This window comes from Hippichthys cyanospilos, chromosome 19 (genome assembly GCF_059441005.1).
Source record: "Hippichthys cyanospilos isolate Australia breed blue-spotted pipefish chromosome 19, RoL_Hcya_1.0, whole genome shotgun sequence".
NCBI lineage: Eukaryota > Metazoa > Chordata > Actinopteri > Syngnathiformes > Syngnathidae > Hippichthys > Hippichthys cyanospilos.
Window position 1 is genome coordinate 7,507,448 of NC_142387.1, and position 144,179 is coordinate 7,651,626.

Genomic DNA, 144,179 nt, shown 5'->3' on the forward strand with positions numbered 1-144,179 from the left:
AAGTGATGCACTATGTGTAACAGGAAGCCAGTCGAATGCTATCAGCATACTACGACAAAAGAGACATTCTGACAAGTCCAAAGTTGTTTATACATCAAAAGCCACAACTAAACATCATATTTTTTGCGAAAATTTTAAACTTGAAAAGTTATACAAATACATCAGGCTTATTCAGTAATTGTACATACCCAAAAAATCAAGTTTAAATGTATAGTCTGGGTTTTTGGTAATACAATGCAACTGAATTCGAGAACTAAACTGAACTGATTTTGGTCAAGAAGAGCATGGAAAATCACTCATCATAATATTTGTCCTAAAATGTATGACATTTAAAATGAACAAAAAAGATACAAGGACGAGCTAATATTTCCCATGATTATACACCACTTATGTAAATCCCCTGGTAACCTTTTGTAGCATAATAAAATAAAGGCCAAGTACTATAATGAGAATACGCAAGAGAAACCAACCAGCAATTGACCTCTATACTCTACCGCCTCTCTGTGGTCATTCTTGGTCAGTGCAGTCAAACAGACAAAACATTCCATAAACAATTGAAAGCAAATGTTTAACAGGCAGTAGAAGTAAAGAAACAGTGCAGGGTAGAATAAAACGCGAGACATTAATATTCTCTTTTGATTGTTCGGTCAAGTCATCAAAATTTACTAATCGTTGTGATAGGATCCATTTCACTAGCGATAATGAACTGCCCTGCACATTCTGGATCACCACTGGCCCGTATTAGTTCAGAACGTTTTAAGAAAGATAAGAAAAAAATATATATGCATTTTTACCATTGGTGTATAAATAAAACATTAGGCAATAAGTGCCTGCCTTGACGTTCATATTATTTCCATTTTGATTACGAGATCATGATCATTGATTGTCTGATCACCTACGAGGATGTAATAATTTTAAATGGGCTGTTTACAAGGAAAGACCAATATACGAGTGTACACATTTGGTACATGTGATAGTTCACACCGAGGCAGTTATAATTGTACTTCCTGTTATTTCTTATTTTATAGTCTATTTGCACCACTTTCGGTACCTTAATTAGATGACTACCGCTAACTTTATGACTGCACCTGTAATCATTCTCCTTTTTCATCACTGTCAAATTATGATTGAAGTAATAATAAACCACGGAGTCTGAAAGGAAAAAAAAAACTACTATATTTCATAACATTCCAAAACAAACCATGTAAAATAAAAAATAAATGAACAAATCTTGAATTTACCATATATATATATATATATATATATATATATATATATATATATATATATATATATATATATATATATATATATATATATATATATATATATATATATACACAACACACACACACACAAAATGAAGCCCAAACTAAAATGATAAACTTTTCCCTCTGTCCGTATGTCTCTAAAACATGTTGTGGTGTATCACAGTGATTTATAATATATCAGCACTTTGAATCATAATGCAAACACTCTTATAAGGCCTTGCTGTTTATTCATATTCTTCTACAACAGCAAATTACAGAAGCAGTATTGAAAATAAAAGAAGTATTTTCTCATTTTATTAAAAAAACACAAAATCGTAATGACAGTACAAACTGGGGCGTTAATATGCCATTGAAATGAAAGGGGGATCTATAATGCTTTTTTTCAATAATGAAAACATCCCAATATTTTACATTTCAGAATTATATCACATAACCTGAAATTATATATAAAAAACATGAAAGATATCATCAGTATGTGTTTCTTTTTCCACTCTATTTTTGCCTTTTTGTCATTTTTCTTTGCAAATATTCGCTTTAAACACATAAGCTTTTCAAATATAATATTTATCAGTGCAACATTGTTTCTTTTGAGTCCACGCTACGGTATTCTTTTCCTCCTACTTGAGCAGCAGATGTTGCTGAAGCTACACTTTTTTTTTTTAAAGAGCTGAAAACATTATGTGTAGCGGCAGAGCAAAGTGTCATGTTCAATCTGAAAGGAACAAGCTGAGAATGTGGTCACCACAGCACAACACACAAATCACACAACTGCAAAAGATGTATGCCTTCCAGTTCTAGCAACTTTTTTTTTTTTTTTTCAATCTTTTGGTGTAAAATTCCCGACTGAGGTCCCTTGAGGGATATTGTGTCCCGATGTTGTAAATGTCCCCCAAAGTTCATTCTCCCATTAAACAAGTCTCTACGGAGTTTCTGGAGATCTCACACCAAACTGTCAGCCTCTTGTTGCTTCACAAGCAAATAGAAAAACAGTCTACTGTGTGTTATTCTTCATGTTGATGTTCTCTATTTCTTCTTGTTACTTGTATAGACCCTTTGGTACAGCCATGAAGGGAGGCCAGGTAACCTGAATTATTCTCCCATTTCACCATTGTTGCATTCTACTGAAAACAGCACTGACATCACATTATTATGGTTGCTAACTGTTTTGTGTGTGTGGTTAAATTAATTACTGTCTAGCACCATTCTTTAGTTAACCTCTTAATAGATTTCTATCAGGAGGGAATCAGTATCAAAGTGCACACAAGCTGCATTGTTCAGATAGCTTTTCCTCAGTGAGCAATCCACAGTGACATTTAAAAGGGAAAAAGCAAAACATGATTGTTGCATTTTTTTTTTTTTTGGTATGTTGGTGCCTCTACCAACAAAACGAGCATGTTGTGAGAGCTTCATGAGAGCAGATGATAATGCGATTTGGTGGATATATATATGTAAAAAAAAAAAAATACGAGCCAGAAGTTCATTGCTTTAGTTTTCAGTGTGCGTTTTGTTGCCTTTTTCTTTTAAACTCATTCATCCATCGGTGATTTTTAATGGAGCGGGTGCTTTTGATGACAATCGGCCTGAATGCATGTTGAAATCGCTTGAACATTGTCACAAAAATGTCAAATGAAACATTAACACTGCACCAACCACAAAACAGTCAGGAGATTGTATTTACACACACATACGCGATTTGAACACAGACACACAATGGAAAAAAAGGCATATTTTTGTTTTCTTATCACTTTCCTTAAAAAAAAAGACAAAATATATTAAAACATATTTACAGCGTGTGATTTTCAGACACAAATAAAGCACAATGATGTGATAGATTGATAGACTAAATACCGTTTTGCAGGTATTTAAATAATCATGTGCCCCTGTTTTCTGCACTTCACCATAAATTAAACCAAGTACAGTAATAATAATAATGGAAAAAAAAAAAAACAACCACCTTGTTCAAAAGAGGAGACCATCCGATATGTACTAAAGGCACTATCAGAACCATAAATTCCCATGGATGTGACTCTCATTTTGGATTGAGGAAAGTTAGAGGGGAGGGGTTCATACAGTATATCAGATTCATGAATTATGAGCACACCCTGTATGCCATAGCGTGGGCAAATCTACAGTTTTGCCGGATATGATTCATTTCAGATTTTCATTTCAAAACTTGAAATTTATCGACATTATGAACTTAAAAAAAAATAGTTCCGGAAAATGATAAATACTCTTAACATTATTATTAAATTGGTCTCAACACCAGCGTCCAATTGTAAAAATGAATGGAAAATCAAAATAGAAAATTAAAATTTCATCTACGTATCTGTACATCTTTTTTTCCTGTATTTATTTTGTACACAGTGTCCCCTACTGGTAGGTTCTTTTACTGCAGCTCCTGAGAAAAGCGTAGATTAGTTCAAACCTCCCGTCGGTTCCTGAATCTGTCCCTCACCCTGAAAGCTGAGGGTAACGGGCGCTCCTTAAAGTCCGTCTTCTCGTATGGAAATACGAGAAGATGTAGCTACAGCGAGTCCTGCGCACACTCTCGAAACTGTGCACGTTACATAGTCACATGAATGTGCTGGTTTGGCTCTCATGCCTCTGAGTATGAGCTCTGTACATTGAGTTTGTCCTTCTTTAACTTGACCCCGTCCACCAGTTCAAAGTTATAATTTTCCAGGGCGGATAAGTTCCTTTCGGACATGCCGCCATGTGAGCAGGCGCAGTAAAGGACAACACCGCAAATGGCGCCCAGGAAAACACCCAGGGCGGACATGGCTATGATGGTGATGAGGATGGGGTCAAGAGTCTTTAACATGTTGCCGGCTCCACTGATCTGGTTGGTCTCCACAAAGTCGGGATATTCCGTGATCTCCTCGACTGGATTGGAAAAAAAAAAGGAAAAATAATGTGAGTTTAGATGGAAGTCATTCCGGAATTGGAGGACATTCTTTTTTATGTCAAATGATGCATGCACAAAATAAAGAAAAAGACACATTGTGTATGTTATAGTTATCTTGAGACAAAGTGGAATTCTTATAAAAGTACTTCCGAAATCTTATTTAAAATATTCAACCATCCCTAAAGTGATTTTCCCTCTCACTTGATGGCCAATTTACATACAGAAAATAACATACAAGTTTCAAATCAGTTTTTCTTCTGAATGATTTCATTGATGTCACCCGTTATTTAAACATTTTGTTTAATCTTGGACGTAATTTGAATTTTAGCAATTAGTCCCATCGAGAGATTAAAAAAAGCACAAAGATCTAATTCATCTCTTTTTGATCTCACCACAATTTTTTGAGAAAGACTCTCAAATTAGTTCATAGCTGGTGTGATTGTGTCAGATCACAATATTCATATACAAAAACAACTATTTTCTTCTTATTTTCTCTAAATTATTTTGTTAAACAGAAGCTGTGTTACTATTTACTCTATTTTCTGCTGTATTTGAGACTAGTCCCATATACTAGTTGCAACCTTTAATTTCAACTACCAGGAGGAATGTTGCTGATTTTTTTAGTTCATGTCCAAATAAATAGAACATGAACGTAAAACATCCATCATGTGCATCGCAGACTTGTTCAAACAAGGGTGTTCTCCAGTAATTTGGCAACGAGCTTTACTATGATTCGCTCATGTTGTTGTTGCTATTGTTAGCAGTGGTTGTGGATGCTTTGCATTTACGAAGTAGGCTAAACTTAAGCTGCTTCTTGTGATATACAAACTCCTTACACAAAATACACTCTACCTTTATCAGAGGTGCCGCCAGGGCATTTTTTTCAAGTTAAGTTTACCACTCATTGGACAAAACACTCTCACATGCTCGTTCATTCTCATGTCTTCCTTCTGTTCCTTATAGTGCCATCCCACCCACAACAGGAGCTAAATACTTTATGTCAAACAGTGTCCCCTTCGGGATGTGATTGAATTTTGTTTTTCAAAGGAAGCTAAATGCATAAAAACGTGTCTAATCATCGTACGCAAAATATAGAGATTAAAAACAAGATTAACACAATTAAAACAATAACTATAATTAATTAATCACAGCTAGCGCATTAATCTGGCACCCTGTGTATTAATTATGCATTTAAGTGATGTCTTTTGACAGACTTTGAGAGCTTATCCTAGGTAATTGTCTTCATTTTTCTTTTCAATGCGTTCAGTTTTTCTTCTTTTCCATGATATTCTTGATTACATTTGAAATAGGCTATGTATGCTTGAGCAAAAACTTTAACATTACAATCATGTTAGTTGCAACCCATTTCTGTGATTAGATTACACAGAAATGAAAACCAGTACAAAAATGAAAAGTTGATGTACTTACTGATTTCATTAAAGTGATCCTCTGGGAGCATCGGTTCAGTGGAGACGTCTGGATCTGTCCAAACAGAGAATTTACTTCAAAGCTTTGTCCAAAAAGGATATTTAGTAAACAATGTGTTTAATTTTGTTCTGTTTTGTGAACTTCACCTTTACAGTCTGTCGCAGTGAGGCCACTGAGAACCTTAATGTCATCTACAGCAATATCTCCCCAGCTCTTTCTCTCTACCAATCCTTCAATCACCACCTAAAACACAGAACACATTCATGATTAATGTGCAATGGAAGAAAAAAAAAATCTCAAAAGAGGATGAGTTTTAATTGACCTGATAGGGCCGGTTTGTACGTGGTAGGAGGACACGGCCCTCCCTCCAGCGGTTACCCTGGTGACCGCTGACAGTCCAGAGCAAGATGTCAGCAGGCCCGTCAGCAGTCTGTTTGCGTTGTTTGATATGCAGCGTACCAATGTGTGACCCAAACATGTGGTACCAGAATGACACACAAAGGTCAGAATCCGGTGAGATGACCTCTGGGCTGACCAGTCGAGCCACTTCTGTCTCTTGTAAACCCGTCGCCAAGGTATAGATAAAATTTCCAGAGCCACCTATTGGATAAAAGAACGTGTTATAAATCTGCAACATTGTGTATAATTTGTCTTTCTGACAGCTTTGGACAATGTCAAATGGTAATACAGTATAGTGTGGTCTATATATACGGCGTGGTCCATTTAAAGAGTAGAGGCCACACCTGTATGATCCATGTTGGGTCCAGTGTTGAGAGTAGGGGTTCCACTAGACTGAATTTGCCACCGAGAACCTGTGTCCTCAGAAGACCACCTGCAGAAGGACGGATCATTCGCCCAGCCGAAGTCACAGGCAAACCAAAGAAAATCTACAAATATATATAAGGGGGAAAAACATTACATCACAGTTAATATACGCTAAGAATATGACAATGGCTCCTTAAACCATTCAATAAGAAGCGAGAACTAACATCCTTTAGGACATGTGGCCTCATCGCCTTGCGATATTTAGCTGTAAACGGTAGAGGGCAGCAAAGGACTATGGTAGTTTGCTTTGAAACACTAAGGCTAAAAAAAAAAAAAAAAAAAAAATGAAGGGACGACCATTAATTCAGGTCAGGCAATTTGAAAGGGAAAAAACAAACAAACAGAACACTTAGGGCACTGTTTTGATAATTAGGGGTGCCAAAATAACAGATTGATTGCGATCAATAAATACAGTCAAATTCAAGCTGTATTTTTTTTTTTTTAATTTCTTGTATTAATCTAATTTTAATCTCTATATTTATGCTTTCTATATGCTGGTTTAATACTTTTTTATGCATTGGACCTCTGGTGCTTGTGCTGGTGGTGGTTGGAAAACAAAGAGCAATCACATTCTGAAGTGTGTTTGGCATGACTTGATAGGGTCTTAGGAGGGCAAGTTCAAGAGCATATGAGAGTTGTTGGTCTGATGAATGGTAAATTTCACTTTTTTTAAAAAAAATGCCCCAATGTCACCTTTGATACAGGAATAATAATGTGCATTTTTTGTAAGAAGGAGCTTGCTTACCAAAGAAGCAACTCAAGTTTAACCTACCAAATAAATGCAAAGCATGCAGCTCTGACTGGAGCCACAGCTAATGTTAGCAAGACGCTAACTTATCGAGCAATAGCAAAACTGTTTGCCTAACTGAACTAGTGAAGAGCCCAAGTTTGAGCAAGTCTGCAACGGGTGTTTTATTTTGATTTTATTTTCTATGTATTTCACTGTCGACGCAAGGAAAACAACACAATTTCTCCAGATTATCAAAATCCAACTGCATCTATTAATGTCAGTTGAAGAAAATAAATGACTGAAGCAACTGATTTCTTGTTACATATCAATCTTTCGATTTGCCACAATAATACAATGTATCAAAAAAGAACTTTGGTTGAGGGTTTTTTCTCAGAAATTTTTAGGTGGGGATTAAAAAGATTTTAGGTGGATTGATCAACTACAGAATTTAAGTCATCTCAATTGTGTTATTCTCTTGACAGCACTATACGTATTAACATATTTCAAGATGTTATTGGCTTTAAAAGTAAAAAGATAATGGACAGTGAAACAGGTCAGAGGAGAAAGAAGGATGTGAAGAGGACAAATGAATTGCTGGCATGCTGTCTATTTGAAAGTTGCATTCAATGGAAGCTACCCACAGAGAATTGTAGATTTTAATGAGAGCTGGGACTTGAGGTTCGATGACAACTATGGTAACAGTGCAGGGACCTCTATCCAACAATGGCATTCTTCATGAACACATGCCACACATTAAAAAAGTGTTCCATAGAGGCCAGAAAATATGTGGGTGTTCTTATTTTGGCCTTTTGTTAAAATTGGATGAAAGAAGATGCCAGGAGATGTTTGACATGTTATTTAAAGTCTTTGCCATGACATAAAATACAAACCCAAACCCAATTAAGTTAGACCATTGTGCAGGTAAAACAGAATAATAATAATAATAAAAGAATAATTTCTGAATACTTTGAAAACTATGCAATTCAAAGTTCAATTGTATTTCAACTAAATATATAATTGCATGTTCACTCTGTCTTGGTTCGAAAAAGTCTCTATCTTTCAATTGGCTGCCTGCAACATGTTACAACAAGTTTGGGACGGCATTTTTTACCACTGCCTTACCTCAACTTTCCTTTTACAGCACACCATAAGCGTGACCCACTAACATTCATCGGTTTAAAGGTTAACATAATGTTTTTCATATTATTGTATCCTGTTTTTATTTGTTGTCAACGCCATGGGAACGGTTATATGTATTTACCAAATAAACAAACAAAAAAATCTGCACATTTACTCTGTTAATGACAGCATTTTTTTTATTTTTCGGGTTGAGCATAGGGTTTTTTCTTCCCTCAACCTAATTATTCAATCCAGAGCAACACACACTGTCTCCGCCCATTCCCATAAAGAAAATAAAACAAAACTGAAATTGACGTCAGTGGCACTCATCGTCAGGGTTCTCGATGATGTGAAAGGAAGTCAACAGCGCTCAAAGTGCTGACATTAATATCTATAATTAGGAATAATGACATATTTTGTGATCATTCGCATTCATGCATGGAAAGGTGTGCAAATTAATTCCTTCCATATTTCTATTTCCACGAAAAAACACAAATATACATATGACTACACTTTGTTGAGTAGCAGCCAAGCCTATTGAACTCAGGGCCAACTGATAATGGCTGAGTAGAGTTTACAGAATGGCCCATTAGTCAAGGTCAGATGGGGGCACAGCCTTTTAGCTAGCAACGAACTCATCAACCTATAGGCGATGTGTATTAGTATGAGTTTGCATCCTCAGTTGGCCACAATTGCATTGTGTTACCCTGTTTCAGGGTTTGTGTGTGTGTGCTAGTGTGTGGTTTGTGCATGTTTGTGCCAGCCCCGGTGATTAGTGATTATGCTGAGGCAGCAGCGGAGCACCCGTGCTAATCATCTTTGCATCACACATCCAGCCTCAGCATGGGCCTCTGAGGGGCTTATCATCAACTTTAATAACACACATACATCAGTGAAGGGAGGACTTCATGAGGCACGATAAAACAGAATGGAAATTAATGCAAAACAAACCATGAGTGGCTAAATATTTACCCATGATGGCACAATATAATCAGCGTAAAATGTGTTCAGTGCTAATTCTTGGAAACCGTAGTAGTATCGAAACTAACCTGGGATGATATCCGATGATGCCGTTGTGGTCTCTGGCATTGTTGTACCACCTGCAACAACACACCACATAAAGTCATGAGTCAGTGTTACAGTGCACTGATGTAACAAGGCCCTCAACACATTGCTGAGACGGTCATGCTCTTCTCTGGAGACTGCGGGTTGATTGGGAGTGCAGGCAGAGCATTACTGGGTTAGCGGGAAATGAGGCCAATAGGCCTGAGTGGTTAAAGGACTTGAGGGAAGGACCAGCAAGGTGAGCGATAAAAGGAATGGAAAGATATGAAGCAGATGCGAGTGCCTTGTTTGGAAAGGAGAAAGGAATTATTCAGGTAGGAATTACAAAAGTGGGTGCTGGTAAATTTCTAACTCGCCAGTGAGCATGGGCGCATGCATGGGACTCAGTTCAATTAAACTGGATGAGAGAAGGAAAAAAGGATTTAAATGAATGATGCAGGATGAGCATATTCCGTTGAAGTGGGGGTTGAGGGAGGGGTCGGGGTGTTAGTTGCAGTCTCATGTGGGCGAAGTTAGCACCTGTGATATCGTAGTCATCACCTGTGCCGCTGTGGCAGTTTGCTTGGTCGTCGTCGCACTCGTCAGGGGAAGTGGACGGAAGAGTCGTGGAAGGGGGAACCGTGGGAGCTGCGGCAAACAAAAGATAGAAAACAGGTTTGATTTCGCGTTTCAAAGGATGCTAATCTTATTTAGCCATTTTCTGCAGTAAACAAATGTAGTCTATAATTAATCATTTGCTAGCAGCACAATTAAAATGTTTTGACGGCTATAGCCGTCAATGGCACTCAGTGAGTTAATTGTATAGCTAAATTTGTTTACATGGACAGTACAAAATATCTTTAAAAACACATTTTGACATTTGCTGTCAATTGAAAATGACATCATGTGGGCTCAGCTTACGAATGTCACATTACCAAACAGATAAAGTATTACTTTTTTACTGCTAAAAATGGCTAAATACAGTAAGTATCCGTTTAGCAATTTTATTTTTTAAACCCTTCAACAGCTTTTGCATTAAAATTATTGAGTACTTTGATTCCACTGGTCATCCCCATTGCATTGGGCTCTATTGAACTATGCCACATAGTGTCACATTGCTAGAATTTTTAAAGGAAAATATTGATCTGATCTGCATTGTATATAAGATTCCATGATAATCATTCCTCTTGTTTCTGAATTACACACTCTCAAAATATTTAGGTAAAAAAAAAAAAAAAAAAAGGAAAAAAAAGGGGGGTGGGAAAGAAAAAGGACAAACTCAGATTTGGGGATGGTTCCATTTTGGCCCCCAAATATGTGAAGCTTATAAAATCTGTCAGTCAGTATACTAAATTGTTGCCAGTTCAACCCATAAAATAAATGCAATAAATGCAACTTTGCACTTTAAAAAGTGTTGGGTTAAAAGTGTCAACACAATATTTTGGTCAATTTGACCCAACCTTTTGTGTTAATTTGAATAAACACTTTTTTTTATGTTGTTTTGTGCAAACAAAGCTCAGAAGGTTGGGTCAAATTAATATAATAATATCAAAATACTGCATCTTTTTTTTTAACCTTTAATTGGGTTCTTTTAACCCAAATGATTTGAGAAGGCAAAATTAATCATTGAATGAAACCTTATTACTCATTTGTTTTCCTCATCATATAAGGACACTGGACATTAAAACAACAATCTATCCATCCATTTTCTTATCTGGGGTCGTATTAAAAATAAATACCCCAAATATGCGTTAAAAGGGGCGCTTTCTTGGTTCTTTTGTATAAAATGAGCCATTTTTGGGGGTTGTTTTATGCAAAACAGCCCAGGAAGTTGGCCCTAATTGACCTAAATATCTGGTGTGTTTTAGACCCATAATTAGGTTATTTTTAACCCAAATATTTTTAAGAGTGTAAAATTTATCTTCAAACAAGAAAACAAGAAGATTTTTGTTGAGGTTTTTTTTTTCCTTGTTACTATTTTGGACACTGCAAATTATATGTGTAAAATATACAACCCTATTTTTGGTCAAAAGTAGATTGACCACTATTTTGGTTAATTGGACCCAACTTTTTCTTCTTTAAAAAAATGGGGTCAGATCGACCCAACTAACAGTTAGACCCATTTGACCCATAAGTAGGTTATTTATGACCTAACTCTTTTTAGGGTGCAACACCTACTTGGACCGAGCTATCAACAATCCCCCTTTTAGCAACCCTTGCATGCATATATAAAATACCTTTGTGGAGGTGTCATTTATAAATAGAGTTAAATCAAAGGCATAATAGGAGCTCAGAGATAGAACAGGGTTTCAGATGGCTCTTGGCAAGGACCCCCAACAACCAAAGCAGCCTGTCACCATGATCCTTTGACACTTGGATGTGGGTAAGACTCCAGATTCTCTCTTCCTTCTCTGCTACACCGCCATCACAGCATGTGTGTGTGTGTACAATGGATACGGTGTAGACACACAAAGTAATGAATAGATCTCACTATTGCAGAGGAAGAAAAGAGGAATAGGAGAGAAGATGGGAAGTGTAGATAAAGACAGACATAGATAAATTGAAGTAAAGTCCCTGCATGTATGTGTAGTCTGTATGCGTGTGTATGTGTGTCCTCTTCTTCAGTTAGATGAAATATGAGGCAGATCAGCCCCTGTCAGATTCAGGGTGGAGAAGGTCAGAAATGGGGTCAGTGCTGCATCAGGGGAGCCTCTCAGTGAAATGAGGATTTAGCCCTTCTGCGTAAGGGTTGTGCACACACAAACACACGCACACATGCACACACTCCGCACCTGTGTCTTTGTGTTATAGTGTGCACGGCTAGTACAACATGTTTGGCCAACACTTTGTGTGTGTGTGAGCGAGTTTTGTGTGTGTTTGGCATTAACACTGAAAACAAGCATTATCATCTGACTAAAGCTGCTGTTGGGAGTCAATGAGGCTTACAACAGAATGGGCTGCCCTGAAATTCAATATGTAAATCCACTTAGGCCTAGCCCGCCGCATTCTTATAGTGCTAAGCTGTTTCAGTGCTATCAATTTGAAGAGTGTCGGAAAAAGAAAATAAAAGTCATTCTACAGATAACAGAAAATGCGTGCGTCCCCTTGGAAAGAACAAAGAACGCACAGGAGCTTGGAAGAGTTTGATGGATGCCAGGCTGCTAAAATCCAGCTGGGCCAGGTGGGCATCTATTTGATCCCTCCCCGAGATGCGACGAGCAACGGGGGCAGCTTTGATGAAACCGGGAGACAAGACAAGTGTCCCTTGTGGGAATAGCGAACAGAAGCTGCACAGCTGTGGGATCAGCATAAGGAGCCTTCATGCACACCTTTAAATAATTGTTGCAAAGACATGAAGCCACTTAGAGTCCTGTCATTACTTAGGATGATGGATGGCTCACCTGTACGTATTCCAACACAGAAATGAAAACATGTACTTGAAAGATGCCGCATAATACACGGGTCACAAGTGCACCGATGGAGTGTAGATGGGAAAGATAAGGTCATGATGAGTGAGAGCATCATTACTGTGAAACCTTAGCACAGCTGGAAATGTCATTAGCATGAGTGGGAAAAGGTTTCGCTGTCAGTGGCACTTTACCGCTATTGGTGGCGATGTCATTACTGCTTGCAGAGAAGTCATCAACGTGACTGATCGTATTGTTTTTGCTTGGATAAAGGTAATTTTCCTAACTTTGAAAGTGCGTCATTTATAGGTGCGGTAATTCATTGCGTTGTTTACCTTCAATATCACAGCCCAGGAGCTCAAGTCGCAGGCCCATTCCGGTCGCCGTCGCCCTATCTGGGTAGATTCGGATGAAGCGGGTCAGTAGGGGTTCCACTGTCCTCAACTCGGGAGTGTCGTAGTTGCTATTCCCTTCAAAAATCTAAAATTAAAAAAAAAATGCAAGAAATAAACACAGGGTGACTGTTGAAGCAGTTTCTGAAGATGACTAGAAAACCCTATACCTAAAACTTTTTTTTTTTTTTTCAAAAATAAGGAAAGGTGGCATTATAACTAAGACAGGAAGAATTTTCACATTGATGTTTACCATGTTTACCACTTTTACCATGTTTAAAAATAACCCAATAATGGGTCATAAAAGGACCAACCCAATTTTTGGGTCAATTTGACCCAGCCTTGTGGGTCCAACCCTATTTTTGAAGTTGTCTTGTACAAAATTGTACAATTTTTGGGACTCATTTATGGTTCGTGTAAAACAACCCAAAAATGTAATGTCAATTTGAACTGGGTTAAAAAGGGACAACTGAAACTAATGGGTTTCTTCATTGAATCCAAAATGTATAAAAAAAAAAAAAAAGGACAAGAGAGGACCAACACAATATTTGGATTAATTTGTCCCAAATTTCTGGTTTGTTGTGTACAAAACAACCTAATTTTTTTTTTTTTTTTGTCATTTGTCATTTTCAAGAACACAATGAAAATTGAAAATATTACGAAGGATAGATATGGGAAATATGGGAAGAAGGAGCATAGTTTTTATCCTAGATTTCAAAGCATTTATTGGTATGTTTTATTTATTTACATTATTTGCTCTGATAATACCAGCAAAACGAGGACTACGTTATACACAGGTACAGGGGAAAAAAAGGGTGATTTTGGGGGTGGGACATTCAACGAAGAATTTGGCTGCCATTAGATTGTGTAAGTATAAAAAGCAGCTTCCAGTGAGTGTATATAATTACTGTCTGCATTATTGGAGTAAAACATTTATTTTTGCAAATACTCAGATCAATATCCAGTGATGCCAGAAAGTAACTTTTTGTTTTCCACAGTATGATGGATCTCCTTTCCTCCCTATGCGCCTCCACTTTCCTCCCCACTCCTTTCAACCTCTCTTCAGGTGACGTTTCTTGCTTCCACTGAAAAAGTTGAACTGTGTGTGGTGCGCAGAATACTAAAACGCAGAGAGCAGTGGGAATAACTCTTGGCGCTGATCCTCAATTGATTCAAGTCATGACAGAAACTTGCTCACATTGACTGTAGGAAGACTTACAAAGCTGGGAAAGTGAGTAGATTGGACTAATGAGGTAAGAAAAAAAATAACCCAATTGGATCCACTACTCCGGTCAATTTGCTGTAGTGCACAAAACAATACAATCGTTGTTTAGTGGGTTATATTATTTTCTGGCTTATTAAATAACTTTTTCAATACCCCCAAAAAACCCAACCCTTATTTTAGTATATACATTTGTTCTTTTTTTTTTTTTTTGCAAAACAAGCCAATTTTATACAGTTGTTTTGTGGGTCATTCATTTTACCCATTTTTTAGAATAAAATGAATGATCCAATCGGTTGGCTCAAATGAATAAACCATATTCTAAAAACAGTTGGGTAAATATATAACCCAATAATGGGTAAAAAAAAAAAAAAAAAAAAAAGAAGATACTTTTTGGGCATTTTTTCTCACAAAACTAGCCAATTTTATTCAGTTGTTTTGCACGTCACTCACTTCATCCAAGTTCTTGAATAAAATGAGTAACCCAATAGGTTGGGTCAAATAAGTAAAAACAGTTGGATAAATAAATAACCCAATTATGGGTAGGAGAAAAAAGGACCAACCCAATATTTGTGTTAATTTGACCCAACCTCTTGTGAAATTTTAATTAAAACAACCCCATTTTCGAGGGTTTTTGAGTGGAAAATTTGTCATCCGACAAAGAGGGTAAAATGAATGACCCACGAAACAACTGAATAAAGGCTGTTGAATCCAAAGTACCCTCCAAATCAGAGTTGTTTTTCTGGATCAACAAGGGAGTGGACCCCACTTGGATCAGTTTCACCCAACTTTGGGGGATATTTTTAAGGTAATTTTGTACCAAATGACCTCAAAATTTGGGTTGTTTTCAGGTCAAATCAACACAAATATTGATTCTGTTTTTTTTTGGCCAAAAATTGGATACATTTTGGCACAGCTGTTATAAGATTGTATCTCCGAGTTCAAACTGGACATTTGAATTATTTTCTAAAACTCGTAAGACAGTACCTTTGGCTTGTTCCCATTGGTGTCCAGAACCATTTTCCATTCCGACCCATTATTGCTGTGGCCAAGGCGGAACTTCTTCATGAAGACCTTGTTCTCACGGTGCTTCCCTCCCTGAATAATCAATCCCTTCACCACTTTCTCCTCGCCCAGGTCCACCTGCAGCCATTCCCTGGTGAAAGGCTGGGGCTGAGGCAGCAGGGTCCAACCCGTCCGGCTCGTGAGCAGACGTGCGTTGTCCGGAACCCAGCTCCGATCGGTGTGGGATGACGCGGTGATTTGGTTGTCGGTGATCAAGCCGGATACCATGCCGAGCATGCCCGAGCATGGGTACTCTACGGGAAGAAAACAAAATGAAAGTGTATATTTTATTTTTCCTGAAGCTTTTAAGAAAACAACCACATATTGCACAGGTTTTTGCACGGTTGATATTCATCCTCAGAGTCATTTGTGAGGACACTTTCCTCTTTGTGATGTTAGTATAATCTCTCCTTCTATTCTCTTCCTGTTCACAGATCCTATGCATACTAATTTTTTTCACCCTGAGGCGCTTGTCTCCAGGCAGCCAATTAAAAGCCTCCCTTCAATTGGCGCTTCCACTCTCGGCGTTCGGGGGCACTATTTCTTTTCATTTCTCAGCTTCCACCTTCCTCAGCAGACCAACGTGTAATCTCGCACAAAAAACACATTGTCTGTTTCATCTGCGGAGGTACTCATCTACCTTCTGCTCCACATCTGCTGGACTTGTATCCACTAATCCTTTCTCATACACATATTTAGACTGTAATGCTTATCTGAACACATGGATTTTTTTTTTTTTAATGCAAACAATTACTTGAACATCCCATTGCCATTTAGTTTCAAAAGTGACATTTTGAAGATTAAATCTTTGTATTTGTGTTCATGGAAAGAACATATGTTATGCTACAATTACACAGATAAAGTATGTAATGCATTCAAGTATTCCACTTGAAGACATCATCAAATATATGGCAAAGCCAGTGCAAAAGAGCTCCTTCATGCAACATGTGACTTAATTTTTTTTCCAATTTACATGACACAAAGAAGAATACAGAGGACTTCATTTAGATGCATGTTGTATAGGGTAATAGAAAACTCCTCTGGCAAATATGCTCCTGACCTCCAACATATCCCCAGATGCTAAGGCAGGGGCCACTCGTAACACTTCTCAGTGACTCCCACAGAGGAATACATCCATACATTATTATATATCTTCTGTGTCAGCAGGAAACAAAGTGTGCACTGTGTTGTAGCGCAACAAAGTAGCATAGCTGCATCTGGGAAAAACGACTTTGAGAACAACGCTTCATTCAGACGCTGCATTCAGCTTTTGCTGGGCATCTATAAGGCAACTCCTATCCAGACCTTGAGAGAATTTTCTGGCTCTGTAATATGTTTGTGGAAATGGTAGCTTCAGAGAGTTTACAATGGAACTCAGCAATGAGCGCTAGAGTCTATCTGCATTAGTTTTTGTTTGCGCATTCTTCGGCTTCTGCAACGGCTTGGATGGACTTCAGCAGTAGTCTCTCTGGTATGATGCTATGTGCAACTGGCACACCAAGAGGAACAAACAGCTCCCCAAGATGGAGATCCAGAGCTTTTTTGAGCTTGGGTGGAGCGTGTGTGGTTTATCAGAGAGGCTATATTTATAAATTGCCATATATATATATATATATATATATAATTTTTTTTAAATGTATTTATTTTTTTCTTCCTCTAGTGTTTGGCTACAAATGTTTGATACTAAATGAAGAATCAATTACTTTAGGTAATATAGTACTAAAGTAGTCAATTATTTTTGTATTTTGGTAAATAATTATTTTAGTTCTTTAGTTCCTAAAGTAATCAATTACTTTAGTCATTAATTACCTAAACTATTTGATTACTTTGGTCATTAAACACCCAAAGCAATTGATTACTTTAGCACTTACCTAAAGTAATTAATTACTTTGGCAATTATAATCGAAGAAAAATGGATTAGCTACTAAACTACTAAAATAATTGATACATTTGGTACTCTGCTAAAGTAATGAATTACATTAGTTCTTAATTCATTTAGTGTAAGCCTCCTTTCGCCAAAAACACACAAAAAATGGAATAAAATATAAACTTTTTAGTATATGTGAAGGTATGTGAGTACCTGGGATTGGATGTCTGGACTCTTAAAAAAACATAAAAATACGTCTTTGGGATTGAATGAGTTAATGACTAGCCCAGACGTTATGATAAGCCAAACCATTTGTCTTGTCTCAAATAAATACCACACACCTGTTTCATATGTACCTCCTATACTTGTCTTAAAAACTACAGATTTACTAACAAGCTCAGTTGACCACAAAACTGTATTTTTAGTTTGTTGAGCAAGCTCTGCTATCAGAAATCGTTAACCTCAAATAGCAGAGTGAGTCATAGAGTTTTCTGCGGGCCGCAAGAGCCTCACAGCTCCTATCCCGCCACATGTGCCATACTGATGCAGAGAAGCTGGCCGTGTCTTCTGAGCACCCAGGGGCGCTGACGTCATTTCAGAGGCCCTGTGGTGACTTTAGTCTTGTGATGTGTTTACTCGCTCTATGCCGTGGTTTGGTTACGTTCCCGAAAAACACACGGTGCAGCTGCAACACTGATATACCCACAATGCACTCTGCAATCATACAAACGGCCGCTCATGTTCCTCAGATCAATATATAGGGAATCCCAAACCTTGCTTTTAAACAAGATACCTGTAACTAAAAACAGGAAAGGAACAAAAGATTGACTCGAGTAAAATGCGTATCGCATATGTACTCAAAGTAACCAACAGATGTGCCGAAGCACATATGACAGTCAGCAAATCAGACATATACGGTAAAGGCCTTCTGCCAATGACATTAAAAAAGGCCAACACATGAAGGGTTTTGCCAGAATCAAAGCTCTGCAAAAGAAAACAGACTGTAGCTAAAGAGGAAGCTGAGACAAGATCAGCAGGGGGGATTGGACCACATAAAGCCCACCCCTCTGTCTGCCAGCTGTTAGCGCCATTTATATTTTATGAAGAACATCTAAACACAAGATAACATGAATAGCTCATCTCCGAACAAGTACCGCTTCCTTCCCACGAAGTACTGTCTCTCAACACCCTTTTGTATCTTTCCAGATTGCAGATAAGAATGCTTGGACCTCGAAATAATCAAGCCATTATATGATTGCACATGAGCACAGCATATTACAAATTGAAACAAACCAGATATTTTACAGGGATAAAAGGAAACTTTTATGTGCACTTAAAATCGAACTCAGATTATGCCCTATGAATAGTATATTCTAAAAAAATGTTGGGTCAAAAAATATTCCAATTATGCGTCAAAAACCAAAAAACTCAAATGTAGAACAACCCTCAACCTAATTTTTGGAGTTACACTGTGCAAAACATCTCAATTTATTGAGGTTATTTTATAGGTTATTCAATTGCTGACTTTCGGTTTAAACGTATAACACAAAAAGTTGGGTTGAAAAAACAACCCAATGTTTTGTAGTATTTTGGACAAAATTATTCGGTTGTTTTGTGAGTCATTCATTTCACCAAACTAATTGGGTGTAATATATAACCCCAAAAGTGGGATAAAATGCACACTCTAAAATTTACTAAGTTTAAAACTAATTCAATTATGTGTCCAAAACTGACTGACCCAATATTTGGGTCGGTTTGGCTCTGTTTTCTGGATTGTTACCCATTTTTGGGGTTTGGTATAAAACAACGCAGAAAATTGACTCAAATTGTTCCAAATAATGTGTGGATCCTTTTTTGACCAATAAACAGGCTATTTTTAACACAACTGTATATTCCACAAAGCAACACACACTTAAATAGTTTTTTTCTGGGCTATTCAACTTTTAGGGAAAATTAATAACCATTACTATTTTGAGTAATGAATAACATAGAATTTTGGGTCTAATGGACCCAAATGAGAGATGGTCATTTTTCACCAATAATTAGGTTATTTTCCACCGAAATATTTTTACAGTTTAAAGGAAAAAGATTGTGTAAGATTCAGACCGTTTTTCAATATGGATAACAGGAGGTGCTGCAGGTGCTTAATTTACCATTGTGTGTAGCTATAACATACATGGCCGCCTCCGGAGAAGTGCCACCCCCCATGTCATAGAATTTAATGATAAATAGACCAATGATTATATTTAAAACATACTGTTGGTCATTAAGAACATATTCATTTGCAAGTTTTTGAAATGTACAATTCTTTAATTTATTCTTTTGAGTAAAAAAAGGTCTACTTCTTACACACTGTCCCTTTAAGTTAATTGAAAACTCAAATGAGGTCAGAAATAACCCAGTTTGGGATAACAATGGTCCAATCCACAGCTTGTAACAATTGGATCTAGTGGTAATGGGTACCATAATTTTGCGGGGTTGGTTAAAAAAAAAGCATTGTTTAATTCAAAACAACGGAGTAAAGTAGGGTCAGTCAAATTGACCAAAGTCGTGGATTTGACCTTTTTGTTTGTTTTTTTTTTCAAATGAGAGTCATTTTTTCTGGGTGAAAATTTTTAGATATAAAATAACATGAACCTCCTGTGCTTATAAAATGAAAACTTGAGGTTGACAAGCTAAATAGAAAAACAAATATCCTGTAAAGGTGGCAAAAAAAGGACAGCAAAATAACCACAACAAAGCTATTTTGTATTTCACATTCTGGGCTGAAGGTGAAGCTTTTGTATGCATGTCGGTCACAAATGGATCGGCACTATACTAACCTGATATCTTACATCCATAAACTTCAAAGCGCAGTGCGATGCCTGTTTCCCAGGTAACAGGACGGATGCGGACGAAGCGTGTCAGAGTAGGTTTGGGCATCATGGTCTTGGCGATGTCTGTTGGGTTAGTGTTACCTTGGAAAACCTGAGAGTCGGAGAAAATGAAGAAAATCTGACTGCTGTTGCTGAAATGAACACCTTGTATATTTTACACAGTTTGATTAATAAAAGAAAATGATAGAGTGGATGCATAGCGGCATGGCTTATTACAAATTTCACAACAACGCCATTTTTATTTAACTGATGTTATCTCAATGATGACTACATAACATCTTACATGACTTCAATTATTCTAACAGATTGAGTTCTGTTTTAAGGTAAAATCCACATGACACCAAGTGACTATAAGGTGTCAGTGTTTTGTTTGCCTGTGTAAAAGACCTGAACTTAGGTGGCTCATAAATAGTTCGCCTGTCTCCTGCGCACCACATGTGGGCTATGGCCTGTGAAACCCGAGGAAGTAGTCTGACAAAATTGACCGAAGATGGCCCTTTTCTGTCCTCTTTTCCCAGATCTGAGGATGTTTTACAGCAGTGTCTTGTTTAAAGGTCAGGAATGTCACAGTTTTGCCCTGGGGTATTCAATGAGTTTACTAGCGACGTTTATGGAGTTTGACCACCCAGCCAAATGACTCCAAACTGTCCTTCAGAGTTCATTCTGCGTAATTGAATATTACTGGTGACCTCCTAAACTCCTGAACTGTGGGTTTATACTGTAGAGTGGGATGTTACCGAGTGTGTGGACACTTATAAAAATACACTAAATCATGGATCATTTTGAATAACATAAAACAGTGGTTTGCAATCTTTTTTCAAGAACTTACCCCTTGTGGAATATTTTTTTCAGCCATGTTCCCCCCAACCAATGTAAAGCAATTAGACAACCATCAATGTGCTGTGCCATGCATGTCTGATTTATTGAACTTTGATATCTATATTTGTAGCGCTATCTATAGGCGTAATGTCATCAGGAAATGAAATTGTCATGCAAGAACTTAAAAAAATAGATCGTGAAACTGTTTTATTTCAGTCGCAACCATCAGAAAATTGCATCACTAATTTCAAAGGAGTCACTATAAGGCAATTTAGCAATACTTTTGATATATTTTTATATATTTAATATTTTTTATGTTCCAATTAACTTGTTCTTAATTTAAAAAGAAAGATGTAACCACTACCTTTTACAAAACATATTTGAATTCATGACGAAAAAGACCTAAAACAGAATGCTGTGCCATCGAACTATGTCTGATTAATTAAACCTCTGTACTATATTTGTTGTGCTATTTCTAGGCATATACTATTTAGCAACTCCAGAACTAAATCGTGAAAAATTGTTTGGAAAGAAAAAAATGCCTGACCAGTGCAGCAGAGTTCTGTGCCATTCAGGTTGGCTTTATTACAAATGAAGCTGAAGATAATCAAGAAATACAAAGACGGATAATCTAGGCTAGGCTGCTCTCACTATGGACTATGATTATAACAAGCTCTCACCACACGCAAAGGTAAATAAATCCTTTCTATATTTTTTTTATTTATGACGTTATTTAATTGTATACATGCATATTATATATAAGTAGCACCCACTATATTATTTTCATACCAATTTCTAATAAGTATGTACATTTTTTAGGTTTCTACCTGGGGTTTTACAAACATTTGCTATTTAACATAGGTTTGGATTGCCCGCCATACGGCAAATTCACATTATGATCCCAACCGCTGAACAGATTAATCTTGTAAACCCGGCGCCCACTGTACTATGAATACAATTTAGCTTTTTTGCCTCATGTTACAATCACTCTGCTCTTAATTTGAAAAGAAACCTGTACTGTCCCTGTTATGGCATTAAAAAGCATTACATTTGATTTGCTGATCCCTGCAGAAATTCTTTTAAAATGTTACATACCAAGTGAAGTGCCTTCACTTGCCCCAAGGGGTACTCATACCACCATTTGAGGACCACTAAAATCATGATGAGACGTCAGGAGTACATGCAGTCGCCCACATAATGCTCACATGGCTCCAAAGGACTCACAACACAGTGACTCACTTACAGTCATGAACCTTCCTAAATGTCATCGGCCTTCCCCTCCGCTTTCTAAAGAGTAAAGTTGCTTTTTCTAGAACACACAACTGCAAACTCAGCAGGCAGTAACCACTGCCCATCCTGGACAGAAGCACTTTAGAGAGGGAGGGAGGGGGATAACATGGTTGAGTCTTACTGTGTGGCACCTTGCGACTAGCACTTTACACACGAGTCAGCGTACTTAAGAGAGGACAAAAAGTGAGCAAACCCAGTGGTCTGTGTGCACAAACATGATGCTTTGGATGCCCCGTTGCTGGTGAGAAAGCGTCGCTTCTACCGTCTTTCAAAAGTATTTACACGTCAAACATGCCTCACTGACCCTGTGGACACCCACTTGGGCGAATGCATCCAGATGGACAAAACCTGCTGTTTGACTGTCTGATCAGCAATCAATGGATACCAAGCTCCGGTCAAGCATACCATTCCTCCTTTCCTTTGGTCATTTTTGCTCGACTGGATCCGCCTCTACCAGCTGCTCAAACATGACATCCTCAACAACCATTCCATTTAAGTGTTGTTTGTTAAGTCTTTTGTCATCGCTGTACCTTTTACAAGCTAACAAGAGCCCAACACAAACAGGGGCAACATTCCTTGGAAAATCTCCCCCGTGGCTACAGTTACTACGAGCTTGCTCAGTAAAAGTTGACCGCTTACACACACGCAGCGGCTACATGACCACACCGAGCAGAGTGCATAATTGTATGTTAGAGCACATATGACAGGGTATTTCCCATTTTGTGGCAACGTGCAATAAACCATAATTCAAATCGGCTGCTCTGTTTGAGTTGGGATATTCCGAGTGTTGCTTGCATCTATGACTTGGCCAATGCAGAGAGTCAAAAATAAAGTTCTTTCATTTAGGGATGGGCGATATCACCCAAAAATAAAATCGCAATTTTCTTAAATCTTCCTGGACGACTTTAACGGAAGGAAACAAAAAATTGTAGTTAAAGGTTTGATTTCGTCAAAATAGTCCTGTGGAAAACATTCTGACAAGAAAAATCAGTTTTAACATAAACTTAATAGTCATAGCTTGTGCATAACTTGCTTAAATGGCTAGTCCTTTTATTTTGCCATTTTTAGCAGTACAATGATAATATTTTGTCTATTATTAATTTGATAGCTAAGTTTTTATTCGTGTACATTTGATCCCTTCAAAAGCACACTGAACACACATGTGTTCAAGCTATTATTGCACTGTTGAAATGATAGCTAACTGGAAAATTCTAGAGGATAAAGAGATCATTAGAAATTCGAGGGAAACCATGTTTACCTTTTGTTTCGAGCCCTCTTTCAGCGTGATCCAATCTTCTCCGTTTGAACTGACATCAACTTTGTAGGACTTGACAAAATAAGTCCTGCGGGTCTCTTGGGAAACTGCACCCTGTGTACCGATGGCTGAGACAAATCGTAAGAACCCGAGGTCCACCTGAGAAGCACGGGATCAGAAAAAAAAGAGCAAATATTTTAATGGGATGATAATCTTATATAACACAGCTAACAACCATTACAAGAATTGCAAGATATTTAAAAAACAGATTTATAGGTCTGGAAAGAAGCAAAAACAATTACAATCAACCCTAACCATGACTGCTACCTGGAATTTAATAACATGCAATGGCAATATCTGTAAATTAATGAAAAAGACTCAAGATGACAATTTCATTTCCTGGTGTACATGCCACAAGCTTTATTGGATAAAAATGTAATCTTTACAGCAACGTGCAATCAGATCAAATTTAAATTCACCTATAAGAAAGCAAGAAATAGAGATTGAATATCAAATATAGTGCCTTTATGAAGTCATCATGAACTGTAACCCACTGGATAGGCTGTTTTATATTTTGAGGGGGACCTGCCGGAGACTAAGAGTGAGAGAGGATGTCTGTTCTTTATACATTTGTCACATGTATACATTTCCAGTACTGATCTTCAGTAAACTTAGTCATTGGCTTGCCTCAGACCCAAAAAAGGATCACAGCGTGTGCCTGCCAACCATCAGGCATGATCACAGCCATGACCATGGCTTTCAGGAAAGGAAGACCACACAAACCCGTATGGAAGTCACTTGGCATCTGGTTATAAGGCAAAAACATCCGTGGCTTTTTTTCAAAACATCTTTCTGATGCCTACATTAGTTGCAATGAGCCAAGCCTATCAAGCCTATTTGTAGAACCTTATAAATGTACCTTTTTGGATACGCAATCACTAAGTAATCAGTATGAGCTAATCCAGTACCCCGCGAATATAATGGATACAAATTTCAGGCCACAAGCCCTTAACCCACAACTGAGTGGCAGTGGTGTACAAACTGAAAGGTTTTTTAAATATATGCTGTACAAAGGAAATTGCTAAATAAAAACATTACTTTGATAGGCTGCGCAGACATTAATGAGCAGTAATTGCATTCAGATGCTACTAAAACAGCAGAGCAGTACACTGGGCAACTGGTTTCCAGATCATGATGAAAGAGTCTGCTTTTGAATCTTAAATACAACTATAAATGTATATTCTAGGGTTTAAAGGTGTGTGTTGGAAAAAATATCTATAACGAAACCTTATATATATATATATATATATATATATATATATATATATATATATATATATATATATATATATATATATATATATATATCTAGGAGAAATACGGTAAATATAAACAAGACTTTACACACGTAAAGGCTAGCACACGTGCGTACACTGCATCTGAAATGTTTACCAAAGCGGTTGACGCTTTACACATACTTGAGTCCCATCACAGTAAAGAGTCATTAAAAATACCCGATTGGTAAATGTAACATTACTATTCAAAACTTTACAACTTTTAAGCTAACATACCATACACACTATACAATGTTAAAGAATTTAGGCCATTTCCCATACTTCTTCAAGACTGACTTGGATGTACTCAGAAAATGTTAAAGGTGAGGTCTACAGTGGATCACTTTCATATAGACTGGCAGACTGTAGGGGCTGGATAATGGGCAAAGCATGATTTATTAATGGCTGCTCGTTAGAAGAAGAACAACAAGGCAGCGGTTGCGCGAACAGACAAAGGTTACATGGGTCAGGAGAAAAAGTCTGCCTGCCCGACTGCGTACATTCCAGAGGCCACAGTAACAACAGACAGACTCAAATAAAAACGCGTGAAAGTCTTGTCAGCAGTTACCTCAGACTGTGGACAGTAAAGGAACTGATATCCATAAACAATAACGAACATTCATTGCATAGCTTCTAGCCTCGAAAGGCGTAATCATGCTCATGAGTTACTTACTCACAAGAAACAGTGAAAAGTGAGTCTGATTTTTTATGGGACTTTTTGAACTTCAAAAAACTAACAGGGTGAAAGATGTCCACAGTCGAGGCCACAAACTGTCTAGACAAATGAATACATGTGTGGAAAGTACACACTGAGTCATCAAAAGGAAACCACCGCGACTTTAACAATTTGACTTGTGTTCGTTCTGTGTGGCCTCAATAGTCCTTTGTAATAATTAAGATATGAGGCAAACTCTGAAGTCAGGATTGCAAACAGGAAGGGAGCAAAAATATTTTGCATTTCGGCTTGTCACGACATGAAAGCAGATAAAAAGAATATACAGGTCACGTATTTGAATTTTTTTTTTTTTAATGCGTCTGGAACAGTAATCATAAAATTATATTTCAACTGTCCTGGCAGCTGTTGGGAGTGAAGAGTCTAGCCATTACTCAAGCGACATGATATGTATTTTACACTTATTCAATGTTGCGTGAAGGCAATATGAAATGCAGAAAAAAAAGTCAACAAAATTCTCTGACAATATATCTCTCTATGCTTGATTGGCTTATAATTGAGCTGCCAGCAGGCTGAGCTCTGGAAAAAAAGTTGTCAAATATTTTTTTAAAAAGTCTCTGCTTGGATGTTGTGTTCGTGATGGGAATGCTGGGTGAATGTGTGAGATTTAGCCTTCACTGAAAAACAACATGAAAAACTGGAAAGGGTTAGCAGCGCTTCAAAGTCACAAAGACCAGCTGGTGGACATAGAGAGAACATAACTTCTGGGAATGCTTTATGGCCCTTGAAGGATCAAACACACTCATCAAAGATCTGACCTTCGATCTATTATAGTGGCTTTATCTAAATAATAATAATCTTTTTTGTGGTCATAAAAACAAATATTATATTTTTTCCAGGCTAACATGCAGACAGCACATGCTTGCCTCATACACATTTTCTTTTTTAGCGACTTTTGAGCAGCCGATTTGCCAATTTCTTTCACAGGACAAGTTTTGCTTGTTTGTGGTTCTCCGAAAACAAGCAAGCTCTATTACATGATAGTCTAATTAAATCCTCTTGAATTTTATGACTCTAGGACTGCAGGAAACATGAGCCACCCTCAGAACATACCATTTATTACAATATTCACCTGATGTAATTAAGGAGTATTTTTAGACACGGCACCTTTTTGGGGAACATTCAATTATGTATATCTTCCATTCATTGCACTGATGATCTTATTTCCTCACAGGAAGAGCTATTAGTTTCACAACAAGTCATATTACATTCAACTTTGTCTCATTATTGTGGAAAAAATGTGCTCAGTTAATTCTTACTACTTCATTAGGAATGCCGGTTGAGTTTAATTTTAAGAGATGCTTTAATACGCCAGCATAATTAGACTTGTTGGAATATTTTATGTACAGGCGGCTAAAAACGGAAACACAAATATAATTTAATTTGCAGTCCATACCACTGGTAAATGTAAGAAAAAATAATAAATGATACTGACTGAGTATTCTTGTCTTTACAAATGTGAAGTGTGTTATGACTCCAAATGTCAGTAAATTGTACAGGGTGACCTAATGGTATGTTTGTTATTTTTAGCGTCCCCATCATTTCTAATCATATAGGGCACCATTGTTATTATTATCCGTGACACATCTGCATGAATGACTCCAGCTCTGAGTCATGATTATGAAACAATGACATGGTCATTGGACAGGAAAGCAAGGCAACCAGGAGGTATATGTCACGTCTATCCCATAAAATGCAACTGACCATTTAGAGATCATGACACTAATTCTCAGCTACAGATCTACTTGTCACAAACTGGTTCTTTTCACCAATTCACACAATCGCTTTTGGTTTCATTTTGTATTTAACTTTTCAGCATCTCAGCTCCAGTGAGATTTGTACCCGTCATTGATTTTCCATCTGAGAGAGGAAAGCTAGGAAGCAGTGAGGCAGCCACCATGGTGATGATCTCACTGCGAGCCTCCTTTTATGTCTGCACTTTATCAATGGAGAAACTGCATATGTTCCTGTTCATTATATATTATAATTATCTGTCATTTGAGACACCATAAAGTTCAATGGAAGGGGCGAATCTCTTGATTTGAACCTCTGCTAGCTGAAATCAAATTAGGCTAAAAGGGAAATCCATCTATCTATCTATCTATCTATCTATCTATCTATCTATCTATCTATCTATCTATCTATCTATCTATCTATCTATCTATCTATCTATCTATCCATCTATCCATCTATCCATCCATCTATCATCTATCCATCCATCCATCCATCCATCCATCCATCCATCCATCCATCCAAATATGTAAGTGTCAAAATAACATTAACTGTGATAAATTAATTACAGTTATAGCTAAAGCTTTCTTTAAATCATGTGAATCTCCTATAAAACCTACCTATGCTTAGATCCGTCTATTTATTGTTATTATTTATTTGACAAAGTTCAATCATGTTTTATTTTATTTGATGACTGATAAAAGAGCACCATGCTTCCTGATGCTGATGCTGATGCTGAAACTAAAGGATGGAGCCAGAACCTTTCGACTAGTTTTAAGTTCAGCACAAAGTAAATGGTTTACGCTTGAGTCTATAAAAAGTCTTGGAGAAAATAAATACTGAAGTCACTTATTTGTTGTTGTATATCATTATTTAGATCTGCCATAATACTATGTATAAAAAAATAAGATAAAAACTATAAATCCATAACCAAGAAGCTCATTTGTGTAAATATTTCCATTTATGATTAAACAGTGTTGTTGTGCAGTTGATAATACATTTTCAAACAGCATTAAATAAAAATAATAGGTGAAGCATGCTAGAATTGAAGACATTGCAGTCAATCTCAGGAATTATTGACTATTGAGTCATGAAGAATAAAAACCCTGACGTACGATATGGCACATAAGAAAGCATATACAATGTTGCCATTGTGAGTTGCTCAATAAAAAGGCTTTTAAGTATCGACAGTTGGGCTCTCTCCAAGATGGTGTTAATTATTCATGTTGTGTGCGCATGCAATCAATGGCAGCTGCCAGACAGCGACCTGGTCCTGCTTTCATTGAATCATTCAGACACTCCAGTGACTCTTTGTGGCCATCAGATCCTTTCTCTCTAATATGCTTCCAGCTCCTTAGTAATTTCCCCCATTATGGTCCCCAAGGAACCCTTAGTTCTCGGGCCACCGTGCTCTGATGCGCAACGTGCAAATGCAGGTGTTTTCTTGACAATGCTAAGTGTTAATCAAGTTTCCTTCTGCCGCTACCCTGACTTCATAAAGCCGATGATCAGGCCCTAAGCCGGGGAGTCTGGGGTGCTAGCTAATTCATTTTCATTTCAACCTGCTGCAGAGGCTCCTGCTGTTCATCCTCTTAGGCTTCAAAGAACACAGTTGCTCATACAGGAGGATAATATGCACAAATCTCCCACCTTCATGCTCCCATGCAGACCTGAATTTTCATGAGGAATAAGAAGCGGGTTGACTAGCGAAGGCGATAGAGCGGTAGCTCAAACAAATGGAAAAACAAATAACCCAAAAGCCTTTGATAAAGGATTATCACCTACCATCTTTACTCAAGTCACAAAGGACATCTGCTTTTTGTGTACACCAAACAACTGATTAATGATGTGACAAAGTCAGCGCCCTTGTTGAATAACCATAATAACCAACCTAATGTCAGAATGTGGCAACACTGATGACAACAAGAAAAAGAAGGCAAAAAAAGGGCAGAGGAAAATGCCCAGGAACCAAAAGGTCACCTGTCATGAATTATAAAACCGTTTTCCACAAACCGCAACCGGTGAATGATAATGAAATAAATAATGAATGAATGCGATGCACCTCCTGGTGAGATGATTTGTACGTGCCGCAAAGGGACCTGAGCTTGTTGCGCCGCCGCAGACCGGCTTAATGAAAGCGGAATGGCGAATTCCACTCTTTTAATACCACTTGTGATAATTGGGCTCGTGCTCAAAGTGCTCGTCACAAGTGCTACGCGCTCCTCAAATGGCATAAATTACATTGCGACCACAGACTTGGCTCTTTCCTTCGCTTCGACATTAGAAGGGTTTTGATCAGATTAGTATCGGGGAAGCGATCAAATCCGTTCGAGTGCATCCATTTAAAAATTCACATTTTACTGCCAAATCAAATTTTCGACTTGATCAATACTGTATAACAAGGAGAGTCTTGAGCGACAACAAATCATTGTGGGGGTCTTTCCGTTGCCACAGAGTGATCAAGAAGCTGCTTCCATTCTTAGTGACCTGAGACACATACTTTAAGCACCTTCAAAGAGGTTGGATACGATCAAAGCTTTTATTTCCCACTGCTTTGTAACCACATCCCGGACACTTCATGTAAACGGGTCTCACGTCACTCGATGTCGTAAAACTTTAATCAATCTTCATCAAGGCTAACATGAACATCTGATAGTAACTTATGTCAACTTCAACCATTGTAAATCTTAGAGCCATCACTCCCAGTATTCAGAATTTCATGAACACAATCTCTTCCTCACGTTTTTCTTCCTTGATTTTGAGATTTCAGACATTGAATATCAGGTACTCATTTACAAGTTTTCCAAGTTTTTTTGGCAAGGGAGGGTCTTAAAATACCTGGTAAGAAATGAATTAAGAACTAAAGTAATCAATCGCTTAAAGGAATTATAATTGATTGAAAATGGATGAGGTACTAAATTACTAAAGTAATTGATTAGAACACAATCGAGATTTTATTACTTTGGCACTTAATTATAATTAATTCAATTGAGTATTAGTACCTAATCCATTTTCTATCAAATATAAAATCGAGTAAGTACTAGTACCTATCAGTTAGTAGCGATTACCTATTTTTGATTATAATTACCGTATTTTCCGCACTATAAGACACACCTTAAAAGCCTTACTTTTTTTGAAAAAGCTGATGGTGCGCCTTATATTCAGGTGCACCTTATATATGGATCAATACTGAGATTGGGATTCGTTGATGGGGAATGAACTGATTAGGTAAGCTTTACCTGTTTCTTTTGTGTGTTTACAGTAGAACAAGGTTGGTCATATTGACATTGAGTTATTATGCTATTGAGAGTTTAGAGTTTGAGTTATTATTATTACTTTGAGTATTACTATATTGTGATTGAAAAAGTTTTAAAATATGTCATTAATTGAGGGTGTGCCTTATAATGCGGTGCGCCTTATATATGGAAAAAGTTTTAAAATGTGTCATTATATGAGGGTGTGCCTTATAATCCGGGGCGCCTTATAGAGCGGAAAATACGTTAAGTACCAAATTAATTATTTACTTTAGGTACCTATGCGCAAAAATGATCAATAGTTCAGGTAATCAAGCACTAAACTAATTTATTTAAGGAACTAAAAGAGTAATTTGGGACTAAATTATTGAATTAACTTCAATGCTTCATTACCTAAAGTAATTAATTACTTTAGTAGTTCATTCCTGAAAGCAAATAATTCTTTTGTAGGACCTCCTTGAAAATGTGTTGATTGATCTCAAGGGGTTTATCCTTTCAATGAATTAAAAAAAGTGTATTTATTTAGTACCAGACTTTTCAGACCAATCCAAAGATTCAATCCCAAGAATTTACTTATATATATTTTTAAAAGATTCTCAAGTGTTTAGCTAAAGGAGACAAAAAAAAGAACGGTACTGAATTAAGTACAAAAGCAATCTGTTATTTTAAGTATTTAGATGGTAAAATAATCAATTACCTTGAAGCTATTGATGACATTAGGTACTTCACTGCATAATTAGGTATTAAAGTAATGAATAACTTGAAGTATTCAACCTTTTACCATAAGTAATTAAATACTTTAGTACTTATCTAAAGTTATTGATTACTTTAGTAAGTGATATTGAACTGCAGATGACGAAATCAAAAGATGACATCCATACATGAGACAAACTGTTTTGATTTTAAGTGAAGCTTAAAGTTTGAAAAATACGGTAGTTATTCAACAAATTTGAGGGACTGATCACAATACAGTATACCTGAGGAAAAACAGCATTTTTTTGGAGATATATTGTGTGGGAAAAATTTAATAGAGGCTTGTTTCCTGGTCCACTCAGACTCAAACTGTGTTCTTCCACAGGGGAACATGGGCCCCTTCCAGCCCTGCTCAGTCACCCACAAATCCGAAAGCACAAAAAAAAAGGACAAGTATGGAAGAACACACACCGACCAACACACATACACATTCTCTTACTGATTAAATTAGTCTGGAGGAGCACCATGGGATCCCAAGACAATATTTTCACTGCAATAATAAAGGAAAAGCTTGCTTATAGCTCTCCGCAAGTAAATATTTGGCTTGCGGTTGACTCTATTATTCATCCCTTCAGGAATATACTGGGGCCAAACTTTTTAGCAATGAAGCAGAGAGAGTTGAAAAAAAAGGGAAGAAAAAGAAAAACAGACTGGGAATTTACAAGGCCTGAAGGGACTTCAGATAATAAATCAAACACGCCCCATTTCGATCTAGGTAGTGCTCTGGCTCAGTCATTGAAGGTGTTTGTGCTGTGACTTGGGGTGCTTGATTTATTTCCATTCAGGGCTGGATGAAAATCTTTGTTTTTACATATAGCTCCTATGGGAATAATGATTGTTGTGCAGATAAACTCAAATTGTTTATAAGAGCTAAAAAGTATTCCAATTGGACTTAACTCTAGACCATTAGGACTCATATCTCACTCAATGCTGTCAGGTCTTATCAAAATGATATGGAACAAATATATTTCAGACAATAATGAAAGAATAGTTGTGATTTGTTACCTGTATCCACTCCTTATTTGAGTCCTGAGCAGGGGTCCATGCATTCTCATAGTAGTTGAGTCTGGAACGCTCCGGGGACCAGCTGGGGTTGTATTGGGATGAGGCCACGATTTGGTCCGATGTTATCTCGCCCGATTCCATTCCCAAAGGGTCACTGCAATCAAAGTCTGGGAAAGGAAGGTTGACAAAAATGATGAAAAGGGGAGAGACCAGGAGATATTTGAGTACTAAGAATCTCTGGGGAGGAGGATGCCGTATAACAGGCACTCAGGGCTGATGTCCAGAAAAGGACGCCGCATCAGGGATGCTTCACTAAATCCTTTCTGTTTTCATTCTCCTTTGGTTTTAATGGATGAAGCTTGGAAGTGTTCTGCATTAAGAAGTAAAAACGTCTCTATAAAATATTCAGTGTTGGCTAAGTTTGTCTTTTATACTTTAGAATGACTTCCATCCTACTTATTTTTCCACTTCAGACAGGATCTGCTCGCCTCATCTGTGGGATCTTTATTTTTTCAACTGGGTCTCAAGGGAGGGTTTGGTAAATTTATTATCTGTATCGTGGGATTATAAATCACAATCAAAATGACCCACCACCAAGGTTTGTGTTGTTTTGTGTTGACATGGGGCAGCCGTTTCCAGACATGCCAGGCTCCGTAGTTACAGATTCCACCGGGTCAGGTTGCGGTCGACTCAGCTAACCCCGGGAGGTCAGACATGTTGACACCTCTAGAGGCGGCGCCGTTGTAATGACCAGCCAAAACAGAGGACCTTTCCATAGGTCACAAAGGCTGCGCACTAGGGGTGGGAATCTGATTTCTGATTTTTGGGTCTATGATTTTGGATCTGAAACGATGGGCAATATCAGCTTTAATTTATAGATGTGCAAAGAATCATCGTGATCTATTCCAGTCTACTATGCAAAAGGAAATGACAAATTACAGCGGTTTTGTTTTTGTTTTTGATATCACTTATTACAAATTGGTATAAAGCCCAAATTGTTTCGACAATCGCAATTATTAATGTTTAATACATACAGTAGATGGAGCTGTTTTCTGTCTTAGTTTGAAATATCTGACTACATCTGAATGCACCACAAACATAGTTAGGAGCTAACGCTAATGGTGGAATCCTGTGCAGTATTATCTATTGACACAATAATAAATGTGCAGTTCTAGTTTCAACCATTGCATTGGCACATTTTACATTATTTAGCGTGTTTATTTTGAAATTGGCCTTGTAGCTCGCCGGCGGCGTGCAATGTGATGCTATTGCCTCTTCCTCGACAGTCCAGTGTAGTTACAAGGAACCTGAGATAAAGCGAATGTTCTTCGTAAATAAGAACCTTGATTCTTAAGTGAATCGATTTATTTTTTGGCACACCTGTACTACACACTTTTACTAGTTTCTGCATGTTTGCAAAGACTTTCACATTTTCTTTCATAGATAAATGTGACGAGATGAACGAAAGAAATACTTCAAATTCTCCGTCTGGTCTTGTCAAACCGATATCTCATCCGTTAAGTCATGCAGCCAACTGACAGGCAGTTGGACAAAGACCTGCTTGTTTGTAACCACTGGTACAACCTGATCAGGTGAGCTGTCAAGCATCGCAGAGTGTAGGATTACAGCCTAGAAGGCATTGAATGTGATAAATGTGATCTGAGGAGTTAAGAGTACAAGGCCTTTGCTTTCTTTGCCTTATCACCTTCATCAATGACTTTCAGCTATTTTCATTCAACCGTTGCAAGGACAGAAAGGGAGGACTGTCTTGCTCCGTCACATCTGCTAATAAAGCGGTTCTACCATGTTGTCAATATGAAAAAGTCAATCTGATCTTAGATTTGCGATTAGAGCAACTCTAGTAGCTTGGAGGAAATCAGCAAGGAATGACATCATCACAACGTCTTACTCCCTAATGTTTTGTTGTCCGTGTCTCCCCTCAGGGTAAAACTTTGGAGATGATTAGTAGATTTGTTGAATGTCGGACATCTCCCGTGCTGGTCAAAGACATACTTTGTGTGTGTGTGAGAGAGTTAAGGGTGGTCGTTAGCCTCGGGACAGATATATGACTTCTAGCTGCTCCATCTTTCTTAATGAAATGTTTAGCTGGAGCGGTTTTGCACAATGGGGTCAGGAGGTCAAGCCCAGTGACTGCGATGCCGCATGTTAAAACACCAGACTTGTGTGTGTGTGTGTGTGTCTACGAAGTGGAGAATCCACATTTTGGGTCACGTCTAGGCCTGTTGTGTGTTAATTTAGGTTTTGTAAAACACATTCCACAGATAGTCATTTCTTTTTTCTAGTGTGTTTATGCCAACTCACCCTCTGGAACTGTCCTTTCGATGACTGTGAAGTTGGCAGAAAAACCTTCCTTGGCGATGGCACTGTCAGTGTTGATTGTAAGTGCCAGGATGCCCGTGTAAGAGATGATTCTTCCTGGTGTGTTCTGCCCACAGTAACGCCCAATGTACGGTCCAACTAAAGGAGTAAATGAATGAGGAAAATTTAGGCCAAGATTGGACCGCAGAACAGATGTTTTATTTGATTACCACAGTCATTTAACAAACTTGTTTCAGTGAGTGGTGAAAAAAACCTAGTGAATTTTGCCAGCATTTATAGTGAGGTAAATATTGCATACTCCTTGAAAGAATACCTTATTTATTATGTTCATAATGAATTACTTCATTATTATCCATCTACAATTAATACCTTTAAGAACACATGTTTTCCATTGACTGCTGAAAGAAAATGACATCACATGTGCTGATGTCATGGACCATCGTTTTTGGATTTGGTCACAAACTGAGCCGTGATTGCTTGTTTCCTGAGCCCTGTTAGTGTTGCCGTTATTAGTCATGCAAGTGGCAAAATGTGTTTAAAAGGTAGTAATTATCCATGAAAAAGAATGGTTATCCAAATAACTAATTTAGCACTCATTCAAGAGGCCCCCTTTAGCTGAAACTAGGAAAAAATTACCCGGGATTGATTGTCTGGAATCATAAAAAAAATAAATACAAATGCATCTTTGGGATTGAATGAGTTTTACTGACAAAATGCTCTTTTACTGCTAAAAATGGCTAAGTGAGTAAAATAACCCTTTAAATAATGAATCATTAGATACCTTAGACCTGTACAGAACCTGAGAACTGACAAACACCTTGTCTTTAAGAAGATATATGTGTGGTGTATGAAAGGTTTTAAGCATGAAAAAAACTAAAAGGGATAAGAGGTTTTTGAACATTTATTTTCAACATAGTCCCTGTCAGGGGCTGAACACTTGGTTCAAGTGCTTGAAGTACTTTTATCCCATTGTGGAAGAACTCTTTTGTTTGGGACGTGCATCAATGCTTCTCTTACACAGTGCTTGAAACTTTTCATACAACCCTCATAAGTAACGTAAATGCTTGAGCAGTAAATCAAGGTTTTTTTGTTTGTTTTTTTTTACTGTGAAGTTAACTAGTGCTCAGTCAACTTCATGGCATTTCCTGCCTCCAACAGGTGGTAGAGACTTTAAAACTGTCAGTTAAAATTTTGATAGTTTCCTTTCTGTTGTGTCTGTTGTGCTTTACTTCCATCAGCTCCTATTTTATTTTTGCATAACAAGACTCATGACATCACAGAGATTTTATTCTAATACTTTCAACTACAACACCTGCTACAAAACCCTTGGCCAGTACCCCATCATTTTCTGTCTACTGCCTGTAATTACCTCAGACCTTTCCCATCACCGAACCCTTTTCTTAAAGTTATCAGCACCAGAGGCGAAAAATAGTAACGTCCAAGTCACTTTTGTGAAGGAAGGAACAACAAGTTGAAACTGGGCAGACACAAAAGAGGAGGTGTAAAAGACAAAGCAATAACGCCTCATATGGGTCCCGTTCCACTACGGAGAGTGAGAAGAATGGACAGCACAGATGTGGGAATGTTAACGGTAGAGGGAGGTGATGGCAAACAAGCGCAATGACCTTGCTCTGTGCGCTGTGATCCATGCACCTTTGTAAGAATGCACCCATGTTGGTGTGCAGAGACCTGTGGCTTATCTGTGATTACTAATGCTGTGATCAGTGGCGAGTGTCAGTACAACCTCCCTGCAGCTGGCTGTCATCCCTTCGCTTCTTGTCTATCTGATGGATAAAAGGCAAAGGCCAAACCCCAGGGATTTTAGGGGGCAGACCGTGACGGCCCAGATTCATCTTCATAACTGACTGCATACTCATGATGGTTTGTGTAGATGTACTTTGAAACATTGCTAAGACACTGGCTGAAGACAAAAAGACCACCACCTAGATTATCTGCATGATTGGTCAAGCACGATGAAATTTTAATTAAAATCTTAGCATGTGCTTTTTGTCATGACTTCACACCTCATACAATCACAGGACAGAATCAGTATTTTTTTTTTTCAAAGGTTTTTCCACATGGACTCCAAAAAGCAGTAGCTACAGCCTCAAAGTTGTCGCATAAAGTCAATTCCAATGTTATAACTTGCATTTTCTGTGCATTTTTCTCAACAAAAATATGGAATATCTCTAGTGAATTCGGAATAAATTGTTATTTTGGGATTCAGCGACTTTAAAGTTGTACAAACCTGTTGAATGTTTCTTTGCACCAAAATGTGTTTTCATCACTGTTATTGTTAGCCAAGGCTGTCTATCACATACAATAACACATCGACGGTGTGATAACATGACAGTCTGAGGTGGTGGTGGTGTTCAGTTTTTGCCCTGACAAGAGCGATTTGTTTGTCATAGCGAGCTGAGACTGATTTAGTTACTTAAAAAAAATATCATCCAGCTGCTGACATTTGGTGGAGAAACTAACGATGAAAAACCACATTACCATTTCAGAATCGTGAATTGAAATAGATAGTAGATATAGAAATAGATAGTTTTTTAACAAAATATGTAATAAATAGTGAAATGACAAATCATACACATAAGAATGCAGACAACAATAAAACTGCATTTAATTTTGAGCGCTGTGAAGAGAAAAGCTCACCTCCAGGAAAGCCATCCCAGATTTCCAGACGGTCATAACGACAGAATACACCAGTTGGAGGTGTCGGGTCAGGCTCCAGCTCAAAGCTCTCAAACTCCAAGATAATTTCTGACATCCTTGGGGCAAATATCATAAAGGTACAGTCCAGGTTGTTGGGGTACTTCTCTGGAAAGCCTGGCGACTTTATGACGCCGCTGTTGGAGGTGAAGTTCCTGGAGCATTCAGGACCTGCAAAAAAAGAACAAATGGGACTTCATTGTAAATTTCTATCTCGGATACAAATACATTCAAGCGTTAGGCTAAAGGAATGTCGAAAATGTCTGAATCAATGGATTATTCCTTTTAGCAAATTAAACACAAGCTATGCATGTTCAGCTTGTGTTTGTGTAGCTGATTTTACATCGGTATTTTCCACATGACTTTCTTAAAAGATCAAACCTTTCAATACATATTTATGTTTATTCCTTCTATCAAAACTGAATAAAATTATAATGAGACAGAATTATTGAAGACAATCAATATTTTATTTTTGGGCCATAAATCAGAGCTGTAACTGAAACAGACTATTTAACAAAGCTTCATGTTAAAATATTTACTTCCAGTTTAAAGTGCTCACTGTCAACTGGTGAGCATTAAAATATTTTCTGCAATATCCCTGTCTTAGCATGAGATTACAATTGAGAAATGAGTGACATGAAATTAAAAAAAAAAAAATGCTGAAAACCACAGGAAACTTTTAAAGAAGTGACAGTATAATTTGAGGCACTAATGCAGATTTTCAATGACCCTGCTTCACACAAGCACAGTCATGTGTCAACCAGGGCAATCATTTGAAGCTATTAGTGGCAGAAATGTGCCCAGGACAAACATCATTTTTTCACTAGTCTGACAGCCTTCATGAAGGGTGCAGATGGGGTTGACCAAAAACATAATTGCAAGGATTTTTTTTTTTTCCCGATAAAAACCAGCAGGCTGCAGTCATCGTAGCTCAAGTGAATGTGGTAAACTGCTTTTTCACTCAGGCATCTTGCTGGGCCACAAATTCAAGCCATCGTACCCGAATCAGCCCCGTCCACTCGTAGGGAAATTAAAGGGAGAACCATGTCGATTTGCTCTTAATTCAAGTTGAAAGCCCCAATGAGAGCCATTTTAGAGAGCTGACATTTAGAGCCGCAGTGAAAGTGGGCCTTTTGAAAACAGTGGGTGACAATAATTTCATAGCTTTCACACATATTTGGGACTAAAAAGGGGAATACTGTACTTTGAAGGGAAGGATTGGGTCAGTAGTTCCAGCTGTGAATTGCTTTTTGCAAATTTGACATAAATGTGGCGGGGAAAAACCTCTTGTCCATGTTCTCATGGTACTCTCAACAAATTTCACTTGTAACTTTCTTACTATTGTCTATCATAAACCATATCTCTCTTTATACAATCTGATTTTGATGAATAAAATGTGATGTACTTGTTGATAGTGAAGAAGTCTCAAATTTGAGGTTAATCAGTGCCAGAGTTTGGGAGCTAAGGCCTGCCAAATTTGGACATTTTGGGGGGGAAAGGGGCGTGGCTTATTTTTTTTCAACACTTATATCTTCGGAACTAACCCTGATGCCATGTTGATGAAACTTGGTGTACTTGCTGATAGAAAACAAAATAAATATAAAATTTTAGGTCAATCAGAGCAAGACATTTTTGGCAAAGGGGGCGTGGCTACCTGCCTTAGAACCCTTATATCTCAAGAACTAAAAAATGTTACAAAATGAGTATTTTTGAGTCCAACAAGGATTCCAAATCTGACATTTATAAGATGAGTGCATTTTATGGTTACATGACCTTCAGTTGACATTGACCCTGTGGAACATGTGACCTTGAGATATTTAGTCATAAAATGTAATCGCTAAAGTTCTCTAAAATACCTAAAAGTCTAAAAATGTATTATTATTAATGGGTTAGATACATATAACAAATAATTCAATAATAATAATAATAATAATAATAATAATAATAATAATTAGTGCTGCCAAGCAATTACTCTTTTTAATCAATTGCAAAAGTTTCCATAGTCATTTCTCAACCATTATTTTTAACTATTTTCTAAAAAGCTTGGAACAGATATTTACTTGAGAAAAATATTGGAATTAATGCAAAATCATCAAATTAACACTCATATTTTACTTCAAAAACTGATCTATTAACTTTGATTTTTTATTATGATTCCGTTTCTCTATATTATAAACGTTGAAAAAAACTACCAAATCAGACTCATTCATAGAGGCAGTTTTTGTATAGTCTCAAAGAAATCATTTTCAAAATTTCTCACATAGGTTTAGTTCTGGCCATCAGCATCATATTCCAGCTGTGTTTGAAAAGTCCTGCGGACGTTATTTTGCTCGAAAATGATAGTTAATTGCATGAACAATGCACAAATGCTGTTTCAAATGTTCAGAGAACTTGGCTTTCTTAAAAATCTATTTCTAAAGCCAGTAAAGTGATCAGACTTCATTTTAAGGCATGAAGTTTCTGAGCTCTAAGTGTTTACCACACCGGTTGACAACTTCTTCTCGTACCTTATCGAAAGTCCATTTTCAGTCATCGTTTTATAGTAAATGCAGTGGTAAAAATGACTCCATGAAAAGAAATGACTCCTTGTGGCTACTTTTATGTGTGTGAGTCAAACTTCGTAAGCTTTTCTTTGTGTGAGAAGGGAAATACAAAACTTCCACCCAGGATGTTTCATGTTATTGTCTGCCTGATAGCATAGTCCTTCCATCAGTCCATAGAGCATGTGCGCACCGAGCGGTGTTGACAAGCAGCATCGCAGGAAACGTATATCCTGTTGTCAAGACAAGTCCACGCTCCCTGCTCCCAACTGACTCAGCGTCTACTTGTTTTATCGCCCAAGACGTTTGTAACTCTCCAGGCGGAATTTCACCACGGGGTCAAAATAAGTAACAGAAAGAGAATTTGTGAGCACTGACTCAGGAAGAGCTCATCGCAGAGCAACACGCACATTCAGATGTGTCATCACATTGGAGACAAAGCAGATAGTTAAGCCGCAGTAGTCCGAGTGGTGCTTTTAAACTACATTTTATGGCAGGAAATAAAAAAAGAAGTAACGCTGAGTGGCAACCTCCAACTGGGGCGACTACAATGTTTATTGCTAGGAGAAATGGGTTCTTTTAGCTCCGCATTGAATTAGGCCTTCTGTGTCAGTTAGGAAAGTAAACAAATGTCACTCTGGCGCATTCTCTGAGAGAATCGAATTTGTTAAAGAAGGAAAAATATGCCCGTTAAATGCTTTTTGATTGTCAGATTTTAGACCATGAAAGACTAAGAGTTGGTAGGAATTAGGCATGTCCGGATCCTGACCAAGCGATTGGAAATTGGGCCAGATCACAATTTTATGCCATTTCATTTTTTACATATACAGTGTAATATATATATTACACTATATTACATATATAATTCTGTAAATTCTTTTTGTGGCTTAAAAAAAATCGGATTCTGTATCGGTAGATCTTTAAATATCAGGTGACTTGGACTCGGGTGCATGGGAATGTGAATGGGACATACCATCCATCCATCCATCCATCCATCCATCCATCCATGCATCCATGCATCCATCCATCCATCCATCCATCCATCCATCCAACCAAATATAAATAACCAAATATAAATAAATATGTTTATGTCAGACATGCCATTGTGATCTACTAAGTGAGTGAGAAAAGTGGGAAAAAGTGAGTGGGTCCTATGACTCAGTCTTGTGGGTACCTTTCAACAATTTTACCAAATATGGCTCTTTTCCCTCAAACGGCTGCTAAATCAACTCACTGTTCTATAATGAGAGAGTAATTTCTCTATTCCAGCTGTCCCATTTACAGACGACGAGCACAGCTTTATTACTACAACGAAAAAAACAAAAGCGTTTAACATTCCACAGCGCCTTCTTATGTCTGTGTTTAGTTTACAGAGCTGCAAGGCGTATCGGCGGACAGTGGAAACAGAGTAAAAAGGATTTCTGTCTTTCTTGTCCACTTTTGTTTCCATTAGTTCATCATTCACTCTCCTTGCTCGCCAGCCATTAGGATCAGAGGTGATGAGAAGGGGTATTAACCCTGAGCTGCTAAGTAAATGAAATATTTGAGTTCTAAAAAGTGATGGAGGCACTTCAGGGAGTACATCGCAGAGTTAATACGCTTTATGTAGTTATCGGCACATATATAATATTACCCTTTTAAATGCCATGCAAGGAACGGTACAGTTGTATTTTCAAATTAAGAACAAATTACTTGGAACAACTTTTTGCTACATTGTGTCAATCACAAAACTATTTGCTTTCATTTTGTTAAGTCTTATAGGGAACTAACCCTTTCCAATATACAAGCCAAAACTACAATGTATGATGTACCACTTGATATATTCTGGAGTTGCTGAGTAAAATATGCTTTGGTACGTCACTACAAATGAAGTTATGCACGAATAGCAAAGCTTTGTCATTAAAAAACAGTTTGTGAGTACTGTACTTGGCTGAATATAATTCACAAAGGGCACATTATTAAAAAGAGGTTGAGAACCACAGTTCATTAGTCTACTCCCTGACCCCCTGAGAGCGTTTCTCTTACGTCATCATTATGTACAGACTCTCCTTCAGCCTACCACACTACCCAAGACTAAACAACAGATGGTGAACGAACTCACACAAGCTTCAACATATTTTGGTTGTGACACAGCATTTAAAATGCCTTATATAGTGTCAATGCTGTGTCTGCGATGTCACCCCCGTCTGGTCTAATAAAATGAAGGATGACAGTGCCTAATGGGGAAGGAGCTTGGGGTAAAAGGCTACAGTCTCCCCCTGGGTGCCCTCAAAAAGTCTTTTATATATTTATATATTTCCATGAGGCTTTTTGTGCATATGATGACAGCATGTCTCCGTGCCAGATGTGACCTGTGGCACTTGGGCGTGTCGTCCATGAAAGCTACATTTGCTATATTTGCCCCTTCTGAGCCCTACCCAACACGCACACACACATACACCTTGAGTTTGTTTTTACAGGTGTGTGCAAAATAATCACTCCTTGTCTGCTAATGGGTAATAAAGTGAGCATTTTCAATACGGGCTAATTTCTCTGTTCAAAGATAGCAGTCATGTTAGACGGTACTGTAGCTGGCTTAGTCATGCTTCTGAGTAATAGTAATGATGAGCTTGAGCTTGAATGCAGTTGGTGTGCGGGGTGGGAAGAGGGGAGTGGTCTTCAATGGCGGTATCGAAGCCACCTCGCCCACTTGAATGGGCCCGCAGCCAGCCTTGATGTGGCTCTATGCAAACTGCCAAGCTGTTAAAGGAAAACACATGTCGAGCCAGCATGCTAACATCTAAGAAACACTTACAGATTTAAGATTTTATCCCCAAAGGGTTTGTCTACTACAGAAAGAACATGATTTTTTTTACACATAACCAAACCATTTATATAGACGGATCAATAATAATGACTTAAAAATGCTTTCTTCTTCTTCTCCTCTTCCTCCTGAAACAACTTTCTAGTCAGGCAATTATTGGACCTCCTAATTTCTTGCGAGTCTATTACTTACTGCAAATCCATCAGGAAACATAATACAATCCCTTAACCTTAATTTTTGTTTGTGTGTCTAGGATTATTTAACTTCCTCCACCATGTTGGCACTTCCCCCCCGTTTCAAGTAGTGTGGCTGCCAATTTGCAGGCTATAAACTAAATAGCCCATGCTAATGAAGATGGTTGGATGGGATCGGTGCGGGTGAGGGACGGATGAGGAACCAACCATGGAGCGCTGCAAAATAACCTGCTTTCTTCCAATTAGACACTTTCCAACCGCACAGTGATGAAAGCCAGGGGTAACCATGTTTGCATATTTGAGGTATCTGCGAACATGGTTTTGCATAGTTTAAGGGTATGAAAGCGTACGCATGGACTGGGGGGGAGGTCAGAGTAATTTTTTGGAGGGGCTTCATTATTATTTTTTAAATTTATATTATTTTAAGTTGTAAGTGTATTGCATTAATTATATATATATATATATATATATATATATATATATATATATATATATATATATATATATATATATATATATATATATATATTAATGCAATACACTTACAACTTAAAATGTATTTTTTTTTTCTTTTTTCCCTCCTCAAGTGAAAGCAATACACTTCCATATAAGGGGGTACACCAGCTCAGGTCTGTATAATTGGGACGCGATCCCCAAGGAATCATGTTTACATAATTTTTCATTGAGGGTATGTTTAGCTTCAACGTGACCTTTGGCTTCATTCAAATCATAACAAAAGTCAGTGCCAATCCCGGATCTTGACATCCAGTGATCATAGAGCCTTTAATGACAGTAATGAACGGCCTACATTCTTTGTATGCATCTTTATTGGCACGCACAAGTTGGCAATTCCTTCATTATCAGATCATCTGCGCATCATCATTAACGCTACATGTGTTTGCCAACACAATGTTTTCCCAGCTAATACTCTGCTTGTTGATAAGACGCGCAAATCAGCTAGCTTTGTATCCCTCGCTCTGCTTGGCTCTCTGTCTCCGTCAAAGAAACCACACACTTAATTGATCTCAGGGCCTCATTCTTGGCTCCCTGTACTGCAGTAGTCAAAACATGGAGTCTATTCATAGAATAATGACGGTTTTGGTCTACTGAGAAATAACAGTTCCTTTATGAAACTGTACACAAGGGCAGTGCCCCAGCATATATTTCCATGGTTCCATGTGTCTTTTGCATTTAATACAGAGTGCTCATTTAATTGCATAATCCATATGTAGAGATGAACTTAAAAGAACGTTGCCTATTTAGCTATTTTGAGCAGTAAAATGTTCATATTTTGTCTATACATAATTTAATAACCTATATTCTGCCACTAGTAGTCAAGTGAAAATGACATCACATATACTCAGGTAACAACCAATCACGACTCAGCTTGCAAATATCAGAAGGCCGAACCTGGAAAGCAGGTGAACAGTGATTGGGTGTTGCCTGAGCCTTGAGCATGTGATGTTATTTTCAGTCGACAGCAAATGGCAACATGTGTTTTTAAAAGGTATTGATTATACTCGTTGGTTCTAAATTTTAAATGCTTTTTTTGCTCAAAATGGATATATAAATTTACAACAACGTTCACTAATAATCCTACTCTGAGAAACTATTTCTATTAGTTTAAAACTGCACTCAATAAAATCTGTCTGGCAACAACCAATTATTATTTGACTGGGAAATTACGTTTTGCTCTATATCTTTTGATGCATTTGAGCTCCACCACAATGTCCCAAAGTGCTCATTGGAGGACATCCTAGACTTTTCAATGACGTCTCATGTGTTATGGTGGTATGAAATAAAATTTGCTGTTTTGCTGAGACAAAATGGACACAATAGTGGACACATATTAAGAGACTGGGTCTCGGTTGGATATAGATTAAACTAATGTTAATGATTGTACAGTTTGATTTAATATTCTCCCAGTGATTAAAGGAAATTGTTAGCTTAATTTCAAAATATATTAAACCCATCCCTTCTTAAATTCTTCATCAGGTTCTAGCGATGTCAATTAATGGAATAGTCCTTGTATGTCCTCAGCTCTCTAAAAGGGTGTTCTGTAGCTACATTACTATCACCACCAGGCTCCTTACATATTTCAAATTCAAATCTGCGATAATAGACGGGACTGGAAAATAGCAGGCTAATCAAAGGAAGAATGTTGTGGATTTAACTGGTCTATCAAGGGGGATCAGGCAGTGGTGGGTGCGGATGAGCTTCCATGTGGTGGGCTAGAGTGTCACTTTGATCTTGTAAATGGACCCACACTCCACCAGCTGCGTTGCTGTGGTGGTGACACAGTTACGCACACACAAACACACGCACACGTGTATGTTAAGATTAAAATGAAGAAGGGGACCTGGCGGACCGTTCATCATGTCTGCGAGGTCAACAGGGGCTGTCCCATAGACTTCTGCGAAGGTTAATTAATGCAAAAGGAGTCAGCCTAGTAGTCACTTGCAGATGTGGTTCAACCCTCCTTCTTTTTGAAACGTTGCATCTGTTTCTGATATATTTGTATTAACTGTCAAAAATCTGATGTCACTATTAGTGTTGTCTAATTAGCAGATTAATTGTGATCAATAACTACAGTTATGATTAAAGTTATAGTTCAATTTTTTTTATCACATTAATCTAATATCTAACCTTGAACTTCATGCTTTCTGTATGCTGATTAGATCTGTTTTTACACACCTGACTTCTCACACTTGAGTAGTCAGGGGTTGGAAAACAAAGGACAATCGATAACTGAAGTGGGCATTGATTGGCTGTCATTGTGTTTGGCATAGCCTGATAGGCTCCTGTATTGGGTGGGAGGGCAAGTTAATGAGCAGAAGGAAGACTTGAATATGAACGAGCATGTGTGTGGTATATTTAGAAATGTATAAATGCCCCAATGCCACCTTTTATTATGCCTTCCTTGAAGAAGAACCTGGCTATCACAGCAGCACCAAATTCAGCCTACTACATAAATGCAAAGCACCCAGCTATGATTACATCAACGGCTAACTATAGAAACAAAGATGCTATAGTAGTACACCATAGAAACTCTCTGCCGAATTAATGTGAATATGTTTAAAATTATTTGGCAATTTACAAAACACCATTCTTCGTAATAGTTGAATTTAATGGGGGTCAATATTTTACTCTATTGACAAGTCACAACAACTGTGCTTTTTTTTTCTCTAAACTTTGCTTCCTAAAATAGGGCCACTGGTATTGTGACATTGATGCAGCTGGCATGGGATCGATTCCCACTTAATGCCGTTCACAACCACCCTGCAATTGACTGGCAACCACTGCAGGGTGGAGACCCAGATAAACTCTACCCAGTGACCATAAAAATTAAGTGGTATTCAAAATGAATGGATAGATCTCTCCTGAAATCTGTAATGATTAGTAGCAGCTTATTTGACAAGCACATAAATAAAATTATACCTTTACTTCATCTGTCATATTTACCATCAGAAAAAAAAAAACAGTTTGGGGAACATATGTGTGAATCATTGGTTTGGAATGCCGCCTACAGCTTGCCATATTGCAAACATGTCATTTTGATGCTTTGCTGCCTTGCTTCATCACAAACAAAGCATGAAATTAGAAAGAGAGGCTTGGAGATCAAATGCAGATCATGGATATAAAATTTGAAAAGTACGTTTTTGTAAAAACAAGTTTGTTTTAATCTAAACCAGCGATCACCAATCTTTGAAACTGGGAACTATTTCTTTGGTACTGAGTAATATGAAGGGCTACCAGTTTTACGCCTGTTTTTACTCCTGTTTTAAACAGTCTTAGTTATCCTTAAAATTTGGGGTAAAATGATCTAAAATGAAATAGTAATATGCTAACGGTGATATGCTAACCTGTCTTGAAGATCTCATATCGAATGGAGAAACCTGCTCCATGGGTCTCATAATCGGTGACAAACTTAATGAAGAGCTGGTTCCCGGACGAGACCACGGGGGATGGGGCGATCTTGCCGCAGTACTTGCCGACCAACTGACCGCTCTCATCCACGCCGTCTCGCACTTCCACATAGTCATACCTGCGAAAGACAAGAATCTCACTGAGCTACATAACAAACTGTACATAACAAATATTCACGTATTTTTCTGAAGCACGAATGCACTCAAATGAGGTTGAGGGGGTGTCTATATTATCATAATATCATTTCATTATGCTCTACCCACTCCCACAAACACTGCTGATGTATACTCTCCATGAGCACTGAACCTGAAGAGCAGGTGCAAAATCTATTAAATACGCACACGCGCTAAAAATTACATGCTGATGGAATTTAGATCTCTAGCACCAGAGGGAAAACAGCAGACTAATTGAGTCAGAACTGGATTTAGAAGCAGATAAGCTTTGAAATAGGACGCTGGGAAAATGAGACTTGATGCAAACGTGGTATAAGGTATGCAGAAGTTGACTGCGATCATCGAAGGTGGTCCAAACAGCCTCGGGTTGTTCATAAGCGCATGCCTGTTATTATTCTTGGCTGGGAAATGTTCATTTAATAGTCAGTTGGGATAGGCTCGAGTTTTACAGACACCATAAAAAATCATCTATATAGAACATGGATCGATAGATTTTTTTTTTCTTTTTCTCCTTTGTTGTCAAAACTTCCTGATTTGCACTGATATAATGTATATATATATATATATATATATATATATATATATATATATATATATATATATATATATATATATATATATATATATATATATATATATATTCCAAAGTTAAAGCAGACATTTTTAAAGTTCTCATTTTACTCCAATACAATGATAATCTGCTTTCAAAACTAAAGAAATCTGAGAATATTTACTGTTGAGAGGCTGAAAATCTGAGCATTAGGACAATTTAGGTCTATAAACAATTTATGGATTCGTTCAAATAATTGCCAATTGATTTATTAGTTATTGATTTATTGTTGCACCACTACTGTCGAAAGACTAAGCCTCCTCAGTGATTCTGAATTTACTTAAACAAAGAGAACAGATCACAATGAGTTTCATTTTTACTTGCCGATAGCTCAGGGTAGGATAATTCCCTCAAGTGGGACCAAACTTGTTGCCGCATTGTTACCCATTTTTTTAAATTGAAACAGCGTCAGAAATTGAGTTGTTAAAATTCCAAATTCTATTTGAACACGCATCGATGTTAGTTAGGTTCCAAACTAATTTCACAATACCCATATAAAATATGATGACAGAGTCAATAAAAACAATGCAAATGTTGAGAGAAAATAGACTGCACCGTTTGAACGCACTGCTTGAATTTCCAACATAAAGTTATCAACATTCATACCATTCCCCCACATTGTTTCTTTCTTGAGGTGATTTACAACTGAGAGGACAGAAGATCTATTTTCTTTTTTTCAAAAGCGCCAAAGCATTTTTATTCTTTTTTCCTGTTTCCTGCTTTAAACGTTCGGCATGCTTTGTGTTTCCCACCAGCTGTGGGAACAGCTTCGCTCGTGCAACTTTAACAAGAGCTACTTTGTTTTAGCTTCTTTATCAAGTGCAACGCAATAAAAAGATTACTAGGCTCACGTGGTGTTTACAATGTAATTCTCCCAGTAATGTGGTTTAATGGTTTAGGAGTTTCCCTTTATAGGATCTCCTGAACTAAAGGAATCGGTTTTGGTTAATGATGTCTTTTATCTTCTCACATGCAGGTGCCACAAGTTCATTTAAGGTTTGCTAGTTTAAATGAGCTCACTAATTTGCATTTCCTAATCGAAGCACCAAATCTTTCTGACGGATAACTTTTCTGCATACTTCTTTCTTTCTTTATTGAAACATTTTTAACAAATCTGATACAGTCATTCAAAAATGAATCAAAATTAATCACTTTATTTGCACCTAGTGCTGTCAAGACATAAAATCTTAATTAGCATTTGTAATCAATTTAATTATAATCTTAAAACAATTCTGAGATTTATTTCTTAATTTAGATTGGTTATAGTGGCAGATCAAAAGGTTGATGTACAAAACAAAAAATATGGCTACAGTTATTAATTTACTGAATAAATACCATTTATTTTCTGCTGTATTTGAGTCCCACATTACATTCGTGACTTTTTTTGTATTTTCATACATGTTTTCATCATTAGTTGGGAGTGCAGGTACAGCTGGGTGCTTTGCACTGATGTGGTAGGCTAAACTCACAAACTTCTTCTCATAAAGAAGCTCCAAAATGAAATGAATCAGACATACAGAAAGCATAAAGTTTTCGACTAAACATGTGGTTAAAGGGGTTTTCTTTTCTTTTTTTAACTGACAATAAATGATTACAAATGATCTGTTATTCCAACACCCCTAGACATAGCCATTATGAGCCATGTCTTTATTTAGCTTGTTTGCAAAGTTTTTTGTCACCATCCCAATTAGCTCTTCACACCTCCATGAAAAGATGTTTTTAGCATTTTTCATCTGCCACATCCTGTTTCATCATCAGTTCGAATGGTGTTGCGAAATGTGACACAAAGAGAATACAGCGAGAATGTGTCTGCAGTGGCAAAAAGAGATGAGAAAATGTCTTTATTGGGCCTTGATGAGTCGTGTGTCAGCCAGACCTCCAGTAGTTCTGCATCAGTGCCTCCGCACTCGGTGCGCTAACGCAAATCCATTTAGACTCTTATCATCTGGAAGGCATTTTGGTAAAATTGCTTGGTGGGGCAGTTTAACACCTCTGAAAAGCTTCTCCTCTCTATTCTAGTGCCGATTACACCTGTGAGGGTTTATTTCAAAACTTGAGAGTCTTTAGAAACGACAGAGGTCATGTATCAGTCTCTTATCTATAATCATCAAGGAAACGTAGTCTGGTTTTAAATCCCAAAAGGCCCCTCAGTTTCAGGGTTAGCTTGTCATTAATGCCCTAAACTGTCAAGTTAAAGCTGGATTCCGGCTCTTAGGGCCTTTGTGGTGTCATGTTGCATCATAACACCGCGGTAGATGTTGTTCTTATGCCTCACGACAATGTAATTACGCTGAACATTGCACCTATTTATTTGTCTTGTCTGCTATGGAGCTGCACACACACATGCACGCGTACATGCACACACTGTGCTAATAGCGAAAATGGTTTGTCAATCCAATGGGGAAATTAAAATGAAAAAAGAGGGGGTGTTCGGAGGGGAAAGGGGGTGAAAGTAATTCTGTACAACCTTCGCTTCAGCGACTCAAATGTATTAGCCTGCCGTCTTTCTCCGGGCACTGAGAGAAAGCAATTGGCTAGCATTGGACAAGAACATTAGTAGCTTCGTTCTAGCAAAGCCAAAAAGAAGGCAACAAACGCTCAGTCTCACAATCGAACATTTATATTGCCTGCTGGTTTCCCATGGAAATAGTCTTTCTCCAGACTGCCTATAAATATTTATCTGATGTGCTTTTTTTTAATGTACTGACACAATTTGGACGCCTCTGAAAGCGAAAAGATGTTGTGGAAACCTCCAAATCAGATCCTAGCTTAAGAACAAACGTCAAGTCTCTGACATTTCCCTTTCTGCAGCTGTCCTTCTACAAAGGCTGCTGTATGAAAACATGTCACCTACAACATGTTCAAACATCTCAGGGTAACACTAGGGGGATATAGCCTCAACAACTGATTTGCAGGTCTGGGAGGCCCCAGCGGGCTTAAAAAGGGAAAATTAGCTTTTGTCAGCTGTCAGGAAAGTTGGGCCCACATGCTTACAAACTGTCACTGGGGGCACAGTCACAACATCATTAACGCTTGTACAAGATGATCGCTGAGGTGCTTTTTCCATGTTTTGATCCTGGCTCAAATGAATGGTCTTTATTCTCAATGTTCCCCTCCGTGTAAATCTGTTTCGCATATGACATTCATTACCCTTCACTTGAAAACTGACCTCCGCTATTTCCTTGAGCTGGAATATAATGTCTCCTGGGACAAAATGCACTCCTCAGCAGACAACATCTAATGAGTCATCATATCAAAATGTAGGTAAGAGGCATTAACATAATATAAAATATGCATACAGCCTGTGTTGGGGGAAATCTTCTAAGTCAGATTTTGGTGAATGTAATATTTTTCCACAAATCTATAACATTAGTGAGTCCACACGTGTTGCTGCTATTATCAAAAATTGACAAACCGAAAGTGCAAAAAATTCACATGCTAACTTTAACGATTCAATGCTTATGGTTGAACAAATTTGCTATCATAGGGGTCTCCTGAAAAATGAAGGAGGTGTATGGATTTGACTTGACCTATTTGTGTCCACTGTTATGTCCATTTAGTCTCAGCAAGACAGCAATGTTAATTGCATCCCACACAAACACTTGAGACATCATTGGAAGGCCAGATTGTCCTCTAATGACCACACCGGGACTTAGTAGTGTTGCTAGAATTAATCAAAACCAAAAATGTTCCCTGTGTCAATACAAATGAATAAGCTGGCTCTCAGAAGGACACGTTGATGTTTCTATACATGTAGTCAAAGATTTGGACAGTTTCACAAATTTTGTCAATTTTGTGTTCCATTATTTTCACTCACACTGCGTTTATAAAACTGTAATAAAAGAAAGTAATAAAACAGTACTAAACAGTAGTAAAACAAAGTGAGCCTTCTGCAGTACTTAAGAACAGTCAATATAGACGTTTGCACAGAAAAAGAGCTTTTTAAATCTTGGCTTTAGTCAGGTGTGGGTGTTTTTATTCAGAAATAATGACCAATCTTAAGCGCCTATCCCACATTTGAGAGTGTTAACCAAGGTAGTGAATGTGCATTCACGTCCGGGATTTGGAGGGTTCGTTCAAGGTCGCAATTCTTTAGACTTTCTTAAGACATTCTAAAATAGACTAGTCTTTCTTGTTGTTTAGAATTTGCTCTGACACGATAAACAATCAAGACGGCTTCAGTGCCCGTTTTAGTTTTGTTTTTTTTTTCTATTGAAACTTTTTCCATTGAAACCGAAGGTCTCAAAATCTAAAGTGGAGATTTGCCCATCTTTACTATCCAGTTTTGTGTGTAGCAATCATAAATCGTAGTTTTACCTCATCACTCTATTTCCCGCCAAAAACACTGGTGACGTTAAAAGACAGAAGTTCTTTCTGATTGGACAGAATTTGGCGAAACGCTTGCCACATGATTAAAACCACACTATGCGGCTTTATGTAGCAGTAATCAACAAAGCCATGTGGAGGTTTTTATTTATTTATTTTTAAAAATGAATGCAATATAACATGCAGATAGCCCTGGTTACGTCTAAACAAGGCCTGAATGTCTTAAGAAAGTCTTGAGATTGTGACCTTGAGTGAAACCTGAAGAGCCCAAAAGAGCAGCTACATTACCGACATTATTCTATTAAAGCCTCAATTTTATTCCATTTACGGGTGAAGGTTTCTTTTATCTCGTCAGGTTTCGTTGAGGGTTGCAAAAGTTCTTAAGACATTCTGAAATAGTCATAATTGTTCCGAACCGGCCTCAATTGTTTTTTGTGTCCTTCCGCCCGATGCCAGCGATATCAGTTTCATTATTACCAATTACAGGGTTCTATTGCTTTAACAGTAATGTGTGAGCCGTCCCCTTTGGATTCCTCGCCCAGAAAAGAAAAAGCACTACTGTGTCCCCACACCGTAATCTTCCCCCCCAAATCAATGTTGAAGCATTTGGATGTGGAAAGCAACACAGCAGGCAAAAAAACACCCGCCAATCAGAGCTGATGTGTTTTCAGAAATGGTTCCTTGTCAGTGAGGGAAGAAGGGCGTGATTACATCCCTCACCACTCCATAGCCACAGGGATGGTTGAAAAGATAGGGGGGGATTCTCTGCCCTCAAAAGCCCAGCTGTACCCATCAAGTGGTCCTGCTTTGGCTTTGACACCCCCAATATGACCATACTTGGGACACATTTTTAGCTGCCAATGTTTCTGGTTTTGTGGCCTACGCATATTCCTAAACAGCAATTATCATTACCGCTGGAAGAAGCCAGCCCTTATGTGATTTGGAGTCGACAACAATCCCAAAGACGTAATTTTACATTTTTTACGTATTTATTTTCCAGTTATTTTTTCAAGTAGTAGGCTAAAGGAGGCTCTAAAAATCGCTTCTACTAAATGAGTTAATGAATCGGGCTTTTTAAACTCCATAATTACTTCTACCCCCTCAGTGTACATAATGCGGAATACATGGATGCATTTCTATGTGCTCTTGTATGGTCCATAACAGTATCCATCAGGTTTTGTTGCCCATTGTCACAAATTTAACAACGTAGTAAAATTTTATGCAAAAAAGTCAACCTAAAATATACACATTTAATAAACTTTGCTGTTTAAGGGGTGCTTTGGGAAATAAAATTGCTACATTCAGTAGGTAGTTAAACCAAACCTTGAAAGTATGCTTTTGAAATTGAAGAGTCTCTTTTGGATGTACTGAAAAGAAAAAAACCTCATTAATGTGCATGCTTGTCGTTTGCAATGCTGAGAATTTTCTTGATGGGCAGAACTTAGGAAGACATGAAAATTCTGAGAGCATATAAAATGTGGACCTGAAAATCTCTGATCATATGTTTGCTCAAGAGAGAGAGGAAAAAAGAAAGGAGGAAAGAGAGCGAGAGAGAGAGAGTACCCCCTCATTTCTGTGGGCCATTACAGGCGGGAATAGCTCCCATTTGTCCCACCTTGACATTTGAAAGGATCTCTGATTGCAAAGGAAAGAGGAGCAGGCAGAGGTGAGCAAAGAGAGAGTTCTCCTCAGGGGTCGGTGACGTGACCCAGATGATCCACCATTGTGGCAGCCATGAGAGGTCAAGGGTAAAACTAACAGGCCAAAAGAAGGGCGTGGAGCAGCACCGTGAAGCTATTAAGTACTGTGTGTTCTTCTTGCCTTCATCTTGTCGCATAACTCACTTCAGAATGGATACATTTTATAACAATTCAGTGAAGACAAAAAAGTGTCACATCATCAGTCAAGATGGCTGCAAGGCTACGTGAAATTTTAACAGGGTTTCTGCATGTATCAGATTAGCGCGTTTTTCTTTTTAAATTAAGAGAAAATTAATGTGAACATGAAACAACTTTTTGAGTGATTGCTTCTCAAAATATTGTATTATTTTTTTTAATTGTAATTAGCGGCAATTTTCCAGTAGATGAGCCAGAAATAAAACAGATGTTACACAATCTATCTTCTTGAGCTGCTGAATGCAACTTCTCTGGAGAATTTAGAAGTTAAACAAATCATCCACAGATGGCACAAGCACAGCATAAGTCAAATAAAACAAAAATATTGATTATTTAGTATAAAACCCTAATACACTTCATTTGAACTTTTCTAAACATGGACACAAAACTGTAGGAGTGCAATGACATAATATAGTTGCAAAAAAAAAAAAAAAAAAAACATTAACAAAAAAAAAAGTAGGTTTAATAATGATCCTGGTACCTCCAGAGTCTCTCAACTCTCGGTTGAAGTGATGAGATAAAAATATTGAAAACAAGCTTGGGAACAGCTGCTATACATGATCTCATAGCATTAAGATTATTTAGGCTGGTATGATGATCACATTTTAATGGGAGAATTTACATGAGGAGCGACGCAAGATTATCATAAAATCAAACAAATGTGGCGTCGCTTGAAAAAGGAAGCATGAGAGAGTACTCAACTGAAATGAACCCCGTAATCTACACTGTAAAAGAAGATGAGAAAAAGCAACAGATATGCGCATCAGATCAACCATCTGAGACTTTGCGCTTGTACAAGCGAGCGGCACTGGGCGGTAATGAGCCGCAAGGAGCCGACGACATTCAAAGTGGGCCGGAGATGTGAGAGAGAGGAGGCGACGACGGGGAGGAGGCGAGTTGAAACTGAGGTCAGCCCGGAGTAAAAGCTGTTGGGTGCTGTTCGAATCGCTCACAATGGGCAGGAAGGAGAAAAGAAGTTGTGTTGTGGGTGGGTTTTTGTCCGTTAAAAGGAAACAAACATTTTGAGTGAGTTGGTAAGATAGTAAAGGCAGAGCTTGTGAAAAAAAATTCAAATATAGATGCACTGTATCATTATATATTTTTCCTCCCTATCTGTTAATATATTAAATATTTTTTGCTCATACTCCACTGACCTGTTTCTACATAGAGTTCAATTCAGAAGAACTGTAACTCAACATGACATGTTGATAATGTATCATTATCTTGTCACAGAGCATCAAATATTTATATTTTTATGATGTAAATAGGCAATGAAAAGGAGTTTCACTGCTACTGATTTATTTGTGAGTACACACACACACACACACACACACACACCCACACACACACACGAACACACGCATATATATTTATATGTATACAGTGGTTATGAGATTAATCCGTTCCGCTGTTACATCATAAAAATATGAATGAAAATACGAATAATAAAATAGCTAATTCACGACCATTAATGGTTATAGTTGTCAAATATACATTTTTACGAGATTGGTAGTGAGTAAATGAACTCATTCACTGCCATTGACAGCTACATCAGTCAAAATCCATTTTCATTGGGCTGGCAGTGATTGAGTTAATGCTGAAGTTATCCAGACTATGCAGCAACATGTAAGGATTTATTTACGATATTTAAAATGTTATTTAAACTTTGTTTTAGAATTTAGATTCCTTTTTTACTTTTTCTTACGTACATTAGAATGTTCTTGATCATTTTGATATAGTTAAGTCCTGACCCTCAAAAGGTTGTCTTCTTCTTATAATAAACAGCAACATGCCAAAAATAAAAGCGAACAAAATTATGGCAGGGATGTTCAATCTCAGTCCGGGCATGTTGCTCCGTGATCGGGTCAAGTCATTGGAGACATATCCACTCGGTAATGAGTGAGATATATTTTTTTCAGACCCTGAGAAAAAGTCTTGTTTGGAATTCTCTTTGCTTGACACAATGGTCATAATCTACTGGATAATAACCTTGACGCAGGAGTGGAAAATTCCTTGTTGTTAACAGGAAAGGGAGATTAAAACAAATGTCATTTATTTTTATTATTTGTAGTTAACTCTTAACTGGACATTCTCTGAACTCCAAATGCAAAATAGTTCGGCATGTGGCGTCCACATCTACTTCAGCCATCGTTAGAACTGATCGTTCCAGTGGGGCTCACAAAGGCTTCAACTATTTCAATATGCTGTATGTACTGCTCTCACAGCTGTTGAAATAAACCTTTTAAAATTGGTAGATATGGCGGAGAAGGTGTAAAACTGACACCTAGCAAATTGTAAATAAGCGCTGAAGTGCTATCTATCAAACATACCGTATTTGACAGTATCCACATATTCCATTGATGCCGAGTCCCTTTTAAGTTAGATAGAATCAAGAGAAATTTAGTTGAGCAATTTGAAGTGGATGAATAGCCTATTTTTCACCTGCTGTGGAGACAATGAAACAAAATGTTTCGCATGCGTTTATAATACCCCCCCCCCACACACACACACACACACAAACTTCCAGCTGTCCAACAAAAGACGCAAAGCTGCGAAGCAGAGAAAAAAAACAAAACAGTGGCGACTGAAAAAAGAAAGAGCCACTTAAGGAAGGCGAGATCAAGCAAAGAGCAAACAAAGCGAGAGATTGTGAGTGGCTCCAACTCAATCAGAGCGCAGCAGGCAAGCGCCCCATCAATCACCGTCTGCTTGTCCTGTGGCCGAATCATGCCACGTTGAGTGGTGGACAACCACCAGCAATTTGAAGCCTGCTGTGTGAAAACACAGTTACCTAAAATCACCCAGGGGATCTGGAGATTTTGGGCTTAACTTCCTACCTATCAACTCTCGAAAACACTGCAGACAAACTTCATTTCACTGCAATGGCCTCGTGGGATCTACTTTTGTTTTTGCATTGGCCTACTTTATACCAATGGTGGAAATGTCTTTTTTTTTTTTTGCTATATGTCTGTTTGTCAATTTTTCCTCTATTGTCATATATTTTTGACACAGATGTCCTTTTTGGGATTTCTACAAAAACAACCTCCTTAAGGTCTTAAATTTCATTTCACGCATTTGTCTCAAAACCAGGCATTTCAACTAGGCAACATTAAAATTGCTATAACTTTGCCAATTTTAGTGCTACATCTATCTGTTATACATAATTTTAAAGGGAATTAAGTATAGAATATCTACAGTAATTTCTATTTGTCAATATGTTTATTTTTGAGGATATAAGTAGGGTAAATTAGATAGATAGATAGATAGATAGATAGATAGATAGATAGATAGATAGATAGATAGATAGATAGATAGATAGATAGATAGATAGATAGATAGATAGATAGATAGATAGATAGATAGATAGATAGATAGATAGATAGATAGATAGATAGATAGATAGATAGATAGATAGATAATCAGACTTATGTCGGCGAGTTTCAAGTTCTATTCATATGATATTGTATTATCTTGTGGGGAATCATTTTGAGGGTGTCCTGAGACATGTCCCAAATGTGGGAGGAACACTGTGATTTGAATTGCAGTATTGTTGAAAAATAATCCACGTTTTATTAATCCAAAAACGTATTTCTTCCCGGTAATATCCTGTTCAAGGTCGTGAGAAATCAGACACAATCCTAGCTCACCTCAGGCAAAAAGCAGACCACAAACCGAACTGTCAAAAAAACATCTTCATTTCAACACCAAACCCCACACTTAAACACGACTTTCTACTTATAGTTCTTTTCGTAGCAACATATCGAAGCAATTTAGAGAAGCAGTTTTTGTTTGCCAGAAAGTCTTCCATGTAGGGAGGCCTGGATCAGTTTGGAGTTGGAAAGAAGTCTAGCCAAGATGAAAGCGAAAGAAAAAAAATAATCAACAGCGTGCTGACATCTGAGCAACATTCCGCCGCAAACATGTGCGTCTACACTCAACATCGCGAGGAACAACCAGAGAGGCGGACTTGAAATCCAGCAGATTATTTATGAACACTGCCCCTCGTCCCTTCCCTTTCTGATAGCGCGCCTCCCTCCCGCTGCGAATTAGAGTGGCTCACCTCCCACTTGTGGTCCGGTTGTGCATGAATCAAAGCGGTGACAGAGCAGCGGGGAGGATGGCAGATGCCACAGCCAGAAAGCTTTTCAATCAGGTTGCCCTTCCAAGTCTTCGCCAAGGTGAAACACTTCACCAGCAGATAAAGAAAAAAAAAAAAAAAAAAACAACACCCACGGTCATATGCACGGGTGCACGCGTTCTATCGCACATGTGCAGGGGCCCGCTTTAATCCTGCTCATTAACCTTTTATGTTTAAAAGTGATGAAGAAATAGAGTAATGAGAGTGAAGGTCAATGGTGTTTCTGTATGCTGGACTCTTCTCTTGCCTCTGGTTAATTGATAAGGTGAGCACTTAACATTTATAAGCACTGTGGCCTTCATTTGGTTTCAATGGCTCACCTGCCGCGCTAACGCCTGTATTTTTGCGAGACGTCACGGGAATTAGAAATTCATGTTGACAAAACATGTTTGGAATAATTGCTATGCGGAGCAAATAAGAAATGCTATTTCTGCTGGCAGAGTGGTATTTCAATGCAATTTTAAGACACAATTTCATTTCCATTGTCATCATCTGCAGTGGTCTTTTGCTGTGCAAAATACCAGGTGCATAATCTGGGATGCTTTTGTGAAAGGCGGTCATTAAAAGAACGGTTTCTACCAAACGCTATTTTGTCAATTGCTCCACTTTGGATTTCCACGGCATTGTTTGCCTTTCACTACGTAGAAAGTATAAAATAACAACTGAATTCAGAATGAAGACATTTACATGAGTGCTAGCTCCACTTGGTCAGAATGTCCATGCTTTCATTTAGTTTTCTCTAAAATTTCTTGCTTGGCGAATAGAGTTTTTACAGAAACCAATTAATCATGTTACACATATTGATGTGGCTATAGGTGAATTAACAATTGATTTGAAACACTTGATTTACGTATTTATAATAGCTATTCGTTAATTATTGTGAGAAATCATGAACATGATAGATGTCTTCGAATAAACTGGTAGCCCTTTGTATTACTCTGTAGCAAAGAAGTAGCTCTCAGTTTCAAAAAGGTTGGTTAGACCATTTTCACTAAATCTAGTGCAGCCACATTTTCCATTGTGAACAATGTCACTTCACGCTGTCCATCCATCTCTGACTCTTACAAACGTGGGGTTTTGTTGCATTTAGATAAATGAAGGACTTTGCTTTGGCTTGCTATAATAGTGGTTTGTTGCAATCATTAGTTGTGGCTACAGTCGCACCTGGGAGCTTTGCATTTATGTGGTAGGCCAAACTTAAGATGTGTGTGTGGTAAGCATGCTCATATTTACAAAGAATGGTTATTGCTCTACCTAGATCTTTTAAGGTGAAGTTTACCGTTCATCAAATGGACAACTATCAAATGCTCTTCCATTTTGATGTCTTACTTCTGCTTCAGAACTTGCCCTTCCATCCACAACAGGAGCCTATCAGGTCATGTCAAACACAAAGACAGTCAGTGTCCACTGATTGACCTTTTCAACCCCCAACAACTGAGCCTGATACATAAAAATGGATCCAATCCGCCTAATGAAAGCATAAATTTAGAGATCAAAAATTTGATTAAGACAACTTTTGACAACTCAACTTGCTAAAAAGGCCGCACAGTACAATGCACCTCTCCGGTGGGATTGTAGGAGGAGTCTGAGAGTTTGAAGTCGGAATCAAGAGGAGCTTTCAGACTTTCAAAGAAAGTTACAGCTATGCCAGTTTACCTTTCCTTACCACAAAGTTCCCGTGGTATTCAGGTTGAGGTGTTAAGAGGATTTAGAGAGATCAATCACCTTTTATTCTCACTTCCCAGTAACAGGTGGCACTTTGTCAGATTTCAAATGTCAAAAGGAAGAGCTAACAATAGCTCTGGAGTCCAAACCTGGTTTGGAATACCAGGAAGGGGTAAGATGTCCGCTGGAGAAGGGCGCACAGCAGAGTATGTTTGCCTTCCCAGCAGGCCAAGCAGCTCTACGGGAGCGACACGGCAGGAGATCTGAGTGGGTCGAGCGACGGGGGCAGACTAAAAGGAAGGCTACAATTCATTGGAGAAAAGAAGCGCTTTCCGAGCTTTGAGTTACGGTCACCTGAAGGCAGGGGGGCTCCTGCATACTTTTGAACCGTGGTGCGGCGGGATGGTTTCTTTCTTTCACTTACACAAAAGGCTGCTTGAGAAGGCATTCTTGAAATAACTTGGCTTGCCTAGTACCATTCTGCCATATATCTCACGCATCGACAGTTCTCTTGGAATTCCTATCCGTGGAATCAAGAGAAGTCCCGTATTCCCAGCAACCATAGACTGAGTGACTGGCTGCCTTCGATTGATTTTACTAGACATGTTTTTCGGAATGGTCAGCAAATGTGATGTTATCAATGATTCATAAGGACTGTCAGGATCATATGTATTGAAAGCTCCTTCTCCTCTATGAGTCAGCAGGGGGGAGTGAGATGGCGAGAACAGCCTGCAGCTACAGATGGGCGACTGAAGGTTTTGCCCTGGTTAAACATTAGCAGATTTTAAAACAGAAGAGAATGCTTAAAAAAACACCACCCTTTTTCAATTTCGAGATCAATTGCTCTTTAGAGCCAGTTTGAACAATAAACTTTTCCTTCTCAGATGTACAGCTGAAAAAGCCAGATAATTCTCATAATGTTTATATTACAAAGTACAGATGGCTGTATGTAAAAGGGAGTTAATCATGTATTTATTTATTTTTTTGCCATTTGAGCGAAGCAGACCTATTCAACCGATTTTAAGAGAAAATCGACTTCAAATATTTGCCCCGACGCAGGCTGTGCCTCCGGCTCAAACATTATTACCTGCAAGGTTCGGGCCCCTTCAACTCCACTCTGTGAAAGTCTACAACAGTGCGTGAAAGGTAAACACGTTGTGCATTCAGAATCGCAGGGCTCACTTAGTCGTCTTATCTTTGTGATGAAGTGGTTTCCTCCTCCTCTTCTCAGGATACAGGCCCATGCACTTGCCCAAACAAACCCGACAAGGGTATCGTGCGCATACAACAACACCAATGCATCCAGACGCCGCTGCTTTTTTTTTTCTTTTCTTTTCACCAGCACCACTTTGAGTGCTTCTTGTTTGGTTTGCTGATAACGGCCATGTTGGGGAACATGTGGTGCATGTGTGTTCCATTTGCCCACTAATTAGATTGCAAAGGCTGTGCACTGAACCGTGCACTGTAGCACCCCCACCCCTCCCCTCCCGTGCCTCCTCCGCCTCCACCCACTCTGCCAGTCAATCAGATAAGACGGCCATTCTGTCCCTCATCAGTGTCCATTTTGTAAAGGCCTTGATTTGGTGAATGGATTTGCAACATGGATTTTGAAAAAGCACAACCAGCTATACAGTATCGCCCAAAACAGCCCACCCACATGTGACAAATTGCCATATAGTGAAAAGAAACATGAGCTTCTGATACTGAAGTGAGAAGACCACACAAGCTGGAAAGTAATGTGTAGTACAACTCAAGTCCCATGGAAACATCTCCATTATAAAACCATTAAAAATGAAACATCGCTGCATCTGGTTAAAAATAGAGGGATTTTGAGGTTAGGACAGCCCAGCTTTCTAGCGCAATCGCTGCATGGTTCACATGAGGTGTCAAAGAAGATATATGTTTGTATTTACAGCGGAACATCAGACTCGTGGTGCATTTAGAAATGAAAAAAAAAACAAAACCATATATTCCATAAGAAATTATTTGAATTGAATGAATTAATGTTTCTGGGTATAAACTACACAGATATTAAATAACAATTGGAAAAGAAAGCTATCATTCTTTTCTAAACTATCTAATATACTCCACATAACTTTTTCTTCTGTAAAAACTGTTTAAAACGAACCATTAAAAAAAAGAAAAAAAATACTATGTCACTCCTTGTTCAGACCAGGTGACAAACATGATTTTCATCACATTTTGCCTCTACACAGATGCAGAGAACAAGGACTTGTTCGAAAACAAAACATTTATTTTATTAAAAAATACAAAAATAAAACAAGTTCTCAAGTGATCAATAGAATTACCAAACTAACTAGACATTTACTACTTAGCATGGCAAGTACTTGAACAGACAAAAGAGTAGCAGGACCTGACAAGGACAAAAACGAAACAGGAACTTAAATATAAACCAACTGACAAGACAACAAGAAATACCCGGAGAAGGCACTGTGTGTCGGAGGTAGCTGATTGGTTAACAGATGTGAATGGGTTGACAGACATTGACAAACTTTAACGAGAGACTATGACAACAAGGACACGAGGAAAACATAAGACTAAAATGTAATCACAAATCAAGATAAGACTGAATTATGACAATTTTTGGCTCCAAATGTGTTTGTTGTGATAGGTCATGTATCGGCATCCATTTTATTTTCAGCTCTGCCATTAAATCGTGCCACTAATGACAATGCATAAAAAATAACAAAATAAAAGTATTCAACATTTTACAAATAAGTCAATAATTTTCTTCATGTTGATTCCTCTTAATTTGAAAAGAAAAAACTACTGTTCCTGTCACAACATTAAAAGCATTAAAATAGATCTGCTGTTATATGCAAAAACCCATTTACGTATGTAAACCGAGATATGTATAATGCAAGCTAATAAGCATTAGCAATATTAGCCTAGTCCGCCTATGGGTAGCGGTTCCGAAATTTCACCAAGTGACAAAAACAGACGCCAAAAACAATTCAAGATATCTTTACAATGGATTAATCACCATAATAGTAGCACAACCCAAATGATTGTTACTGAGTTTTATTGCTTTAATTTTTGAGATCCTAATTCCACTAACCCTTTTTTCATGCGATCTACCAATGCTAACTTGGTGATCATCCAGTCAATCGCTATTGACTCCTTGAGCACCCACGGTGCATACTGTTGGTGGCTGGAAGGTAAAAAAAACCCAACAAAAACAGCTAAATACTGTAAGATTCAATGATGACCACATTTTTCAAATCCCACCCTCTTGTCATCCTGAAAAGCTTGCTTCCTTGAGCCTTTACAGACTAGGTCCTTTTTTTTTTTGTCTGTGCTGAGACACAGGAAATTCATTCCTAGCTAATTTGATTAGCATGATCATTGTTGCAGGCATCCCCCACTCCTCCTGTCGCTTCCTCACCCACTCCCTTGAACAGTTTAATAGTCCCTCCGGTACTGAAATCTGACCCAAAAGAAGAACTGGGGAGCATCCAGTCTTTAAACACACCAAAGGTAAGTTAAATTAGCACTAAGATCCTGGATTTGAAAAAAAAAGAAAAACCTGCAAACAGATACAGGAGCCATTCAGGGAGGGACAAAGGGAAGAGTGGGTCCAGGTTTTAGGGTGGAGTGGGGATACAGTAACAGGATCCAGCAAAGCCCTGTACTCTCCTGAGCCCTGCAGCGTAAACAAACAGCTGAGACAGAGCGGGGCAGAGGCTCCGACACACGCACCGAACCACACACACATGCATAGACAGGCAATCAAAGCGAGGCAGTCTGCCCAGCTAAGGCTCACCTCCAGGCACCCACAATGACATCGACTCATCACATTATAGCTTCTGTCTCTGGTTTCATCTGCTCAAACTATCAATCTGACAACAGCTTGGCGGGCTTCGTTGAGCGGAGTTGCCCACAATTTCAGTGTTTTGAGCCATCTTAATTTTGACTGAGGCCTCTAAGAAGCATAAAGCAAAGCTCTTCTGATGTTTATTTGAATTTCATTGCAAAAAAATGAGCAACTTCAGAAGATATGAAAGAAACAAATATTTATTCATGACATATTGCAGCCATGAGTCAAAGCTGCAAAAATCCCCCCCAGTTATAATTCGTCTGGCTAACTGACAATACAGAACTTTTATTAGCCACAAACCATGTGACTCGGCCATGCCACAAAGACAGGAAGTGAGGACATTGCACAAACACGGAGTTGGGTGACACATTTCTTTGTGACCTACTGTATGGAGCGCAAGCTTGGGGTCGCATCAAACACTAGAGGGCGCAGTTTCACGTACAATAAGGTTCAGGGGGGAGAAAGGGGACGCTTAAACAAAGCGACTCAATGCCAATCTGCTCAACTTTGCCCAAAAGATTCATTTAAGCCCCCCCCCCCGCTGCCTATTACGCCATTATCTGCAGTAAAATATACAGTTTGAGGTACTTACTTGCATTCCCGATCCTCTAGGTCAAAATGTGGATTGAAGTTGATGAGGATCCGCTGGTGGGGGCCAGGGGCCGAGATCACCCATGTACAGCGCTGAGAGGAGGTGTAAGAGAGGGGGTACCCGGGAGAGGTGAGGTAGTTGGCATTTGATATTCGGATGTTGCCTCCACATTTGTCTGCAAAAGGTAAAATGACCACTTTTCAAAATATGTTCAATGTCTTTGAAAGGATAAGAAAGAGAAAGAAATAAACTAAACCGACAATTTATAATTATATATATATATATATATATATATATATATATATATATATATATATATATATATATATATATATCTTATATCTTTTGGCGCATAAATACATGACTGATTAAAGTCGTTAACTTTTTTCCAAACACAATTTCATCAACTATTAATGGTCAGTTTAGAGAATGTCTTTCTATAGTGCTTTGATTTAATGTACAATACATGCTTTTAAAAAGTGTTATGAGCAAATGTGATGCTAACCAATTGGAAGGTTTAGTAAGCTCATTGAAATAATATACATACAAAAATATATATATTAATCTTGGCAGTGATGTTACTTGTAGAAAAAATAGCTTAAAAAGTATTTGTGAATGAGGCATAAGCTGTGGACAGAAGTTTTAAGGTTCAAATAATTTAAAATCTAATCTTAAGAAATCTTATTTATATTTAACAAGTGACTTTTGTTCAAGTCAGAAGGAGCTTGTAAGACTTTGCTATAGCGGATCAATGAGGATCACAGAGCTATTTTATTTTTTAATATTGGGATTAGTTGCCACTCAGAGTACATAACGGGATTATTTATATAGATATCAGATGTCACTTACCGTTTTTGAAAGCCTTGGCCACCAAGAGGAATCCCATCAACAGGACAAAGACTAATCCACAATGCATCCTCGTTTTGTCAACCCCAAAATAAAATCAGCAAAAAACCCCGGATAAACTCATCCAAAAGCCTTACGGCTGAAAAAGATTGTCCTGTCTTATCACGGCAGTAGTTTAAAAAAAAAAGTCACTTGTAGTGAGGCTGCTGACTTTTGGGGTTCAGGTCGCTGGCATCCTGTCATTCAGCTCCTGTTTCCTCTCGCATCAGTCGATTGCGCTCTTCTCCCTAGCCCTGAGTTGGCCATATCCTCGTCACCGGAGCCAAGGTAGGTAACGTTCAAAAAAAAAAAAAAATCCAGTCCCCCTTTGCGTCCTTTTTTAGTCAAACAAGAAGTTGGCACGAAGCAATCCCGAGCTGTTGAAATGAGAACAAGTTTAAGCAGGTGTGAGCAGGTTCGAAACCAGTGGAAATTTAACGCGCTTTTCACAACTTAAGCAGTTCAACTTTCAGTTGAGGACCCTTCTTAGACAAAAGGACTTCTTAAATGACAGCGCATGAGAGGCTGTGCCGAGTCAGTGTGTCGCACGAGCCATGCACCTTTTTATGCGTAAAAGCTGCGCTCTGACTAACAGAGCAGCACTCGTCCATTAAGTGCCATGCCTCTCTCCTCCCCATCTCTTTCTCTCTTTTACCACCCTCTCCTCACCCCCTTGTCTTCTCATACAAGAGGAGCAAGGCGTTAATGAAAGATGCACTCTTGCAACAGCTCTTCCTGCGGGAATATTCAAGGAATCGTTCCACTGCGGACGAAATTGGTTTCACACATATAAATGTAAGACATGAAATGAATTGTTTTTATTCCGTTTTCCTAATTCTAACTTCTCTGTATGTGCTTATCGGATCAGCGCTTGTTGCAGTCAGTTTCTGCAAACTCGAATAATGCAGTTTTTTTTTGTGTTAAATTCTCCGTGACATTTTGCAATCATAATTGTTATCAAGATGAGGCTTACCCCAAGGCACTGACACTAAAAAAGCACTCTGCAATTCAAGGGGAATCAATTCAAGCATAAATGATAGTAGCAGAATTGTACTGGTCTTTTACTCAAGGCTGCCTTCATCGGGTCACGCTGAACAAATAAGAACAAAGACGGCTTGTATTCATCATATATACCTTAACCTCGAAAATTGAGTAGAATATTCGGTCAAACCACAAGCCATTACGTTTTAGCTGTTGTGTATAATTTTGGGGTTTGCTTAATAGACAAAGGTAAAGTTATCAGTTAACGGTTCACCTAAAACAATAATAACACGAAATTTTTAAAGTATTAAAAAACCACCGAAGAGGGAGCAATATTCACCTGTCTGGAGGAGCGTGCATCCAATCCGCCGGTTCCAAGCTCCAGGCTGCCTCAGAATGTCTCTACAAATAGAAGTCAATTGTCTATAGACAAATGAAAATAAGTTAGCAACTACACCCGCAACCTCCCGTTTGATTTGTTTTCGCACCGATCGCCAAACAGAATTTCGCCGATTTTCGTCCCTTCTGCGTAAAGGCGCGCAGCCGCTGCCGGGAGACTCCTCGCACTCTCCCCCGCATTCAGACGCGCTTTCCGGGCTGCTGTTTTTCTGCGCTCCGTTCTCTCTCGCCTCTGTCCAAACTGAGCACTGCGAACCCCAAAGTGTTCCACTATGTCAAGACGGCGCGTTTAGATAACAGAAAGCGCCAGATAAATCCACAGCGAGTCAATTGTGCAAGTTTGTCCGGTCCACGTCTCGTACGTGCGCCACTGCTGCTGTTCTGATGGAAAACGCCAAAGGTTTGAGTGCGTGCCAGCCGCACACGCCCCTTTTACGAGGGATGAGTACGCGAGCGCGTGGTCGTCAACGTGCGCGCGCACGTGCGTGCGTGAGTTCAAACAGCTGTCTTTTCTCTTTGGAGCCCATATGAATTTTATTGAACTTCAGGCGCTGACCCAAAGGAGTTTGATAAGCGCACTTGAAGTTAATTCCTCGCACGTTGGGGAAGAAGCTTAGTACAAATTATTTTGATTGTTCGATTTCCTACATTACCCTACTGCACATCTACTGCATGTAAGTTTTTTGGTTTCACAGATGAAAACGACATAGATTAAAATACTGCAACAGATATGGGGAAGCAAGATATTCCCCATCCATGGCAAAAGGAACAGTATCATGATATCTCAAAGGAGTTGAATTTTGTGTCTGCCTAAAAGTGGGACACAAAGTGTGCATTTTCTTCTTTCATTGGGCCAACAGGTGTTGGTTGATAGTTAAAAAAATAATTACATAATAATAACATGTTGTTTTAAACTAAGCACCCTTCCTAAAAATGGTCTTTTTGCTAAAGAAAACCTTCAAAAATGTGTTGTTTTTTATGAAATATGCAAAAACGTTACGTTAAGTTGATACAAATATTGGCTCTGTCTTTTTTGACCAATATATGGTTATTTTTGACCCCACTATTTTTATGTTTGGCAATGTTTGTGCTGTGCATGCACTTAAAAAAACTATGTGTATCTTAAATGTTAAAATCACTGTATAATTTATAGTAAATGAGTTAGAATTTAAGCAATGCATACAGCCATACTACAAAATTAATGTGCACTTTCAGTACAGCATGTATACTCTAAAAAAAATTTGATCAATTTAACCGAATTAGTGGTTTAAAAAAAAAAGACCAAACCAATTTTTGGGGTTAATTTTACCAAACTTTTTAGTTTGATTTATAGAAAACTACACCACTCTTGAAGTTTTCTTATCCAAAACACATTTTCCTTGGGTTGCTTTAATAACCCAAAAAGTCTCCTGACATCAAGCCAAATATTGGTTCAGTCCTTTTTTGCCCCATAAATGTATTGATTTTTTTTTAACACAACTGTTTTTAAACTACTCTTTATGAAAGACAACGCTGCCCTTTTTTGAATGATACTTTCATAAGATGATTAAACATCTTCATCATTGTGCTTTACAGTGAAGTAGAAAGCAACAAAGCATGGCCCAAAAAGAGAAAATACACACACAAATGACCATAAAACTATTACAGCTACAGGATTGGAATTTTAAATGTTTATTAGAAAGGCTCTTAAAAGAGAAATTTAGTGATGCAGACAAGATAGATGGATTCTAGACACTGTCCCTATTGCTGGAGGTCAACTAGTTTTTTTTTTTTTTTTTTAAAGCTGCTTTCAAGTTCTACTGACTTCAACTGTGAGCGATTGCAGCTGCCGGTCTGAGCAGTTATGCGCTTTGTGCCCTATTGGGGGCGTTAGGTAGGGGTGAGCTGCGCCCTCAGCCTCAAACACCGACAGCACAGCTGCTTTCCAGACAAATGTATGTAAGTGGAATAAAGGTTGTGGTCATACATTAAGTACAGCATCCGGCATGCATTTTAATCAGACTGTACATGGCACGACGTACCGCAGCAGCAATAACTCAAACATGCATTTTCTTTGAAGTTAAAATAACGATTGTGATATGCAATCACAAGACTCTTGATTGAACAAAGCCTTTCCATGGATTCAAAGTATTTTCTTGATTCCACCAGGCAGTGAATATCTGCTATTATTTACTGCTCTGGATGTTTTTATATTAAGCCCCACATATTGTCAACATCTCTCAAAAGTAAAGCTACATAATACCTTCCTGGAAGTAGTCAAAGGGAACATTATTATCTTTAAAGCGGAATAAATTCCACAGGAAATCCAAAATAACGTGTGATTTAGCAGCGTGACAGCACACACTTTATTAACATGTCCCCCTTGTTGAAAAGTTTATGGAGCACAACAGTGCAAGATAAGAGCATCCTTGCAAGGATATTATATATTTTTTTTTCCTAGAGAGCAAGAGCTTCAGTTTCCTCCCAGCACTAATAACTCTATTTCTTACTGATAATGCAAAAGCTCAATTGATGCCGGGCATCTCCATCAAAGACAAACTAGCCTCTGGTGTCCTCTGGGTAACCGGAACAATATGTACAGTCATTTCACAAGGGTGCCTGTCTATGTCATCTGAAATGAGGATTTGATGAGGGCTTGATTCTAGAGGAACAATAAAAGAACAATTTAAAGGATTTGCTCTCTTATATTGCCCCAATAATCTATTGCGGAGTCGGGTGGGTAATTACTTCTGGTTAAAAAACAAAAAAGGCAGACATTTTTAGTGCTGCTGAAAGTGGTGGATTTGATTTCATTTGCATTTTTTTTCCCGTCTAAGCAAGCTTTTCAGGTTCAAGTGTTTTGGCCAAGGAGAAAACATTCCAACCTGGATTTCGATTGAATATCTGTTTTTTGAGTCTAATCCAAACAACCTGTTTGCAATTAAATACTTTTGGGCTATTTTGGATGAGAGGTTACACAAAGGTTTCGAATGAAAGGAAAATATTAATGTAGTGCTGGAGCGCTCTTTAGAGCCCATGCCCCCTTCAAGGCCACTTATACAAAACCGCCTAAAGTTTCATTGGTTCTACCTTGGTCTGTGCTCCACCTCTCCAGCAGTTTTACAAAATCGTCGTAGTCGTTTTTGTGCATTTGTATTGAACAACTAGCATTTGAACCTCTGCCAAATGCAACAGAAAATGTCTTTCTGCCATTTGAAAATCTGACATAAAACAAATAGTTTGATGAAACGTTTCTTCATTTAATTGCAAGAGACCCCACACCAAGATGACATCATGGACATAAAAAACCTTCCCATTGACATACACTAATAAAGTGCCTGTGTGATTTTTTTTTCATCGTAAAATAATGTAACAATAATGAAAACATGTGTTTCCTTTCACATGATAAACATATGGGGGGGGGGGGGGGGGGGGGGCTGTGAATGTGGAGCAAACATATTAGACTAGCAGACTTGTTTGAACATACTTGCATTTTCATTTAAATATATTTTCTTGTACATTCAAACTTATTTCCATATGCAAATGGTTTACTTTTTAATATGTAAGACTGTAAGACTTTGAGGCTAATGCCAAAAGCATTTGCTCCAACTATGCCACCACAGGATGTTAATGAGTATACCTCATAGGATTATTTGGAAAATAAATACTTGGTTTAGACCAAAATAATCTTGCATTCTGTCATGTTTATAATTATATTTTTGGAAAATATGTTCAAACATGCGAAAATTACAATTAATAATGTATGATACTTTTAGACTAAACACGAAAAACATTGAATTTGTTCCAAAATGCTAAAAATGATATGTATAGCATGTAGCTTATATGTACAATTGAACATATTAACATGCACGTTTGGACCCATTTTTAAATATATTTGTACGTTCTTTCAAACACTCCCGAACATACTTGTTATTGGGAAAAAAGTGTTAGATTTTGACCATTTAGCTTACGAGAACGTTCCAACATGTCATCCATTATGTTCAAATGTACTACTTATATGTTAAAATGTACTTCTAGGCTAAATGTTAGAAACACATCATTTTTGTTCCCATGATGTCACAGGATATTAAAAAGCATACCCCAATGAATTATGGTAAAAATGCTATGTTTTGCATTTATCTTACAAATATGTTCGAACATATTAACAAGCATATTCAGAGGCATTTTAAAATATTTTCGTATTTACTTGCAATTACACTCAAACACACCTCTAACCTAAATGCTAAAATGAGTTGTTCCCATAATGTCACAGGGAGTTTGAGCATACCTCATAGCATTATGGAAAAAAGTGTTGTTTTTAGCATTTAGTTTACAAGTACAATCAAATATGTAAAACACGTTCAAAGATATTTTCAAAAATTAGAAAATATGTGTGTATATTTGTTGATGTTCAAATATGTTTGAAAATATCTGTTCAGATGAATTTGCCAGTCCAATATATTTACTCCACAGTGGCAGCGCCATGCTTCTGTACAAACAAGTCTGAATGAATGAAGGAAAAAAAAATCTGTTCCCAGACCTCGGGGACTTCATAGCTGGCAATTGAGCATGGTAGCATCATTCCAAGGAATTACAGCATGTATTAGAGGCGCAGCCCATGAACATTTTAAGACTTTTTCCACCATTACTGTATTCCGGTCAGCCCTTCGTGACAACCATGGTAAAAGACATTGACACGGTCTTAAATGTTGTCACAGTTAAGAAGGCAGATGTTGCTCATTGCTAGCCAACAAAATGCTTTACATACTCTCTCAAAAGGCTTGCTGACAAATGCTACGAGTTGTGAATCTGTTTTTTTTCCTCCTTACATCAGAGGAATGTAATGTGAATGTGTGCTTTATTGTGCAATGTGAACAAATTTAACACTATGGGTTCACTGTCTGAGCCTGTGGAGGAAGACACGGGTGACAGTGGACAGTAACAGATGTCTATGCCAGTGGTCCCCAACTACAGGTCCGCGACCCGGTACCGGTCCGTTGATCAACTGGTACCGGGCTGCGTGGGCCGCACCTGAAATAATGTCTTGGAACTGATTTTGTTTAACATTTCATTTGTTTGAGCTTTGTTTGGCTTGATCTTTGTTTTTGGCGCCGTCTCTGGCCACTGTAGATATTACATTTTGTAGTGAGAGGGATGGTGACGCACACGTTGTTTTTTCTCTGTGAAATATGGCCCACGGCTGTAAGTTGTACTTTCTTTGTAAGAATGTTAATTTATAATATGGCCAAAATGTGTTTGTTTGTTGATCCAATAACCCGTGACTGTGTATAACATGCTAGCTGATATTAGTTCTTATCCTCATCATGTTATCTAGTCCTGCCTTGGATGCATTTATCTCATTCCCATTTTCGTTTGTGCCAGCTATTTCCCTTGAAAATTAATAGGTTTTGTAATTCAGTTTTATGATTGACTTAATGTAATTTGCATACAATTTTGCACATTTTGAGCCACCCCATCTGCAGTAAAATTCTCAAGCGCTGACCGATCCGTGGTGATAAAAATGTTGGCGACCACTGGTCTATGCCGTTGATTCTTGAGCAGCAGGATGGTAGTGGTGGGAATTTCAAGGGGGAGGTGGTACATGCCTCAATGATATCAAGCTCCGGTGTAAACGCTACAAAGACAGCCGTTCTCTAGCGAGCCATTTTTTCAAGGTGAGCCCGCACGTAAATGAAATTAGCAGAGGGCTGAATAAAGCGCATCAGAAGTTGAAAGACATTATGGTAATAGTTGAAGAACATGAAACATTCGCCAGGGGGGTTGCTCCTTCAAGCAAAAGGAAGGAGAACCATAAGAAGAGGCGAATGAAACAAAAACAAAGAAATGGCCTCATTGGTAGTAGACACATTTACAGTGACATTTAGCCAAGCAGGAAAGATGTATGAATAAATATGCATAATGTTGCCGGGAAGCACTGAGAGCTTCTCAGGGGTAGAAGGAGGGTGCGAGAGACTGCTCCTGAATTAATGATGAGGCAGCCGACTGTCAGTCTCGGGATGTGCGTGTGAGTTGAACATGCGACGCCATTACCCGTCTGTGTGTGCGTATGTGCACGCGGCCTACATTCTCACACACACATACGCACTCTCAAACTCGCTCTTGCAGCACCCCAATTTCACTTCGTTGATGGAAATTAGCAAATCCTCGATACCTAATCAAGCAATCTTTTTTGAGACACCAATTTGCAATTGTTTCTGATGTTTAATTGCGTTTCTGGAAAGCAAGTAAGGTCCTTGCTTGAAAAATTTAATTTTTCATCCAATTATTGTCTTTTTTTATTTTTAAGATGGTTAATTGGCTTCTTTGCATTTTCTTCATTTTTTTTCTCTTTAGTTTGAGATAATAAATGTTGTACTGCTCATAGGCACACTCACACACTGGGATGATTGTGATGAAAGGGAGGGACGTGTGGTCCAGGAGGGAACTGTCAGCCAGAAACGCTATGTAGGTCAATGAAGAATTGCACGGGGATATTGCCTCCTCAGCTCACAGTCTGGGAGGCTGATATGATTTCTGCTGAATCTATCTGACTTAAATGATGAGAGATTACCCCACTAAAATCTCCTTGGTGTATGACGTCACAAACCCTGCTCCCGAGGGGATCAATAATATCTATTCTTCATGTAGACTGTTGTATATAAAAGTCTTCTTAACATTGTCAAAGGAAGCGTGCCAATTGGACAAATGCCTTTGTCTACTCATCACTCTGTTAATATCACGTTGAATATACAGTTCAACAATTGAATTTTTATCATTCACAGTTGGGCTATCACTTTTGGGGGAAAAAAAATGAAATTGGACCAAAACCTTGGCTTCAGACCATAAAAGTGGAGCATGTTATGTACTTTTGTGTTTTGAGATGGGTTCCACAACCAAAGATAAACATGGCCACTATAAAAAAACAAGGAACATATTGCCAATTGGCATGAAACGTATAATTTGGGCACAAAAGGTGTCAGTACATTGCAGAGAAAAAGTAGAAAGCCTTTAAACTACAAAAAAATCCAACATACCCACAGTCAGGGTCGGAAACTAGACTAAGAAACTAGACTTGCAAGGAAGCTACAAATATGGCTTGAGATGACAGCTTAAGAGCTTGACTTGACTTTCTGACCTGAGTCATAATGTAACAATATTGCAGAGTTTCGGTCACCGCCATTATTGGACTTTAATTTGGTTTGCAAAGTTTGCACAGTAACGAGATCAAAATGAGTTCAGGTACCGCTGACATAAAATATTTAACCTTCTAACAAACAGTGAGGTTCTTAGTTGATATCCAATGCTACAATCACTGACCACGAGACAACTGATACTTGAATAAACACCACAGGAAAAAAAATAGGTCAGCAGATAAAGGTATAAATCAAATTGTCTCTGAAATTCTTTAAAATATGCCATTGTGTTCTAACATGATTATGTGATCGCCCGTCCATACTCTTTAACCAGGTTTGAGAAAGGGCTTTTGGTCGGATATTATTAATTTAGACTATCTTAACTTTATTTTAAAGGAAGTGAAGCAATACAAATTAATTCATACCCCCCCCCCCCCCCCCCCCCCCGGCCTGCTTTGTTAAGTAAGAAGAAGTGCCCTAACAGGTGGTAAACCTAGCTTCCCCTTTGGCCAACCTACTTGGTTGATAAAGAGAGTTTGAAATCGAGCCTGAAACAGCAGCAGAGAGAGCCCAAAGTCCCGGCAGTTAAGAAGAGGAAATCCTAACAATGCCTGTGATGATGAAGATTAGCTGAAACACTAAGACAGGCGACTGAGGAAGATGAGAAGCTGGGCTTTGTGTCAGAGTCTTGCTAGAGGGGTGGGCGGTACCTCAATCAGTCAGAGTGTGTTTGTGTAGGTGGATATACATTTTGTGTGTAGTTCTGAGTACTGAATTAAAGACCAAGAAGTAGGAAAGCAGCTATATATGTATAATAGGTTTATCCTAAAAAACAAAACAGTTTTTTTTAACATATATTAGTGTCAATTTCCATTTCCATGGCAACCCCAGATCATTTACCTGAGTGTATTTTGTGAACCATGCAGGAAACCTCTCTGCTCAGACTCCAAAACGCCCTAAGTGGACCACTTCACATTGTTTTCACTGAAGTAAATTTGGATGCTACAGAAGTCAAAGTGGACAAATATTTTGTTTTTGATACTGCATTGCAGTGGAAGCAGGTGGAAGTGTGTGTAAATTAAGAAAGAAAGAAACTCTTTTATTTGTACCTGTTTGGTTGTTTTGGGTGTCCCGATTTTGATCATGTGGTTTATTTAGTATGTCCAATATACAGTACCATCCTCAGACTTGGGGAGAACATGCAAACTACACAAAGGAAGGCCGGAGCAAGCTGGATTTTGAACTTATATATATACACACACACACACACACTTTTTTTTTTTTTTACATGATGTGTGTGTGTGTGTGTTTATACTATGCACAACATGACAACACAGCTGGGGAATGTTCTCGAAGTTGTCATGGGAAGCTAATCACGTGACAATTATAAAGATAATATCAGCACTATGAAAATGTTTTAATGTGTGCATGGCGACAAAAAGCAAAACCAGTTGTCATGGGGCTACCGCAGACAAAAGTACAGCTTCAAAAGTTACTGGACATCATGTCTTAGTCTTCCATTATTCACAGGCAGGAGGAGGCTGCCAACAAGATGTGACTTGCACAAATGGACAAAAACTAACTTTTACAAGGAAACTGAGGTTGGAGTGTGTTGTGGCATCACACGATCCGTCAACTAGATTAAGAATTTGATGAATCTTAAACATTGTTTTCCTCTGAATTAGTCACAATGCTATGTACGTCATTTTAGAATTCAAAGCAACACTGGAGACTTTTTTGCAAGTACAGAGGTAGCTTTTCAGCATTGTCATTCTGAATGCGCTTCTCTAAAAAGGACTATCTTGAACAAAGGGAGTAAAGAGTATAAGAAGTTGAGAAAAAAGAAAACAGAAATAAGCTGACTCACAATTCAAAGTTCAAGCCATTGTGAATTGAGGACATTTTGAGCCGGATTCTTTCTTTTCAAAATCAACAAAGGCGCAATTATTCTAGGTCTGAATATTATTCTAACATGTTTTTTTTCCCCCAGAATAGTAGTCAAGAAGACTTACTTGCAAACTTTAAAATATTCAGTATTTTTGCTGGTTATAGCCCAGGACAGCTGATTGACTCCATAATTGTGACTTAAAAAAATAAAACAATAACCCATTAGGAAAAGAATTTAAGATGACCATAAGTGGCATAACTAAACTTTCAGGCTCAGAAATCCAGCAGCTTAGTGGTTACGATTAATGAAGTAGTAAAATTAGATTGAACATTTTTATTCTTTCCAATCTTGTAAACAGAAACAATTTGTTTCTATAAACTTCAAATGCAGCTGTTATGAGCATGTTTACTAACAGTGTCTCTTTATTTTATCACACGTGCAACTAACACCATTATGGAAGGGGGTAATAAACAAAACTCAAATCAAACATTGCTAACAAATGATCATAGCATGACACACACACACACACACACACACACACACACACACACACACACACAAAATCCATCGGAAACAAAGCATTTTTCCCCTCAATGTCAAACTGTCTCTTTAACCGTAATGGAATTTTGTAAAGGGCATTTAAAAATGAACTCACAAAAGTATAAAAATTGATTGCTTCAGTTTTGACCATATTAAATACTCATGAGCAAAGACTTGGCACCATGCAATATATGACCCTAATTTTTAAGGCTTATCTGGTATAGTAGCATCAATTATAATCATTTGAATTGTTTTATTCATCTCTGCTGGATCTCTCTTAGCAATTTGCGCGTTTTTCAAAAGATTACTATTTGACCTTTACATCAGCGTACATTGCTCAAGGTCTTTTTTTCATCTACTGTATCCCCATTAAAGTCCTGTTTGCTGATTATTTAGTTGAAAGATCATTCTTGGCTGGCGTGACTGTGGTGAAGTCACTATTTTATTTTACTGTAGCAAACACAACTCTGACATGATACTGAGACAATTACACTACATTAAGAAAAAATAATGTGGAGGTCATAAATAATATGGGTCAGCAAGTCTTTAAACTAGGCTAATGTTCATATTTTAATTCCACTTAATTTTACTCCAGTTGAAAAATGGTACATGACAAAAGAAGGCAATTTCACAAAGTTAGCAACTTCCGCGGTCTCCAAAGGTGGAAAGGTGAGGACAACTTCCATGCAAGCACTTCATTTGAAGGATTTTTATGCCATTATTGTAACTCAAGAAAATAAGCTTCCCCACTCCTTGCTGCCAACTAACTGTGACCCTTTCCCTCAACTCTGTCAATATCCTGAGCTGTTATCCTGGCTGCAAAGTGCTGCTGTCACTGCAGGAGCAAACTTATTTCTTTACACTGTGTCAGAGTGCAGCCCTCAGAGAAAGCAACGTGTCCACAGAGACAAATAGAGACGGACAGCACGACAAAGAAGTGTAGCGGGGAAGAGAGAGAGAGAGAGAGAGAGAGAGAGAGGAGACGGGCAGAGCTGAAATGCACAAAAACGCATGAGCATAAAAAGGGCCCCGAAAAAGTGAACCCTCCACTCTGTGGAAATGTAAACAAAAAATATATATTTGGTCATATTTTTGTTTATTTTTCAAAAATAGTTTTACTGTATTTTTATTATTTTTTTGTAATTTTGTTACATTGCTGCGCCGCCCCAGGAAAAAAAAAACAGATTTATTGAACTTGGTCATTTTTTGGGGAGAGAAAAATAATGCCCTTTGTGATCACTTTTTTTTTAAAAAATGTCAAGTTTCACCTTCTTGAAGAGAAAAAAATGGTGTTGGCCCCTATATATATATATATATATATATATATATATATATATATATATATATATATATATGAAAAAATGTCTTAATATACTGTACACTTAATATACATGTGTGATTTTTTTCCTCCTCAAAAAATGCCTTATTCATCATTGTCATCAGCTCCTCCCCCCCAAAAAAAAACAAACAAAAAAAAACAAAAAACTATACATGGTCATTTAGTTATAATTAAGAAAAAAAACCTCACCCAAAAAGCCTTACTATTAGTGGTCATTTTCGTTTATTGGCTACACAAGGTACTGTAGTTTGAAAAAAAATGTGGCCTTTGAATACATGTTCATGCAAACACAACTTTGCTGCTTGATTAAATTTAGGCCACATTAGACAGTGACACAGTTCATGGTCTTGTTAGAATTTGCTCTAAAGCTTAATGACATCACTCAACAAGAAGCCATAGCCCGTTTCTGTATATCAGACAACAAAACCACATCCAACCACAATTCCCAAGTCATATTTTTATGGTTAATTATAAAGTGTTTGAAGATAGCGGCTGCCCTTTCATAAGGCTAAATGGATTGGAGTGGCTGTGAAGCTCCAGACTAGACATATGGCAGGGTGTAAGCGCCACAAGGTTTGTACAAATGTTTCAAAATGGGCGAGAAGACAACAACACAAACCACACATTGGTTCCAACACATTGCATTCTTGTTAACTGTTATGTTCATTTGTCATTGGAAGCAGGATCTGCTGAATTGTGAAATACCCCCAGCCTTCCCCGAGTCCAGCCTTCCTGATATGGATCTGCTGCCAGATTTTGAGTTACTGGTTTGTGTCGGCTCCCAGATATTTTGTTTGCGCAGATGTTACTTTGTCAGATTTATAATTATGTTGTAATTGAATTGTGTGCAGAATACGGTCCCAATCTGTCAGCCCTACCTTTTTTTTTTCATAAATTTTACTTTATTTCATTCCAAATGCTCCTCAATCTTCCGAGGATTATTAATAAGAGTGAAAGACAGATTTTGAGGATAATTAAATTCATTGTTGCCTTCCTATCTTGTCCAGAGGCGCCACCATCAAGGTCATTAGAGTTAATGAAAACTCACAGGAACTGTAAAACTGAAATTGGAGCATAACATTTTCAGTAAACAAATAAAATAAAATTCTAAGTGTTTCAAAACTTTCACTAAAGCGTTGCACTGAATGCCTTAATGATCTGATCCATAAGTAATAAACACATTATATATATATATATATATATATATATATATATATATATATATATCCAGCACTAGAAAAAAAATGTATGAGTTCAAATGCTTTTATTTAGTGTAACTCCTTGACCAAATACAATTGAGCACAAAATGCCCCACACAAATTTTAAGTGTAATTGAGACTACGTCACACATTTATAATAATGACTAACCATATATATGGCAAAAAAAAAAAAAAGTCCTTTGGTTTTTTTTTTTTGTCAAATAATTTCATACATGACCTTTCAGGATTCTTTATAGGACTGGGCAGTAAATTGAATTAATGTGATAGTGTCATTGGGTGTCACTGGGGTTCGCGGACTCCCGGGGGGGGGAGTCCATGAAATAATGTGTGTGTTTTGGAACTGATTTAATTTATCTTTTAACTGTTATAGATATGTGCCTTGTTCGGCTATCTCTTTTTAGCGCCGTCTCTGGTCGCTGTTGGTAGTGCAGTTTGTGTGGTGAAGGACGTTCTGCAAATGTTTTGCATTAATAGTCACGCTCGTTTGCATCTAATTAACGTTTTGTATTGAAAGTAATATCGTTTGTAATTCAGTTGTATGATTGATTCTACGTAATTTGTGTACATTAAGTAAGATATATAATTTTAAATTGAATATGTTGGTAAATAAAAAGGGCACTTACTGTATGTTTGTCTTAAGTGTTTTATTTTGCTTTGTTTTCACCAACATATGCAATGGTGGCCCTTGGAAGATATGCTTTTCTAAAATGGTTCCCTGACGCCAAAAAGCTTGAGAAGCCTAGAGATATTGAGCCTTACCTTTTTTCTCTTGAGTTTTCTCTTTAGTGTACTACTCCATCAGCAACAGAGATGCGATTGACATGCTAAGATTGTTCTCACTCAATTAGTTTCACTTGCATGCATCCAATTTGGAGACATGCTTGTCTGATTTGTCTGCCCTGTCAATGTCTCTTCAACCTCTCAAAGGCTCACAATGGGCCCTCAATGCACAAATGGCGCACACAAAGGCAGCGTGACATATACAGTATATACAGACATTATCTCGTCTTGACATGGCGGCTGCAATCAGCGTCACATCACATCGCGCGCAGCATATCCAACAAGCCTCCGAATGCGTGCGATAAGATGGAGTGCTCTTTTCAGATAGGTGCCTCATTGTTTCCTTATTTCACCACTCTGCTGTCCCATCATCCCGCTAAGCAGACACTCAATCTGTTTTGTTCGGTCATTAGCTCGGCAGCCACGGAGCGACGCACAAATACATGCCCCTTGTATTGATTTAACATCGCACGCCGCCCGGCAGTGATGTACGAATCAGCTTTGCTTTGCTTTTCACAAAAGTGATGGGCGAACGCTCATTTTAATGTTTGTTACACGCTGACAAGAGGTAGCGGCAAGACGGTGACGAGGAGGAGGCATGACATTCAATAGATTATTCCTTGGAAAAGTGGGCAGTCGTGGCAAAGCTCACTTTCCAGAAGGGAGCTTGAATCCACAAAGACAGGAAATCTGGTGCTGATTATAAGGTGTACAGCCACTAAGTATCAGAATGTTTGTACTTTAAACAGGAACTTGGTCCTACAAAACAAAATTCCACAGGGAAAATGATTACCTTTCAGTACCGTGTTTTCTTCCTTTCTAGAGCCCTGACCTCATCAGAGTATAAAAATATCATTCCTGCATGATATTATTTACTGTATTACATTAAACTGTCATATGTAGTTTCCAGCAAGGGTAATATAGTATTGAGCAAACCGCATAGTCACTTTTGTCCTAATGGCCATGTATTTGTCACCTGTTGTCAGTCTTATATGTGTATCACCTTTTTATGTATTTATCACTTTTGTCACTAAATGAGTCTAGTTTTCTAGTTAAATCTAGTTTCCGATGCTTGCTTCAATTAGGTCAACATTTTGTTGGTCTCCGGTCTCCTGTCTGCTTTTGTTTGCATCGTCATGTATTTGTCACATTTGTCATACTCACTTCCGTGTCCTTTCTGTTTTTGGGTCCATAGTCATGTATTTATCCACTTTTTTCAATTTTTGTCATAAACTGAGTCTACTTTCAGAGTCCAGTTCGAGTTCCTGATACTCACCATGGTTACTTTGGATGTTTGGTTATAAAGACTTTCTACTTCCCCAGTTATATGTCCTTTAAACAAATACATTTTGTCACTGCGGTTATGCCAGATGTATGTCTGTAAATAATTTCTACCAACCCCTTCGATTTGTCCATCTGTTTCTGAGTCATAGAGTCTTTTTCACCTTCTCCATAATGGTCACGTATCTGTCACCTTTCTTATAATGGTCATGTATTTAACCACCTTTTGTCATTTTTATGCATTTATCCACTAAGTAATATTAGAAGTCAACTTTCCGAATTCCAGATTTAGTTTGCATGTTTAGTGTCCGAGTCCTGTTTTTGTTTTCTATGCTCACTGTGATTACGTCAGTTGTTTGTGTACAAAGACTTTTTATTGTGGTACACCAAATCTGTTTGCGGGGTACTTGTTTGCTCCATGAAGAATATTTGGAATGTCTTTATTCACAACTGGACACAACACTACAAGTAATCCTTTAGTGATTGACTCCAAATGGCAGTGCCTTTAGTCCTTACAAATCCATCCATCTGTTTTCAAGAGCCGCTTGTCCTCACTACGGTCACAGTCTTGCTGGTGCCTATCCCAGTAGACAGGTACACCCTGGACTGGTTGCCAGCCAATCACAACGTACACAGAGAAAAACAACACTCACAATCACACCTAAAGGCAATTTGTCGCGTCCAGTACACCTACCATGCATATTTTTGGAATAGAATGTGGGCAGAAGCTGGAGGACCCCAGAGAGAACCCGTACGGGCACGGGGAGGACATGCAAACTCCCAACAGCATGGCCAAAACATGCCCTCAGACCGTACCCTGAAATGGTCATCAATTGTCAAGCTCAAATAAGTAATCTATTGTTCAAATGCACTTGTTTTGGCCTCTATAGATTTTATCCTAGCCAGTTTACATAAGCTTGTATATGTAGCACGTTCTTCAATCAGTGCTGTTTATACTTAACGTATACTATGCAATCAAGACAGCACCTTGTACAGTCGTTCTGTATGCACCTCACCTTGCTTCTGAAACTTTTCATCCACTTTATATAACTCAGTTTGATGTTCGACTGGCGTCAGAAGGTGCGCTTTGTTGCTCTCCTCAGGTCTTCGTCACGCTCAGTTTCCAGGCAACTGAAGGGCATGCTGATGAGAGCAGCAAAGCATAAGAAGAAGAAGGCTGGCAAAGCAACAGCGAGAACTTGACAAGTTTAATGAAGACAGGCAGGGAAACAAAGACAATAGAGACAAAAGACACAGAAGCCCGAGATCACTTGGGGCCGGACGAAGAGAAAACAGCGCAAATGGTGCAGAACATTTTTCTTTCGTTTTTGGGGACTTTGTAATTCAATCTGAGGGGCCGATTCGACAATTCTCATGCTTTGACATGATGTATCGGTTCACAGTGCTCACTATATGCAAACAGTGTGTGAACAATTATTTAAAAATAACCAATGCTCCTCCATTGTTTAGATATAATTCAATAATTATGTTGTGGTTGGCAGTAGTTCAGAGCTCATTGAATAATTTAAGAACAACTACTACGAATGCAGCTCGTAACCACAAATCATCATTTAAGTCAATCAAAACTTTCCATTAGACTTGTGAAGGCTAAACACAGCACAAGTCCCTGAATCAATATCTTAACATAATATTTAACTTTCGGGGTCCACTAGAGAACTTGGATCCGAGGAAAAGCTGCCTTTCTGCTTAATCTCAACCAATCAGGAGTTTTCGTGAGCTCACACAAAAAGTGGATGATTGCAGAATTCAAAATCAACAGACACCAGTTTGGCAATAGGCCTATTGTCGTCAATCAATTGTAGAATATTTTTTACGCTCTTCATGTCGAAGCATTTCACAAGCTCGCTTGAATAAAATCCTTCCCCCAATGTTTTACTTTACTATTGGAGTCACGTCCGTCCAGTGAATGACACAATACATTGATATCTCACTCAATTGAAATGCCACTGAGCAATAACAATTTGCTACAGCAAACAGCTTGCAAATAAAGCTTGTCTCCCTGAGCGGTAATAAAAAGCTTTGCGTGGAAGAGGTTATATTAGGACTGTGAAAAATCAAATAGATAGGATCTGTAGTACTCGGTTTGGGTGCAGAGCTATAAAGGAGGAGTTGGGCTGTCCATTGTGCTGGGTAAATATTGCACTCCACCAAGTCATGGATTTCACTCATAATGAAATGCCTGGAGGTCATGGACGTGAGCAGAAAAATAAAAAACCTCTATTCATGTGCTTCAAGGCTAAATATGACTTACATGGTCTTTTGATACTACATATCTGACATGATTGAAAAAAAAATAAACGACTTTTTTCAGCTTTTAGTAATTAACTCATTCACTGCCATTGATGCTATAGATGTCAAAGATCCACTTGTGTTGGTTGAGTTGCTCTATAACCCCATGTAAAAATGTGTCACAGTAAGATGCAATGCAGACTATAACTCAAAAAAATTATAAATGAACACCTCGCTGACGTTAAATAATTTACAGGCATTCAAAATGTAATGGGCAGTAATTTCGAAACGTGGTGCATGTAACAAATGAGTTGTTTATAACTTGGCTTTATATACCATTCCCAAATAGACAAACATCCAAATTAACTATTTATGGCTAAACTACCGACAACATTTCTTTTCATAACTGTTGACTAAAGATAATTGTCATTGTCATTGCCATTGACAGCTAAATAAGTCTGGAATATTCATTTCGACGAGGTCTGCAGTGAAGCTAAAGAAAAGTGTTCCGCGAGTTTTGTCTGTCAAAATATGAAAGTATCATACAAAGATTTCAAAGTACCCGTTTAGAATGGTGAGCGAATGACAGGAAACTCTTGCTTTGGTTATGAATTTAGGGACTGAAATTTTCTAATTGGTTAGTTGGTAAGTTATTTGTGTTATAGAACAATGTTTTTTTTTCTTCCTTTTTTTTCCTTCCTAAATACAATATACAGTTTTAACAATTTGCAAAATCTAATTTGGTCTGCCGGACACAAAGTAAAAAACTGGCCTTGCACCCTTTGTGCTCAAAAGTTTGGAAACCTCCAAATCAATGAAATTGAGATGAGAAATAATTTCATATTAGAATCTACTTTTAAAGGAACTGTAAGCTTTAAATGTATTCTACACCGGAGAGGTCAGTAACAACAGAGCCTCTTTTATCATCTGTGGGTGTTAACCTTTAACCAGGGACAGTGTTGGCGTTTGTGTGGAGTCACAGCCTAACAAGGTCACATAAGCTTGCCATCCTGTCACATGCCTGCAGGGTCCAGACTCCACTTTTAGTTGAAGATAACCTTGCTGAACAACCGAGGTCCTGCGCTTGTGGCTTGAATGAGTCACTGATTATCTGTGCTGACTAAGGTCAGCGACGTTACAGCGCTGGATGTGGAGTGTCCGCAAGCTTTATCTGTCACTGGGCCTCCGTGGCCAAACAGGCTCCTGTGTGAGAAGCTAAGTGCAAAGCTATCTGGACAGTGTAAACAAGGTGCAACCGGAGCTGATCTAACGTGTGTGTATGAGATCACTTCCTCTCCTCTGTGACGGTTATCTTTCCATTGCTTTTCACTTGCTTGAGATTATATATATATATATATATATATATATATATATATATATATATATATATATATGCACACAAAACGAATTGAAATGAGCAAAATAGAATCAAATAATTTCACTTAAAAATATATCAAAATGCATATTGAATCCTCATGTATGATGATATACACATGAACTGAATTCTCTGCTGCTAACTAGAACCAAACACAAGATCAATGAAAGCTATTACAACAATCAAAATAAAACTTTTATTTGATAATTTGAAGTATTTTCTGAAATACAAACGGTTACAAATTTCACAGAAAATAAAATAGTTCTTGAAAAACCGACATTTGCCATTATTTTGAATACTTTTGTGAAAAACAGGTATCAAATTCAGGGCCAGATCCGGGCCGCCACTTCAATTTATGTGGCCCGCAGAATGGTGATTTTCTTTCAAATTTTTGTTGGTTTTTATCAGTCTATGATTGCAAAATGAGCTGTGTGACAAACCCACTTAAAATTTATTTACAATCATTCCAGCTTCTGACAGACTAACTATAATGTGGCCCACAATAAGAATGAATTTGACAGGTTTAAAAGATTGAACAATTTGGAGTGCATTTAAGTCTGTAATATATATATATATATATATATATATATATATATATATATATTAGCAAGAGAAAATATCTGTGGTGATGGCAGGTTAGAAGTGTATGAATGGTCGGGTACCATGCAGAAAGCCCTTCATGCTCACCCCTCAGGACTCAATTTAAATTTCGTTATTCCAACCCACAGAGAATCATGGTGAGTCCTCAACTTCAGTGCTCTGCTAAATCTTTTGATTAACCAACCAGGATTTTCGCTTGAGCTCGCCCTTCATCTTTTTCTTTTTCCTGCTGAAAGCCTGGTAGCAGATCATTTGCATGAAATGATCTCAGGGAGAAACCATTGCCTATAGTTCATAGTTCTTTGCACAGATCCAATAACTTTGATTTAAAAAATCTCTGCTGCGTCTTCAAATCATTTTGCAATTTTTTAAAAACATTTATTACTTTTATTATTCCAAGAAACCTTTTATTTTTTTGCATGCTGTATCCTAGCATTTTTCTTGTTTTTGTCCTTTGGCCAATCCTCTGCACAAACAAGCACGAAAAAACAAATTCATTTGGGCCTGGCTTCCCTTATCAATCAAGTGGGGACAAACCAGAAGGCACTCACAGGCCGATAGCAATCTTCAATGTGTGCCATCATTCTGAACACTTCCTCCCTCTTGTGTGTCTGTGTGTGTGTGTTGGACGTTAACACACCATTATCATGCTAGACAGACAAATGCACAAAAGCAACCTTTTTTGAGGCCCTGTTAAAAGTCCTTTTCCCAATGTTTGCACACGGCAAAATTGACATGTTTGAAGTTAAACGCATACATTCACAACGGGCCTGAAGACAGCTGCAGGGTAAACTCATCAAAATGTGCAAATGAATACGCATGTTAATGACCGAGGGGCTGTAAACAGAGGAAGAAAGTGGGTCAAATAAAATAGACGTTGGCCACACTTCTGCTAAAATGGCAAACAAATAAGCACTTTCTTTACAACTAAAAAAATAATAACTTTTAATCTCACAACATGATCTACTAGGGCAGATATTCTCAAAGTTTTCTTAATCGCATACCCCTGTGGTTGCGTTTTTTTTTTTTTCCTCGACCACAGCTAGCCAACTAGTGCAATTAAAAAAAATAAAAATCATTTAATTGAATCTTAAAACTACATTACTACTTGTTCTTTTTCTCACTTGTAAGCAAGAAAATTTAATGATTAGCATCCATCGGCCACTTAACAAAATGAAGTATTACGAAGTTTTGAAAAGGAGTCACCATAACGCATTGCAGCCATATGTTGTTCAAGTTACAATCAATTTACTCTTAATTTGAAAAGAAAATTTGTATTTTATCACTTGTATCATCACATTCAACTTTTTGGAGCTTTTAACCATACTGCAATGGTAATTTCTCACCTTAACCCTTAACCCCACAGCTTTTCAAAAAGAAATTGCAGTGGGTATAGAAATCATAACAATAACTTGACTTGGCAACCCAGCGGTTCATTACACACCTATCTACAGATTCAAGAGGCATTTAGCAACTTTTCCCCCCCATTCTCAACAAGCCAGCGCTAGGCCGGCTATCAACAAGGTAGTTTGCGTTGTACAATTTCTTGTGAATTAACAATCTAGTACTGCGGAAATATATTGATAATATGTGCTATATGTATGTATGTATGTATGTATGTATGTGTGTATTACACTGATTACTATATATTGTAGGCATTTGGTGATCATTTTTACTTCTCTGGCACGTTTTTTTTGTACAACTATCCTGAACTACAGGAAATAAAAACAAATTTCATAGGAGGAACAAGTGTTACTGTGTGTGATCTCTTAACATGTCTTTAGTTTTATAGGCAGTCCAGTTTGTTTTATTGCGAGTAAAATGCCTGTTATTGGCTATTTCATTCACGTGATTGTGAGAATGTTAGCTTTTTTGTTGTTGTTTCGTCATGGCAGTCGGCTTTAGAGTATCGTTATGAAGGGTGTGCTGAAGCCACAATGAGAGGAGCAGCTACAGTCAATGAGACGTTTCACTTCCTGGTCAGAAATATCAGTATGTAAAAAAAAAAAAAAAAAAAAAAAAAAAATCATATTTAATAAGAAATTAAATCACCAATGTGCCAGTTGTAAAATGTCATCATTTATATGCATCTGTTTAACTGTAAAAATCTAACTCTCAACCCTCATTTATTTTATGATGAAGGCTTTGTCCAAAATCATAGCTTTTAAAAAGGATATCTTTTTGATTAATCACACTCTTTGTAGAAAATTTCAAACAATAATCTACCAGATAAAATTAGGCAATCACTAGGGAGTGTGTTAGAAAGGTTAGTGTGACTGTTTGGCTAAAAATAAGAAATGGCAACCAATTACTCTAAGCAGAATATACTTGGAGTTTTCCAATACCAAAATTACTAAAATACTTTATCGCTCAGATGAACGTCCTGTTGAAAGATGTTTCATTTAATAACAGGGAAGGCATATTGTCTCCCTCACTTGCTCACATCCACTCCTCTAATAGAGCCACATAGACACATTTTTAATGAGGCCATTTTATTTGCTGGAACGGCATGAAAAGCAAAATATGTCATTCTAACCAACACAGGCTGCTTGATTACAAGCCCCGCTATAAAACACTTCCTCTATTTACATCATGTTTAAGTTTGTCTTGGTTGACCTCGTTGTGCACTGTCGGGCTGTTTTTTTTTTTTTTAATACTGAGGGGAGTGTCATGAATAAAGCCCCATGCCTGTTTAAGGTGCTGGCTGATGGGTTTCAAACGGTTTAGTGAAGATGCTTATTTCGCTGCCCCCCCCCCCTCCCCCCCTCCAGGGCCAGAAAGCAACGTTGTGTCATTACCCAGAGGTTGACAGCCTATTAACATTTTTTTGCATATGCAACTGTCCCTACAAAACTGAATTGCACTTGATTTGCAGTCATGCCTGAATTGAAAACTGTTTTGTTGTTTGTTTTGACACAGCTTCAGAGTGGAAAAGGTGGCTACATGATAACCAATAAAAATGTGAAAAATGAAATTGAATGAATGCTGGAATACTTTTATTCTATCATTACCATTATACTCTTTTTACTTCTTGTCATGATATCTTGTCATTCTCTCACTTTAACATTCTTTTATTTTATTCATGTTTTACTTTGTGTGAACCCTGAAAACGGTCAACTATTCCATCTTCAACATGTTCCAAAAACATAAGGTTCCTAAGCCTTTTCTTTTTCCGAACTCATTTTTACAATAATGCAACATTTTTCAACCCCAAAATGCCCATTAAATCTCAATGGAGAGTCAAAAAATTGTTGATCAAGCACCTCTACGTAGAAAACGGATGATGTTCCCATTCAAAATGTTCAGCTCATTCATTTCACCTTGGCAATGATCTTTAACATTAACATTAACCAACGATTTGTCAATTTTTCACCAGTTATTTTTCTTATTCTATTGTTTTTAATACTTCGAGTACTTCTACATTTATGTCTCATTTTTACAAATTGAAATTATGTCACCAATATATGCATTTGGTTTCTTTCTTCTCCATCATTAACATTTTCCTCCATTTATTCACATAAATTGTCACTTATATTTTACGTTTTATTCCCAGAAAATGCCCATTCGTTTCCCATGTGACATTCAGCAATCCAGAAATTACTTTTACAGTGAGTCCAAATCCAACTGCTGTCTTTGGGCAGCAGGAGGGGGGGACACCCTGGACTGGTTGTTGAATATACGCCTATATAATTCAGAATTATTCAATTATCAGATCACACGCTTCCATAATTTTCCATTCAAGTTTCCACATTCATACAGAATTTAACAAGAAATTGCTTCTACTTTGTATACAATTCCAAGAAATACAATGCTAAAATGGTCTAAAATCCTGCAAGCTCCAATACAACATTGGTGAATACCATACATGACTTCAAAAAGTACATATGAAAACAGCATATTTGATTAATGAGACCCATTTTTTGTTTCATGCCATTCATGGGCCCTCATGCACAGCTTGTAAGAGTGCTGTCACTGACTCTCCACGATCCTGCTAATTATTCCTCATCATATCCAGGCAGGTACTAATTAGGTCTTTGTTGCCTGCTATGATATTGTTGATACAATAGACATCACTCAGGCAGCAATCGTGAAAAGATTATGCTTCTAGTACAGCAGGTGAGAATTATAACAATACGAGGGGGAAAAAAAAAACAAAACAGTTTATTGCCCATGTTTATTCATGACAGATACTGTATGAGTCTCATATCATGATTGAAAATGACTCACTCGCTGGGCACAATCAAGAGTTCTTGACTGGCGCTGATGACCAAAATGGAAAACCAAAGTGACTCCCGTCTCAGTTGATATGCAGCAGCAGCAAAACAAAGAGCAAATTGGCTTTTGGGGAGATCAAGAACTGATTGGAGAGTATGACTTTTTTTTTTTTTTTTTTGCACATTTTGCATGCATGAGGCAGGATAAAGATGCAAAATGATAGCGTAGGTAATCTTGAAGAATACAACACTTAGGAGACTAATAGCTGTTATGCTTGCAATCATTGGCCAAGGACACAAAGTATACACAGCCAAATCATTTTATTCATAATACATCTTTTTCCTTTGCTAAATTTCATTCAAAGTCGGATTGTGATCGTCCTTCCTGAAGAAAAACATCATTATTCAAATATTTGAAATGACCTTGTTTTTATGATTTTGTGGAAGACCTCCACCGTTAGTATGAGGCAGTCATGCGGTGACACCTCTGCAAAAGCCCAGGATTATGAATTCCCAAAAAGAATACAAGGATGATGCTACTTCTATCTTACCCATGCATGCATGCATGCATGTACAGTATATCTACAGAATATATATATATATATATATATATATATATATATATATATATATATATATATATATACTTTATAGGGCCGAGGCTTCACACACGCAAACATACGAATCACATTACAGATGATCCAGCAGACTCTTCACCGTGTCAAAAATGTAATATCCTGCTCAAACAAAAGTTTCATTTAAAATGTAATAAATCAACTCCAAAGGCCCAAAGACAGAAAGCTGATGCTTTCTTGCCACAAGGGTGAGGAAGTTGGGGACCTTTCCTTAGTTTCTATTAAGGAAATGTCATTATACCACACCATGCAGTAGTGAATGAATTTAAACATGCCTAACTCATCCAACTTTGAATAACCCTTGAACTGTTCTGTATCAGTTATTTCAAAGTGGTGATGCAAACAGCTGTCGCACAATGGCTTTCTCTCTTCACAGAGATATCCTAAAGTGCAGACGTCAGTGGCAAAAAAGAATGAAGTGGCGTATTTGTACTTAAAACATTTGGCATGAACGCTTCTATTCAGAGTCCCCCTGCCCCCCGATTGTCCTCTCCATGTCGATGATATCAAACACAACAAACGCATCCCCCTGTTATGTTTTCTTTGAGGCTTTCATCTGTGTTCATCGTTATCAAAGGAATGGGGCTGGAGGGGAATGTAGTGGCATTTATTGCGTTGCTGGAACACAAGGGCGTGCAGTATCTTTGAAGAGCTACTTAAATGGATATATAACATGGGGTTGGAGGAACAGAAAGATGACAATGCTAATGAGTGCCGGAATATATTTGGAAAAGAAGAAGGCCTGTTGTGGGAAATTTTCAGATAAGACTGTTCGTGGGTTGCGAAACATGCTAAAAGTTTTGCAAAAGAAGAAAACAGTAGCTTTGTATGTAAATATATATATATATATATATATATATATATATATATATATATATATATATATATATATATATATATACTGTAGATAGTAGACGCATTGGTTGTTAAGCAGTTGCTATGGTCATGTGTTTGTCACCTTGTCACAATGGGCTTGTATTGGCCTCCCTTGATATGTTTTATGTCATCTTTGACCAGGGACCCGCTGGTTTTCCTTGATATATCAGTTACTATTGTTCTTTAGTTTGTTTTACTCAATCATATTGGGTTGAAGTATGAAAGTATTTAAACGCTAGGTTCTCTGTGAAATGTCTAAAAACCAGGTCAAGTCCTCAAGCTGTCATGTCAAGCTGTTTCCTTTAGTTTCGTTCCGAGTCCAGTTCCTGAGTGAGTTTTTGTAGTCTCATTTTGGAGTCTTGTCCTTGACTCTTGTCCCAGTATCTTGTCTCAGAGTCCAGTTTTCTAATCCTGTCTCAGAGTCTTTTTTCATTTCCATTGCTCATTGTAGTTATGTTGGACTTTTGTGTATAAAAAAATTCTGACTTTCCACCACTGTGTCCTGTCTGATTCTGGGTCTGAATTCTGCTCATCACGTGGTTACTACATTGAAAACACCCTAATGACAACTTATTTATTAGAAGAACAAGAGCAATTAAAAAAAAAATGCTTGAAAGATGGACAAACAAGCATGAGTACAAAGCAGCTCATTTCACCGAATGAAGCAATTGTTGACGCAATAAGATCGCTTAGAAATGACTTGCTGTCTGAAAGATGGCGAGAGCCATGTCGATGGGCATAAAGTGCTAATGTCCAAGGGAATTTCATCAGTCAAATCAGTGTTTCCATCCTCTGCTCCCAGCTGACGTTTCTTTCATGCCAACTTTGAGTGACAGAGGATGAATTGATGTGAGGGTTGACACAAGCCTGTCTTACATTTATTCCTCTTTAAGCATTGCATGAACGAACAAGACAAAACGGACGATCGTGCAATCAAAAGACATTCTTTATCCGGAGCCCCCAAAATAGAAAACCGTGTCCACTTATTCAGAACATCCCAGCTCAGCATGCCATTGTGCATGTGAGCTGATTCTGAACAATTCTAACACACTGGCTTGCTGGCGTTATGTAGGCAGTGTCCCCGGCAGGAGATAAGTGCGTTGGCATAGATGAGGTGAGGAGCTGTGAAGCTGGTGCTAGGACCTCGGTGTTAGAGGGCTGTGTCTTTCAGGAAGATAGGAAGACAGGCGTGATGAGTGACTGGCACCTGTTCTTGAAGCACCAGATGGCCAGGCGGGGGCTTGTGCCAGCAGGGTGAAGGGACCCTGTGTCACTGTGTGCATCTGCTGCTTGCATCGGGATTCTGGCGCAGTGGAGATGTTTGGCCAGCCGTCGCCCCTCAGCAGCCCGCAGTAGTGAGGATGGAAATTTGAAATGGGCACGGAATGAGTCGAAATGCACCTGATGCTGTGTTGACATGCAGCGAATCAGTGGCAGTCATCCAAATCAGCTCTGAGAGTACGGGAAGCAAGGCAGAGTGCTTTTGGCAGCTTACTTCGCTGAAGTAGAAGTTGGGGGCTCATCAAAAAAGTTTAGTTTAATTAGAGAACAGTCAGATGAGCTGTGGAGCCAAGCAAGTGCTTTCATTTCTCAATCTCTTCCTGATAATATGTATGTCACGTAATCATCCTTCAAATAAAACAACCATTTGTAGGCATTCCAGGAGTAAAACATGCGGATAATTCATTATTGGAATTATGTTATGAGGATTCAAACAAGGCGGTTGAAACTTAACTCCTTCACTGTCATCAATGGCTATCAGTGGTAGAGGTCTGCAGTTACCAGGTTGGCAATTAACTCATTCACTACCAGCCTATTTTAGACCCTCCTCAAGCGCAACACCAAATAATTAAAACGCATACGTATATATAAGATACCTGGTGTTGAATTTCTGGACTCCTAAAAAAAGCAAAAATATGAAAATGTTTTTAAGAGTTAAAGCAACACTTAAGATTTTTTACTTTTTTTTTTTTTTTACTTTTCATCGATTATGGCAGCACCACATGGACAAAAGTGGTACTATTTGCCAAAAGGAAGACTACATCTTCCATGTCTCATGTGCACTAAATTACATTTGTGTTTCTAGTGGCTATGTAAAGGATGAAAAGAAATTATGTTCTGACGCTAACTGTATTTTAAACACAATTGTACTTCTGTAGTGATTTGTGTGGCTGGTTGTGTCAGTGGAACAGTGAACTATCAAGCGGATGGATATTCATTGCTACCATTCACATTTTTAATAGCTAATATAACATAATAATCTTGATTTGAGCATCAAAACTTACATAATAGTTCACCAGGAATGGGACCAGCACATGGATAAGAAATCCGTTGGCTATAAGCCAGGCCAATATTGACCTTGACAGTTTTGGTAGTCTCCTTTCTTCCTTTTTTTTTTTGTCTGCTAAGAGAAAATGTTCTTTTCTTTCTTTTTTTTGCAGCTTCTGCCATGACGGCAGTAATTGGTCATACGCTTGACTAAAAATTATTCAATAAATATGATACTGTGCAATTTAGTAAAATCTAAGCATATAGCTGGCAATCTATATTTATTTGCCTACAGAGAATTGTGAATGATTAGGAAGAGCTCAGTTTCATTTTGGGAAATTTGCCATTACAGCAAACGAAAGCAGAACAACAGAAAAAAAATATAGATGACAAATTTGTCTTATTTCAAATGAACCATCCATATTCTATTAATTACAATCGCAGCGACACATCTATTTGGTTTTATTTATCCCATCACTAATTTTACTTGTGAATATAAGAATGTCGAATATGTATGAAGCAATGCTGTGTCAGTCACAGTAATACTTTAATTTATCGCAAAACAAAGACAGCAATCTATTACTTGTCATTCCTCATTATTGCTGCACCATCTTGGTCATTCTTGATATTTCTATTATACATAAGACAAATATTCTTAGAATTTTGATGCATTTAAATTTGAAAGGCTATTGTTTTTACATTATGTGAGCGTCTAATTTAGTTGTATCTAGTTAATAATGTATAATAGCTATGTCGTTAGTACAGTAAGCATCAAGTTAAGCATACGCAATGAAAGTTCAGTTTGATTCAAAATCAGTATATATTATTGTCTAGATATTTTTCACAGGATACAATTTTTTTAATTATTCAAATCCTTAAATACATGTGTGTTGAGTTAATTATTTCAATTAAAATCATAATCATTCAGAGTAACTGGTGAAAATCAAAATCTTATTTTTTTGGCCATATTGCCCAGGTTTAAAATACACCAATGACGACAACCACATCGACTGTTGTCTCTGGCTAGGAATATATTCAAGCTGTGTTTTACTGATATCACCTGACAAAATGAACCATTGATGTAGCGTTTGAAAACTCCAATTTTTCAGCTCAACTAAACTCAAATGAAGTCCCTGGGCAGGCTTTCTTTGCTAAAGCAGGACCCTGCGTCTACTCATCAATATTTTCTGAAATTCTGTTGTTTGGAGTGAATGTAGGGCGTTATTACATTTACATTCTTGTACTTCATTCTACCGCACCAGGTAGCCTCCATTGATTTAAGCAGTCAAATCTTTCACAAGAAAATAAATGCAGTATACATGTGTATCTAAGAGTTCCCCCCTGGTCAATGCGGCGGTTCTGGTGATGCACTACTCCCTCTGTGGAATTGTGTTCTTCTGTTCTGCCTGAATCAACAGTAGAAGGTGGATAAAATCCACCAAGCCTGCCTGCACTTACGCTCTTGGTTGCTTAGCCTTTAAAACCTGCCATCAAGTCCCACGGGCGGCTGTCTGGCTGAGACTAAACACCTCAAAGACACCCCCAGTGATCAATATTTGAGCAGCTTTGTTCTGCCTCAGCTCCCCAATCCTTGTCATACGGGCCCACGTTCTTCTCGCTGGGACCAGCGCCAAGACGCGGCGAGTTGTTTAAGGCCCGTTTCCGAACGTGATCCTGTTCGAATTCCGCTTGATCCATTATGGATGAACTTGGGAATTCAATGTCGTGTTGTTCGCATGTATTTGTGAGAAATGACTGGATAACATTGGCGCACCAAGAACAAATATGAATAACAAGGACAAAACAACCAGCGCGCTTTCACACCATTAAAACACACCCTCTGGATCTGTCCAGTATAAGGGGAGGAAAAAGGAGAAAAAAAAAGTGTACAGTGTCTACATTTTTTTTCTTGCACATATAAAAAAGAGATGTGATTACTTACTTGAGGTTTCTACCCACCTGTACAAACTACAAATGTGATTCATCCTCATTATAATTTCTGAGAAGGATTTAATTACGTTCTCTGATTACGCAGAACACTCTTTGCAGAAATAGTTTCCCCAGTAACTAACAAGAAAACTGTGATAAGTCCTCTTTATGTAATCACTGCAGAAAATAAGCCGGGCATTGCAACACAGATTCAAACAATGGTAGTCGTTGACATTTAACTTTAGAACTCTGCTATTTTGTAGGTCTTTCATCGGGGGGAGGGGGGGGGGGGGTGCTGAAAATCGAATGAAAAAGTATGGATTTGAGGAATAATGTAGGAGGCTTTACAAACATGTAAAATAATTCCACTATTTCGAATTATTTAGGGGATAATATTAAACAATATGGAAATGTGGCAAGGTATTGAACAATATTGAACAATATAGATTCATGAAAAACATTGTGTTTAGTTAATTCTGGAAATTTAGGCAAAACAATTGCAACTGGGATAAGATGAACAATTTAATGCTGGAATAATCAAATAAAAAAAGGTGGGATGTAGATTAAAATCTAAAAAATAAAATATTAAAAAGGTCAATAATTTGCCAATTTTCATTGGAATGACCTCAAATTTTCATGTTTCATGTTTGTGTGTGTAACGTTTGGCAGTTCTATCTTTTCAGGTAAAAAAATTTCGTTCACTTCAAAAGAAAAGACATTTTGCATGTGAGAGTATGTTCGGACTCAGTCACTGAAGACAGCGCAGCGTGCCTTCACAAATTTTGCAAAGAAGGCACCAACTACAAAATACATTAGGACTTGGCAGCATAAATTTCAAGAAAAGAGCTCCTTATGCATACCTAAATAGCCAGGACGGTCATCAGTGTGTGCAGAGTCAAAGAAGACGCTCATATTGAACATTTATGAAACTCTGTCATAGAATCAACAAACATTTGTACTTTTCTTTGTAAATGTAATCAATAAAACGTATGACCTTCAACATAAAGTGTATTCAGTTTCATTAAGATCCATCAAGTAGCTTCTGAGATATTGGCATTTAGAATGGGGGCAACCATTTTGGAACAGCCTTTATAAAAAGCACTGAAAATGTGCTTAGTTACTTCTGTGAGCACCTTAAAGTTCATGTGAGTGAAACGTCAGTTCTAAAAACACCGCATTTTTTTTATTTTCTGAAAAAGGAATTTACTATTCATGCTCCTGTTGACGCTGAGCTTTTATTCATGCTTCACTGTTTGGATTCAAGGTTATTTTATCTTGCTATTAGAGAAAAAAAAAATCACTTGCTCGCTCAGGCATAATAATAATCCCTGAATCTTGCTTGAAAATATGATTATTTTGTGGTGAGGTTTTAGGTGTCCAAATGTTCTATAGGTTGGGTTGTACTAGTCTTGTTCTACTCTCACAATAATTATTCGCATGGACACAGGACATCTCCAGTGTTGCCCAAATCACCTGTCAAGACTCTGCAGATTTATTTATTACATGGTTTCCTTGGCAACGATTTCTTGGCGACCAGCAAGGTTTCAACGAGACAGAGTGCAGCTATGGAGTCATTATTCACAATAGAGCTCTGATATTAACAGACATGCTTTATAGTGTCAGCCCCTTTTTTTCTGATGTCTATTTCGATCCCCCACATTAGGAGGTACATAATTGTAGCCTCCAAGGCAATGCTTTTTGGTCAAGTTACTCACTGAACATTTTGATGTACGGCATGATGTGTAATGAAAAAGAGAGAAAAGTCCCAGATGGTTGGTGGTTTGCGGCAGGTGGAAACGCTATCCTTTCAAATAAGTTTATGGGCCTCTCAAGTCGTAAAAAGAAAATTAGGGCAGCAACTACACAAGTAATCTTTGTTTTTGGGTTCAGTGTCTTTGGTATGGGCCAATGCAAGCGGCAAAGCAACCTTTGAGAAGGTGATAAATGAACTTTCCAAAACATGTTAATACGGTTTTGTCTTGATTATTGCCTTCAGACTTTTTTCATGCATGACCATCAATTAAATAATTAAAAAAAAAAAAGCTATAACACGCTTGAAGTAACAAGTTCACCTTGTCCCAAACACATCCATCATCTCCTGACAAGACGATGTAATGTTAGTTAATTAAGCATAAAATGCTACTATTCTACTGGGGCTATTACAAAATGTATTTTTTAAGCCGCTTTTTGAAAGAGTACTTTGCAACAGTAATTATATATATTTATTATATATATATATATATATATAGAGAGAGAGAGAGAGAGAGAGAGATTTACAGTTATTCTTCATAGTCTGTTCGCTTGGTGTCATTTTGATTACACTCCTTACAGTGTTGAAGTTTTAAGTTAGAGTTTTTAATCTAATCAGAATTCAGTTAACTTGTGTCGCTAGGCTGTATGAAATCTGACCAAGGCCTTCACAATCAACAGTTGTGGGTGTCTGTGTACTGTGAGTGAACGGGCACATGGTGTTTTGGGAAACAGTTTTAGTGAGGGCAAGCCTTTCATTTATGTATTTACGTATTTGTCAAAATGTTTAACGTTTTTGTCATTTATTTAATACATATTCAAACAATAGTAAATAAATAAAATGTTCTTATATTAAACTGTGATTTGTAATTTATCTTACAATTTTCTTAAAGCTTGCATGCTTTTGGTGGACTCAATAAAACTTTGTGGACAAAATTGTATTTTTAAGTTTTGACAGTATCATGTACATTATTGTGATTGTGAAGTTTTAATTGCTCATTGGGGCTCATTGGGGTTTATTGAGGTTTAAATGCTCCGTAAAATAGCCTGTGTTATACACGATTAAGGTGAAGGGTATTGATTTGACATGAATGTATATATATATATATATATATATATATATATATATATATATATATATATATATATATATATATATATATATATATATATATAGTGGATGGGTTATCTTCATCCTCAACAGGAACATTTTGCTTGTCAGACCATTATGATTGCAAACAATCCACACAGCTGCGTGGACATGCAGGTGTTTCAGCTCCTCTCCTTGACTGACCTTGACGATGGCCTTGCACCAAACCCCGTCTTTGTCTGGGAAATGGGAGCAATTAGCAGCCGGGGCCAAGCTGAGGGGTTATTTTGGAGGTGAGATGGGGGTAAACAGAGGGAAGATGTGGAACTCATGAGGAGAAGGCAGTCGTGAGTAAGCCACAGGGGCCCTGAGAGGGAGGTAAAGCTGAGGGAGAGCCAGAAGGTCAGGGATAATTAGAAGCCTTTGTGGCCCTCTCAAGAGGCTCTGGAGGAAGCCCACAGATGGGCTCTGAGCGCCCAGATATCTTGGAGAGGCTGATGATCAGATTCATACCTGAAGGGCGTCACCATGAAAGCAAATATAGTGGACACAAGTGGAAATGAGGATGGAAGCCATCTGTATATATTATGGGCTGTATATGCTTGAATTTTGCAAGAGAGCCTTTTTACATTGGAAAAAATTGCGAGTTTATTGTAGAACTATAATAGTTTATGGTAGTATAATAGTGCTGGTCTGCTGCTATAAGAAAACATTATTTAAATCTACCGGCAATGATTAAAATGATTTGCAACAGTCTAAATTGAAGTGTTTTCTTTGGCAATCAATGTAAATTCTATAAGTTCTAAAATGCATTTAAAAAAATAGCTCAATTAACAAGATTAAGAAGTTAACAAGAAAATATTTGTTGAAAAATTAAATCAATTCACTTTTCCAGCAGCCATCCACCCACTATGTCACCATCAAAATTAAAAAAACAAACAAAATAAACAATCGAGTGTGACTGAATGCATACTGCTGTGTGTGTGTGTTTTTTTACATTGTTATTGAACAATGAGTTACATATTTTTTTAGCTTATGATAAAATTCAAAATAACGACCATACTTGCTTGTATCTTAAAAACACTGTGGTGTTACTCTGATGTGAATGTTCAGTCGAAAACTCCCATAATCCATCATGTACATGGAGCAGAATTTTGTGCTTCTTTCTAAATTGTCAAGCTACCCACATTTTGAAGCACATAAATTGAAATGAAATGAAAATACATTGTCAAAATCAGAAAATTTATTTCTATTAAATATGCTTGTTATTATTAAATATCTATGAAATAGCTTGTAACCCCATTTGACCCATTTGGACTTTTTAGTTTTTTTTGTTTTGTTTTTGCACGTCAGGCCATTTCATGCAGTCTACCTTCACCATTGAGTGGTCGATTGTAATTGATGCATTGAGCACCATGAATGACATCATTGATTGGACCCATACATTGCATTACAGCTGCAGTGTTTCCCATACATATGTTTATCTATGGCGAGCTAGCCAACTCGTGATTATCCATCATTGTTCTATTTTAACAGGTTCAACTGAACTTTTCATGACAACGTTGCTGCCCGGCTAGACTTGTTTGCTGCCTCTCAATATTACTGTTTTTCTTGAACAAATGGAGCAATACGGGCATCTGTGCATAATTTTTAACCTAAAATGTCATTCTTATCACCCGGACTCACGTCCCAGCCTTCGGCTTCACCTTTCCCGATGACCCGGTAGGAAACAAATCTATACAAGTAAAATGTGTTTTCTCTGCCTCAGGTATAGAAAATGCAAAAAGGACTGTGATAATAGTTATTAATGACCTGACATTTCTATTCAAACCAACCCACTGCTGCAGTGTTTTGCAAGAGGAGCTGAGGGAATCATTTCAGAGGCGCTTCAGTGTTTTTGTCTGCAGGCAACACCGGAGTTGGATGCAGTCTGACATGTGAGACACATACACAGACAGTGTTGACTGGAGTGACATTCATTCTACTGGAACCAGAAATACCAATCAGTTAAATCCTTGACAGTCACTACAGAGGGCCTCCCAAGGCTGTCTGGGCCGCAACCTGCTGATAGAAGCACTATTATTGGCTGTCTGCCACTCAGGTAACATTGCCATTAGGGGTGTTGATGGTAGATTTGTCTATTGCTTTTATATGATTAATACACAGAGATGGTAATGGTGCCGTTTAAACCAACAGCATTATGTAACTTTGTTTTTTCATTAATTGAGTAATTTCATGTTTTCCCCCAAACTCGAAACAGCATTTTAGTTATTGCACAGTACCTATGAAGTATTACAATTAATTGCAAAGAAAGAAGGGAAGGGGTACATCGATTAATGGCTTCAAGCTCATCAGTAAACATTCAAGAATAAAACACAACAAATTGTGAGTGTGTAGGTCGTGTGCGTGTGTGTGTGCAGGGAGGGTAGTATGGAAATACTACTAGCATTATGGAAAATATACATTGATGAAATGTTTGTTTTTGTTCAACATGTACTACTTAGAATTGGGTAGAAGAGAAATGCCTTTATTGTCATTGTGTAGGAGGTAAACAACAAAACGGAAAAGGAATATTGAACAAAAATCCTAGTTTCAAAGACTGCAATTGATGTTTTTAGTTGGTATTTTACTTTCATTAAGAGTGTTCTCAATTCAAGTGCAATAAACACTGACGTCTATATACAATTTCCTGGCCATTCTATTCATTTGAGATTTATTTATAAATCTGCTGAATTTTATTTTATTTTTTTCCATTGGATGTTTATTTTTTGTGTGAATGTTTTTTTATGCTTGATAACTAGTGACTTTTATTTTAAAATACCATATTTTTCAAACCATAAGCCACGATTTTTTCGTCATGATTTGAGCCCTGCGGTTTATAGTCCAGTGTGGTTTACAGTCTGGTATATAGGGTAACTACTTACCTTTTGAGCAAGTATACTCTAACCCTAACCCCGTAACGCTCAAAGTATGTAATGTTTTCAACACTGTTATCATAAGAAGCAATCATATAGCCTCAACTGGTCTACCTTTGGGTAAAATCATTTTTGAGTAACACAAAGTAAAACATGCCAAACAAATGACCTTGCTGCTTTATATTCACACGTTGCTGACGTCAAGACATCTTCGAGTGTTTTGTAGTTGCTGTAGCGGATGATGTAGAGGCTAAACAAATGTATAATGACAGAGGGTCAACTTTCTCCTGCAGCTCCGACAGCCGAGGCGGTGGGAAGAAATTACTTCTGATTGATATTTCGCCTCTTGTCACCAATGCAATTTCATCCGGTGACAGATGGGATTGAAAGTTTCTTCCCGCAGAGATTCTGTGTTTCGCTTCAACGCTTTGTAAATAAGTCATGTGTGGAACATTTTAATGAAGGTTACAGAGGAAAGCAGGACTAAGTGGGTTTCTCGGCTAAACTACATGGGTCACCTGGAGTAAATCTTTGCATGATGGATTGTGTGCATTTGCTGAGCTTTGTCTAATCTGAAGCTTAGTGTTTCGCTATGCTAATTTAACATCATGCATGACATGCAAATATCAGCTAAATGTCACATTCATTAAGAGATGTCAGGATGTAGGACAGCCCTTCTTCGCCTCTAGGTCTACGATGGGTACAGGGTGGGGGGTGGGGATTCCTGATCTGGGGTAGTCCGTCCTCTGAGCCCATGGACATTTGTTTATACACTAATAAACACATTTGTTTATTAAAATGTAACATTGAGAACATTAGGTTATCCACTTGTCACAGCCACACCCATCCATCTACTAGCTCATGCTTATTAGCCTGTTCAGGTCAAATGAACATTCACACTTAATTCACATCTATGGAAAAATTGTCCTTCAGTTATCATAACGCATGTTTTGAATGTAGGAGAAAAACATGCTTATGTTTATATGTTCGCTGCATAAATCCTTGGGAAAGACATTTATCATGCTAATTTCTCATACTGGGCTGGTGACATGCTCACCAGTCATTCCCATCTATGGAAATGATGGATATCTACAGCTACATAGTATGTACCTTTTTTATAATCCTGAAGTCATCCATGAAATTTTAACAGGGTTTCTGCAGGTATTAGTCAATTTAGCACGTTTTATGACATGGCATGAACAGTTTTCTTTTGAAATTAAGAACAAATTAATTGAAACATCAATTTATTGCAAAATTGTGTTATAGTAACCCTTTTGCAAAAAGGTGATGCCTTTATTATGTTACAATTTAAACTGATGCACATGCTAATGAGCAGGCCAGCTATAAATAAAACAGATGTTACATGACCTCTCTTTTAGAGTTTCTGAATAAAATACATTGACATCTATCACTGCAACTGTGGTTCCAAAGTTTAGTAAACCCAGAGCTGGCCAGCCCATCACCACTGCTAGACAGTGTTGTAGGTCTGATTTGGACTCATGCCGGTTTTGCCATAAACCCTAAAATAAAACAAAAACTTTACCAGTGACAGAAAGGGGTTTTTCGTTTGTCATTGTATCCAAGGCATTCAGTCAGTCGGTCACTAGCAGACATTCTGTTTTGCCTACGAATAACAGGCAAAAATGTACAAAATGTCCAATTTGTGGTGACAAAGTAACAATGGTGTGAGTAAAACTAAATGCCGGACCAACTGACTGTCAGTAACAGCGACTTGAAAAAATAATGGTGCACTGCAGATAAATGATGGACCAATAACATTTTCTAAAACAATAACCTGTGCATAAATCCGACATGTATAGCCTAACCCTACAACACTATTGGAAGAAAATAACAAAGCATAGGGGTACACGACTGAAAAAAATAGGTCGAGAACCACTGCTCTGGTGAAGAGAAAATATTACGTTCAGTTTTAGTTTTTAGTTTTTTCAAGTATTGATGACACCAAAAAAACGTCAACCAGTGGCATATTGTCTTACTTCCATTATAGGCCTAAGCTCAGGCATCTGCATGATTCTGAGCTAAAGTTTTGGCCTTTTCCAAACATCCACAAAGAACACAATTGTGTGTGCTTGCATCTGTGTGTGTGTGTGTTTCTGATTGGCATGCTGAGGGTATGGATATAGGTGCTGACCTGATCATTAGCAAAATGGCATTGTGATGGTCACCCAAGCTGTCTGTTTAGGGACGCAGAATAAGAGTCACCCTTTTTAATGAGGCTTGGTGACCCCTTTTTCACTTCATTAATTACACTCTACAAACTCAATTCATGTCATTAAAGTTTCACTTTTTCCAAGAACATCCAATGAATACCCTTTGGCTTGATCAGTCTAGCTCTACACATTTAATTATTTATGTATCAGCCTGGCTTGACCACTCTTAAAAATGTCAACACTAAATACGATTCTAATGACGCAAGCTATTTAAATCTGTTAAAAAAAAAGCAGGTACAGTGGACTTCCGCTTTATGGGATCGTAACACAAATTCACCATGTGGCGGTCAATCCAATCCTATGTTAATCAGCTAATGCGTGTAAAATCCCAGGTAAAAACATAAAAATTGTATTTACATATTTAAAAAAAAATGGTGTCAAAATAGTATAGTAAGTGCTACTTATATATAATATACTTGCATACAATTAAATAACATCATCAATAAATAAATATATAAAATTGTATACAAATATATAAAAATATATAAACAATTTATTTACCTTTAAGTGACGCTTGTTGTGGCCATATTGCCTAGTAAGCCTAGCCTAGGCTAGGCAATCTTAGCTTTCTGTGTATTTCTTCATTACCTCCAGCTTCATTTCCATATAAATCATCTATTAATATCTATCTTTAACATCACTAGCAATCTTGGGACTCAAGGCTAACAGATTCAAGTTTCATTATGTAGTAAAATGCACAATAAATACGATATTGAAAGCACTCTCACACGAGATCAAGTATTTTGGCAGCCATCTTTGTTACCAAATGCCAACCAATAGCAGACCAGAATCTTCGTGACCTCATTACGCTGACCAAGAGTAGACCAGTAGCTTAGGGAGTGGAGACACCGACCAATAGCAGACCAGCGTTGTAGTGACGCGTTGCAGCGAAGGCAGTTTGACGCCAACAAAAAATAAGAGCAATTATCTAAAAAACATTTCAAGAGGGAGGCAAAACAACAAACACAACCGACCCCTCAGGTCACGACAGTTGTTGATGTTAATCGTAAAGCGGAACAAATATCTTAAATAGCGGACGAAAAACTCAGTATTCCACATCGTAACATGAAAAAAACGCAAGCCAGGGACGCTGTAACCCTGGTCGTTCACTGCACTTTAAATTGAATTACAGTAACCTCTTAAGAACCCAGAATCCTTTCAAGTTTTACATTCAATCAATTCTTCAAATAGAGAAATACAGTGCTTTAAAATTTATGATATTGAATCAATGCTTTCCATGGTCAACCTGCTGTCATCATAAAACATTCATTAAATATACATGGTAGATCATGATTTATCTAAAATTTTAACATTCTTGTCTGCCATTCTATTGTCAACCGAGGTTAACCACCTCAAACAGGCCTCCAAACCAATGTGTCAAAACTGAGCAAATATAATTGCTGTATTGGTGATTGTGAATGCATCTATTTTGGATTATGTTGAAATGCAAAAGACTGGAAATCTATAACATCGCACAATGATTCATGTGCCAGCCAGTGAACAAAGCCAATGGATTAGAACAAGATGGGTGGGTAGGCACGAGCTCCAGTGTGTTAACATTAGAACGAGCAAATTCTGTATTTCAAACATTGGATGACTGTTGGCCATAGCAGCGGGAAATATTGATAGGCGTCATGCTCCATGTTAGGGAAAATCAATGTAAGGGTGCAGGGAAAGACAAAGAATTGATGGAAACAGAGGGCAAAGAGAGAGGGGGAATTGAAATGATTATTTTTTAGATATATAAAAATCCATCTACCACAGAACTAGGTGCACTTGCACAGTCTCATGAGTTTCAAAATGAGAATTTACAAAGAAGACACTTCCGACGCTGGAAGCGAATGAAGTTAATATATTTTTACATCATTGTATTACATACCGTAATGTACAGTGATGTATCCAGCTGCTTTACACTAACAATCAGTGATAGATGACTGACATATGGATGCATTAGAAAAGACAAGGAAAAAACAGGGAAAGTTAGATATGTTGCCGAGAAGGAATAAAAAAGAAGAAAAACACAAAATTGGAGCGTGAGAGATGGGAAAGATGGCTGAAACGATGAACAAAGGAGTGGAGAAAAAGGAAAGACATATTTCGCGCACAAAGAATCTGATGAGCGTATTATCAACATGAGCCCCCCCGCCCCCCAATCCACCAAACGGGTCCACTGCTTGCTATTCTCCCCACAGGCGCAGTTCTGCCTCTGCCATGACACAGCCAGCTGAGTCTTGGGACTGGGGAGGCCTGCAGAACACCGACAGGCCACGCCAAAGCTAATTACCCCTCAGAGATATGAGGAGGATCACTCAGCTGTGTCACACAAACACACATGCACACACACTCACATTGTGAGCAAGGATTAACCCCCGCCCCCGTCTCGTTTCTGGTGACAGTGACTTTTTAATGAATCAAGAGAGGTTTTTAAAGCATCTGGTGTCATGGCTCACCCTCCATCCAAAAATCCATTTCAAAATAAAATTTCCTGCGTGGTCAATCGAAGGCAATCGGGAAGGAGTCAAATGTAGCGAATGTTCAGATTTCAGATTTTGACGCTTGAATGCATTTCATCATCCCATTTGTCCGCCCTTGGAAACTGATGTGTGTCTAATTTCATGTTTGCTGCAGAGCTCACGCACAGGGTGCATTTAGCTTTTATGGCACCTCCTCACAGTCTGCTAAATAATAACTAGAGAGACACTTCTCCCATCCAATTTGCTGAACACGCCTTCAGAAAGGCAGATGATGAATATTAGGCTGGATAAGTGTTGGACTCTCACCAAGAATGATCATTACTGCTGTAGTTTGGGTTGACTACATTTTCTGAAGTTTATTCCTCATTATTTGCAAGGTTGTAGAAAATGCTACATAAATCTTCCAGTTCACCTTCAGCTAAATCAAATACATTTATACAATAAATCAGAGAGTACAATAAAAATTCAGAAGAAAAATGAATAAACCAAGGGTGTGAAGTGCTTTGCAAGAGTACCACAATTCCATCCGAACCATTTCATTTCACATTTCCAGAATGTTCTCAAACTGCGAATTTACCCTAAATTTATTAGGAGAAAAAAAATCTATAGAATTTTCATGGAATCGACAACATGCCGTATACTTAGGTAAGTGACATAAAAGAGGATTACAGCTACCTAGTGACACCAGTTTGTTTTGTTTTGTTTTTTTTTTTACCAAGAGAGAGAGAGAGAGAGAGAGAGAGAGAGAGAGAGAGAGAGAGAGAGACAGACAGACAGACAGATAGACAGGAATAATTTTGGGGAGAAATGTTTGTTCATATTGACAACACATTCCCTGCTTCATTGACACACTATATTGGTGGAAAGGGGGGGGGGGGTGCATTATTTCACATGTATAAAGCATATTATACATTATATACATTGTCGATATGTATACGATTCTTCTGCAAATAATATTAAAACCGGACAAAGTTATGATAGCAAGGATTACCTGCTTAGGGAATGCTGTAGTAAGAAGAAGGAGCCAGATGGACTGACATGGAATAACAAGGGCCAGGCATGACATGTACTGAATGACTGCAGTAAAGGCCAATGCCTCTCATCAGAACATAGCTTGTCAGTGGCACGCATCAGGGAATTATGGCCCCCAAGGATGACCGGATAAATGAGAACAGCACACCATGCATTGCTTACTCCCCAAACAATAGCACTCTCACTGATGAGTCCTATGTGTCAATTCTGTGAACCAAGTTGATTTCTCGCTAAGTGTTCTCTCTTCTAACATTGCTTCATGGAATAATAATCTGTTACATGAGAGCCAAAAAGAGTAAAGTCTACCTAAGCTTCTCAATTTTGTATTCATCCTTATTGTTGTAGTGATTAAATTATGTGTTTTATACCATAGAAATCATAATTTACACACAGAATTGGTAAATATCTGTCATTGCATATTATTGGATGTGCCAATTATTTCTCCTGCCTTAAAAGAAATTTCATAATAAATGGTCAACATCTGGAACGATTCTTACCTGAACGATGTGAGATTGCAACTTTAGTAGAACTCCTTTACAACAAAATAATGTTTGCAGCCAGAAACTTTTCACTACAGGGGACTTTTCACAATAGCATATCTATGTCTCGGACATAAACATAAAAAATATGTTGTACGATCGACAATATGAATTAAGTTAATAAAACCATCCAACATTGAAAAAAAGCAAGAAAGAAATTGCAAAATCTACAAGACACATTGATTTTCATTCTTGCATTAATTTTTCTTGAATAATGCCTTTTACTTCACCCATCATTCATCTCTATTCCTTTTATCCTGTCTTTAAGTGTCCGCAAAAGCCACGTGTCAAATGACGTTGTTTTGGCAACCACACCCCTCCGCGCCAGATTTTCCATAATGTGTACCTTACAAAATGTCTTTGCGAAAGTAAAACGCATTTATGATTTGGATGAATAGAGCTACTGTGACCTAAATACGGTAAACAACTCCTGGCGAGCCCCACGTTGGAGAGAGATGAGGAGTCTGTTAAAAAACGATTGGAAGCATTTAGATCATTTGAATCTAGTAGGATTCTCTACCTCTGTTATAGAGTAGTGTTTTTTGAATGCTATAGAGTCTATTTACTGCCACCTATTCTATGGGAGAATATCATCTGACTGCGGGGGAAAGCCACACCAAGTACTAAGTGCTTCAAAATTTGTGTCGGCATTTCAAGCGTAAACCAAGCTAGACTTTTGCTGCAGACTTGTTTTCGCCATAGTGAATTTCAGTGCAAGGCAAATACAGAAAAAAAAATATTACGCAACAGGGGGATTTTTCGTTGTATGGAGAAGAAAGACGGAAAGGCTTCAATGCGTGATTTTTTTTCACATTGGGGGGTATTTTTGCACATACAGGTTTCGACGTAGAGGGGTTTTACTGTATAAAATAAATGAAGCCTTCACCTGCCTTTTTTTTGTCTTGACACTCCTTATTTTTCCTTCATGCACTTTCCCCTTTTCAGCCTCGTCCGCATATGCATGACTTATGGCTGCTTTATTTCATTAACACCAAAATGAGGCCAAGCTTGATAGAGCCTACTACGAGAGACCCTTAATTTTCCATTTGGCGTTTTTTTTTTTTTTTTTTTTAAATAGCGTACATGAGAGTTCTTGCGCTCTGAATCTTAATTGGAAAACTAAAACATGATGAACACGTGCATTCAGGGGCAATCCAATCATCAGACCCTTGGAAACCAGATGGCTTTGCAAAGGATTTTTTTTTTTTCTTTTTCATGAGAATTCTATGTGCTTTCTTTTGGAACTGCACCCGGTGCCTATTCATTTCTCTTACAGCACTTTTATTGCACCTACTGCCCAAAACAAACAGCAATAAAACCAATGTAACCATGGATACACAAGGGCCACATCTTTCTTTTTCCCCTGGTTGCCAATGCCATTGAAACATTATTCTTTTGAATTTAAGTGGTAAGAGTTTTGCACTGCACCCTGGTTCTTCAAGGTTAAGAATAGTGTGTGGAATGGAAACAATGTACGGCAGCCTTTGAAGAAAATAAAGGAGCAGCCAGCAAGGTGACATTGAAGAAGTTATAGTGACTTCTAAACCTTGATTTTTTTTTTTTTTTTGTGAAAGGTCTTTTAACGGAATGTTAAGCAGAGGTGAGAAAATCAGTGTCCAATATTGGTCTTCTCTCACTAGTTTGCGTAATTAGTAGAGAGGAGAGTCACTTTTTAGCCTGTCACCCTGATTGACTGAACGTCTAATCTCTTCACAGAGCTAATGAACACATCAGCTAATTAGAAACACGGGGAGTGTGCTTTCACATGCACAAAATAACAAACAGCCGTACATGATCCATGTTTATCGTCTTTGTGCGGTAGAGCCTAAAAACATCACTTGACAGTCATGTATTTTTCTTCCTTTGTTTTTCAATGTGACTGTTGTTTTCCTCGCTTCTAATAATTGTCAAGCTGTCAGGTCTATCCGACTAGACTATCGCACATAAGGTGAGGACGGGGGGAAAGAAATAAACACAGAGAGCCAGTGGCAGCAGTGGGAAATGTTTAAAATAAATAGGTAAAGGCGGCAGGGGATGAATTCATTCACATTCAGGTGGCAAAAGTAAGTGGAGATCCTCAGTCTCACATTGTCCCCAAGCAGAAACCCAAAGGTGGCTGTAATAGATTCTCCTCACACCTTCTATGAGGTGACCTGCCCAGAGGAGGAAGAGGAAGCCTCTCCACTAATGACAAGTATGAACGGAGAGGAGTACCAAAGCGGCTGAAATTGCCATTGAGGAACAACAGTACAAATAGAATGTTACTCAAGAGACCGATTAACGTTCAGTGTCACGAGGTTTGTTTTGAAAGACATGCTCGTTTGCTCAGTTAATAATATTCTCTTGAAGCTAATCGCTAAAGGCTAGCCAGAGTCACAGGCTTATATTTCAATAAGTGAAAGGTGTGCAGCTGGCTCCATTGGTTTATTGCTATTTTGTGATGACCTTTCAGGGTGTACCTCATCTTCCATCCAAAACTTAGCTGGGATAAGCTACAGCTCACCCGTCACCCTATAGGGCAGTAGTTCTCAAATGGAAGTCCATGAGATTTTAGCAGCAAATCAAATTTAATGCTTTGTGATGTTGAGACAAAAACAGCACTTTTTTTTTTTAATTAAGAGCATATAAATTTGGACATGAATCACCTAAATGCTATTGAGTTATTGTGACTCCTTTGCAAAATGTTTGCCTTCATTCATTTTGGCCTTATACGAATGCACAGTGTGATTGGTGCCACTTTTTTGGTCAAAATTAAAAGAGATGATGTTTATCTTCAGGAATACTGAATAAAATATCCTTAAAGATACAACTGCAAATGTAGTTCCATAGAAATCAACGGCAGAGAATTCCGTATTTGAGTTGTCTTATTTTTATCCAAAAATGTGTTGTACTGGCCACAGGAAACATTTATATTTCACAGGGGTTATGCCACTGAAAAATGCTGGCAACCTCTGCAATAGAGGAAATGTGGTATAGGAAATAGATGGAAACTAACATGCCGTTACAACATTTATTCAAGGTTCCATCGGTATGTGTATGTGTTAAAGTTTAGTCACACTGTAATCGTGAGATAAAAGTTAACGACAATTCCATAATTTATGGAATCACTTGCACTTGGACTTGCACTTGCACTTCCGTCACTCCATCCATCTCCAAAGAAAGAAAGGTCATCCTCAAATCAATCATTCCATTGAGGTAGCCAAAATGTAGGACAAAACACACTAAACCCACTCAAAAATTCTTAGTGTGTATGCGGGTTTAGTGTATTCCCCTGGCATTTTAGACAGTGTTTTTTCTAACACGCTCCCAAGTATATGGCAATTTATATGTTTCTTAGAAATTTGTAAACCTTAAATTGGTGAGATTTTGCCAACGGACACTCGTAATACAAGATAAAATATACTTTAGGCAATCTGACAAATGAGATCAAATGGAAGTATTGTAACAAAATGTGGTTGAAAACAATGAGCTTCGAAGTTTACAGAGCACAAGTCATAGAAATGTTATAAAATAAAGAAAAAAGAGAATACAGTGTGGTGCAATAAGAAAGAATGCTAAGAATAACATTTAATAATAAATAAATGAAGACAATGACCCATTTATAGCTGCTTCTCATTAAATTTTTCAGCTGTTATGGCCCTTGAGTGAATGCATTTCTTTACGCCTTGTCTTCAGCATTGTTTACTCATGTGATTTTCTGTGGGGAAAAAAAAATAAAAAAGATAGCCCCAAAAACAGGCAACTTTTGCATCACTAGCTGAGATTCCAGTGGGAATGATCCTTTTTCTCGTCATATTGTATAACGTCCCAAGCTATTGCTTCCGAGCAAAAGGGGTTATTAAGTGAGCTGTAATCCACAGGCTACAAAGACTTGAAGTATATTTATTTCCTCTCTTCTGTTTGTGCCATTGCCTAGAGACTTGGAACAGCAAGAGATTTCATTATCCTTTTGCATTGTCAGAGCAGTTAGCAACAGAGTCACCAGGCAACAAGGCTATGCCATACCAGTCTTATTTAAAAGTGTTTCCTTCCTACTTTCAGGAACCACTTTGGTACACATGTACACATTGGCACACTCCCTCTCAAATCCCCCTCTTTTTTTGAGTCTTTAAATCAGCCCTAATCCATTTGGGTCTGGCCGAAGTACTCCAAACAAACATAATGGACAATAATCAGCTCTGCAGCAGTGCGTATATTGGCTTACTTGGTCATGCTCAGTTGAACAAACAAAGTTACAGTGTTTTCTCAATAAAAGAGGTAGTTATTAATCTTATGATCTCTTGTCCCTATTTGACACACACACAGTGGCACACACAGCCACACAAAGTGGTGAATTACAATTCAAAGCCATTTTAGACCTCCTTTTGCCGATTTTTGTGATTTTTAAGGATTCAAGCATTATCTTAACACATCAACCAGTCCAGATTTTTTTTAGATGAGGATGGGGTGTAATATTCCATTATGCATTATGAAATCATGTACTGAATGTTCTTTTGAAAATAATGCCGAATTATGATTGTTTTGTAACAGGGGTTTAGACTGTTGTTTTAAAAACCTACCAGCATAAAGCACTTCTATGTATTTATTATATATGTTATCATGATCTTTTGCTAGACAAAATGAAAAAAAATGGGTATCTGGGGAGTAGCTTCCGAGTTTATCCTTCCAAGACACCAATGTGAGCATCCACCATCACTGACACGCCGCATCCTTTCTCTCTTTCATCCATGCATCCGTTTCAACTGCTGACTGGAACCAATCATGGGTTCCGGTGTCCAGTTCTTTTAAGAATAAGACATCACAGGTCTCCGTGTGTCTCTCTGCCTCTTTCTTTCCTTATCACTACTGAACCACCTGCCTTCCCCCATGTGCCCTGTCATGGACTCTGTTCCACTGAAAGTTCCTCTTGCCCCTCCTCTTGACTGCCCTGCTTCTACATTCTTATTCTATAGCAATCTATCAGTCAGCCAGCTATTTCCTGTCAGGGCACTTTCCGCCAAACTATTGTAGAACATATCAATGTCAATCACATTATACTATTGTAATTATTACTCATATTTACAGTGACAATGTGACAGGATTAAAATAAAAGAATAAAATCTGATGAAATGTATAGTGTGTTTGGACAGGCCACTTCAAACTATTTACTGTCGTTTGTGTAACAGAGAGTTTTGAAAATTGGATGAAGCTTACTGGAGGAATTGAGCCTTTTGTGTGGTGAAAAATTGCATTTTTGAGAACTCTCAACCTTCGCTTCAATTCTTTCTTTTCATCTTCGCCGAGAACACTTAACATAGCGTAAATATTTACACACAATATTTCTCAGGCAATGTCACTCCAGTGTTAAAATAACAACACAATACATAAAACCTGTGTAAGTGACATTTTTGGCAAAATCATAAGCGTTAACATAAATGTTAAGGAAAACATTAAGATAAAATATTTTCTACAAAATAGCATATTGCAATATACAACTTAATGTGTTAAGTAAATGTTAATATTAACATAACGTAAACATTAAATCAATGTTATTGTAAATGATGAACATAATATAAAAGCATAACAACAACATAAGTAAAGCATATTAACATATTATTTAAAGTTTAACATTATCAATCCACTTTAATAACAAAAAGCACTATGTAAACATTAACCTGAACTCATTCAATGCCAGGGACGTCATTTCACCTATTGTAAGAGTCCAAAAAAAAATCAACAATAAAGATGAACATCATGTAACACTGCTAACTTAAAGCAAACATTAACACAAAATGTTACTTAAGCAACATCAATCCAATGTTAAAATATCTACATGATATACTGTATGAGAAAAAAAGAACATAATTGCAGTGTAACATAGCTAACACAAATTAAGCATTAAACTTATGTTAACATAATGTAAAACTTGTTAACATTATTTAAATGTTAACATAAAACGCTTTTTGTAGAAAAAAAAGAGTATACATTTTATAGCATATCATAAGTGTTAATGTTAACAATTATTATAATAACGTTAACAATGTTTATGATCGCATGAACAAATAACACTTTGGTCAAAACTTTGACATTTTCAATTGTTGCTAGCAGTTTAAACATTTACGACGATCGAAGTATTTTAAGGGGACAGGTGAATTTACACAGCTGTCCAATGAGAACATTACAAAAACTTGGAAGATGCACTCAATGCACTCAATGTTTGATTAATGATATGTATTGATACAGTAACTTTTGTAGAGCCATGTTTTCCTGAAGCTAAGAACACTGTATCCTATAAGGGGGTAAATAGATTCACGGGCCCAATACCATAAAAAAGCAAGTACATTTCTACCCAAACTCTCTAAAATCTGCAGCAACAAATTATTCATCCTAAAAATATGCTAGCAAAACACTTCAGTGCCCTCACAGCTAAGACTCGCATATCCCAGCAACCCACCACTCCTTCGCTCCCAAACATCCAACGCAGCCATCCATTCCTTGCACTCACACCGCAACCCCCCCCCCCACTGATCCCCACCCCCCTCACTTATCTCTCATGCCTGGGATAAGGTGTTGCTGGGCAGAATGACTGACTGCCTGCGAGGCTGTACTTGAGCCTGTTTGGTTTACTGTGCAGCCACCGAAGTGTAATTCAGGGTGACGCTTCTGCACGGGGAGAGGATGCAACGTTTTATCACACTGGTTATGTATTTTACCAAGCACAGCAATGTTAAAGATGCATTAGCAACGCACAAACTATAAATACCCTTCAAAGTTGGACGACTGAATATAATGTAGTGCACCTACAACCACATTATTAAACAGTTTACCACAATGGGTCGTTACATTGACAGTAAAACTGAGCAGTAGTGATAATGTGGTGCAAATTGCAGTGCAGTTTTTTTCCTGCGCCGCTATGAAGGACTCTGGGTAGTCTTTTCATCGCACAATAAACTTTAATAGTGTTATTAAATGGAGCAAAGTATTTACTGGATGTAATAGAGGAGCCATTTGGATTGGCAAAGTAGGCAACGTGTGTATGTTTAATGGATCATTAGCTTACCAGCTGGATGCATGTTTCTGAATCAAACAAGAACCCTGTAATTGCAATTTTGGCCTCATTTCGATCATTATTTCAGATGAATTGCCACTGCAAACAATAAAACGGATGGTTAATAATTTAAGTAAAATGCAAAAACTGATTTAATTGGATCCATCCCACCTAGCGCTAGAAGTCTTCTGGAGGTTGGATTTTGGGCTAAAAAAGTTTTTATGTCTGTATTTGAAATCCATTTAGTCCAGAAATAGTCATTGGAAACTGGGTTGCATTGTAGCCCATCCAATATTGTGCAAATATAATCCAAAAATAGTCATTCACAAAAGAATCCTGGTTAGCTCGTCCAATTGATCCAAATTTCATCTAAAGGTAGTCTTTCATAAAATTTAGTCCAAAAATAGTCCTTTAAAACTCAGGTGTATGAAGGCTGTTGAATGTAATAAAAATTCTGCTCAAAAAGGCAATGCAATTTGTGTGGTGTTTGCTCATTTATTGAAGCCGATATTTACGTCAAAATTTGTTGAAGATTTATCAGATTTTGAAGAGCCAATGTTTCTCATCTCTACCAGAACTGCAAGACAAAAATGTATCAATAACTGCAGGACTTAAATGTATTAATTTATAAAATGAATAAGAAAAAATTTGAGCTCTTCAAAAAAAAATCTTTATTTTCATACGTCTTGTCCGCTAGAATCGTACAGCCTGCAGCTACAACTTGCAGCCATATAGTTCTGTGGTTACAGGTTAAGGATGTCCCAATCACGTACTTGGAAATTGGACCCAATCGGATCATATTTAGCTGGGATCCAGGTTTTGAGAAAATACTGAAGGTACACACACACGCACACACACACACTATATATAGTTTCATATATACAATATATGAAATTTAGATGCCTTGCTTCGCTTTTTTTAATTAGTATTCTTTTATTCTGAAGGGCCACAAAGCAACTAAATATAAAATACAGTCTTTCGTTAACTATATTCAGACTTGAAAATGTCCTTTCAGCTCTCTTTTCAACCATTCAGAGATTGTTTGAACAGACACAAGTGGCGTCTTTTCAATGCATTTCAAACCGATTTTTGCAAGGTGGGATGAGTTGCGACTGCATCAATTTTAATCCAAACATCAGAAACTTCACAAGTATTGAACTGGCTTTTTTAAAAGGGCAGGGATAGAGAGATTTCATCAACTGAAAAGGACAGTGTGAGTTCCTGCACAAATAAAAAAACAGTGAGATGACTCAAAAGATGACCCAATGCCAGAGATAAGACACAATGCCTCAGAGACAGTTCATTCACTCACACCCGATAATCAATGCGCTTGGAGTTTAAAAGCATGTGATGAGTTTCTGGGACACACCACTGAAGGCCTGTTCCATCAGTAGAAAAAACATTTCTTCTGGAATAATGTAAAAACACAAAATAGTGCGTTATCGTAGTTATTACACACTATTTAAGACGTGGATGTCATTTTGGAGCAAATTGAAATAAGAATTGTTTAGGCTTGGAAGACACATGTGTCATTGTGATTTTCCCACATTTTTCTTACAATTATTTGAAAACTATTCATATTCTTCTTCCTATTCAGAAACTGACCAAAGACGAAGTTGAGCATTATGTTTCCGCCGCCGCACAGAATAGTGCGGCTGAGTTAACAAGCATTCAACAGACTCGTCCCTGCTTGCACGCAGAGGACCATTTCAACACAATGGATCCGATGTTGAGAAACTGACAATACATGCAAGAATGGTTAAAGGACATCCAGTGTAATGGCTTATAACAACACCGTACGCCTGACAATCATTGTACTGTACATCAGCTGCATGTTTTCATTTACGGTTTGACCTTGATATCTAAAAGCATCGCGGCATGTGTGAATGGACTGAATGTTTGCGTGAATATCATGTATGTGCTGACAGTGCTTGACTGACTTGACTGTTGTGTTGTTCCAGGCTCGGCAGATATACATGCTCAGCATTTAGGAGACTTAAGAGAAGAGAAGGGGTAAGTTACCTATCATTTGATGCCGCCTGTCTTGCATAATCCCACACTTTCCCTTGGGGAGAAAACGCTGATAAAGCCATGAAGCAGAACAATAGAAGACAGAAAGCGGGGGGAAAAAAAAGATAGTTGGGACTGCCCTTTTGGTCGGATGAATGCAAAATCCTGACTAGGCAAGCCAACCTCTCCTCACTAAGTTTGTGTTTTCCAGACTCATTTGACTGGATCAGCATTCTAATGAAAGACGGTGATGCCCTAAAGCCGTTTAGGTCCCATTTGTCTCTTTTGTTAATATGCACCTGCAGAAAAACTCCATAACATAAGCACATCTTGCCAGCGTGGAAAGTTTCCATCCATCAAATTAGATGTGAAGCCACGGGAAAACTAAATGTATGACAAGGTAAGAGAGGAGTCACATTTATTTTTTCCCCTTGCTTAACACTTTTTCTTCCTACCTTTCATCCTATGGGTCCTGTCTGAGCATCGTAATCCTTTGGATCAGGTATTGAATCATCAAAAGCAGAATATGGACTCCAGGCTAGCCCAGTTCTCTCAACAAGAAACCTGGAGAACATTTCCATCTAATAACTTCAAAAGTTTTGCTCATCTGGAACTTTTGAAACAACCTGAGGCGCTTTCATACTTCTTTGTGTGCGCGTATGTTTCCGCGCATATGTATGAAAGCATTTTCCTTTCCAAATGAAAACGCCGCTGACCAGCTGCTACCTTGTGTTTGTCAGGGTCTTGGCTTGTTACACGTTGAGCAGCAGGGTATATTGGCAATGTTTCTCTACTATATGTAACCAATCAACAACTGAAAGCCAAAACTTGTGGTCTATTTTCTGTCATTTTAATTACTGCAGTCAACAGACCTTTGATTTGTGTTTCAAAATGTAGCTGTTAATGTAATGTTAAATGTACCTAATAATTCCCAAAAATGTTGCACAGATAATTTTTTCAGCAATAAAAAATTATATTTTGCCTATTCAGTTTTCCCTGAGGCTATGTACCAGAAACGTACTTTTTTTGGTGGATTGTTTTACATGCTTTTTAATGTATTACATGTGCTGTTACTTCAGATTTTGCTTGTTTTTTTTTTTTAATTATAGGTTTTTCATGTTCATTGCACACTTTTTTATAATATCCATTTGTATATATGTAGAGTTTTTATGTTAATTGTGTTGACTTATTAAATGTTTTTTCAATAAAATAACAGTTTTTGTACTTCTTGCTACTCCTTTTAAACATGTACAATTAATTGTGCTGAAAAGTGATACCTATTGATGAACCTTGACTTTTTCTTTGAATTTCCACTTTTATTTGTTCAATAAATTAAATCAATCAGTCAAATACAAACAATAAGCTTTCACGTTTATTCGTTTTAGGGTTCTGCTTTAAAGCTAACTTAAGGTTTTTTGTAATGCTGATGATTTTTTTATATATTTTTTTCAGATCTAGTGGTAACATTCATTCAAATGAAAACGTCATTTTGAGTCCTTGAATTTTTGGCATGAATTATACTTTTGGTTTAATGTGCCGCATGTGACCAAGGGTGCTCACTTTGAATAATCCATGTAAAACTTTAAATTAAATGCTTCTAGTATGTCAGGCAAAGTTTTATATCCTTAATAGTTTTTTATTCAACGTCAAAATGTGCCCAAGGCCTTTGGAATCCCCTGTAATGCATGTCTGTTTTTGTTTTCCAAATTTAATTACTTTTTTAATGTTTTAAAGTATGACCAATTACTCACATTTTTCTCAATTTAAAAACTCAGGGTTCTAACCTTTGTAGAAGGTAGACAAAAAAATTAGATAAATATAAAAAAATCAGTGAAACTGTATTAAAGTGAGGGAATGCTGGAATTAATTTGATACCTAATTTTTATTCCTTTTCTATGTACAGTCAATACATTTAAAGGCAATATTTGCCTCTTGCTTGAGAGTTAAAATTACATCATGAGCGTTTTCTAAGTTTTAATCATATGATATTCAAGCTGAGCTGTGACTGGTCCTTAGATGAGCTCAGAGTATATTTGGTGTAATTTTCAGTAGACAGCAAGTGGCAAAAGATATTTTTTTTTTTACATTTTATATTTGTCTTTTAAAATTATCATTTGTCACAAAAAAAAATCCAGTGTAACGTTGTCCATCTTAGTTTCATAAAAGACTACACATGCCACGTGTGATGACAGCCCTTGAAAAACTGAACAACCAGCCAATACTTTGCAAAAAGCAACAGAAAGGCCTTCAAAATAAGAACCAGTAGTTTTACCCACTTGGGTGGTCCTACAGGAAAGGTGCAATAGCAGTTTGCCTGAATGGGGACCTCTTTGAATGGTTTTCTACTCTCATTATCCTTCACCTTTGTGCAACTGTTGGGTTAGAAATTGCTGCAAGGTTTGTCATCTCTATTTTTTTGTCCTTTTGAGATGGACCCTCACTTCATGAATTCCCTTGTTGCCAAGTTAAATCTCAAACTCCACTGGATGATGATGTTGAAAATGTTATCCATTTCCACCTCACTGATACTTACAGTAAAAATATGGATTTGAGGGGTGTTCCATGTTTTTCATTTCTGCATACATGGTGTTAAAGCATTTAAAATGTATTTTTCTGGTACTTCAAGCTATCCCAATCAAACCATGCCATTTTGTCCATTATGTCATATAGGGTGCAAGATTATGATAAATAAATAAATTACAATTTCTTATTGCTGGTGTTAAAATGTATCCAACAAGTCAGTAGTGAAATTTGAATATGCGTGACCACATCTGACCATGCTCATCTCTGCATTAAATACATCCCTAAATTATATGACTGAACAAACTCGAGCCTGTCTATTCAGAAAGTTTGGCCAACAGCCCATGAAATTGCGCCTTTCGCATGCAGCAGCCTGTGAACCACTTGGCAAGAGGCGGCGCGATGGTGTGATGAGGCAGGGTTCTGATAAACGAAGCTGGCATTTGTTTGAATGCTTGCCCATTGCCTCTGGGAACCATCTCGACGGTCCACAAACGGACACAACCAGTTCCCCACCTGTTCCTTCTAGTGTATTCATTTAATTTACAAATGCATGAGAATCAAAGGGACTTTATCATTTTTGTCACAAACAGCAGATAGCTTTTTCATTTTTGTTTCCATGTCAAATGAAAGCTCCGTGCCTATTTTATCACCAAAAGACATATTTGCTTTCCTTTTCGTTTCATTTCTCTTGCTGCATGTTGGAGGAATAAAAATCATAGGTGCAGGCCCCAATGGAATTGTTCTATATTCATGCCGTCTTCGCGTGTAAATATGAAGCTGTCATGTGCAAACTCACAGCTCACATGCGGGAACGTGGAACTCCACACATTTGCCTTTGCTAGTCCCGGTTCCATTTTTCTGACAATCCAAAACACACTTTACCTTCAGGTCTTAGACAAAGGAACCATTTATCAATATTGATCACTTTTCAATTAACCTTTAAAAATATTCACCGTGTTTATGGATTGTACACAATTATTTAACAATAATATACTGACTCAAATAGAAGTCAATGCAAAATTATCACCCAATTCCGCCTGTATGCATTGCATCAAAAACCTCAGTAATTACCACAATAATACAACTATTGTTGAACTAATTCTCCTCCCGGCATCTTTAATTACATATAGGAGGGTTGCAAACAGCTTATTCATAATGATCTCCCCTGGGTTCCTGTGTGCTTATCCTGTAGTGCGCTAATGGGGTTACTCCTCTGTGGATTTCCTTACAGACAAAACCAAATATACATCAACTGGGTAAACAGTGAAAATTTACATATTCAGCATCACAAACATGACCTAAAATAGTATCATCAAAGAATTGGAACCCATGTTGTAATAGCCTTGAACATCACAAAGATTACAAAAAAAAAAAGTCAGCAGCACATTGTAGTTATGATAGGAAAGGGCATACGATTCTTCTGTCTGCTTTTTTTAAGATGAGTAAATGCAAGCAGATGAATCTGAATCTGACTTGGATTAAGACATATGGCGTATATACCTCTGAGAACGAGTTAAAGCGAATATCTAGAGAGTTGAGGCAGATGACATACGTTGGCTCCCTGCAAGGACTTGTTGGTACTCTGGGGAGGTGCCATAATCTCATGTTTCACCGGATCCTGTTACAACATTATGCTGCTTCAGTCAGCCCTCTATCCTCGGTTGTTAAGTAGCCTATGATGTTGAGTTGGGGGTTTGCATCTTTCATTTGCGGCTTTGTGCAGCTACAAACATGAGGAAAGAAATGAATGTCAGCCATGCAAAAGATCCTTTTTTTCCCCTGGATAATGAATTCTCTGCTGTGGTTCTGAAATGGGTGCGGATGAAGGCATTTCAGGGTGTACATGCGATTTCAACAGGCTTTCTGTATGCATCAGCAGATCAACTATAAGGCTTCTTGATGCAATCTTTTCTTTTCAAATTAAGAGCAAATTAAGTAGAAAGTGAACAGAGGTGCACATAACTGCTATGCAGTAGTGGCTTGAAGTTAATGTGAGCACTTTTAAATGCCTCATATCCTCAGCCAGCAGACAAAACAGTCGTGTTGTATAAATTTCATTCATCCTTAATACAAGCAAGAAAACAGCAAAGAGCATGTGAATGTAGCGCAAGCTATCGCTAACAAACAACCTAGTCTGGAAGAAATAGCTAATTGCCCTCTTGCTAGGTGGCGAGACAAACTCAATCAAAAATAACAGCAAGCTCTGTACTATTTTTCTCCTCTGCGCATAACATTGAGAAAGAGTGTTTAATGAGGGTGACAAGTAAATAATGCAATCACGTCAGAAAATAAAGCACAAAATGACACACTGTAAAACGAACGCTAGATACACACTACATCGCGTAAATAGAAAAAAATTTTAAAAACTTCGCAAGTTCACACATAATTGTCAGTAGACTCTTGATTTTCATCCACATATCATGCGTGTCAAACTCCAGTCCTTGAGGGCCGGTATCCTGCATGTTTTCCGGTTGTCTCTCCCCAACACACCCGATTCAAATGATTAGCTCATTAGCAAGCCAAGCATGATCTTGAAAATGAACCTAATGTTTTGAATCAAGTGTTTTTGAGAGAGAGGATTAGAAAACATGCAGGACACCGGCCCTCGAGGACTGGAGTTCAAAACCTGCGGTATTGACCGAAAGAAATTGTGAATTTTAAATATTTTGAATCAAATTATACTTCACTTTTATAACTTCCACTCAAGTGCCCAAAACAAAACATTTCAGTCTTCAGAATACTGCCCTTCAAAAATCGTAACCAAAGCTTTGATGGAGACAGAGTTCAGCCAATCAGAAGCTAATGAGAGGACATTTTAGGATTCAAAGTGGTAAAATTGATCTAAAATCTGATTGGCTAAAAGAACATCGACTGATTTCACTGGCGTTTGTGTGGTTAACATTTATACTGGAGATTTTGAACGTGTAGGGAAAACAATCTGTGCATGGCAACACATCAAAGCTGAAAATTGATTGGACGAAAAGAACGCTTAATAAGACAGCACAACGCCTTTTACCTGTTTGGTGGTTCTTGGCTGAAACGATATGTCTCAAAGGATATATTACTGAAAAAAGGTTGAGAACTACAGCTCTCTTCTTTCACTCAACACCTCCTTTCCCGAATCATCTCAAATGTCATGATTGTAGTCCAATATCTACAGTATGATGGGCGCTACTTCACTTCTTTTGTGATCTCCTAAACCCACAAAGATTCTTTTGTTTCTGTCTTTTCGGTGTCATGTAACCAAATTTCCTTTCCTGTCATCATATTTTACAGAACAAAGGTGAGAAAATATTTGAACACAAAGGTGATCAAAACACTCTCCACCGAGTTTATACTTTGTGACGACAAATTGACAGACGGCGAAGGCAAGGACGCAAATGGCTAATTCCAATGAAGTACTGATGGCATAGCGAAAGGCGGCTGTAGCTAATCAATATAGTTGGCGCAGCCGGGCTCCGCTTCCAAATTCAAGCGCTCGGCACCTGCAGCTCACTCCGCTAATTTTGGCTTGATTATCATCAGAGCTCATTCGTTTGCTTGTGTTCTACAAACACTCCAATTAGAAGTCTGGGGTGGTTGTTAAATCACAGTATAGAGCAATTTCCAACAATGACAATTACGTGGGATATAGCTAAATCATTTAAGCAGCCGAATGTAAATCAGTTGCTCAGTAGAATTGCATTTCAGCAGGAATACCACAGCATAAAAAAACATGACTCTCTTCAGTAATGTATAGCAATCCAGTGTTTCCAGGGTGAAGACACTGCTCGCGGCTATCATTCGCCAGTCTTTGTTTTCGCCTCTTTTGAAGTAGGAGACGAGTCAAAATGACTCCATTAATGCAGAACCTATTCCTCCTGAATCAAAAGGAACACCTCACCCAGTGTAATGACTGCCGTTTCTCTCTTTGCCTCTGGTGCTTTGCTTTTACTCATCACAGGGAAGGAGGTTGTGAGGTTTGACAGTATGTAGCAATCTCTGTTATATTTCCTTTTATTGACTATTTATAATTTGGACTGCAAAACATTACTTGCACATTTTTCCTTGCTTCTCAGATGATAAACAATGTGATGATGCTATGGCACACAATATGATCAGCTAAACATATAGCTTTCATACATTCTTCATCCATGCTTTGTCTAAATACTTGCGAATGCTTAATGTAATCTCCTATCTTGTCTCTGATTGGTTGTTTTTCCTTAGGTGCGGTGGTTTCTTAAGAATCAAATTAGAGGTAAAACATGGTGGCAGAGATGGCTTTTTTTTTTTCAATGATCATTTCATTCATGCAGTACTATCAGATTGTCCTGATATTTTTAGCAAATGACAAACAGGGATTTCGTTTTGAACATGGCAAACATCCCAATTAAAGCATCGTTGGATAACAGCCGTCGGTAAGCTGCTGTGACTTGTGTCCAAATTAGGCCGATGTTAAAATATCGTGAGCCAGCACCATGCTGAGGCTAAATGTTTGCTTGGACCCAGTAAAAGTATATCACTCGCATAATAGGATAATAAGAAACCCTAATGAAACCCCCAACAGACTGGCATCTGCATTCTATGCACTGATGGCTATTACTGGTTGTGCTACGAATATAAACTAGAAAATTCAATTCCTAAAGAAATTCTGTGTAAGGGTTGAAAGACTCATTGAATAATATGGAACAATTTGAAATAGAACCTGTTGAACATATTGAAGTTGGAATGTTGTGAATTTGTTGAGAAATTATAGAAGGAAATCCACTCAATGTATGTTTTTTTTTTTTTTTTGGACAGGTGTGGGATAAAATGGTAAATAAAAGCTAAAAAAGTTTGGAGTTTGAAATTTGAATCAGTCACAATTTAGACATTAGGGAAGAAAAACACCCACAATGGTAGTTTTTACATTTTTTGTGGTTATTTAAAATGGTGAAAATTATGAATGTGGAATTTATGTTGGCATTTGAGTCATGTTGAAAATAATTCCAAAGGTGAAGTGAATGTATGAATGACACTATTCTAATTCTGACTGAATTTGTTGAACTTGTTTGTTGAAAGTGGGAAATAATAATAATAAAAACACTTTGAATTTTGTATATAATTGGAATTTTTGGAAAGTGAAATAAAAAACCCAAATAGTACAGTATTCATTTAATAGCATGTTGAAATTTGAATCATATGAATGACTAAATGACAAAATAGTGGGGAGTCATGTAAAATATATGAATTTGTGATTTTGGGGGGCCTCAAAAAAATTTCCCCTGAAAGATGTAACATTTTTGGTATGTGTGAATTTTGAACCTTGAAATAAGTTCCCAAGGTGAATGAAATGAGCTGAATATTTTGAATTACTGAATCAAATTAAATGAATGTTTCGATGATCATTGGAAGTCAATTGTTTTTTGGGGTAAAAATGAGAGAAGTATTTGAAATTTTGTGAAAAGGTTAAAAAAAAAAAAAAAAAAAAAAAAGGTATCCCGGATCGCATGAATCTTCTGAATATGCTGAAATTGGAATGATATGAACCAGAGGACACATTTGGAAGGAGACACGGGACAAAAAAAAAAAAAAATGGGCAGAATAAAAAGTATAATATGAAAGATTAATAAGATGCCTTCGGCCTACACACAATTAACAATGAATAATTTCCATTTTAAGATAGTTATGCATTTTTAGCATTTGAAAGACATTTACGCATATGCACTGCAGTTGGGTTTGTCTGAAATAACAAAAAAACAAAAAAAGATAAAAAAGGAGCTCTTCGAGAAAGGATTGGGGGGAGTCCGTTCATATTCACCGCATGTTATGGAAAGTCATTACCCACAACAATAAAATTTCTGCTCTATTTGCTTGACATATTTTTCCATCTGGTCTCTTGAGTGTGCCACCCCCTGAATAGCATCTAAAACCACACACCATACAGACAAGTCCTAGTCCTTTTACATTTGCTCTAAATATCTTTAAAAATAACAAAATCTCACATTCTGTCATTTTGTACACCATATAAAATTAGTGGGATATTGTACAGGGTGAACCAAAAAAAATATTAAGAGCGATATTGAACAAAACTCAGTTGAAAAGAACAAAAATCAACATAAAAAGAAAAAAAAAAAGAAAACAAAAGACACCACTACAAATAACCAGACCAAATGAGCCAAAACTGAAAGAGACATGGAAATTACACACACGCCAAACGATGAGAGAATAAGGAACACCTGGACAATCTGATTAGAAGACAGAAGGGACCGTTTTGACAATCACAGGTGGAAAAACAAGAAAAAAAAAGGAACAATATAATTGACGAAAATATTGTAAAAGCTAAAAAAAAGAATAAAGTATATTACAAACTTGTGCCAGGTCAAACAAACCAAAATTTCCACAACATACCTCGTGGTTAGGTCATTCAAACATACATAATGCTTTGTCATTAGCGTGCATCATGTCTATCATTCATGTGGAACACAATAGAGCTTTTTAAAGTACCCGGTGAGAGGTTAAAATTGCTTGGAGGTTGAACTCACAGCAATCAAAACTGATTGCTCTCCAACAATTAACCAGCTCTGGGAAAAACCAAGATGCGGAGATGGTTCCAAACAAAACACTTGACAAACTACTGTAATAACGCAGTACTCCCACTGAAAGCCCAGCATGTGGGAACGGTTCTAAAATGGGTGGAAGAGTTCTCATCTTTCCTCCCATCTCTCTTTCCAGCCTCTTATTTTTGTGTTTCTTTTTCTCCCCTTCTCCTCTGTGTCCTCTTAGCAGACCCAATGAGTGGGAGGAAAGGGGAAGGCTTTTTGGCACAAAAGTTATAGTTCAGGGAAGGGGAAAAAAAACCCCTGCTGAAACAGTAATACATCATCAGTCTGCTCACATGACTGTCATTGATCACTTTTTTTCATTTTTTTTCTGTTTTTTTACATTGCATCATGCTGTTGTGCAAACACAAGCCTGAACCACATGTTAACAATTTAAAACTTGCTCTGTGCAAATTGGCAGTCATAAAGATGCAGAATTTTTTTATTGATGAAAGCATGCCTTGTTCATTATTTTGAGCGAGTTTTATTTCTTATATCCAGTGCTAGTTTAACACCAGTTTTCATTGTTTACGTCAAACACAGATTCCCTCCATTTTCCTTTTTGTCACATGATGAGGAGAATTTGGACCCAAATTATTATGCAACAACTCCAAAATCTATTGTAAACACAGTGAGCATTGGAAACTAGACTCTGAAAACTAGACCCAGTAAACTAGACTCAGATGTTAGACTCATGAAATTAGACTTGAAAACTAGACTCTGTAAGACGGCCTCTTGACATTACAGCTTGGAAGCTTGACTTGATGTTTTGTTGCGTTTTACTGAGAACCTAGAGCCTAAATACTTTAGTCATCTAAAGAGCCATTGTAATAGTATTGCAACTGATATCTAAAACGTATTGGTACTGATCTCACAGACCTTATCTTCAGAGTTTGTCTACACAATGTTAAAATCTGGTTGTAGATCACATATACCATAAGCAAGTTGAATTTTAAAGGTCATGGTTATGTTCATTCATTCTCCTGCTCGATGGGCATACACTTTGCAAATGAAACCCTTTCAAAACAATTTCTCTGTTGAATTGGAGACAAGTCATGTCATCAGAGCGGAACAATGAGTGATAGACCAGAAACGTTTTCATGCAGTTAAAATAAAACATTCTTTGAGTAGTCTTCCCGCTATATCTTTCGCTCAACTGCACTTTTGATGGAGAGCCCGTATAAATCGTGATTCAAAAGCAGTATACACTGTGTTACTTTTAATGCTTGTCATTTTAATTTTGTATTTTTCAAATAAACCGAGATACTTAATGCTATATTTCTGAGGCTGCCTTTTTTGAATTACTACCTGACAATCGCTTGACTGCCACCTCAATGCTTATTGTGAAACAGCAGCTTTTGTTCATTAGTGTTTTTATTAGTCTTACAACATAGACTACCCGAAATCTCAGAACAATATTTGTTGCCTAAGAGCAAAAACATAACCCACAGCATTTATATTTCCATGATACCTGACCACTACATCCCACTTAGCTCACAGTTTACAAGGGCTGGCGGATTCTGTTACCTTCTTTATTTGTCCAAAGTGCAAAGCTGTGTGACCCCAGTGGGGCTCCTGTTTTCCACCTATAGAGAAGAGAACAGGGCTCACACATTCAATTGGCTTTTATGAAATATTTCCTGGGAGGCTTGGTGACAGAAGTGACAGGTTTTTTTTTTTTTTGTGATGGAAGCTGGCTTTGAAAAAACCCACCCTTAAATGCTCAAAACTATATATATATATATATATATATATATATATATATATATATATATATATATATATATATATATATTGGGATTCATAGATGGGAAATGAACTGATAAAATTAGCTTTACCTGTTTCTTTTTTGTGTTTACAGTTGAACAAGGTTGGTCGTATTTACATTGAGTTTTTATGCTATTGAGAGTTTAGAGTTATTATTTGAGTTATTATTGTTATTACTTTGAGTATTACGATATTATGATTGAAAAAGTTTTAAAATATGTCATTAATTGAGGGTGCGCCTTATAATCTGGTGCACCTTATAGTGCAGAAAATACAGTATATATACACACAGTATAAATAAGATATCAATCCAGCTCTCTGAAAAAAAGCAGCTCTCTGAAACAAGTTATTGACTCAGTCATAGTATCAAAATAATCTTGAGTCAGAGTAGAGCCATCGTGGATAGCAGATGGAAACCAATTTGGTCCTGATCCCCATATGTGTGATGATACTTTAGCCTGGCAGGAGGGGGGTAGAAATGAACTCGGCGATAAGAAAGTCCGGTCACCATTGGCCATCATAGAAAGGCATGACGTGTGACATCTAAAATTTACATCATGCTCCTTTCTGACACATATAGGCACTGCACAAACAGAACTGCTGCCCAGAGATAGCAGCCAAACCAATCACCATGAGCGATGGATAAAGGCCGGATGTGAAAATGAGGCTGTAGAAAGATGAGGGGAGCTGCCCCACTTTTTTTTTCCTTGCCGAATCATATTACCTTGGACAATTATGTTTTCATCACTGTTTGTGAGATGGGTTGCACAAAATCTATTAGGTACGGCATCAAGATGGTCCATTTACCAACTTGATATATTTTCATTTTCAATAAAATCAATCAGCACTTTGTAACTACTAAACCACCACTTGAAGACCCCTTCATTGGCGCCTCAATACATTTCCATGTCTTAATGTGACAGTGAAAGATGTGGAGGCAATTAGTGTAGGCTAAAATTCTCATCAGCTTCACAGCCTTTTACCCATTCAATCCCAATCACCTGTTGTATTTTTTTTTCATTATTACCATTATTAGAATTCAATCATTTCTAAAGTAGTTCAAAAAATGGCAGGTAAATGAAATAATTTACTGTACTTAACATGTGTACTTTAGGTAGTTAAATAGTAATTTGTTACTTCAGCCAATCAAGTAATGAAGGTAATTGATTAAAGTCATCAAATACAGAAGTAATTAATTATATATTTAAGCATTAAAGTATTTTAATACTTTGGTGTAACTGAAGTAATTGATTACTTTTGGGAGCTTAGTACCTAAAGTAATGAAGTACAGCCCCTAAAGAGTTCAAATACTTCGACTGCCTACAGTACTACTACTACTACTCAGTTTAGTACTCTGTTACCTTAGATGATTACTTACGTATTAATTACATAAACTAAGTAATTTAGTACCAAGCAATTTCAATCTTGCTTCATCCGAACACTTGAAAAAACATGCAAAAAAACAAATAAGGACCTGGGAGACTAGACTCTTAAAAACATCAAACAATGTTTTTGGGATTGAATGAGTTAATAAAACTTAAAATAAAATAAATGAAGTTTATGATCTATAATTAATATCTACAATCAATCATGGCATAAATAATGCATAATATTGCGGTTTAGAACTGCACTGCTTCATACAGTCTAATATTTTGGTTATACTTGCTGCACCAGTCATCCCTTCTCATCATTTTTCTCAAAGTGAAAATTAAGCTTAATTATCTTTGCTTGTACAGTACATAAATTTTAATGTGCTCTTGCATCGGATATTGGTTGTCCAATAAATATAGTCCCGAACCCACGGGGCAGAGTAAGCGACCGAGGCTTCTGGAGAGAGAGATTTAGTGAAATGCCACATTGCATTCAAGCATTATGCTCTGACAATGCAGTTGCTGGGTTCACTAATATTTACAGTATCCAGTACCATCTTGAAAAAAAAAAAAATACTTCAATATTGCCTCCCCACGTCTACCTCATAACATCAGGCCACAGGGACCCCTATGGTTGGCTCAGATATAATACTGTACTGTATATTGCATTCTATTGTCACAATGATTTAACGGTTACCGGTGAAAGGTTTTCAAAACAATGAGCGGTGAAGTGTTGTGGATAATAATGCGGAATTTGAAAAAAATGTCAGTGTTGGAAACTAGAGAGCCATGGAAAATGCATATAGCTATCATTTTTGCTCCTTCCTCATCACCCCTCTTGCCAGACGTGTTCTCAAACTAGCACACATTGCTCGATAAAACTCAGCTAGGGTTCCCATCAGCCACGCAGCATCCTGACCGATGGCTCCCTCAGCTTCCCTTTCAAAGGCTGCGCTCATAACCATTAGAGAATATGGAATATGAGCAATAAGCTTCCATTGAGGAACATATGCTCTCGATTAATCAGCAAGGGGGCTCTTCCTCCGAACCGATGCTAGCTGTTGTAATACATGGGCACCGGGGACAACTTGATGCTGAGGAAACCAATAAAACAGCACCAAATGTTGCCAGCCCATCCACCACCGCACTAGCGCGTTGATGTAAAGGGCCATTAAAACTCTGCGACACCCGATACTGGATGCCCACAAGGGGATGTGGGTCTGTTCTCATCTCGCCTTTTACAATCAGGCTAATTTCTAGGGAGGACATTCATGTGCGGGGTTCAATTCTAATGAAGTCAGGAGCACACGTGAAAATGTAACTTTAGTATGTATGGGTGGTCTGGGATGCGACTGTGAGAGCTTATTCTGTCAGATAAAAAGGCATCAATTTAAATTACGTTAGAGAATTATCTGCAGCTCCCATTGCCATTTGTATTGTAGTGACTGAGGAGAAAAAACATTCAAGAATGGCATTTATATTTGTATGTTTATTCATATTTATAACATAAGTTGACCAGATTTCTCGGTTCAGTCCTTGATTTGAGCTTTGTGTTTTGAGTCTCAATAGATTTTGCACCGCTTTTATGTACATCGTATCACGACATCGAGTTTGTTTGTTTTTTTTAATCTGCAAGACAATAGTGTGGGTCATCTGTAATGTCAATCACAAAGTTGTCATAGCAATTTAACCGATAAACTAATAAAAAAGGAATATAAATTGTTTACTTCACAACACCGTAGTACCAGAACTACTTCCTAATATTTCCTGCCTTGGAGTCTAAGAATAATTGGAAATATAATCAGACTGCAGCATGATGAGCATTTCTGGCGGCATGTTTCCGGTGTGGGACCGAAATGTCTGATGTGCCAATCGATCTCAAGTTTTATGAGCAAGTTTTTATAAAACCTCAGGACATTCGATGATCGATAGATTTGTGGAGGTGCAAATAAAAGTGTATTGTCAAACGTCAATATAAAGACGTATTCAATGCACCAAACAGCGATGACTAGTTCATGAGAACATTGCAGGGAATATTGTGGGAATATTTTATTCTTATTTGACACAAAAATAAGAACAATTGCGTGTCAATGTAAATTGCAGAGGCAAGAGATACAAAAAATGTATTACACTGCATTGGTTAATGTAAAAATACAAGCACCTGAATGGAAAAGAATGACATTTGTTATAAAAAGTTCCAGAAGGGAAATTCATTCCATATTTGATTTCTAACATAATTGTAGGGTATGGTTTAATAATTGAAAACTGGTTACTTGCTAAAACGACATCATGAGTCTTATACAGCTATTCTACCTATTTTGTGGCATCTCATCTTTATGTGGTTATAGCCTAAGGAGTTGTGCTTACTTATATGGCTCTTTACCACACTTTTGTAACCTTACACCTCACTTGAAATACTCAGGTAAGATCATACCAATACAGTACTTAAAATTCACCCTCCCTCGTACAGCTCTGAATACATGTCCACCCCCCTCCATCTCATATCGAGTCTCAAGACTGTGACCATGGCTTCAGCGTATGCTTTAAAGGCCAACCCGGCAATACTATTCAGAAGCGAGCCCTGTGGATTTGTTTACTTAATCCAATATTTATGGTGTGTGCATGTTCACCAATGCAAAACAATTTTTGCTTCCAACAAACAAAATAGGCTACACAGGGCCAAAATAAATGCATAAATATAGACCGCTGATTTTATTTATTTTTTAAATACTAGCTTGGGAAATTTTGTGGGAAATGTTTGTAGCACAGACTTGATCCTTTGAGGAATCGTCATTGAGGGTGAGCTAAATGGGGTCTATCCATTTTTAATATTATCAAGACAAAGTAGTGCACAAGTTTGCTGGAGCCCAGTCAAACTGCAGGGAGTGTGGAATTATTATATTTAACGAGCATAAAATTGCAAGCAAATATCACATGACCTGGTTTCAAATAGAAAATGTTGGAAAGTCATTTTAAATCTCCCACAAAAAAGCCTTGTTATTCCCTGAAGCAAATATTAATCAAGTTAAAGTCATTAGAGCCTCATTTGATGTTCGCCTCTGAATGGTTGTGTGTGTGTTTCCCAAATGACAGTGTCGTTGGCTCGTCTCTGCAGCCTCCATGTCCAAATAAATTGGTCAGCTGCTGCGAATGCCCCGCAGACTATGCCAAGATGGCCTTTCTATGCTAGTATCCTGGGAAGCATGACCATGAAAGAAACAGCCGACTACCATCAATGACACTCGGAGTCCAATCTTAAAGGGGCTATATCATGGAATTTTAAGCTTCCCACAGTTGAATATATGCATTAATCTTTGGTACATTGGACATTCATTTTCTTGTGAAATATGAGGTTTCTTGGTGGCAGGATTTCTTACCAGAAAAAGTTACCGGTCGTTCACTGAAACGCTAACTTTTGGGTGCTGTGACCCCCTTCATGATGTCATTCTAAAGCCGAGTGTCATGGCGAAACAACAACAAATAGGCCAATGGTGTAATGATCGGTCATGAGAGCCAGAAGCAGAGTGAATGAAGAACAAACAAGCATTTTATTGACAGTGAAATGAACTGGAGTTGCTAACAAAGCAAAGGATGTGTCAAGAAAGCATTCAGGCAACATCTGTTTCACCTATCAAATGAGTCCCCTTTGGAAACCATTACTTATAACAACATTTTCACCCATTGGTAAATTATTTACTACAAACAATGATTGTCCTGTAGTGTTCTCCCAAACTCACATTTTTGCCACTTGAACATTTACTCAGTATAACTTTGTAACTAGTAAACAAAAGTAGTCAGCTTGGATAGGCACCAGCGACCCTTGTGAGGATAAGCGGATCTTAAAAATGGATGGATGTAATTAATGGTACTCCAAAGTTATATGTTTGCATAGCAAAGCTACAGTGTTAGGAAGATTCTAAAATTTATCAAAACAGTCCCATTTAGTGCATGATAAAATCATAATTTGATTTTGTGTAAATGCGAGGTGCCTTATGGTATAGGGGATGAGCAATTAACTGAATCCTAAATACAGTATTACAATTTAATACATTACAATTCATAAAAACCAAAGCAAATATAGAATGCGAAAGAAATGGCCTTATTCTGAGATATACAACCAATAGGTCCCCTTCAAAAATATACTGTATCTCACTATCTAAATTTTCCTTGGATTTTGCAACATTTAAGTTCTAATCAAGTTTTCCGTTCTGATATTGCAACAGATTTTGTGGTTGTTTAATCGATTAATGCATAATCACTGACTGATTTGGACCCTCTGCGCTTCGATATTGCATCGCAACTTAATCTGCTTCTACACAGGTAATATCTTGCAAGTACATTTTTCTGTATAATTTGCATCCAACAGCTCCATAAACAGCCTTAGTTGTTAAACGTTCAGCGTTTTAACAGCTCCTCCATTTCCTTCTCAATGACCTCAGGCATGAGGATGCGAACAATGAGATAGGACGTCACGTACGCTTAAGCTAAATGAGTTGTGAGGACGCTTTTAGTGATCAAAGACTTTCTAATTACTCTTGATAGTTGAACATGTTGAGCTGAACGGCGAGAACAATATACGAAACTTAAACCAATCTGAGCCTGGTGCAGAATTAAGGACCATACACTAATCACTTAGCACAGGCAATTATAAAAAAATAATTAGAATATTAATTAAAATTTCTCATTAGTACACCCTGATGTTTTGGGAAATTAGTTTAATGATAGGGGGGCTCGGGTCTTCATCCTTTCCCAGCGGGGGCACAGTTTGCCCTGAGAGCAAGAGTTAAGGCCCGGGAAAAGTGACAGAGCATACTGTGAATATAAATGAGTGGTAGAAGAGGGAAGGAGACAAAGGAAGTTGGAAGATGGTGCATTGGATTAAGTGGTAGTGTGTTGTAACTGGAGTACTGCTGGGATATTTACATTCTTAAATGCTTAACTCAGATTTGTAAAGCACATCTTATGTAATGCTTAATTCATAAAGTCAGACAAATTCCATTGGGTCAAATGGAATCTAATGCTAATCAATAAAACTCAGATCTGCTTTGATGCTTACTTTGAACAGATATTTCTATAGTTACCTTGTCCCAATTTCAAAAATGTCATTTAAAGTGACCTATTCTCATTGCATTGTCCACCAGAGAAAGCCAACCAGAGGCTGACATTTTAGCGGGAATCCCGCAGGATGAGAGCCAACTCTATTTTAAATCATAGCATTAGGATTGTACAAGATTTAAAAATAAATAAATAAATAAACGGGAGCAGGGTTATGCAGTAAGAAAACAAATATTGGACCAATTTATTTACCGTAGGTTGGTTTAAAAAAAAATGTCTGTTTTTTTGTATTAATTGTCTGCTTACAGCAACATCCTATCTTCAACAGACTGAACATGCTTGTATATTTATCCCTACCATATTTATAGAATATAATCAACATACATACACATATATATATATATATATATATATATATATATATATATACACACATACATACATACATACATACAGTATATCAAAATTACATGTCAATTTTTTATACAAGAACTTTAATTCAGACATAATTTTAATCTTTTTAATAATTTTTTTTAAAACTCATTTTGGCTACAACTATTGGTTCACACCTTATCGGTTACATTTCATAATTGTTCCTTGAATTGACACTTTGAACGGATCCACACATTTGCTTTAGTGATAAAAAACCTGCAGATAAGCCGCACTGAACTATAAGCCACAAGTCTAAGTTGTTTTTTTCTAACTATGACAGGATGGGATGCGAGTAAAAATCCAATCCCATGTCACTCTATTTAAACTCTTCAAATTTCAATTATTCCATAAATAACAGGTTAACGACATGTCAATATTCCATCTTAACACAAACAGTATAAAAAAATCTGTTTGCAAGTGAGAAGATTACATTATATTTATTTATGTATTTATTTAAAATGGAAGCAGGGTAATTTTGAAAAGGATGGGATGTAAATGTCTTTTTTCTTTCTTTTTTTTTAAACTGGACAAGAATCCACTTTTCTTTTCTACCATTCAAATTGATCAATAGGAATTTCGGAATGACTGTATTTTGATGTTTCCACCTAACACTAACAATTTACGAAAACATTTTTCATCAATTCTCACTACAAGGATATGTAGTGCAATGAAGAACACATTTTTAAGATGTTAGTGAAGAACCTTGAAAGTTTGATTATGATTTGGAAAAAAAAATGTGGAGCGCTGAAATGGAACATGAACCAATTTGACCTTTGGCTATCTTGGTTATTTCTCACTCACAATAGTTTGACCAGTAGACTGAGTCAAAATCCAAAACATGTGTAGCCTCCAATGACATTCAATAAAGTGAAGAACTCCACTAAAGGTTATAAAGATAACAGAAATGATTTGTGATACCAAGTATTTTCTTATTTCACGCAGGAGATAACACCCACTATTTTGAGGTTGGACTAAATTATTCTCAAATAGCAAAGGAGGAAAATATATTTGTCTCATTTGTTTGTAGAAATCCACTTTTGAATTGGCGGCTGACATCGTATTGCAAAATTTTAAAAAGAAAAAATATGAAATTGCCTCTTCCATATTGTGAAGTGGTTTCTTGTGACTCAAACTCCTAAATGAGAAAACGAATTCTCCATCTCAATCCAAATCTGGATTCGCGGAAAATCCCCATTTGTTCTTCCGTGTCCTGGGTGTCACTTCATTGTGTAGAAATCCGTGATGAATATGTGTTACAAAAATAACAAATAAACACTTATCAAAACAGTGGAATTACCATTCCTTGTGCTTGTCTGTACAATTTTAATAACTTTAATTTCCCTGTTGCCAGTGGCACCGAAATATGCCACAAAAAGGCTGAAAAAAAATGCTAGTGCTTTTCATTCAGGATCAAGATTCGGCTTGCGGTCACACTGCATTGCACAGGAAACTGGACCAGGTGCTTGAGTTCACAAAGTTATTTATTAACCAAAATCAGCATTCAAATTTATTCCTTTGCCACAGCTGCCACAGTCTCACGCTCACCACACAGACACAAAGTGCTTATAACCTCTCACCGTCTTATCTCACTTTTCCCCTGTCATTTATTTTGGTTCGCCCCTTCTTCTTTTATTTTCTTCTATTTGCACAGATTATCTGCAAACAAAGGCACAAACTTCAATTGTAACCATGAAAGAGTTCATGAGATGCCATACATATTAAAACGTTGCACTGGCAGTCTGAGTCATGGGACACGCAGTCCTAGATTTGCCATATGCCATCGCTGATAATTTGTCGCTGAACCTTTGAAATTCAACGTTTCATTTCATAAAAAACATTCATGTCACACTCCCTCTGATGAAAGCATTCATACACATGCAACAAGGTAGTCATTGTAAAACCCCCTCAAATTCTGGGATGTCTGATTTATATTCCCACTTGTCAGACGCTGCACAAAGCTTTCCGGTAACCTACATACAATTCTGCATCGCACATGTCAAACATCAAAGCAATGGCAGCTTCTATCCATGGATTTGACTTCAAATCATCCTGCATGCAAACAGTTTACAAAACACCCCTCCCTTCACCAACACTTGACTCCCTTCGGAGAAGCGATCATTGTGTTTGACAAATAGACCCGCACGGGGTAAACAGGTGCACCCATCCCAACTGCGAATGTATTAACTTTGGTGAATGCTAATTTGCATGAATGACTTGAGGTGTCAAAACAGTGAGGATACCTATTATAAGCCTCTATTGATACCTACGCCTTATGTGACGCATTTGAAACACCTTTCATCTTTTTGTCAGGTTGCACAATACTCCTTGTATTGAGGGATTCTATGCGGCAGGAGAGGAAGGAATGATATGTTCTAACATTCCATTGTATGGTTCTCTCAGTTTGTTTCCATATGTGGCTAGCAAACAGTGGCGCAGGCCTCCATTTCTGTTCCCGGAGTGTGTACGTATTCGGACAATGGATGGTGATGCAAGAATGAATAATGTCTTTGCCTTAGGGCAGCATGCTCTGCAATATCCAGCAGAGTATCCCTGACTGTTCAGCAGCCAGAATGAATGGAGCGTCGAACCGCCTTTCGCCTCCTTCAAGCATGTTGAATCTGAGTAGCTGACAGGTTGGGACGGTGCAATACAGTGTGCAGTGCAGACTGAGTCAGAAAATAGTATAGTATGCCAACATACACAACACTAATACCACCCGGTCTGACGGATTGGATAGTTTTGTGAACATATTTATGCATGCAGGAAATTCAGTATGCTACACAGAGGAACAGCTTTTGGGCTATTGGTAGTGTTGAGGTTCACATAGTTACCGTTTCCAACTGTATTTAGTTGACTGGTGAACTGATTAGGAAGGAATTATCAAAAGAATATTTATTGATGTTAAGTGACTACTCATATAGGGACCTAAAACTGTCCAAATGCTCAGACCTTCTGATTCTCAACCAGTATGCTCTCAGATTTATTTCTTACAGCGGTTCTCAATTGGTGGTACGAGTACCGTATTTTTCGCACTATAAGGCGCACCTAAAAGCCTTAATGTTTTTTTAAAAAGCTGATGCTGCGCCTTATAATCAGGTGCACCTTATATATGGATGAATATTGAGATCGGGATTCGTAGATGGGGAATGAAGTGATGAAGTAAGCTTTACCCATTTTTTTGGTGTGTTTACAGTTGAACAAGGTTGGTCATATTGACATTGAGTAATTATGCTATTGAGAGTTTAGAGTTATTATTTGAGTTTTTATTGTTATTACTTTGAGTATTACCATATTGTGATTGAATTTTTTTTAAATATGTCATTAATTGAGGATGCGCCTTATAATCAGGTGTGCCTTATAAATGGAAAAAGTTTTAGAATATGTCATTAGTTGGGGGTGCGCCTTATTATCTGGTGTGCCTTATGTGCGGAAGATACGGTACTCGAAGGGGTACGTGGAAGCACTTAACAGGGTTTCTACTCAAAGTCCAACAAAAGCCATCGGACAATAACTACCATTATCCTTCAATATATATCATAGCAACTGCACTGTGACTCTGCACATCAGTGGCAATAGGTAAAGTATAGGTCAAGTGGCGTATGTTAACGCTTCACATCTTTCAGCCCGTCCCCCACTCACAAACCACTTTCTCCAATTTGCAACTGTAGCTGTCTAGATGTTGACCTTGCCATGCTACATTGATTTTGCTACTTAGCGCTCGAGAACGTCCACTTTTATTAACCGTGTAAGCAGATTGGGGGGTTGGTTTGAGTTGACAGGTCTGACACCAGACACCAGGTAGCTCCCCCCTCTCCAACACTCTCAGGTCCTCTGACATACGTCTAATAGGCTTTGACAGGCTCTCAGATTGGGAAATGTTAATGATGAACTATGCTTGCGTGATCTTACGAGCCCACGATGATAATCTCAAAGGTGTTGGGAATTGGGTTGAATTTAAGAAGGTGACTTGATATTAATTTATAATTCAGAAAAGCTGTGCTCTAATAAATTTAGATTTTAAGGCATTCAATGTTGGGGAGATGGAACAGGGCATTGATCATGGAATTGCAAGATAAAAATGAGAATATCTATATATAATAATGTAATCTTAGAAGTTTCTCTAAAATAATCTGTTTCCATCTACCTCATTTGTAAGATGCTTAAAGAGTAAAAGTGGAATTTCACTTATAAACTCCAATTAAAATGTGTATACGGATGTGGCTTATATATTTCTTTTGGCTGTGGTGAGCGGTGGGCACTAATCATACACAAGAGCCTCCTTATGCGCAATGATGATATTTCAGGCATGGAGACATCTTTTATCCACCCTCTCTAAAATCATAAGCTATATTGCTTTCCACTCCAAACATCTGCCCCATTAGTATGGTCTCATGAAATCTCTGATGTGGCCTGCTACTAAGATGAGAAGGAACACACTAGGTAGCCATAACAACAAAAATCCCCATTAATGCAGCCTTGAAAATGCCCCTTCAAAAGGATGAGGGAATTGTGAACCTTTGAGGACCTTAAAAATAACAGAAATGACCATGAAAAAAAATGCATTTAAATTAACAAATGTTATTTTGGTTAGCATGAACTCTCTGACATTGTAATCAGTGTTCCATTGGTTGGGAGGTGAAGCTGTTTTAGCCCCTCATTACTACTGTTACTACTTTCTTTCAGCTTCCAATGGCTACCTTCATCTCAACCTTGCAGCTCACCGCTCCTCTGCAACGGTGTGAGCTCTGCAATTAGGTCATTCATACGTTTCTCTAGGATGGTGACAAAGTGGTATTCATTTTAACATTACATCCTATGGTGAAATACATCGTCCTGAGACGCAGGCTATTCATTAACTTCAAACTCCTTTTTCTTCTTTTTTCCAGGTTAGGAGCTTTTAAATGTTCAACACTATAAACTGCAGATATATGGTGGTAATTTTGAAACTTAAATTTTCTTTCTATACAGTATATTATTTTAATTGCCTCCTAACTGCAACATCCTCTCTTTAAAATTGAACATGCCTGCACATTTGGTACCAACATTACATTTATATAAAATGGATGGATGGATATTACTAACAGAATACTGCGGAGTTAAATAGCAGTTCAAACTTTAAATCGATCCTTCGATGGCCTTCTGTCTCCCTTTGTTTAATTGATTATTTTAGTGAACATTGCACACACTGCAAATAAATAATACATACAATCATAAATTTATAAATACAATCATATATACTGTATACTGTAAATCAAATGTACACATCACAAAAGTTTATACAAGATCTTATTCAATTTAGACCTTTTTTTAAAAAATATTCTTATATTTTTGATCACAGCAATTGATTCACACCTTTTCAGTTCTATTTCATAGCTGTTCCATAAACTGACCCCTTGAACAAACATTTGCTTGACCGGTGGGAACATAAACATGCATACACACACACACACACATACACATATATATATACATATATATATCATATATATATATATATATATATATATATATATATATATATATATATATATACTTTGCTGCACCACATTTTATGTTTAACAACAAGGTCGGGCTGAAAAAAGAATGTACCTAACTCACAAATAGTCGGTCAAGAGTGTCACATAAAGCCACTTGGCAGAATGAAAAAGAGCAAACGAGACAGAGGGAGAGAGAATATGCTTGCAGGTGGTCTAAGTGGGCTTATTGGTGAGAGTGAAGGTCAGGTGTTAGATTCCATTTAGACTTTTGTAACAGAATACAGTAGAAAGTGTCTTGTACATTCAAAGACAGCTGTACAATTGCAATTGGTGCACCTCGACAGAAATGCCTGTTATTCCGTGTTCCCAGAAGGAATAAATGCAGTTCACGGTACATACTTAACTTTTCTTCAAGAGGTTTAACCAGTGAGCAACCCAAGGCCACCCAGTAGAAACGAATTTTAGTCACAACTAAACATATATTCTTTAAAAGAGTACAGCTGAATGGTAAAGCCCTCGCCATTTGTAATAGCTCTTCAATCAAACTGATGCAATTGGCCTTTTTACTAAAACACATGGTGACAAGCCCTTGACCCCATTCAGCCCCCCACGCTCAAGATGAAGTCTGATTTCAATATGAATGTGAGCTTTGCATTTTATCGGGCACAAAGGGTAACCAGAAATTGGTCACACACTGGTGGTCCAGCTTCACAAGCTTTTTTTTTTCGTTGATGTCTCAGCTGGGTGTGTTTGTCATATATTACACTTAACATGGATTTCATCTGGAATTCTGTGGCAGCTTGCTACGGTACATTCTATTGTGCTTTTGTAGCAATGTCCGACTACATTTTTGTGATAATACATGATCAGTGGACAAAATGCAGTTTTGGGATTTGATGGCTACGTGACTGAGTTCACACAGAGGGGAAGTTACACTCCCTTGGTACAGTATCACCCTGCTGAGGTTAACAGGTTAGTACATGACATACATATCCCAGCCAAGTGTTGCTATATCTGTCTGGGCACCTGCATGGAGTGACAAACAAGCACACTGTCTGGCCTCCAACACTTTCGAGCACCTGCACTCTTCAAAAGTGACAGCCGCTGGCATGCTACAGTGACTTTTGAAAGCAGGGTGGCAATATGACCTCTGATTGTGCTGCTGTGAGTCTTTGGAATGGGTGAGATTTTATAACTAATAAATATTTGAATTACATGTAACACTGTTTGGTATTTTGAGTGGATCTCAGGAATTTCTTGTTTTCTGAGGCCGGCAGGCTGTCAGTTAGTGACATTAGGAAATCAAAGCAAACATGGTGGATCAGCATTTAGATGCTGTGCTGCTCGCAAATGGAATGAGATGGCAGCAGAACTGTTAGGTGGACCTGAGAAATTCCTTCTTTTGTTTAAATATTTCTGACAGGCTCAGTCAGTGGCATCTAGATTTGAAAGCAAAAGTGGTGAATCGGCATTTTGCTGTTGTGCTGCACAAGAATAGAACAAGCTGCCAATAGAACTGAAGTCAGCCCAAGCACAAATGCTCTATGATCTAATTCAAAATTAGTTATTTTCCCCTACATGTATGATCAAGGTCATTTAAAGCATTTTCATAATTATTTTTCACAGAAATGTGTTCTTCCACTTAACCTTTTATTTCCTTATTTTACGTTCAATTTTCTTTTGCTAATATTTAATTAGTTGCAAGTACATAGTATTGAGATTTGTAGCTTTTTAAACATCCATATTCCAAGAAAGTACAATTTATAATGTTCACTGATTAATTGCTACATTAATCAAAACGGATCCTCTTGATTACTGCGCAAACTATATATGATGACGCTACTGTAAATGCTATCATTACTGTTGATGATAATTACAGTCTTATTTTCAACCCTTTTCCCCCTTTTTATGTTCAAGCTGACTTAAACCTTGAAATAAAATTGTAAAAGTCGCCTTTTTTGACGTCAAACCAAGATGTTTAATCATTAAAAAACAAATAAATTGGCATCAGTGTTCTGATACTTTTGGAGGCAAGTATATATTCATTTAGCAGATATTTGAACACATGGATAACATTTTAGTCCTGCGGATTAGTCAGAATGTTGGATAAGATGTTGGCCTTGAAGCTTTAATGAGTAACAGTAGTGGTTCTTTTGCAGATGAATGCTTATTGACGGTACAATTAATGAATTGAGGAAGAAACCTCGGGTAGATTTTTTTACTTGAAAATTCCTTTTCTTGATTGCTCACCTAAAAAGTTTCACAAGCACGTGACAACTTTGTCAAAACAATCCGTATTGAAATAAGAACTGAAAATGCCTAAAGAGCATTACCTTTATTTAGTATACATGACCTCATTTGCATGTATGCCCTTAAATCAAGCACATTATAAGATTTTGGGCTCTAATACTCAATGCGGACTACAGAACTCCAAGGTAAAATATACTACTTAAGACTAGTCACGGACAAAGGGAAGCCAACGATTGAGAAACCATACCAGAGCTGCTGTCAACAGATACAATACTGCTTTTCACAAAAGATGCTGCCAAGACTCAATGGATTCCTCTCAACAACTGTTTCCAGTTTTCAATGTTGATTTTGGCGTGAGAGCAACTCTACTGATTAAAAGGAATTTTATGACTTAGTTTACAAGGAAATGCAATGGTCCATAGGAGGAATGGCCCACTTAAAGGACATGTAAAGAAAGTATTGGAAAGTGCTCTGGAAACAAACATACATTTACAGTCTGTTTTAATAATGTGGAATATATGCTAAACTCCGGAACGGTGAATAGTTTTCATATGTGGTTCCATTAAAATCTCAACCCACTGTGGCTTGTGGCACATCATGTACAACTACAACGACAATGTTACATCTACCGAAGCCAGCACATGTTCTGGGTTCCATCATCTATAATTGGTCGACAATTCCAAGCCTGTACTTGGCCCAAGTTTTACTTGTGAGTCAGTTTCCGCGACCAATCAGAAATAACTATTAAACACATCAACGAAAAATTCTCATTGTCATATATGGTAACACTGAATTGCATTCAGATCTGTCACCGTGGCACCATAGGATACAGACAGAGTAAAACCTGGTAGAAGTCTCCTGGAATGGAAGATTAACAATACTCTGTTTATGTTCTGATGACATGAAATTAAGAAATATGATCATAATTTATAGGATTGTGTGCAAACCTGCTGTCAATTTAAAATAGGTGTCTAATGAATGGTACTGTAAGTATAACTTTAAAATACACCCATAACATGTTTGCTAAAGTTCTCTCCATTTTTTGAAGTAGCTCGAGTTTAGCTTACCACATAAATGCAAAGCACTTAGCAGCAACTGCAGATACAGATACGATAGCAACAAACAAGTTCATGTAGTGAACAATAGCACCTTGCCAAACTAAACTCAACAACATCCCACCATTACTACGCAAGCCTGTAATGGAAAGTATAGACAATGTTTTAATTTCTAATTGTTTGGGAATTGACAAGGGACACAACGTCCCCTTATTGTTTGAACCTTAGGTTACAACTAGCACTTGGAACTAGTCTCAAATACTGCACAAGGTAAATGTTTACAACTGCATCTGATAAAGAATATACATTACCGAAGCCACTTTTTTCTGGTCGATTATCAATCTTTTGATAAGAATCTAAAGTATTTAGATGAGTATCTAAAATAAAATAACAAATGAGTTGACTGTTTTTCTCTGAAATGTTTAGGTGAGATTAAAAAGACTAGATCAAAAAATCTTCAAAATCATTAGTCTTGACACCTATGACTACAACAGTTTTGCAAAAAAAAAGTTCTCATGTTCCAATTTATTTGCTCCAAATTGGAAAAGAAAAAAAAAAACTGTACTCTCTCTCTCTCTCTCTCTCTCTCTCTCTCTCTCTCTCTCTCTCTCTCTCTCTCTCTCTCTCTCTCTCTCTCTCTCTCTCTCTCTCTCTCTCTCTATATATATATATATATATATATATATATATATATATATATATATATATATAGATTAGATTAAATTAGGTGATTACTGCAGACACTCTATTCTATTTGCCCCGAGTAGTGCTCCTACCCTTGTTTAGGAACCACTCCTTTGTTCGATTACACAACAACACAAAAATAAATAAATAAACAACATGCTAAGCTGTTCTGAATTTCTACCTCTCTGGCTGCTGGAGTTATGTTGTCAGTAAATGCAATAACCATCAAATTTATGCAGGGGAGCAGTTCTCTCTCTCCATCACTTTACTTTCTCGGAGTCCTTGAAGTAGCAAGGCCTGAAACTGCTGTATCAGATTCCACTGGGGGATAAAATTAACATTACAGTGCATCAACAACACCTCTCCCGGCACCTCGTCTCAATGGAGTTGGAGGCAAAACAAGAGTCGGAAACGAAAGAAAAGACTCGATTTTTTTTTCCCCACCTTTGGGCGGTATGCTAATGTGAGTGTTCAAACTCGTATTGAATTTGGAAGTGCATGCTGAAAGTGAATAAAGGGGTGCGGTGAATCACAGATGTGAGAATGACTCAGGGTGAGAGAGAGACCTGATACGGACTATAATTATCATAAACCATATGCCTGCAGCCTGTGGAGTGGCTGCAAGATAAATAAAAATGATGACAAACAACGCAACACATTCTACAAATACCGCCCCCTCACTTCTCTCCTTTCTCATCACAACAACGCGGACTGCCAACTGAATTAGCATCCGCGGCTTGATACATTGGTAATCTATTCCGAGCATAGCAAACAATACAAATTGGATTTCTAATTTACCCTGACTCTCTTATGCAAAGCAACCGTAACGTGTCACCATAGTAACAGCTTTGATACAACTTGCATCACCTAAAAAAACACCACTTTAAGTCCTTGACACAAGTTCAGGTTGTGTGAGATTTCTTTCTTTCGTTTTGGGAAAACGATTTACAATATCAGCTCTTCACACTTAAGTTCAGGTGAACACAGATTCCCGTCGTCCACATAAGAGCAAAATCGAAAATTTTAAACCCACTTTTTTCCTAACAACTACGATTAAAGTCAGAAGCAAACAAGAGCAAATGTGTAATGGAGGTACATGACCGCCACAAAAAAAGCTCCCAAAAAGAATTATACAATATACTGTTTATATAAGCCAGGGGTGTCCACTCACAATAAAGAAAAAGACATTCAACACTTACTTTAACGTTCAATTGGGTTAGCTTGACCCACAAAATAGCATTGAAAAACTAGAAAATCAATCAAATTATTACATATTGTCAAAATAA

General features: G+C 37.6%; 1 protein-coding gene across 3 annotated transcripts; it reads right to left on the reverse strand.

Annotated features, from left to right (window-relative positions):
• Positions 1–1,478: 1,478 nt before the first annotated feature.
• Positions 1,479–66,724, reverse strand: nrp1a (neuropilin 1a). 3 transcript variants are annotated; one of them, XM_088401721.1, is made up of 19 exons: positions 66,436–66,724; positions 66,288–66,349; positions 64,931–65,343; positions 64,082–64,256; positions 46,781–46,962; positions 37,324–37,551; positions 34,648–34,803; positions 32,326–32,492; positions 23,519–23,674; positions 20,098–20,242; positions 15,331–15,662; positions 13,065–13,209; positions 9,863–9,970; positions 9,328–9,378; positions 6,348–6,491; positions 5,927–6,204; positions 5,751–5,847; positions 5,605–5,658; positions 1,479–4,154 (listed from the first exon to the last, which is right to left on the reverse strand). In XM_088401721.1, exons 3-19 carry the CDS (start codon positions 64,995–64,997, stop codon positions 3,868–3,870), a joined length of 2,772 nt encoding a protein of 923 aa, XP_088257847.1. In that variant the 5' UTR covers positions 64,998–65,343; positions 66,288–66,349; positions 66,436–66,724; the 3' UTR covers positions 1,479–3,867. The 3 variants fall into 3 exon arrangements, with proteins under 3 accessions (XP_088257847.1, XP_088257846.1, XP_088257848.1); XM_088401720.1 differs by having other exon boundaries at positions 66,288–66,370; XM_088401722.1 differs by having other exon boundaries at positions 9,884–9,970; positions 66,288–66,724.
• Positions 66,725–144,179: the final 77,455 nt, after the last annotated feature.

Coding starts and splice junctions, on each gene's coding strand:
- nrp1a (XM_088401721.1), bottom strand. CDS start 64,997: ATGCATTGTGGATTAGTCTTTGTCCTGTTGATGGGATTCCTCTTGGTG. Junction 15,663..20,097: donor TTATGGATGTAAGATATCAG/GTTAGTATAGTG, acceptor TTCTTCCCGTAG/AGTACCCATGCTCGGGCATG. Junction 6,205..6,347: donor ACCCAACATGGATCATACAG/GTGTGGCCTCTA, acceptor TTTATCCAATAG/GTGGCTCTGGAAATTTTATC.